The sequence below is a fragment of the Phocoena phocoena genome, chromosome 9, assembly GCF_963924675.1.
Source record: "Phocoena phocoena chromosome 9, mPhoPho1.1, whole genome shotgun sequence".
Classification (NCBI taxonomy): Eukaryota; Metazoa; Chordata; class Mammalia; order Artiodactyla; family Phocoenidae; genus Phocoena; species Phocoena phocoena.
The window spans coordinates 88,908,750-89,052,928 of NC_089227.1; the positions used below are offsets into that span (position 1 = coordinate 88,908,750).

Here is a 144,179-nt window from a genome sequence, read left to right on the forward strand (position 1 = left end):
TAGTTACTAGCCATCTGCCGACCGGGGATTATAATTGTTCTTGCTTCATAGGGTTCTTGGGAGGTTTACATACATGGCACACGGTAAACACTCAATAAAAGCTATTATTATTATTAGTCTTTTTTACTTTTTATCTAGGGTTCATGGTGCATCTTGTACAGAGGAGTCATTCCATTAAGGATCGCATCTTTAGAAACGTTTACAGCTATTCCTCAGCGCAGCAATTTATAGTCTGGCCACTGTGCCTCAGAGATTATGGCCAGAAGTACCACAATGTCAGTAGAAAAGCTTCCTGGACGTTATGCACTGAGGGCACGCAAGTCCTTTTTTGAGAGCCTACTATGTGTTGGTGCTCCATTCCTAGCCGAGACGTATTTTCTATCTTCTGGGACTTCTTTATGCCTTAATCAAGGTAGGTACTCAAAAAAGCCTTTGTAAAATGAACGACAGCAATGACAGAAGTGCTTAGAAGCCCAGAGTTGAAAGATGGAGAGTTGGGTGTGGGAGAGAGGGGGTTGGCCACCCACTTTACAGCCGATTGTCCTAAATAAACAGAATTATCTGGGCCTCCCAGACCGTCAGGTGCTAATCCCCACGATAATCAGGCTCGAAGCCCTCAGAGCCACAGAACCAACCAGCTGGGAGGGAGAGCGACCACAGGGCTGTTCACGTGGAAGCAGCGTCCCCTCTTTCTCTTTTGTGGACACAAACAGCTGACAGTCTTAAAATAAAGGTGCCTGGCCCGCCTCTGAGCTGGACACCTGGAAATAGGCCAGCGCTCAGCTCCCTTATTACGGATTCTGTGCCCCACATCAGTCTCCATGAAATTAGCTTTTAAATCTGTCTTTCGCTTTGAATCTTTCCGTTTCCTAGCTCCCTCTCTCCTCCTGTTGGGTGGAAGAACTGTGCAGTCACTCCCTTCTGCACCATCGCCCCACCCCGGCCCCCCAAGGAAACATGGGCGATGATTTAGTTCTCTATTCCCACCACTATTGCAAGGTACGGGATGTGAAGGGACATTTAGAGAAACTTTTAATTTTGAAATCGTATTAGACTTAGAGAAAAGTTGCAAAAAGAGCACAGAGCATTTCAGATATGCTTTACCCAGCTGCCCTAATGTTGACATCTTATCCAGCCATAGGACAATGATCAAAACCAAGAAATTAACATTGATAAAACACAAATAACTATAGACTTTATTCCGATTTAACCCGTTTCTCCGTTACTGTCTTTTTCCTGTTACAGGATTCAATCCCAGATCCCATGTTGCACTGAAAAGTCCTCAAATCCTTCAACCTATGACAGTTCCTCAGTCTTTCTTTGTCTTTCATGACCTTGATGTGTTTGAAGAGTACTGGTCAGTTGTTTCACAGAAGATGTGCGTTTGTCTAATGGTTTTTCATGGATAGATTGTGGTTATATATTTCTGGAAAATGCTGTGGATGGAATTGTCTCCCCTCCAAATTCATATGTTGAAGCCATACCCACTGTGACTGTGTTTGGAGATAGGGCTTTTAGGAGGTAATTAAGGTTAAATGAGGTCAGAAGGGTGGGGCCCTGATCTGATGCCAGGGTGACATGACCTCAATAAATTTTATGACTAGTGCTTTTTCCTCAATCCCTGATTTAAGGTATGTCTGAAGGGTGTTTCCACTGTAAAGTTACTGTATTTCCTTTTGTAATTAATTAATGTCTTGGGGGGATACTTTTAGACTATGCAAATATTGTTTATCTTAAGCTTTTGCCCAATAATTTTAGCATCCATTGGTGATTTTTTGCCTGCAGTAATTATTACTAATGGTGATTTTATATTTCCTTCTACGTTTATTAATTGGAATTTTTTTTGAAAGAGCTATACCTTCTTGCCAATTTACGTATTTGTTCAATTATTTTAAAATATGAGAATAGACTCATGTACATTTACTTTAGTCTATGGATTACAATTAAACATTGTTATTTATTTTATTGTTCAGTATGTACCGGCTTTGGCCATTGGGAATACTTTCATGTTGGTTTCTATGCTCTTTCATCCTTTCTGAGCACATTCTTACCTTCTGGTACCACAAGATGCTCCAGGATCATCTCACGTTTTTCTTGCCTAGACCTGGAATCAACTACTTCTTCAAGGAGCCCTGGTTCCTTTTGTTGGAGAGCCGTATTTAGAAACCAAGATCTGGGTGCTGGGTATGCTTGCTGCTACTGGGGTGCCAATGATAAACAGACATTTTTTTCTTCTAAAAATGTTTGTCTTTGTTCCCATTTGCCATAGTGCCTAGAATTCTGAGTCTTCTAGAAACCTGTGTGATTGAAAATAAGGTATCCTGCTATATTCCAGCTACCTTAGGGATGAACTGTTGAGTCTGGAAGGTTCTTCAGTCCCCAGTTAAAATGCAAACATCCCTGGATTACAGGATGGTATGATGATGTAACACTAGGTGAAAGCAGATTCCTTGTGAAGGAGGCCCAGGAGTAGCCCATGGCTGAGGGCACCTGTGACACCAGGAGCGGGAGATGGATGTTGAAGAGGAAGTGTGTGTTCACCTTGGGCCATTACAGTTTATGCACTTCCGGAAGGCCCAATCTACTCTTCATCCCAGCTTTTCACATTCCCAAAACAGAGAGTAGGTCTCCTTCACTCTTTTGGGAACGTGCAAAGTATTTTGAGTATTTGTTGGTCAGAAAGTTGCTGAGAACTAGCAAAAATATCTAGGGAACCCTTCGATAACGCTTTGAACTTATCTTTGTTCCTCTATAGGTAAGGTATTTTTTTCCTCTGGCTTCTTTCAGAATTTTTTCTTTATCTTTGATTTTCTGCAATTTGAAAATGCTATGCCTAGGTGCAGTTTTTTCTCTTTTTTTTTTTTGCATTTATCCTGCTTGGTGTGCGACCTCTGTGCTTCCTAAATTAGTGGTTTGATGTCTGATATTTGGGGAAATTCTCAGTCATTATTGTTTCAAATATGTCTTCTGTTCCTTTCTCTTTCTTCTTCTTCTGATATTCCCATTATGTGTGTATTACACCTTCTGTAGTTGTCCCCTAGTCCTTGGATATTCTGGTTTTTTTTTTTCTTTCAGTCTTTGTTTTTTTCCTTTCTGGTTTGAAGATTCTATTGATATAGGCGCTAGCGCCAAGATTATTTTCTCAGCTGTGTCCCATCTACTAATGAGCCTATCAAAGGCATTCTTCATTTCTGTTACAGTGGTTTTTTATCTCTTGCATTTCTTTTCTGGTTCTTCCTTAGGATTTCCATCTCTCTGCTTACATTGACCATCTGTTCTTGCATGCTGTCTGTTTGATCCATTAGGACGCTTAGTGTAATAATTAGAGTTGTTTTAATTGCTAATTAAAACACTGCCTGGTAATTCCAACACTCCTGCCATATCTGGTTCTGTTGCTTGCTCTGTCCCTTCAAATTGTGTTTTTTGCCTTTTGGTATGCCTTGTAATTTTTTCTTGATAGCTGGACATGATATACCAGGTAAAAGGAAGTACTGAAAATAGGCCTTCAGTAATGTGGTGGTGAGGTGTGAGGGGAGGGGAAAGCATTCTCTAGTCCTTTAAGTAGGTCTCCGTGTTTTAGGGAGCCTGTGCCTCTGAACTGCGAACTTCACAAGTGTTTCTCAGTTTTATCCTCCCTTCTTAGGTGAGACATGAAGGCTAGAGTGGGCCCGAGCTGGACATTTCTGTTCTTCCACGTGGAAGCCAGAGCCAGCTGGAGCTGGGTATTTCCCTTCCCCAGGTCAATTAGGCTCCAATAATAATAGCCCAGCGGATCAGGCTCTGGCTAACTGGCTTCACCTGCGGGCAGGCCTTGTTGAGAAGCACAGCAGCTCCGGTCAATTTAAAAATGGTTCCTTTGCCCCTCCCTCTGCGGGAAGCTCGCGGGAATTTTTCTCATATATTTGCTGCGGGAAGCTGGTTGAGCTCCTAGCGGGAAGTCTCCCTGTGTGTTGTGGGCCGACCGTGACTTGGTCACTCTGAAGTTTTTAACTGTCAGAGTTGTCTACACTGAGCCTCCGGCAGCTCGCTCATTACACGCGTCCTACCTGGGCACTAGCTCCTGCTGTTTCTTCTCCCGAGCCTCGCTCTGGTAAGTTGTGACTCCTGTATTCACCCGTCTGTCTTAAGGGCAGTGGTTTGCCCTGTGTCCCCCGCTCTCGTACCGATGCAAGAAGTATTGTTGATTTTTTTCCGTCTGTTCAGCGTTTTACTTGCTGTTAGGATTGCTGACTTAAAAAATATTCACAACCTAAATGTTGAGAGTTACGTTTTATTCAGCGGGAATTTTTCGGACATCAAGCCTGGGAGGCAGCATCTCAGTAACCCTGAGAAAACTGCTCCAGGGAGGCGAGGGGGGAGCCAGGTTATAGAGAAGTTTTGCAACAAAGGGCAGGTAGTCTGACCGTCAAAAGATGATTGTTAATGAAAGAAAACCGGATATCTCAAGTTAAGGCATTTAGCGCTTTTCTATGTATGGGAAGATGCAAGAGTCTGGGCTCACTGAAATCATACCTTTGACGTGCACCTCAGCTACCTGGGGCCAGTATCCCTGTGTTTTCACATACTGAGTTTCCTCAGGGCTCACTGGCTCACGTTGGAGGGCAGCAGTCACTGCTGATCATGACATCTTTGTTTACCGATATGGCAGGTAATGTTCCATTTCTCAGAATGGAGTGGTGACTTCTAAGCTTCTTACATATGGACCTGGAAACTGGAAGTTCCCCTCTTTCTTCTTTGGCTTCTAATTACTTTCCAAGGTTGGATTCCCCACACTGCACCTCTCCTCCCCCACTCCCCGTCCTAACCCTCTAAACATCCAGTGGATGATCAGAGGATTTGTAACCTGAGGGTACGGCCCAGGAAATAGCTATCTCGCTTGTCAGAGAGGCTAATTCACATGCTTTGGAGAATGTGGGTAGAAGAGGTGGTGGAAGAGGGGCAATGGTTGGCTGACAGAGTTGGAACAGCAGTAATGTTCCTCTGGGCGCCTTCCCTCGCTCTGTCCCTCAGAGTTACATGGTGGTCCCTGCAGGCTCTCTGGGTGTAGCATCTTGGAGGTCTGGACAACTTCCTTGCTGAGCAAAGGTCTCCCACCTGCAAAGGCTTGGGCTGTTTGAAAAGCCCACCGCACAGCTCTATCATCTGAAGATTTGTGACAGCTCGTTCGTCTGCCTGACTCTGTTGGAAGGAGTTGGCACTTTGAATTATCAAGCACCACTATGAATAGGAGAGGGCAGGAACTCCCCCACTTGGCATCTGTAGTGGCAAATCATGTCTTGGAAAACTTTCAAGATTCTCAGCACTGGCAAAATCCTGGGGAAAGGGGATCAGTCAACTATCATTTATTTATGCTTTCAAAGGGCTCTGGAAACACAGGTAAGAATGGAGTAGAAGAACAAGCCCTATCGTGTATTATTAAACACAAAGTCTTATAATAGGGAGGAAGACTCCCCTCTTGGATGGGTCATGGGGGACTTATAAGGCTCCCTGAGGCTCCAGGCTGGGGCCCTTCTAATGACTTCTTAGGCTACTGGAGAAAGAGAATGGCGTTTCCCCCTCTTCAGCCACTTTTGTCTGAAGAACTTTAAGGTATTTCATTAGTAATTTCTTTAAAAGGAGGCAGATACTGCTTTACTTAGGATGGACTCAGAACAGATATACCTGGAGGCTGGATTTTTAAAATGAATTAAGTAAAATATTTATTGAAAGTTTATGAAATGCTAGACATGGTGTGAGGCATTGGGACACAAAGGTTAACACAGTGGGCCCCGGCATGTTGCTCACAGCCTACCCAAGGGCAAAGCATGTGTAAAGGCTACTAGATCAATTAATCTATGAGTACTTTTAGAGTATCTGTATGCTCAGGGGAGGTAAAGAAAATGGCATAGCCCATTTCTCCAGGTGCTTCTGAATTGCTAGGGAAAACAATGACATCTACTTGGTAGAGTAAAAGGATACTTTAGTGGAATCACGGGCAGCAGGACTCTGAAGAAGGGAGAAGTCAGTGTAGATTGGAGTTTAGAAAAGGTGAGGAAGAAATAGTGGGAGATACATCTGTAAAGGGAAGATGATGTGGGAAAGGGCCTCAGGAGCCAGGCCAAAGAATCGCACTTTTTATAATAAAGCAATAGGAAGCCACTGAAGGTTTTAGAAGGGAAGGGGGTTGTATTAGTCTCCTAGGGCTGCTGTCACAAAGTAGAACAAACTGGTTCACTTAACACAACAGAAATTTACTGTCTCATAGTTCTGGCGGCTAGGAATCAAGGTGTCAGCAGGGCCATGCTCCCTCCGAGACTCTGGGTAGAATCATTCCTCGTCCCTTCCTAGCTTCAGGTGGCAGCCATCCACCCTGGGCTTGTGGCTACCTCACTCCAATCTCTGCCTCCATCTTCAATTGGTGTCCTCCCCTCACAGCTAAGCACCTTGTAAGGGCACCAGTCATATTGGATTAAGGGACCACCCTACTCCAGTATGACCTCATCTTAATTAATTACATCTGCAACCCTTTTGCCCAAGAAAGTCATATTCTGAGGTACTGGGGCTTAGGACTTTAGCATTTACCTTTTTGGGGAACACAATCCAACCCATAAGAGGGATGAATTGGTAGAAGTGGGATAATGATAAAGTTAGTCTAAATGTAGTGTGTTAATTGATTGGAGAGGGAGGGCCTTTCTGCCGGGGGTTGTGACAGTATCCGGACCTTCAAGGGGAGGGGGCAGGGGCACTAATGTGAATGGAGAGTTAAGCTTGGCCATGGAGGGTTTTTAGGGAAGAAATGACTACAAGAGAAGCTGAAACTAAGGGTGTGTAATCAAGCAATTTTGATGAGGTTTTGAATCTACATGATTAAAAAAATGATATTGTGATATACACTCACTTAATTGATTTTCATAAACGTATTTAGCAGGAATGAAATGTTTTCTTTTTGTGGGTGGGTGGGCAGTGAGGATCGTAGGTTTAGTTGTGGATGTCGAAAGTAGTTGGAGGTCAGGGCCCAGAGCCTGGGTGAGATTTCAAGAAAGATGCGGATTTGGGAGTCATTCTCCTGGTGAGGGCACTCCTGGAGCTCTTGAGTTATTGTCTGTACCCTTGAGCTGGCTTTGGGGTTGCTGTTTCTTGTTTTGATATTAAACATCTGTGTAAGGAACTCTTCTAGTTGTGTACAGCTTCTCTCTGCAACAGGGTGGAGAGTCCTGGCTTAACAAATGAACGCTAGGTACCTTGGGTTGATGGTGTGCTGGGCTTTTTGTGGAGATGTCTCCTTGAGAATGAGATGAGATGTTAGGAGTTATGACACAGAAGGGCCCTGTCAAGTTGGCCTGAAACTCTTATTTCCAGGGTATTTCTTGTTCATGCCTCCATGCTCCTGGAACCCTCCCTGTTGGGATTGGAAACAGGATGTTTTCATATCTCCTAAAACCTCACACAACTGCGTTCTCAGAATACATTGTCTGTCTTTAAACATCTTGAATCATTTCATAACCATCTTGTACTGCAAAACTGGCGTTCTCCCAGGTCTCTCAGTGCCACCTTCCTGCTGGATCACCCACACGTTTGACTTCATTAGTCAATCCAGTTTAAACCTGGCGGTACTGCTCATCAGCTGTTTATGTTAGTCCTTGGAGGCCTGGGGGGTCTTTTTTAAAAATTTTTTTAAAATCTATTTTATTTATTTATTTTTGGCTGTGTTGGGTCTTTGTTGCTGTGTGAGGGCTTTCTCTAGTTGTGGCGAGCAGGGGCTACACTTCGTTGCGGCACGTGGGCTTCTCATTGCGGTGGCTTCTCTTGTTGCAGGACACGGGCTCTAGCCACGTAGGCTTCAGTAGTTGTGGTTCGCGGGCTCTAGAGTGCAGGCTATCGTAGTTGTGGCACACGGGCTTAGCTGCTCTGTGGCATGTGGGATCTTCCTGGACCAGGGCTTGAACCCGTGTCCCCTGTATTGGCAGGAGGATTCTTAACCACTGCGCCACCAGGGAAGCCTCAGCCTGGGTGGTCTTAATGGATCCTTGTTAGACCCATTAAGCATCATCAAGGGAGGAAGCAGGATTGGGCAATGAGGACCTCTTAATTCAATTTTGGTTAGATGGATTTACTTATGGACACAAGGAACTTGGTTTGTCATTGGTGTGAGAACTGTGTCTGAGTTCCTGGTAATCACATTTCAGCTCAGCCGGGTGCGAGCTCCTGGACAAGTTTATCTAGGATGCAAGCAAGTCATCTGTATGTTAAGTCTCAACCTGTGCAGGAAAGGACAAAACACAGTGTGAGCAAAGGAAGTGTTTCTCCATGGGGGTCTGCTTGAGTTCATCCTCAGACAGCCCCTTATCCTATACCTGGAATCTGCTTCTCTTTGACATGTTAGCCAATAGGCTTGTGAAAGCACGTTTCTTCCTCCTTAACAAGAAGACAACATCAAAGAGAATGCCTGGGGCCAAAAGTATGGATGGGATTTTTGTCAAAAAAAGATTGTCAAGTTAATGCATGACATGGCAAAGCTCCAAACATAATTCTTTCCTAAAATGTCAGGAGGCACAAGGTAGTATAACTCAAATAACTGTGGCAGGAGAGAAATCATAATAAAGATATTTTCCCTTTGTTCAACACTCCACAGTTTAGGAGGCATGTGAAGTCGCTCTTATAATAGTGACTATCTCAGAAAAAAGGAAATTTAATCAAATGAAAATGTTCTGGGCAGCAGTTTTAGATTTTTAACAAATCCCTAATATTTAATCAGTAAGACCTTTTTATTTATATATATATATTATTGAAGTATAGTTAAATACTATAGTTAATTTTTAATGTTTTAATCTCTGCTGTATAGCAAAGTGATTCAGTTACACCTACATTCTTTTTTTATATTCTTTTCCATTATGGCTGATCGTAGGATACTGAATATAGTTCTCTGTGCTATACAGTAGGACCTTGTTGTTTATTCCGTATATAATAGCTTACAACTGCTAATGCCAACCTCCCACGCCACCCCTCCCCCAACCCCCTCCCCCTTGGCAACTACAAGTCTGTTCTCTATAAGACCTTTTAAAACACACACCTTTAATCTTAAATGAGGGGGAGTTTAAATTTTTAAAATAGAATCCACTGGGTCACACAACCAAAATATACGCAGTTGGTTTGCTTAGCCTCAGGAAGAATTCCCGTTTTTGTTCCACATCGTCAAACCTCAGCCATACCTCCTGGGTGAGTGGTTCGGTTGTCTGTGGCAACTGGGTGGCAGATGTCCAGGTTTTAACTGGGGTTTGTGTTGATTCTTATCATCATGAAAAGAATTGCTGATAATGACATGAAACAAGATTTAAGCTCACAGCTACCGAAATGAGATGAACACAGGATTTATGTAATGGTTCATTCAAAATGAAAAGGGGGTGAGAAAAAGATGACAAGCACCTCTCTAGCATTTTGTGCTTAGTGTGAGGAGTAGATATTAGAAAGCACATCCTCCTTGAGGTGACAAAGCCTGGGGACCTCGTTCCTATGTTGTAAAGCAAGCCAAGCGCTGGCCAACCTCTCCCTGGACTTGGAAGCATTAGTAGCTCCCTACAGAGAGCGCTGAGCTTCTGTCTCTCGCGTGGTCCCATTAGGGCACTCTAGTTAGAGAGCTTGGGCAGGGCCCTGCTGCTGATGCTGCTTGATCAGTGAGCACACACAGCGCAGAGAGATGGCCTTGGAGAACTGCTGCCCTGCAGGCAGGGTCATTAGTGGGGTGCCAGGCGATTCCCCCCCCCCCCCACCGGAGGGCCTGCTCAACGTCTTGTCTGGTCTCAGCGCTGCTGCCATTCGCCACCTCCCTCCCATGTCTTAGCCTGCATCAATATTACCCGACACAATAAACCAAAATGCAGAAAAAATCTAACCACGTGGAGCTTTACTTACCTGAGGCCAAAACATTTCCCTTGAAGGTACAAACACCTTGAACGTCAGAAACCAGTAAGACGTAGGCAAGCCAGGAGGTCCTCCAGCATCCTACCGTGTGTACCCTAGCCCAGCTTGTCCACTTCCTTCCAGCACATGTCAGCATCTGTACTGGTTTTATTTAGGGAGTAGCCGTTGTCTTTTCTCTCCTCCTAGGATGTAAGCCCTATCTGGGTAGGAGTCACGTCCGTAGTGTTGACTGTTATGGCTACAGTGCCCACAACGGGGCCTGACATATATAGATCCGCAATAAGTGTTTGTTGAATGAACCAATGAACTCACAATTTAGAGAACTGACTATCCTCACTACGTCCCTTTTTGCCCCTGTAACCCAAGGCATTTTTAGCTTCTGGAGCCCCTGTGGCTGGTTTGGGTCTTAGGAAGGCTGCTTTGAAACGATTCCACAGGTCTTGACTGAGAGAGAGAGTGCTGGGAAGTGATAAACAATTAAGGGTGAGGGACCTTCTGCTGCTGTTGCCATTCCGGATGCAGCTCTCATGCCCACACCCTGCTGGCCATGCTTGAGGGCCCCCTCGCCTTCATGTCTGGCAGGAAGGTCAGCACTGGCTCACCTGGTGGTTAGTGTGGGAATCACAGATGAGAGTCTCAGCCCTTGTGGCTCTTCTATATTTCATGCCGTGCTGCCCCCTTTTTCCACCCCCTCCCCATACTGTTTAAGCTGTTACTTTGCCATAAAGCCACTAGCTTGGCACGGGTGTTTGGCTCATACCAGCAAATCCCCATTAGCCTTTGACTCCTCCAAGAGGCAAAAGGAAAAACCTATCAGGATGCATGAGACACTTTCTCTGTCTGGGCAGATAGAAAGGGATAAAAAGGATTCTGTAGAAACACAAGAGTTTATTTATAGCACTTAAACTTTCCTAGACAGAAAGCCAAAGGTTTTTGCTTTTAACCTATTTTTCTCTTCTTCAAGAGTCTGAAAGAAAAGGAAATCCTGGGCCCTTCATTGTATTTGTTTGTAGCTCGCAGGTGTGTATATTTTAAAAATTCACTTTCTTTTTAATTAGACATGTCTTCTTGCCCCCAGGTACTGCTCCTGAGCCCTCATCAGTAGATTTCCTTCATCTAGGGTGTTGTATCAGGTGTCTCTTGCTGCATAAAAACACCCCAAAGCCTAGTGGCTTAAAACAACCACTGTATGTTTGTCCATGATTCTGCAGTTTGAGCCAGGTGCAGCTGGTGGTTCTTCGGATCTCACCTGGGGTCACTTGCGGCTGCAGTTATCTGGGGGCTCAACTGGTGTTGGATCGTCCAAGATGGCTTCACGCACCTGTCTGGCGGGTAGCTGGGACTGTGGACTGGGACACCTCAGTTCCTCATGTGGTCTCTCCTGAGGTATAACTCTGGACTTGTTTCCATGCTGAGACCTCAGGGGGCATGCCCCAACAAGGAAGCACCTGTTCATGCTTCTGCTGGCTTCATGTTTGCTGTCCCATTTGGCCCTGGTAGGTCACATGGCCAAGCCCAAGAGTCAGTTTGGGAAGGGGTTGCACAAGGGCCCGGATACCCAGGCATGATTCACTGGGGATCATTACTGTAACAATCTACCCTAGGTATGAAGAGAGGTGCATTATTTATAGGCTTGGCTTTTAAGTTGCTTCAATTAACAGGTTACATTCTCCCATGACTTGCTCATCACTCTCTAATTAGGTCCTGGCCAATCCTACAGAGTTTTCCTCAACCTATCCCAACTAAACATCTATATCAGGAGTTGGCAAGCTTTTTCTGTGAAGGACCAGAGAGTAAATATTTTAGGCTTTGTGAGCCATAAAGTCTCTGTTGCAACTACTCACCTCTGCTAATGAAGTAGAAGTAGCCATAGATCATATGTAAGAGAATGGGTATAAGCTGTGTTCCAATAAAACTTTATTTATAAAAAACAGGTGATAGGGCAGGTTAGAGCTGTGGGCCATAGTTTGCTGATTCTTGATCTATATCATAATTCTAGACTGCGAAAATATATTACATTCAAGTATTTCTGTTTCTCAAACTGAATAAATTTCATCTCTGCAGAATTTGATTTCATCATAAGAAGTAATTGATCAAGGCATGTTACATGTTATTTTTCATCTAATTGCTTAAAATCATAAACAAACTCATAAAATTTTTGCTAAGTATCTTTTTAAGAACTTGGAAAACACTGCATTTACTGAATAAAATGTCATAGGTTGGTTCAGTGAGAGTTGGAGAGGCAATATAATGTGCAGAGAGCACAAACTTTAGAGTCAGACTGAGTTTAAATCCAGACTACCACTAACTGGCTGTGTGACCACATGCAAGTTACCTGACTTCTCTGAGCTTTAGTTTTCTCATTTGAAAATAGATAACAATAGTCCTACCTCATAGGGTTTTTATGAAGATTAAATGAGTCAGTTCACATGAAATACTTAGCATGATGCCCAGACCACAATAGATGATCAGTTAAAATGGTGATCCAACTCCCTTAAATAGTAATTTTTGATAAGCCTGGGTATATGATAGGGTTTCCAGGTTCATAGTGTTAGTTTAATTTCAAGAACTTAATTTTAATTTGTTAGAATAGGCAATTTCAGTAAAGTCAAAGGACACGAAAATCAACCTACAAAAACTAGCTGCATTTCTATACACAAACAACTATCCAAAAAGGAAATTAAGGGGAATTCCATGGCGGTCTGGTGGTTAGGAATCTGCACTCTCACTGCTGAAGGCCCAGGTTCAATCCTGAGTCAGGGAACTAGGATCCCACAAACCACATGGGTGGCCACAAACAAACAAACTAAAAGGAAATTAAGAACATTCCATTTACAATAGTGTAAAAAAATAGAATATAATACTTAGGAATAAAATTAACCAAAATGGTGATAGACTTATACACTAAAACCTACAAAACACTGACTAAAGAAATAAAGACAGCTGGAACGATGTCCCGTGTTCATGGATAGGAAGAATTAATATTGTTAAAACGTCAGTATTTACCAAAGTGATCTATAGATTCAGTGTAATCCTTATCAAAATCCCAATGACATTTTTACAGGAATAGAAAAACAACCTTAAAAATTCATTTGGAACCATAAAAGACCCCGAATAGCCAAAGCAATTCTGAGCAACAAGAACAAAGCTGAAATGCTCCTTCATTTTAAAATGTATTACAAAGCTACTGTAATCAAAAACAGTATAGTACTAGCATCAAAACAGACAGACTATGAAAAAGAATAACAGAGACCAGAAATAAACCCTGGCATATATGTATGGTCAACTAATATTGGACAAGGGAGCCAAGAAGACTCAATGGGGAAAAGACAGTCTCTTCAATAAATGGTGTGGGGAAAACTGGATATCCACATGTAAAAGAATAAAATTGGATTATCTCACACCGTATACAAAAATCAACTCAAAATGGATCAAAGACTTAAACACAAACCCTGAAACAATAAGACTGAGAAAACGTAGGGAAAAAGCTTCTGACATTGAACTGTACAATGATTTCTTTGATATGGCATCAAAAGCACAGGCAACAAAAGCAAAACAAGACAAGTGGGACTACATAAAACTAAAAAGCTTCTGCACAGCAAAAGAAACCATCAAAATGAAAAGGCAGCCTACGCAATAGGAGAAAATATTTGCAGACCATACATCTGACAAGGAGTTAATATTCAAATATATAAGGAACACCTATAATTCAATAGCCATAAAAGTCCCCAAATAACTCGATTAAAAGATGGGCAAAGGACCTGAATAGATGTTTCTCCAAATAAGACATACAAATGGCCAACAGATGTATGAAAAGGAGCTCAATGTCACTAATCATCAGGGAAATGCAAATCAAAAGCATGAGATACCACCTCACGCCTGTTAGGATGGCTGTTATCAAAACAAAAACTCACAAAGGACAAATGTTGGCAAGGATGTGGAGAAAAGGGAACACTTGTACTTTGTGGGAATGTAAATTGGTGCAGCTACTATGGAAAACAATATGGAGGTTCCTCAAAAGATTAAAAATAGAATTACCATTTGATCCAGTGATCCCTTTTCCGGGTATATAGCCAACAGAAGTGAAATCTAGATTTCAAAGAGATAGTTGATAGTTGAACGCACTCCCACGTTCCTTGCAGCATTATTCATGATCACCAAGGCATGGAAACAAATGTCCGTTGATACACAAATGGATAAAGAAAATGTGGTATGTACATAAGGTGTAATATTATTTAGCCTTGGAAAAAGAAGGGAATTTTGCCATTTGCAACAACATAGATGGACCTTGAGGGCATTATGCTAACTGAAATAAGCCAGAAAAAGTTATGTGTGGAATCTAGAATAGTCAAACTCATAGAAGCAGAGACAGAATGGGGATTACCAAAGGCTGGGGGAGGGGAACATGGGGAGGTGTTGGTTAAAGCTTACCAAGTTTCAGTTATGCAAAATAAGTTCTGGAGATCTATTGCTAAGAGGAAAAAAAAAAAAAAAAAAAAGGCACCAGGGCTGCAGAGCTTCTCTGAGCTTTCTGCAAGGGAGTAGGTATGAGCATTGGTTTTGGATATATGGGTGAGAACAGCTTTTACTCTTCATTTAATTTGAAGGAATGTGGGCTCTAAAATCGGACAGAACTAAATTGTACCATTCATGAGCTGTTTACTGCAAGTTTTTTAACCTTAGTCTTTTTTTTTAACATATGGTTATTGTAAAAATTGAATAATGTAATGTGGTAAAAAGTTCTCAGCACAACTAGCTGTAATACAATAACTATTTAAAACATTTTAGTAGTAAAATTAATATAAATTAACTTAGATCTGAGTACTTTCAAGCCTACTGAAATTAGACTAGCAAATCACCAGCAGTGGCACATAGCTAACTTGGTAGCCTGCCACAGGGGATATGCATAAACACATGGGACATTACTAGATATCCGGAGAAGGATATACAGATACATTCTCAGATTTGTTAGTAAAACTTTAGTAAAACAGTTTCTTTAAAAAAAAAAAATTATCTAGTAATAATATCAGCATCCAGTTGCTAGGAATTGTCTATGCATTATTTTCCTTTGTGTGATAAGATGCTGTTGCCAGACATGTGACCCATCATTCTGTCCACATGGTGTGAATAAGGATACCCTTGCTGCTGCAGCTGCTGAATGCATAGAAGTTGCTGGGGTGACCAGACAGTCCTTTGTGTTGCTACTCTATTTACAGCTGTGCTTTAGTATATGCCACAAATAGCTCAGTGACCTGCATTTGACCTCATGGTCAGCGTTTCCTCAGTGAATCTTTGTGACTGTGATATTTGTCTCTACTTCACTGATTTGGGTTTGAAATTTCAGTAGTACTTTTGAGGCTGCTTGGCCAATATTTGAGTACGGTGACACTTAGGTGTAGCCCCATGGTCCCAAAAGCCAGTAATCCTTTAGCCAGGATTTACTAAAACAAAGCTTACCTCGCATTTGACTGTGTAATGGTTTGACATTAGTTCAGAACAAATACATTGAATGTCTGCCATGTATCAGGTGCCATTAAAGCTGATAAATTCTATTTTCAATCAGTAATTATATTTCAATGAAGTAAAATCCTTGAAGAAAGATATCCTATGGCTGATGTGTGATTATCCCGTTAGTGTCTGGGGAAGATGGTAAATTTAAAACAGGAAATGGTTCGCAGCCGCAAAGGTGGCTGTTTCTGAGCCAGTGCTGCACCCACTGCCGTGGAGAATCCATGTTCAAGGCACTAATGCCAGCCCAGGGAAGCAGAGTTGAAAGCAGCAACTGGTCTCCCAAAGGGCTCTCCTGCTGTAGGACTAGCTAGGCAGAAGCCGACAGGGGCACAGCTAAGTGATTAGAGCCCTGCCAGTGACCCACAATGTGCTCAGCATGAAATACGGAGGTTCATGACATTATCTTCCCAACGTCCTTGCATGCTTCCCTCACTCCACTTTGGAACTCAAAGGACTTGGGCAAGGCTCAAGCCTCAGCAATTCAGCTATGGGGACTGTAACACCATAGCTGGGGACTGTGGAAATACTGTCCATGGCAATTGATGGGACATCCTTCAGGGAAAAATCCCTAATAATGAAGGGTCATTCTTACCAGTGTTACATTTTTGGAGCCACTGTTATATCTTAACCCGACTTCTTTTGCCCAGAACATAGCTTTGAAGTTCATCTTAAGATTTTCTTGGGTGTCCAGAGTTTTGCTGTCTCATGTGTTACAGCTTCCATTTTACTCTCTAGAAAGCCACCCTTGATGACATCCTATTTAGAAGCTTTTTGACTGTTTTTTTCTCTTGTCTCGTACAAATTTGTGTGCATCAGAATCACCTGGAGGCTTTATTACAACACGGATTGCTGGGCATTTCTATCAAGTTCCCTGGTCATGGTTGCTCGTCTAGAGACCACATTTTGAGAATCACTGGTCTTAACAGGAAGAGGAAAAAAAAATCTAACAGTCTGATATACTGTGCTACGTGAAAGTTCTGCGATAGCTTAAATGAGCATATGAAAGGGTTAAAGAGGTTTACTGTGACCCTGTTTTCTTTAACACCTGTTAAGATCCTGACACTCTAGCATTTCCTAGCTACAGCTTGCTCCTAACTACTCAACATTTATTACAGGCAAACAATTTGTATCAGGCAACTGTGAGAAGAGCAAAACCACTAGATGAGAAAAGTAATATAGTTTATTTCTATTGAATCTTTCCTATGTCCTGTTTTCATTCCACTTATTTTTTTCCAGAAGTGGGATAGAGGGGAAAAATTCAGATTAATTAAAAGTTTGAGTCAAAGCACCGATACAGTTGTAGAGAAGACTTGAGGAGGAAGGCACCGATACAGTTGTAGAGAAGATTGGAGGAGGAAGGTGGTAGTAACGGAGTGAGGGAAATGCTGACACGCTGGCTGTAGCACAATTCAAGTTTATTCCATTTGTTCTTGCAACACAAAACTTCAACACAATATTATTTAGCATTCTGATGTACATGAACTAGGATAATATGAGAAACCCAATTGTGTCAAACGCATTACATTGTGGAAAAAATGAACTCAAATATATCAAAACGCACAAAGCACTAGTCTTCCTCCATTACTGCTTAGAAAGATATGATTGTTTCTCCATTTACAAAATAGAATCAGGACAATTTAAATTTTTTAAAATTTTGCATGCAAAACACTGCAGTTACTTGTGCAGGAGGGCACTCTCACCAGCTGCTTCTATACACAATCGAGTATACAGTATTGCATGGAAGAAAACAGCAGCTCAGTTGAAGATTTAGGAAAAAAAAAATCAAATAGGTACATGTAGATTTGAAATCCATTATTTGGGGGAAAGAAATCAATGAATCAAGGGCGTACTTGCTGGCAGCTTCCACTCACCGCACCCACCTACCTCGCCTTCATGCCCCACTGGGTTTAGAAGGTGAGCTGTGAACTACTGCATCGATTCTCGTGCCGTAGCTCAACTGTAAGTCTACAGATACCAGTCTGAGGCTGCAAGGGGGAATCTGTTAGCATACTAATGGAGACAGGTAAACCACCTGTTTTCACTTGATACGGTGCATACGATATGACTGACTGAATACAAAACTACAGAACATGCAAGATTTTTTCTGAGATGTTAAATATTACTTCAGTGGAGAACAAAACTTACTTAATCTTTTACTAATGCATGTAGTACCAAAAAGCAGACAAGGTTTTAGCTTCCTTTAGTCAAAATATGAACATTAAGTGTTGTGAATTTCTCTGCCAAGTGGTTCAGAAATACATTATAAATAACCTAGTTAAAAAAAAGAAACTAAACCATCTTGGTCAGTCTATTCTGTTTATCTGTTATTTTCTCAAGCAACTGCTTCATAATTATGGGGTTTACAAAATGGCTGAGAAAGAAGAGGGAAGGCAGAGTAGCCTCTACTGCATTACAAGGAACACGAGGATGAAGTGTACACAGAATCACATGGCCTCCAGACCAGGTGACTGTGGAAGCAGACCAGGTTTAGGAATGACAGGACCATGCACTCTCTGCAGCAGCCAACTACAAAAAACACTTAGAGAGTAAAGGTAAGACTGCATCGAGAGTAAAATCCAAGCCTTTTAAACAGCAGTATGCCAAGAAGTGGAAACAAAGATATCAAAACAGCTTGTCACTCCGCTGACAGTTACAGTCTGATAGAGTGCCCTCCACCTTCAGTGAGGAGAGCTCTGTGTTTCAGTTCAGTGATGTTATGAAGTACTGATTACCGACTTGTAATCCAACTCTAATAAATAGGCTGCATTAAGACAGCAGACTTAGCCAAATGTATCAAAGTATTTAAACCAGCATTTTGTGATTGTTTTCTTGGATGCAGGAAGATTACAGGGTTAGGCTAGTTTTAAGTGAAAAAGCCACAGGATAAAAAAAGGGTTCATGGGGAAAAATACACACACACAAACCCACACACCAACCAACCAATCAGCAAGTGGCCAATAAGACTTGTTGGCCAGGCTGACTGTTCTTGGTACTAGTTTAACCCTGCTGTAGAATGCTACATTGCCTTAAAAAATCATCATTAATTCTTTGTTATCCACAATCTGAATACAAGTCCCTCACCCACCCTCCCCTGTTTTAAAAATTTGAGGTACATTCAATTATTGCATGACATGGCTAAGGAAAAACCCTTATATTTTTAGTAAGCTTATATGGATGGCAAGTCAAAGGAATCTTAATATTTTATATGCAGGACAGCAAATTTAAGGGTATATGTTTTAATTAGCTGTACTGCTCATGAAATAAACATTAGAAAATGTGTCTAAATATTTTCTGCAGGTCCCAAGAACACCATTTTAGGGCACTGTATTTTAAGAACACAGAATACAATTTGAAGTTCTCACATTTTATGCAATGCATAATATAGAAAGGAAAAAATATATATTATGCAGGTGGGTTGGCATACATTCAGCAGAAGCCTATCAACACCTCAGGGAAACTTGGTAACACGCATATTTTTAAGGGATGGGGTTAAATTTGTCCAAACAGTAAATCTCACCCCAGTGATAGCTTTGGTGCAATAAGTAATCAGCATCCAGGATGGGTCTGAGAGAGGCATTCCAAAGAATGTTCCTTGATTCTCCAAACACAACTGAGGCCAATCCATTCAAATAGCAAATGAAGAAAATCCATAGGTACTAAGACAACTGTTCTCTCTTTATGATACTAACAGGCTTATGGCTATGATTCTATTTTTAAATCCCCTTTTACTACCAGCAGGAGTTTGAAAGTGTTTTCAATGTTCTATAAATGTCTGAATCTAGAGGAAAAAAAATATGCATACTGGAATGATTTCTCCTTTAGACTTCCAAAATTTTGAGATTTTATAAATAAAACTAGTCAGTTTTATCTAAAGATACATGAAATCCATGTGAAGGGGGAGAGGAAATCCAAAGTTCAGCCGCCCAGCAGTTTAGGAGTGTGCCCCTCCTCGCCTTAAATGAGCTTTCACATAAAGCTGGAAGTCACCGAGGGAAGATTTGGTCACCAACCACAGGCAGCGCTCTTAACTATGCCGGGAGATCCCCACTAGAGTGAATCTTAAGGCAGAAGGCTAGAGCTAATTGCTTATCTCAGCACCCTAAGTTACGTCACAGCAGCCACTACTGCTCGCACAGATGGGGCTACCAAATGTATAGTTGGCCTTGGTATAGTCAGACCCTCAACGCAATCTAATTAATAAATTAGCCAGGGAGCTGAAAAGGTCAAACGTTAATGGTATATTTTGTCTTTACTCTCCCATGGGTATAAGCTGTGTTTTTTTTTTACTGGAAATGGAAAAGAGGCTGACCTGATCAGGAATCCTAGTAAAAGCCTGATCTTGTTTTTCTCCTCTCCTCCCAAACGTTTTTTTCTGGTAGTCCGATTTGTTATGAATTTCTCTCTCCCCTCACCCCTCTAGAAGTATTTTAGCTGAAGAAGCTGGCAGATAGAGAGTGACAGACAGACAGGCAGCAGTGTGAGGCCACAGGAGAGTCATTCTTCCAGAGCTGTTAGCCCATCCGTCCATCACTGAAGAAGGGCTTTGATTGCCTGGTTGTCAGTGGCTTCAAAGGCAGTCAGTCCATCTGGACCTTTCACAGTCTTATCAGCACCCTGGAAAAGAGGAAAGAGCCGTTAACATTAAACGAGGCCCACAACCAGGAGAAGAGAGTGAAAGCCAGGGCGCTTGGCAGAGGCAGAACTCCTTTACTACCGGAGTCCATTCTAGTGAAGGAAAAGCCCCGAAGGTTAGAGACTAAGCTGTAAAAACACCAGATTATTTTTCAGGCACTAGAAATGTAAACTAGAAACTGCCAATAACATAGGCAATGACTGGCTTTTATTTATACTATCATATATTTACTCAATTAAGCTTTAAAAAAGAAGATCCCTATGTAGTATAAAACAGGGAGGGTTGGGAAGGAAGTCACTTTTGCTAAAGAAGAAAGTATTACTGCGACAAAATTATCTTTTTTTCTTCTTTGCAACACTTTTTGGAGACTGCATAAGTAAAACACACATTTGTAAAATCTAGAACTTACAAACCTTTTATTTTAGACAAATTCCTTAAGAACATGTACAATATTGGTCATTATACTTAATTTTAACTTAGCAGTAAATGGCTGGGATGTGGGCTAGGAAAGGAGGGTCCCTGCTATCATCTAGGGAAATTCTCTCCAGCTTGCTCTCAATGCTTCATGCAGAGGGTGCTGTCATGGAACATTTTACTTGCAACATGGCAATCTAGTTTCGAGAATGTGTACGCATACCTTTGTGTCTATTGTTTTTATCTGTCTTCCCTTATTAGAGTAAAAACTCAATGGGAGTAGAAATCTTGTTCATATTATCCACTATTGTGTCCCCAGTATCTAAAAAAGTACCTAGTGCATGGTGGGTGAATTTGCTCCCAAACCAAGTCTGAACCTCGCTAACTTCCACAGATAGCAACACTCCACCATGGAAAGGTTCTCTGCTAGCTCCAGCCCAACCTGTATGTATTCACCAAATAACCTCTTGTGTCCTGTCCTCCTCCCATTGCCAAGTCTCACTCATTCTTCTGTTCCTGAGGCCTATGGAATTGTCTAAACTTGGCATGCATGGTCCTGTAGAGACAAACTCGAGTCAAATTCACCAGTCTCTTTTCCCATTAACCTTTCAATACTCTAATCCTCTGGAATGTCACCATTCCTCAATGTACCGGGTGCCATGACTTTACACTTGTTGGAATATGGAATGCCTTACCCCCTTTCTGCTGGCAAATCCATTCACTCATTCAACAAATATTTACTGAATGTTTGATGCACAGACACAAAACAAGATAGAGCCTGCCAGTTTGGCTGGTGTGAGAGACAGACAAGTCAACCAGTATGACGCAGTGGGATGAGAACAACAGCGTTATGCAGTGATGAGTGGTCTGTGAACCATAATGGGATGTGGTTAGGAGAGTGAAAGAAAGTCCTTCTGGATGAGGTAATGCTTGAGCTGAGCCTTGAGTAAGTACAAGTTGATTAGGTAAACCAGGAAGGAGATGACAGACATTCTAGCAAGTGTTAAATTATCACAAGGTCCTCACTATAAAAGTCTGTTTTCTCTTTTCTAATTGAATTTAACTGCATTATGGAACATATGGAACTTACAGTTAAGTGAGAGAGAAATCTGTGAGTGAGAACTTCAGTGTGGTGAGTACTCCAACACAGGTTAAGTGACAATAATTGGGACCATTGTATCCAAAACAAATTTTTAAATTTATTTTTTATTGAATTACAATGTTGTGTTAATTACTGCTGTACAGCAAAAGTGACTCAGCTATATACATATACAGTATATATTCTTTTTCATATTCTTTCCCATTATGGTTTATCACAGGATATTGAATACAGTTCCCTGTGCTATACAGTAGGACCTTGTTGTTTACCCATTCTATACATAGTAGTTTACATCTGCTAATCCCACATTCCCACTCCTACCCTCTCCCACTGCCCCCCACCCCCTGCCCTGGGGCAACCAGCAGTCTATTCTCTGTGTCCCTGATTCTGTTTCATAGATAGGTTCATTTGTATCATATTTTAGATTCCACATATAAATCATATGGTATTTGTCCTTCTCTATCATACAAAGTTAAGTAAGTCAGAAAATCTCTAGGTTCATCCATGTTGCTGCAAATGGCATTATTTCGTTCTTTTTTATGGCCGAGTAGTATTCCATTGTATATAGGTACCACATCTTCTTTATCCATTCATCTGTTGATGGACATTTAGGCTGTTTCCATGCCCTGGCTATTGTGAACAGTGCTGCTATGAGCATAGGGATGCATGTATCTTTTTGAATTATAGTTTTGTCTGGATATATGCCCAGGAGTGGGACTGCTGGATCATATGGTAATTCTATTTTTAGCAAAACAAATTTTTTCTTATTCAATATTGATATCAATATTGATAACTGTTTTTATGACTAACATTGTAAACTGTAATTCTGCATTAACAAAAAGTTAAATATCATAGTGAATATCCGTTGCTTTTTAGCTGCCAGACTTCCCTTCTTTTGATAACAGCACCCTAATTTCATTCTGGGGAATCATTTGTCCCCATTGTGTGGACTCCTAGAACTGTAACTTAAGGTGCCATGTACTTTCCTTGCCAGGCATCAAAGCAGGACGCTCACTTCTGGATTTTGAATCTTGATTAGAGAGAACAAAAGAACGACAACAAGAAGTCAGAGCTCATTTATTTCTGTGTTATCACCCAGAAGAGACAGTTGAGAAGTTCCTGCTATCTAGAGTCTTACAGCTACCATAGCTCTGGCCTCTTCTGAGCCTGGTCCTCCAGCTTTCCTATTGATTCTATGACTAATCCACCATCTTCAAAAAATTCCTTTTCTACTTGTTAGAGTCAACTTCTGCTATTTGCAACCCCAAAAATCTGATAAAAGTATTAAAAATTTTATACAAATCATTTTTTCTAATTGTAATACAAACTAATCACAGAACTCAGAATACACACCAAAAAACTCCCGGTAAAAAGAATTCCATCGATAATAGCATCAAAAAGAATAAAATGTTAGGAATAAAGTTAATGAACTCAAACCAGTTCTTCTAAAAAAGATAAACCAATTTTGTAAAAGAAAATGATTTTTTGATACTTGATGCAGTTATTGGAGAACTTAAGTATATCTGGCCTCACCCCTTTCCTGAGGAAACCATTTTCAGTAGTTATTAGTTCTAGTGATTATTTCCGTGGCTGTAAGTACTATACTCATGCCACTATTTGAGTTATTAACTTCAGAGATTATCTTCTGACTCCCTGCTGCATGGATGCTGCTCTAGCAGGGAGCACATCCCTTCCCCACATCCTCCCAATGTCTTATACTTCAAATAGCAGTTTCTGTTTCTTTGTAAATAGCAGTTTCTGTTTCTTTGTAAATATTTTTGTATTTAAAACCTGTTTCTTGTTCCATCAAATTCCTCTACTTTATAAGATACTTTCTCTACCTTCCCATTACTGCCTCTACCTCTTAAAGTGCCAGCTTTTCTATTTTGTCAAGATTAACTTTTATATTCGGTTCTGTAAAAACTGTTGTTTATTGATTGATTTTTTCCTCCTATAGTCACCATACTGTATATTATATCCCCAGGACTTACTTATCTTATAAATGGAAGTTTCTACCTTTTAACCACCTTTACCCATTCCTCGCCCCCCCCCCCAATCTGTTTTCTGTTACCTGTGAATTTTGAGACTCTTCATATAAGTGAGATAATACAGTACTTGTCTTTCTCTGATTTATCTCACTTAGCATAATGCTCTCAAGGTCATCCATGTTGTTGCAAATGGCAGGATTTTCTTCTTTTTTTAATAGCTAAATAATAATCCACTGCATTATGTGTGCATATGTGTGTGTGTATAGTGTGCATATGTGTGTGTGTATATACGCACCCACACACCCACCCCATTTTATTTATCCATGCATCTGTGGATAGACACTTAGGTTATTTTCCTGTCTTGGCTACAGTAAATAATGCTGCAGTGAACACAAGGTGTAGATAACTTTTTGAGTTAGGATTTTTGTTTCCTTCAGATAAACCCCCCAGAAGTAAAATTGCTGGATCACATGGCAGTCCTATTTTTAATTTCTTAAGGAACCTCCATACTGTCTTCCAGAGACTGCAGCAATTTATATCCCCTCCAATAGTGCACAAGGGTTCCCTTTATTCCACATCCTTGCCAACACTTATTATTTCTTATATCTTTGATAGCAGCCATTCTCATAGGTAAGAGGTGACAATTCATTGTGGTTTTGATTAGTGACGTTGAGGAACCTTTTTATGTATCTGTTGGCCATCTGTATATCTTCTTTGTATAAACAAATGTCTATTCAGATCCTCTGCCCATTTTAAAATCAGATTTTTTTTCCTACTTTTTTTTTCTATTGAGTTATATGAATTCATTATATATTTTGGGTATTATCCCCTTATCAGATACATGGTTTGCAAATATTTTTCTCCCATTCTATAGGTGGCCTTTTCATTTTGTTGATGGTTTCCTTTGCCTTTAGTGTCAAATTCAAAAACTCATCACCAAGACGAATGTCAAAGAGCTTACTATCTATGTTTTTCTCTAGGAGTTCCATGGTTTCAGGTCTTATTTTAAAGTCTTTAATTCATTTTGAGTCGATTTTTGTGTATGGTGTAAGATAGTGGTCCAGTTTCATTCTTTTGCATGTGCCTGTCCACTTTTCTCAACAGTATTTCCCTATTATATATTCTTGGCTGCTTTGTGGTAAATTAATTGACTGTGTGTGTGTGTATGAGTTTATTTCTGGATTCTCTATTCTGTTCCATTGATCTATGTACCTGTTTTCACATCAATACTATACTGTTTTGATTCCTACATATTTGTAATATCATTTGGAATCAGGAAATGTGATGCTGCTAGCTTTGTTCTCTTTTCTCAGGATTCCTCTGGCTATTCAGGATCTGCTGTGGTTCCATAAAAATTTTAGCATTGTTTAATCTAGTTCTGTGAAAAATGCCATTGGAATTTTGATGGAAACTGCATTAAAGCTTGCTTTGGGCAGTATGGACATTTTAACAATATTAATGCTGCCAATCCATGAGCACAGAATCTCTTTCCATTTATTAGTGTCTTCTTTAATATATTTCATCAATGTTGTACAGTTGTCAGCGTAAGAGTCTTTTGCCTCCTTGGTTAAATTTCTTTCTAGGTATTTTATTCTTTTTGACACAATTTTACGTAGAATTAAAAAAAATCTCTTCTAATTTGTTATTAGTGTATAGAAACACAACTGATTTTTGTATATTGATTTTGTATCCTGCAAGTTTACTGAATTAGTTGAACAGTTCTAACAGTTTTTTTTTTTTTTTTTTTTTTTTTTCTGTATGCGGGCCTCTCTGTTGTGGCCTCTCCCGTTGTGGAGCACAGGCTCCGGACGCACAGGCTCAGCAGCCATGGCTCACAGGCCTAGCTGCTCTGCGGCATGTGGGATCTTCCCAGACCTGGGCACGAACCCGTGTCCCCTGCATTGGCAGGTGGACTCTCAACCACTGCGCTACCAGGGAAGCCCCTAACAGTTTTTTAGTGGAGTCTTGAGGGTTTTCTATATGGAGTATCCTGTCACCTGCAAACAGAGAACATTTTACTTCTTCCCTTCCTACTTGGATGCTTTTTATTTCTCTTCTTGCCTAACTGCTCTGGCTAGGGACTTCCAGTACTATGTTAAATAAGTGATGAGAGTGGGCGACCTCATCTTGTTCATTATGTTAGGGGAAAACCTTTCAGTTTGTCACTGTGGATTATGATGTATAGCTTGTGGCCATAATATGGCCTTCATTATGCTGAGGCATGTTCCCTCTCCAGCCACTTCGTTGAGTGTTTTTATTCTGAACGTTAAATTTTCTGCATCTACTGAGATGACCATATGGTTTTTATCCTTCGTGTTGTTACTGTGGTGTTCACGCGGATGGCTCTGCAGATGCTGAATCATCCTGTGTCCCCAGAATAAATCCCAGCTGATCATGGAGTATGATCCTTTTAATGTATTGCTGAATTTGATTTGCTAACATATTGTTGAGGACTTCTGCATCTATGTTCATCAGGGATATTGGTCTGCAATTTTCTTGTGGCATCCTTGTCTGGTTTTGGTATAGGGGTAATGCTGGCCTTGTAAAATGAGTTTGGAAGCGGTCCCATCTGTACTGATGTTTTGGGGAAGACTTTGAGAAGGACTGGTATTAATTCTTCATTAAATGTTTGGTAGAACTCACCAGTAAAGCGATCTGGTCCTGGATATTGATAGACTTTTACAGTTAAAATATATAAACAGTGCTTAAATTACTTCTGGGTAAACACTGCTCACTGTGGCACCTAGCAGACAACTATGATCAGTTTTATTTCTATTGTTCCAATATCAAAACCCTGTGCAACTCTCCCAAGTGACAGAATCGGGAGATCCACACCCAAGTTTTCCCCACTCCTGTTCATTCATTTACAAATAACAACTTTTGACCCAATTTGTTATGGTTTGGCTAAACTGCTATAACGAAGAGGCTAAAACACAATGTATTAAACTAAGTTAATTTATCGCTCTCTCACAAAACAGCCTACTGCTACGTGTGCTCACCTCCACATGTGCTTCCAGCCTGCTGGATGTGGGGGTGAAAGTCCCCAGTAAGTGGCTTCACATTTTAGGTGATGATCTAGAAGTGGCACACATCATTTGTGCACATCCCATCAGCCCAAACTTAGAAACAAAGTCATATCCACTGCAAGGCAAACTGAGATACAAGGACTAGCTAGGCTGCAATGTATGCACCCAGTTAAAACCTGGGGTTCCCCTTCTAAAAGAGTAAAAAATGGACACAGAAGGCAATTTATAGTCTAATCCATGCTGTCCTGAAAATGCTTTAGAATATTATCTCCAAGTTCTGTCTGTCTAGCCTGCCTCTCCTTCCTGCACCCACTACTTCCACTCCACCCTCCTCCCCTTTACTTTCTCTCTGCTTTGTTTAAATGCTGGATTCTCCATGGTTCCGGTCTTTGGCACTCTTCGCTTTTTGCCTGATCTCATCCATGTTACAATTTAAGTTCCAACCTTTATACTCATTTTGAACTTTTGAACATCTACCCTGATCTTTAAACCCATATATATATAAACACTTATACATGCCACTGAGACTTATCTACTTAAGTCCCAGAAATACCGCAAACTCTACGATTCCTAAAGTGAATCCATGATCTTTTCCTACAAACTTGTTTCTTTTTCTGGAGTATTCACTATCATGGTAAGAACCACCTTCCAGGAACCGTGGAGACACTATGCAGTTCTTCTTGTTTACTTCACATGTTATCAGTCACCAAATCTTTAGACCATAATGTTCCTAACATTTTCCACCTGTCGTTGCTACCACTACTTTCTTAGTTCAAGATTTTCATATGAAAATTCTAATGCAAGCTAGCCTCATCCACTGGAGGGCAGAGAGCAGAAGCAAGAAGAACTACAATTCTGCAGCCTGTAGAATGAAAACCACATTAACAGGAAGACAGACAAAATGAAAAGGCAGAGGACTATGTACCAGATGAAGGAACAAGATAAAACCCCAGAAAAGCAACTAAAAGAAGTGGAGATAGATAGGCAACCTTCCAGAAAAAGAATTCAGAATAATGGTAGTGAATATGATCCAGGACCTCAGAAAAAGAATGGAGGCAAAGACTGAGAAGATGCAAGAAATGTTTAACAAAGACCTAGAAGAATTAAAGAACAAACAAACAGAGATGAGCAATACAATAACTGAAATGAAAAATACACTAGAAGGAATCAATAGCAGAATAACTGAGGCAGAAGAACAGATAAGTGACCTGGAAGATGGAATGGTGGAATTCACTGCCATGGAACAGAATAAAGAAAAAAGAGTGAAAAGAAATGAAGACAGCCTAAGAGACCTCTGGGACAACATTAAATGCACCAACATTCACATTATAGGGGTCGCAGAAGGAGAAGAAAGAGAGAAAGGACCAGAGAAAATAGCTGAAGAGATTATAGTTGAAAACTTCCCTAACATAGGAAAGGAAATAGCCACCCAAGTCCAGAAAGCACAGAGTCCCAGTCAGGATAAACCCAAGGAGAAACACACCGAGACACAGAGTAATCAAATTGACGAAAATTAAAGACAAAGGAAAATTATTAAAAGCAACAAGGGGAAAACGACAAATAACATACAAGGGAACTCCCATAAGGTTAACAGCTGATTTCTCAGCAGAAACTCTACAAGCCAGAAGGGAGTGGCATGATACACTTAAAGTGATGAAAGGGAAGAACCTACAACCAAGATTACTCTACCCTGCCAGGATCTCATTCAGATCTGATGGAGAAATCAAAAGCTTTACAGACAAGCAAAAGCAAAGAGAATTCAGCACCACCAAATCAGCTCTACAGCAAAGGCTAAAGGAACTTCTCTAAGTGGGAAACACAAGACAAGAGAAGGACCTACAAAAACAAACCCAAAACAATTAAGAAAATGGTAATAGCAACATATATATCAATAATTATTTTAAATGTGAATGGATTAAATGCTCCAACCAAAGGCACAGGCTTGCTGAATGGATACAAAAACAAGACCCATATACATGCTGTCTACAAGAGACCCACTTCAGACCTAGGGACACATACAGACTGAAAGTGAGGGGATGGAAAAAGATATTCCATGCAAATGGAAGGTGAAAGAAAGCTGGAATAGCAATACTCATATCAGATAAAATAGACTTTAAAATAATGTTACAAGAGACAAGGAAGGATACTACATAATGATCAAGGGATCGATCCAAGAAGAAGATATAACAATTATAAATATATATGCACCCAACATAGGAGCACCTCAATACGTACGGCAAATGCTAACAGCTATATAAAGAGGAAATCGACAGTAACACAATAATAGTGGGGGACTTCAACACCTCACTTACACCAATGGACAGATCATCCAAACAGAAAGTTAATAAGGAAACACAAGATTTAAATAACACAACAGACCAGATTTAATTGATATTTATAGGACATTCCATTAGAAAACAGCAGATTACACTTTCTTCTCAAGTGCAAATGGAACATTCTCTAGGCTAGATCACATCTTGGGTCACAAATCAAGCCTCGGAAAATTTTAAAAATGGCAATCGTATCAAGCATCTTTTCTGACCACAATGCTATGAGACTGGAAAGCAATTACAGGAAAAAAAAAACTGTAAAAAACCACGAATACATGGAGGCTAAATGGTGCGCTACTAAATAACCAAGAGATCACTGAAGAAATCAAAGAAGAAATAAAAAAATACATAGAAACAAATGACAACAAAAACACAATGACCCAAACCCTCTGGGACACAGCAAAAGCAGTTCTAAGAAGGAAGTTTATAGCAATCTCACCTCAAGAAGCAAGAAAAATCTCAAACAATCTAACACGACACCTAAAGCAACTAGAGAAAGAACAACAAAGAAAACCCAGTCAGTACGAGGAAAGAAATCATAAAGATCAGAGCAGAAATAAATGAAATAGAAATGAAGAAAACAATAGCAAAAATCAATAAAACTACTAAAAGCTGTTTCTTTGAAAGCTGGTTCTTTCTTGCCTCTGCAACCTTCTCACGTTGCTGCTTCTGCTTGGCAAGGTACTCCAGTTCTCTATTAGATTCTTGGACACTAAGTTGCTAAGATTCAACTCAAGTGTCAACTGCTTTTTGAAGTTACATTTGTGGTACCTAAAGTTGTAATGACATCCTTATTTATAACACACTATGCCCTTGACTCCCAGGACCACACGTGACCTCTTCTTCCTTTAGGTCTCTGCTGTTACATAAACTCCTGTCACAGCAATCACAACACTTTGTGCGCGTGTTTTACATTTTACTAAATGTGGTGACAGCAGTAACCATGTTTATCAGTCTCTGAAACCACAAGGCCTTGCATAGTGTCAGTAACAGGCTATCAAATGATATTAGAAAAATTAAATGTTTTTTAAAATTAATTGATACAGACAGGGACTATACACATACAATAAAGGACTAGATCAGGACTAGGCTCACCTGCTTATAGTTACAGCTTGGTTCTGATTGTGATAGTTTCCTGGAGGAGGAAAAGGCTGCTACAGCCAAGTTAAGTGGCCCAAGTAGAGAGGCCATTTGTCATTCTAGGGAGTAAAAAAGCTTTAAAACCTCACCAGTAATTTCTTCATTTCAAAAGTTACCGTTTTAGACAATCAAGTATTATTTGATAGTAAGTTGTAGAATATGGGGAATGTTTAAAAAAATTCATCATACTGTCTCTGCCCTTGAATAGAATAGTTTACAATGTAGCTAGAAAGATAAGATATACTGGCATGAAACAAGAGTGCATCTTTATCTACTTCTTACTTCAGATAGCTCAATTCTGCTTTATACCACCAGGTTTTTTTGTGTGTTTTAAAAAAAATTACCACCAGTTCTTAATCTGGACAAATAGGCCAGAAAACTGGATTAGTAACATTTTAAGAATGAAACTCTTAAACTTGTACTCAGGTTATCTGACATTATCTTGACAGAAGGCTTTTGTGGCAAAGATGATGATTATAATTATACTAATCAATTGTTAGAACACTATGCAGCTTTGTTTCAATGCAAAATTTATCAAATCAATTAAAAAATTAGCATTTAGATACACACATGACATCTTGGCGGACATTTCTGTATTATGTTGCTAGATACTGTTTCACAACCTTGGAATATAACCACTATCTCAGAAATAAAAATTTAGCAACCATGGTTTGGTATATTCAACTCACTTTTGGAAAGAAAGTGGGTTAGAATCAAGTACAAAAGGAATGCCTGAATAAATATATCTGATATTAAATGTCCCAACAAGGACTCTTAAAATGTAAAGGAACAAAGCAATTCTTTGTGCTCTCCCTTTAACCACTTGATTAACTCTTATTCAGTTGTTTCCCTGAAGCCCTTCTGGAGTTTCCAGGACAGCTGGCTCCCTCTCTTCCTGTATGCCCCCTGGCACGTTGCTGATCATACTTCAAGGTGTATATTGGGTTGGTCAAAAAGTTCGTTCGGTTTTAAGTAAAAATAAAAGACACATTTTTCATTTTCACCAAGAACTTTATTGAATGGATTCATGAACCAAATGAACTTTTTGGCCAACCCAGTACTACAGCTTGGCTCATCCAAAGTCTAGCACAAACCCCTTTTTTCTGTGCTTTCCTCTCCTATAGAGGCTGAAAAGGCACTGAATCCCCAGACTCCCTTAAAGCTACAGGTGGCCATCTGGCACAAAGCTGGCATCTTGTGGATAGCTTTCCTTTTCCAATAAAGCCTCAGGGAGGAGAGTGTCCTTAACTGTTTCCCTTCTCCCTGCCCGAAACAGACACAATGCCTGGAGGTTCAGCAGTCATCTTGCAACCGTAAGGAGTGGGGAAGACAGGGAAGAAGAGAGTGTGGGGTACTGAGGACAAGTGGAGCCAGCTACTCAGCCCTGGACTGCTCACCTTCAGGCATTTCATTAAGAGCCACTTGTTTTTTTTCTAAGTTGAGATATAATTGACAGAGACCATTATATTAGTTTTAGTTGTACAACATGACGATATGATACATGTATATATTGCAAAATTTACCACAATAAGGTTAACATCCATCACTGTAGAGTTACGAATTTTTTTTCCTTCTGATGAGAGCTTTTAAGCCTTACTGTCTTTCACAGCTTTCAGGTATATAATACAGTACTAAGGATAGCTACCGTGCTGTTGTTGCATCCCCAGGACTGACTTACCTGGTAATTCTAGGCCTCTAACCTTTTGACCCCACACACCCTCCACCCAGCCGCCTGCCTCTGGCAACCATCAATCTAATCTGTTCTCTGTATCTGAGTTTGTTTCGTTTTTGTTGTAGATTCCATATATAAGTGAGATCATACAGTATTTTTCTCTGTCTGACGTATTTCATTTAGCGTAATGCCTTCAAGGTCCACCCATGTTGTCACCTAGAGATTATCATACTAAGTGAAGTCAAAGACAAATTTATGGTTTCACTTTTATGTGGAATCTAAAAAACAGTACAAATGAACTTATTTACAAAGCAGAAACAGACTCACAGATTAGAAAACAAACTTATGGTTACCAAAGGGGAAGGGTGAGGAGGGATAAATTGGGAGTACGGGATTAACAGACGCACCTACCATATATAAAATAGATAAATAATAACAAGGATGTATGTATAGAACAGGGAACTATATTCAATATCTTGTAAAGGAAAAGAATTTCTAAAAGTATATAGATATACACACACATATATTTATAACCAGATCACTTTGCTGTACACCTGAAACTAACACAATATTGTAAATCAACTATACTTCAAGTTAAAAAAACAGTGACTCAGTATATTGTACACCTGTAACTTATATAATATTGTTCATCAACTACACTTCAAAATAAGAAAAAGCAGGTGGTGTGGTTCAAGGACATACTGAACCTGGCCACCCAATTTTACCACAAATTAGCTGTGTAACTTTAGGCAAGTCCCTTAACCTTTCTGTGCTCCTTTCTGCAAATAAAATGGTAAACCTAACATGATTTCGGCAGTAACTCCTAGATCAAAAATTCTCTTAATCTCTCTTAAAAATAAGAACTAATTATACAACGGAATATTATTTGGCCACGAAAAAGAAGAGCCACTTTCTTGTTTAAATCTCTGTAGTAGGAGTTTTTGTTACAGTTGAACCCTACTTCCCTTACAGCACTTGTCATAGTCCTTTATTATCTGTTAACTGTGCTTCATTGGATATGAAACGAAGCATAGGACCAGGTGTTAAATCTTGCTTTTCTAACTTCAATGCCATGCTCCTCCTCATCTGCACCCCCTCTGCCTCTCTAAACAACATGCTAACCATGCAACAGGGAATGACATGTATTCTACATTTCTCTTCATTTTATTTCTCCTTTGGAGATAGTGACTACAGTTCATTTTCAGTTGCATATAAATGGTCTTAGATTTGTTCTTATGTTACCCTTGTGAAAATATGATTTTTAACATCTCCACTGTTTGTGAAAATATGATTTTTAACATCTCCACTGTAGTCATATCTAGCAAAAACAGAAAGATCATTTCAAGGTTTCAGAGAGAAATTCATCATGGAAATATAAGGGATGGGAGAAAGTATAAATGAGCCTTCAAATTACTTCTCTCCAAAGACATTCAGATAGTGAGCCAATATATTACCTATGATGTGGTACACTGTAAGTTTTGGATGAAAAGTTTGTTTATTTGAAACAGTCATTTTCATAAAACTTGCTTTTCAGGGAACACTCATTCTTGCAGCAAGTCTTCCCTTTTCTGAGAAATACATCAAAGTCATCTGCATCAATCCTAACTGGTCTTAGTATTTACTGAGAATTTAGGATGAGCTCAGTATTGCCGTCAATGACTTGCATACAGTGTCTCTTCTAACTACTTGGCTACACTGAGAGGCAGTGTAATGTAGTGGTTACAGACACAAGCTCTGGAGCCAAAGTGATGGGGTTTGAATCCTAACTCTCCTCCTATCGAGCTGTGTGAGCCTGGGAAAGCTTCCTAATGCCCTGGGCCTCAGTCTCCCCAATGGTAAAATGGGGGATAAAAATCGTACCTACTTCATAGGATTACTGTGATGACTAAGTGAATTAATACATGTAAAGCACTTAAATGACATTTCCTATGTATAAGTACTATTTTAACTATGAGCTATTTACCTGCTCATCAACTCTATGTGATGAGTACTGGCCCCATGTTGCAGGAGAGGATGCTTAGACTGGGATGATATGGAATTTATTCAAAGCCCCGAAGCTATTAGGAAGGAGAACTCAGAACCAAACTTGGGGGTGTGTGATGTCACAACTCACAGTTTACGTCACTAACAGAAACTATCTAAAATAATGATGCACTCCAGTCTAAAAGAGCTAAATAGGTAAAAAAACAATGAGCTTACAATGGGCATACTTGTGGATGAGATTTGTGAGATATATCAAAACAGCATTAACAACTGGTTTCTTCAGTTATTTAGGGGGGTAAGTTTTCTAGCTGTATCAATTCTGCTAGTCCTTTTCTAACACAGTTTCTTAAACTAAGGCAATTCAGAAAGGCATTGCTCAGTTCTTTGCAGGTCATCTGTCCTAAAATTTTTTTGAAACCAAACATGCCCATGTTATATGGAGAACTCTGGGGATTCCAAGTAATCATAAAATGTGTGCTTCAGAATGTGTGAAACTGTTTAGATTTTACTGGGAGTGGAACAGTGAGTAATTTTAGTAAAGAAATGTTTCTACCTACCAGCACACCTACTTATTTAGGCTGAAAGGCTTGACTTCTAAGTCCTTATATCTTACGCACTTGATTCTCAATTCAAGCAGCAAAATCTGTACCGTAGATCCTTCTTGAGGATTTGACAATGCTGGTATTTGAGAGGGGTATTCAAATTTTATTATTAACTGGCCGCTTGATTTTTTAAAACACAGCACGGAAAATACATGGGGGCAAATCATCAATGTTATCAGATAAGGTGGTTTTCTGTATTTTCTTAACAGACTCATTTTTAGTACTTTTTCTTCTCTACAGCAACTGTACGTAAGACGTTAATCATTTTGACTTTCTTTTTATAAAAGGAAGGTTGTTGAGTAAATCTTTGTTTCTCACTCATTTGTCCCACACAATGAATGTACAGAGTGGTCTGAAACAGCTGTGCGTCACTAACATGAGTTGCACAAGCATCAGTGGTTACATATTTCCGTTGTAAGGTTACAGCAGATATCCTAAGGAGGTAAATTCTTTGACACAGTATGAAGCAGAGAAATGATGGAAAACAAAAAAGCAAAGTTTCTTTTGGACTTTTCTCTCTCAGATATAGCTTCGTATTATCACTAACAACAAATCAACAAATGGGTTTATAATAACAAGTATACTGTCAGTTTGTTTCTGTAATCTAAGAATAAAACAGTAATTATAATGTTTTAAAAACTTTCATTAAATTTTCAGTTCATGAGATCTGTGATTCTCTCATGCTGGGGTAATTTTTCTATTTATTTGTTTAAAAGAATTCTTGTTTTAATAGGAGGTTGACTGGTCATTTTTAATAGCAATATATAGTATATAAGGGACAGGGTATAAACCACACTAGAGTAAATAACTGAAAGCTTACCTGTCTAAATTCTAAATGATAGCGAACTTAAAGGTTAACTTGTATCTTTTAAAGATGTTAAGTATTTCTCCTTTCCCCACAATATCCTTTAGTGGATTATTTAGAAACAGTTTTCCTTAGAAAATAAGGATACTTCTTAAAATCCTTTATTATCAAAGGGATTACATAGATTATAAAGAATTTTAATAAGTATAAATATTATAGAAATTTGGTATATATTAAATACTATATACTATACTGTTAAAGGAAATGTCTAACATGATAGTGTATTAATGCTACAGGTAAACTATTATTTCTCTTAGAGAACTGTTTCTTTACACAGAAACTAGATGATTTCAAATTATATGTAACTGTGAAAAATAAATGAATTTTGGACTTATGAACATCCATTGATTATAATATTATAGTTCAAGAGTACCACTTCAAGATTAACTCTCTTCTAAATAATGTGTTCATGCAACACTGCTATTATTCAGGTATCTGAGATTCTAATCAGGAAGATCAGCTCAGTAATATTTTATACATCTTTTAAATATCTCTTTTATTCCAAAAATTTCCTGTTAAGATTTTTTTAGGGCAAAGAAGGAGGAACCTTATTCAACTGTGAGATAATTACGATTCAAAATGACAGGTGCTTACACGGTCTGTTTTTGCTTTCATAACATCAGGCTGAAGTCTGGTTAGGCTTGGCCTTTTTAATGACTGCTGTGCAGCTGCCACTTCTTCTGTTTCATACTCTCACTTGGGCTTCTTACTCCCTGGGACCACTCAATTACCCAGGATGCTTCTCGAGCCTGCATTTTTTTTTTTTTTTATGCGTTACGCGGGCCTCTCACTGTTGTGGCCTCTCCCGTTGCGGAGGACAGGCTCCGGACGCGGAGGCTCAGCGGCCATGGCTCACGGGCCCAGCCGCCCCGCGGCACGTGGGATCTTCCCAGACCGGGGCACGAACCCGCGTCCCCTGCATCGGCAGGCGGACTCTCAACCACTGCGCCACCAGGGAAGCCCCCGAGCCTGCATTTTTTACCTGCTTCATCAGTTTCCTTTCACCAGTTTTACTAATGTTTCTCATGTACTCTGGATTTGGTGAGAATACCAGGAGTTTTGTTCATTTCCCTTGCTTCTTGTTAAATTATTATTTAACAGTTCTATAGTTTTAGCTTAATAAATTAATCTATTTATTGGATGCATTGGGTCTTCATTGCTGTGCGTGGGCTTTTCTCTAGTTGCGGCGAGCAGGTGCTACTCTTTGTTGCAGTGCAAGGGCTTCTCGTTGTGGTGGTTTCTCTTGTTGCAGAGCATGCAGAGCATGGGCTTCAGTAGTTGTGGCTCGCGGGCTCTAGAGTGCAGGCTCAGTAGTTGTGGCGCACGGACTTAGTTGCTCTGTGGCGTGTGGGATCCTCCCAGACCAGGGCTCGAACCCGTGTCCCTTGCATTGGCAGGCAGATTCTTAACTACTGCGCCACCAGGGGACCCTTGTTTTAGCTTATTTTAAATGTTCATGTTTGTTTTGTATTTCAATATTTGTTTAGATTTATTCACATACTGACTTCTTGCGTACCTCCTTCAGTCTTCACCTCTGGGTCTCATTTGTTTCTTACTGAAAGCACATCCAACTCTTCACTCATCTGTTCCTCAAGGGTACTGACCACTTCTGGGCTTCAAGCTGCCTTGGATCAACTCCTACCTTTCACAACAGTCCTCTCATGCTCGTGTTTGGGAATGTTTTCTTCTTCAACTTCATCCTACCTGCCTTCTGTCTCTCAAGGCTTCATTATAATTTCTTGTCTAATGAACCCTGCTGTCTTATGGTCTAAAACAGATGTTGATTCATTCATTTCAAAAAACATCTTTTCTGTCATCAGAGGGCAAAAAGGAGATACCCATGGCATGTGCTCAGACCTCAGGCTTCAAGTGGAAGTCCCACAAGTGTTGATCGCTACATTTTTTTCATTCATGAATGTATCAATTAAAAATCAGGCCAAATATCTTTTACCTGCGGAAATATACATAATCATTTCTCACAGCTATCCCTGACAGTAAGTCTGAAAGCCACTCTCATAGCTATCCCTGACAGTAAGTCTGAAAGCCACTCTCAAGTAGTAGAAAGAACATGGGTTTTTGAGTCATATAACTTGGAGCAAATCTTGATTTCATTATATTCTATTAGACTTCAGGTAGTTATTTAACCTCCTCAGGACAGATGGTCACCTCATCCATAAAATGGAGATGATTATACTTATGTATTTGGAGATTATATAAACAAAGGTTATATTAGATTTCCCACAGATGTTACTTTCCTCTTTTGCTATATGGACAATAAAGAATTAAATTTTTAAAATTTTTACTTGTGTCATGAACTTCATCTTCCATTGCATTAAAGTTTTTTTTAAAAAGTCCAGTAAGTAATACAGCATATAGCATAGAGTTTGATTTTATACATTCTACCATTCTTTTGTTTTCTGTAATTTTTGTTTTTCTCTATTAGTTGTGATCATACTGAGTTTTAAAATTTATTGTTTTGGCTTTTTTCCTATGCTAATGATATACCAGTGGAATAATGTAGTCGACCCTTGAACAGCGTGGTGGGGGGAGGTTAAGGGCACTGACCCTCTCTGCAGTTGAAAATCCACTTGTAACTTACAGTCGGCCTTTCATATCTGCAGTTCCTCCACATTTGTGGATTCAACCAACCATGCATCGTGCAGTATATGCAGCATTTACTACTGAATAAAATCTGTGTGTAAGTGGACTGGGTCAATACAAACCTTTGCTGTTCACGGATCAGTTGTACATTAGAGATGTCAATGAATGTGGAAAACTTCTAAACTACATACTTTTAAAATGAATTAATAGTAATTGATAAAGATTCTACTTTTGATAAAAGACAGAATAAACCAGATTTCATAATACAAACATTGACTGCACTTTAAAAAAGTGTACTGGAATAGCCTTATTTTAGCAATTAAGGATTTTTTAAAGAGCACAGTTTCCCCCCTCAAAAATTTGGTTAATAGAACTATAGGGTACACATTAAAGGAGCTTATGCAAAAATAAAATTGAAGTAATTAATTTTGAAAAAAGAACTAAATTTTATGTTGCTTTCAAAAAGGTAAAAAAAGAAAAACCCTTTCATCTAAAGTCAATAACAGCTCTACATGGTTACAAATGATGTGCCATCAATACAGCCATCTCTGAATGTCACTTGTTTAGCTACAAAAATTAAGGATCAGACACAAATGAAAGAATATTATGGGCACAAGTAAAATTTAAAAACTACTTACTTAAAAGTCAGGAAACTCAACTTATAACCAGTAATTCAGCAACACAGCACATATTTATAAAGACCCTTCTGGGATAACATGTCAGGGGCCTAATGTACATTCAAACCAAGCCAGCTCTTCATGAACTTATTTAATGTAGAAGATTCTTTCTTAACAGTGGAATCTTATAGACAAGGTCTTGGTCACCTAGAGCATCATGTTTTGGGAATAAGAAATATGGAACAATGGTTTTGGCTCTATCATAAGAATAATTACATCTTGTTCTGTTTGTCCTAGGAGGAAAGAGAAGCTTATCAGAAAGAAATACAGTTCTGATCTACAGTTTGAGATCTGGCTAGGAGGGAGGAGCCTGCTTAGGGGCATTTCATTTAGTAAATGACCAGAGCCCTAAACTAAAAAGGATCCCATGGAGTTTTTTATTTTCAGAGAAGAAAACCCTTGGCTAGATAGAAAAGGTCAGGGAAAGAGGGAGAAAGAAGGGGAAGGAAGGAACCATTCATTTCTTGTTTGTTTTAATTCTGACTTATGAATTTATTAATTTGTAATTGATATAGCTGACGTATAATACTATTAGTTTAAGGTATACAACATAATGATTTGTTTATATACTGTGAAATGATTACCGCAATAAGTTTAATTAATATCACTTCACATAGCTTAAAAATTGTTTTCCTTTGATGAGAACTTTAAAGATCTACCCTATTAGCAACTTTCAAATATATCAATAATACAGTATTAACTGTTTCTTTTGCTCTACACTTAGCAGATAGATTGAGGCCAAGGGAATTAAGTCAACACTGAGGAAGAGCTGAGAAGTATCCAAAAAAGAAGTCAGATGCTGGTCACGTGACTTATGCCCATGGACAAGCTGTGCCTCGACTGTAGACCTATGTGAGACAACACGATCTCTTTAATGCTTAAGCCTGTCTGAGCTGGGTTTAGTTACTTGCAATACAGGGTCCTAACCAACAAAATATTGAAATTATAAAAATCTTTCATGAAATGTAAATTAATATCTGTAGCCTTCGACAACCAGTTTTTAACATAATATGCAAAAGTATTCCCCCAGGGATGAAATTATCCAGTAGTTTTCAAAGGTACTTTTTAATCTTTTCATGGGTGTTGTGGAGGAATAGACAGTAAGGAGAAAGACAGTGGCTGGAAATCTTTGTGAGTACATCCTACCACAGATTCTGGATCCATTACAGTGGCAAAGAATAATAATCCCCCTTTATTTTGGCTTTTCATATCAGTACAGTGTATAATATGGAAAAACTCCTGTTGCCATATGCCAAAACCTCCCAACCCCTCCCCCGCCCCAAACTTTCAAAAACCACCACCACCACACATTTAAAGGAATCCGGTAGTTGTGTTTAACATGAAGGTATGGGTAAACCCCCTAGTTTTAGAGGACCTGAATTAACTGCTTTCAGACAGTATCTTTGAAAAGTTGTCAATGAAGTGTTGAGACAAATGTGCTACTTTCTCATTGTTCTCCAAATCTTACTGAAGTTCAATCTATGAAGCATAAAATCCTCTTTAGTCTTAGGGGTAAAAGCTACTATTTATTGAGTACTTATTATGTGTCAGATACTGTGGCAAAATGCTTCATATACATTTACTCATTTAATTTCTAATTCTTTCTTCTTTTAGCAGGGCTTATTTTTAAAATTCCAAATGAAATGTTATGAACAGCACTTTCCAGAGTATGGCCATGAAATGATAACCTTGGGATTGATACTGGTGCCTTATTTTATGAAGATTTCTTGTCTTCCAAGATTTGCAGGTCCCATCTTATACACCTAGAATGGTTGCAACTGACTGGTTAATTTCTGAGGCTGGACGTTGAACTTCATCTAAGAGCTTGTAATAGCAAAGGTAAAACACTGGAAAACTACAAATTTACCATGATCTCAATCACATCAAGAAACCAGATGACTTGGAGAGCCCTTACAGCAATCTGCCTCTAATAATCTTGCTCAGTACGTACTACAGAAAATGAAGTTCATACAAATTTGAAACCAGCGTTACTCAAAGCGTGGTATGTGAATATGGTACCAGTCTGCAAACTGTTACTAGCATGGGACAACATTTTCTATATTACTGATTATTAACTACAATGCCTAGTTTGGCTAACTTTTTTTAAATAGCAAGATATTCTTGATGAAGGAGACTGTGTTGACTTATTTTCTAGCCCAACCTCTTTACCCACCATGAACTGGTAACAAACAGCTTGTGGACCAGCTGTTTTGAGCAACATTGCTCTAGACCTCAATTTTGGATATTACCTCTAGTTTTTCTGTCCCTGATGCCACACAAAATTTAAATTAACAACCAAATACTTAGCTTAAACAGTTACATAGTAATGGAAAAAGCAATTAAAAATCAGCAATTGACCTCACCTTTGACAGAAGCAATTTCACACAGGAAACATGACCTTCATAGACGGCAGACAGAAGAGGTGTAATATGATGTTTATCTGGAGCCTATGAAATAATAAAGATATAGATCACCTCATCCATTTTTCATTTATTCCTTCCTTCTAGATCTAATTAGGGAATGCTCATAAATATTTCAAAATCAGCGTTTACCCATAAATATTTCAAAATCAGTGTTTACCCATTTTTAGCCTCTTAGGAGCTGCTAGAGGCCCAAGCCCACACGCAGTTTCTCCTTGGGAGTCAGCCTAGTGAAAGAGATGGAGCAGGGCTTTGACCCCATCTCAAATCTGGGCTCTGCCACTTACTGCATGACTAATTACTTAACCTCTCTGAGCCTCAACTCCGCATTACTGTAGATGTGCCAATGTGGTGCAGGAAGGGAATCTCGAGAGGGGTGGAACATAGCCAATGAAGAGGTAAAAGATTGCCACAATTGGGCCACGTGACATGGTATCCCCTGAGATGTGAAACGTGACATGGTATCCCCTGAGATGTGAAAAGTTCATCTCACTTGCTCTCATGGTTACTTAAACATTTTTCTAAAACTCTGAAATGCAACAGCTACAAAAGGCAAGAGTCAAGAGACGACTGCTGTCTGACTTTTGTCCAAAACTCCAGTTTAGATTTCTCATGACTGCAGTCCTATGCTCCACTGGGTGATAGCTATTTGCCACCTACAGACAGTGCTAACTCTCACGTTGCTTTAGAACTTGAAAAGGAAACATCTACCCCCCAGTTTTATCAGTTAAAAAAAAATCAATTTGTTCTGCTTATTTTAAATAAAGTCACAACTATGTATTTCTAAGTTACAGAAATTTGGTATAATTTCAGACTATATTCTTACTTCATATGAGGTTTCCACCAGTAACTATTTTATAAATCTACAGAAAACAATTACCCAAAAGCATACAAGAATTTTTTCTAGAATGACAATGTTCTTTACATACATTAATATCTGCTCCTTTCAGCAGCAGAAATTCCAGGATTTCAAGCTGCCCACAATCTGCTGCATAATGAAGAGGCTTCCTTCCACCTTCTAGTGTCCGGTTGACGTCTTCTCCCTTATAAGAGAAGCCAAATGAAAACAATATGCATAAGGATGGTAGACTGAAGAAGGGAATTGAGGCACCTGCTATTTTTACTTTCTTAAAGCTGCAAGGGTTTCATGAAAGAATTACATTTCTTGCAAAGTGAAATAAGTAACCAAGAACTTTAAATTCTGTACAAAGAGCACACAGTATGACAGCAATTCAAATCATGATTAGTCAAGCTGAAAACAATAAAAAAATGCTAAATGTAATGAAATCTATTATTGTGCTCTATTTCTATTTCTAAGGAGTTCAATCAGCATGATGTCAAGATGTGGCCACCAAAGACTGATGAGTTCAAATACTTAGATTTTACACAGATCATATGACATATATTTTAATACTTCAGAGAAAGCATCACTACTTTGATGGAGGCAGACATCATCATCACAAGGTAATGAGTATTAGCTATTAAGAATTCATTTCATTCATTCAGCATTTAAGCGCTATTGTATGGCCGGCTCTGTGCACACGGGACAATAGTGAGCAAAATCAGAAATGGCTGCTGACTGCACGCAGCTTACCATCCAGTGTGGGAGGCAGATTTTAATCAGATAATCACATGACTAAACATAATGGAGATAACAATACCTACATCTAATGGAGTTGTGGTGAGGGTTAAACTAAATGATCCATGTAGAGCACTTAAGATATTATAGCTAATATTAATAGAAATATGATTAGCTATTATTATGTTACCTATGTACATATGAGATATACTCAAATTCTGAATGAAATCCATTACTCAGTGGATTACTTTTCTTTTTAAAAAGAAAATTTCTTTTTAATGTTAAGGGTCACTATAAAGATAATGCATCAGTTTTTCAAACAATGAAGTTATTAAATTCAAACAATTTGAAATCTTTAAATATACAGAGGTATTTTTTTTTTCCGTTAAGGAAAACGTTTAACTGCTGAGCCTGCACGTCCGGAGCCTGTGCTCCGCGACAGGAGAGGCCACAACGGTGGGAGGCCCGCGTACCGCAGAAAAGATATTTTCCTGAGTCAAAATACGCAATATCTTCCTTCCTTACTTAGTACAAGCATGCAAAATGCATATGAAAAGGAACTGTTGTGAGTTTAAACCTTCTCCTTTATCCCTGCAGATGCTGCTTTACAATTCTTATTTTAGCAGACAAAAGTGACAGTACTGGAAAGGCTTTGTGTGAATGACAGGAAAGAAAGGATTTTCTTCTGCAGGCCTTTGCAAAAGCGGTACTTACTGAGAAATTTATAGTACTAAATGCCTGTATTGGAAAAGTAGAAAGGCCTCAAATTAACGATCTTTGTACTTCTACCTTAAGAAACTAGGGGGAGGGCTTCCCTGGTGGCGCAGTGGTTGAGAGTCCGCCTGCCGATGCTGGGGGCACGGGTTCGTGCCCCGATCTGGGAAGATCCCACATGCTGCGGAGCAGCTGGACCCGTGAGCCATGGCCACTGAGCCTGCGCGTCCGGAGCCTGTGCTCCGCAACGGGAGAGGCCACAATGGTGAGAGGCCCGTGTACCGCAAAAAAAAAAAAAAAAAAAAAAAAAGAAAGAAACTAGGGGGAGAAATGACATATGGAAATCTCTGTACCTTGCTCAGTTCTGCTATGAACCTAAAAAATGCTCTAAAAAATAGTCTATTAAAAAATTAAATTCAAAATAAGCAGAAATCAATGAAATGAAAACAGGAAAATAACAGAGATCAAAATCTGATTCTCTGAGATCAATACAACTGATAAATCTCTAGCCAGAATGATCAAAAAAAAAAAGACAAAGTGCTAATATTAGACTTCACAGACTATCTTCCCACAAAGAAACTCCCATGCCCCAGGTGGCTACACTGGTAAATTTTTACCAAACATTTAAGGAAAAAAGAGTAATACCAATTCTACATACTCTTCCAGAAAACAGAAAGAACCCAAACTCATTCTACGGAGTGAGCATTACTCTGATTCTAAAACGAGACAAAGACTTACAAGAAAAGAATACCACAGGCTAATGTCCCTCAAGAACACAAATTCTAAACAAAATTTAAGCAAACTGAATCCAACAATATATAGAAAGTATAATAGACCATGACCAAGTAGTGTTTACCCCAGGAATACAAGGTTGGTTGAATATTTGAAAAAGTCAACATAATTCACTATTTTAACATCTAAACAAAGAAAAATCATATAATCATCTCAAAAAGTATCTGACAAAATCCAACATCCTTTACTGATGAAAACTCAGTAAACTAGGAAAAGGAGGACACTTCCCTGGCCTAATAAGGAGCTTCTACAAAAAAAGTACAATTAACATCATACTTAATTTGTGACAGATTGAATGCTTTTCTCCTAAAATCAGGAACAAGACAAGATGTCAGTTTCTACCTTCTATTCCACACTGTGCTGGAGGTTCTAACCAGTGCAACTAGGGAACAAACAAACAAACCCCGTCTCTTTTGAAAAGGAAGCAGTATAACTGTCTTTATTTGCAGATGGTGTGATTGTCTATGCAGAAAGTCCAATGGAATCTACCAAAGAGCTACTAGAACTAATAAGTAATTTTAGCAATGCTGAAGGACAAAGATCAATATACCAAATCAACTGCATTTTTATATAGCACTAGCAATTAATAATTGCAAATCAAAACTAAAACCAATATTATTTACAATAGCATACAAATTTATGAAATACTTAGTAAGTCTACCAAAAAATGTACAATATCTATATACTGAAAACTACCAAACACTGCTGAAGAGAAATTACGAGGATCTAAAGAAATAAATGGAGAGATACACAGCATGTTCATGGATTGGGAGACTCATTACTGTAAAGATGTCAGTTTTCCACAGATTGATGTATAGAGTCAATGCAATACCAGTTAAAACTTTAGCAGGCTTTTTAAAAAGAAATTGACAGGAGTTCCTTGGTGGCGCAGTGGTTAAGAATCCACCTGCCAATACAGGGGACATGGGTTCGAGCCCTGGTCCGGGAAGATCCCACATGCCGCAGAGCAACTAAGCCCATGTGCCACAACTACTGAGCCTGCGCTCTAGAGCCCGTGAGCCACAACTACTGAGCCCGCATGCCACAACTACTGAAGCCCGCGCGCCTAGAGCCCGTGCTCCGCAACAAGAGAAGCCACGGCAGTGAGAAGCCTGCGCACCACAACAAAGAGTAGCCCCGCTCTCCGCAACTAGAGAAAGCCTGTGCACAGCAACGAAGACCCACCGTAGCCAAAAATAAATAAAAATTTTAAAAAGTGACAAACTGACCCTATAAATTTCATATGGAAATACAAACAATCTATAACAGCCAAAACAACTTTGAAAAGAAAGAACAATTTGGAGAGCTAACACTACCTGATTTCAAGAATTATTAAAAACTGCAGTAATCAAGAAAGCATGGTATTGGCATAAAATTATAAAATATGCAAACATATATACTGATAGAAAGCAGATTAGTGGTTGCTTATTTGGGGGTAACAGAAGGGAGGGACTATGAAGGGGCACTTGAGGGTAATGAAATCTAGTCATTATCTGGACTACGGTGATGGGTTCATGATTGTATACGTGTCAAAACTTATCAAATTGCACTCTTTAAATATCTGCAGTTTCTTACATTTCAATTACACCTCAGTAACATAGATTTTCCTAAATCAAGTCTCTGTGGCTCTAATTCTTGTAAAATGAGATGCTAACAAATCAATATTTGAGGCAGAATAGGTGTAGGAATGAGTAACAGAACCTTCATGGGAGACTTAAAGAGCAAAAGCTATTTGAGGTCAAGTTCCTTCATTGTTAGTGCTGAATGAAAAGCTCCTGACCTCTGTAACCAACAAACTACACAGAACAAGAAGTTTTTAAGTGGCATAAGAGTGGATCCATACGACTCCTACTAGCTGGGTGGGCTTTAGAGGTCAAAACAATTGTCTGGATTGCTGAAAAAAACCTCTTAGCACCCCCAACTTCCAGCCCCCATTATGCCTACTCCATCCTTTACTCTGCAGCTACAGGGATCTTGCTAAACACAAAATGTGGTCACATTATTCCCCTTTTAAAAGTACTCTGATGACCACCCATTGCTCCTAGAGAATAGGTCTAAACACGGTTTACAAGACTTGGAGTGATCTATATCCAGTGATTACCTTTCCAGCTTTAATTCTCACAGCACTCCTCCCCACTGTCCTTTGTTCAGTTAATTCCTATTAATTCTTTAGAATCAAGCTTTAATCAAACTTCCTCTGGAAAGTCATCTTTTAACTACTGCAACTTTGAGTCATACGACCTTCACAGGGGTGCCCAAAGCACCTTGTATTTCCCTGTCACATTCTACTAACCTGCCTGTCTGTATCCTCTGTGAACACAGGTCAGGTATCATGTCACTATTATTTACTTTTGCAGCTCCAGTGCCTAGTATACCTCTGACACATACTAAATTTTACATGATAGAAGCTTTTAGACTGAACAAATGGTGAAATTGCTGAAGCAAAAGACTTGGAAGTAAGTCATCTTCTATTTCAAGCAAATACTGATAATGCATTAGTTATCCAGTAACAGCAGCAGTTACTTGAGATCAGTGGTATGTTTACTGATGTAGGGGTTTGAATGACAATTTCACCAGCTTTCCAGCAGTCTGGATGGGTGGTAACTTCAGTAGTGGTAGTGAAATAGGGAGGGAAGATAGTGCTCTATCTAGTTCCTTTCTCCTCACCCTTGGCATTAGTGAGTTACATCAGAAGAGAGGATGTTAGACACCTATTCTATAATCTTCATTCTAACTTCATGAAACATTACCATCTACAGAGAAAAATTTAACCCTAATTTTGTCTCCCAGATTCTGGGGATAGAAGAGAGAGATGCACAATTTCAACAGGTCCCTTAGCATTACATGACAATCTTACCATGTTCCTTTTTATCTTGCTTTTCTACCTTCCACATTGGCTATTTTAAATCTCTTTAATTTTTTTATAAGCCTCCTGCTTCCTTTTTATTCTCAGCAGATAACCTCATATCCTTCTTCAAACAGAAAACTGTCTTCGGACATGAACTTCCTCCCGAGCTTCTCTCTACCACACCTTCCTGCAACTGACAAATCCTTTCCTATCTAAAGCCAATCCCTCACCTAAGTTTTGGATATCATCCTTTCTTGTTTTCTTAAACTTATTTCTTTATTTATCCCTTTTCTTGTCTGTGTTTTTCAACCTCTCCTGCTGTACTGGCTCCTTCTCATCAGAAATATGCCATTCTCAACTCTTCGGCTAAAAACGCAAACAGCAACACAAAAAACTATCCTTAGACCTGATATTCACCTTTTAGTTACTATTCTCTTTCCTCCCTTTCACGGCTGAACTTACCAAAAGCATTGTCTGTATTTGCTATCTCCAGTTTCTTACTTCTTGTTCTAATCTGGCTTCCACCCTCAATACTATGCCATAGCCATTTTTGCTGAGATCAAAGACCTCCACGTTGCAAAATGCAAAGGTTATCTCTTAGTCCTCACCTTAATTGACCTCCCAACAGTGATAAAGTTGATCACTCCTTCCTTTTTTAAACACTCTCTCTTCCCTTGATTTCAGGGACACCACATTATTGTAGTTTTCCTCCTGCTCTCTATTCCTTCGTCTCCTCTTCTGACTTGTCCACTTCTACATGTTTAAAACAAATTTTTGAAATCCCGGTTATGAATTCAGATTATCATCATATATTTATAATTCAAACAGTTGCTACAAATTGGTTAGCCTTATAGTCTTGTAATAGTATCTTTATAGGAATACCTTGATTACAGAATTTGGGGGGATTTCCTTAGTGACAAAGTTTATGTGTTTTTAAAGACACCATCATGCAGTAATATCACTGTCACAGAGTTGGGCAGCAATAAATCCTCACCATGATATGGGTGTAAATAACCAGGCAGGTGACAAGTAACTCTGCACACAGCTTCTATTTGCCATATGCAGTTCAAGTAAAGGAGGCTGACAAATCTAACTTGTCACCACATCCAGGCTTGTCTAGCTTCACCTTTCCCTTTTTAGCAAGAATAATTTAACCAGTTTCATTTTAATCTCCTTCCTGTCATTGCACTATGAAGCCTGTTGGTTGTTAAATATACAACAGATTTTTATTACATTAAAATTGTACTTTTTACCATATTTTTCTTGTACCAAGAAAGTTGTTTTGACGCTATTTTTTTCTAAATATGACATATTCCAGATGTTATATATGTATATATAATATATATGTAATATTGGATGTATGAAATAATACTGTTTCATGATGTTTTCTGGTGAGTAGTTTAAATTAATATACTCTATCCAGAACCACGAAGTGACCATGAATGAATGCTTTAGGATGTGTTGATTCCTGATGCTCCAATAATGACGTTATTGGCATTTGAGAAAGCTGGTCATGTTTTTTTTACTTCTCAAGTACCATTGCTCTAAATAACCATGAGCCTCAGCTATACTGATAAATTCTCTTATCTGACTAGAAATATATTGGTACAGTGATCTAGTTCTATCTTTAATATCAATAAATCAACTAGCATTTACTGAGAAACCATGTTCCTAGCCTTGTGCTAGGCATGCTAAGGGTATAAGAAAGTGGAATTGTGGGTCTCTGCCCACAAGAACTTTACTCTTCACTATTAACTAATTTAACAAAATATGTATGAATTTCTATCTATTATCTATCTATCTATCTATCTACCTAATACACTCACAAAAATATAAAATAACCTACCCTACTAACTCTCCACCCGGTACTTCTCAAACTTTTTCACTGAAGTACTCCAAATAGCAAAGGATAGAAAATATATGCTTCTCTGAGTCTGAAAGTAGAATCCTAAACAAATTAAAAATTCATTCAAATACACCTGCACAAATATGCATGTATCACATATACATATGTATGTTCTGTTTGTTTTAATATAAAAGCCACAGCTCAAAACCCATAGCTACTGCTATGGGTTTTGCCCAAGGATGCTTCAGGAATTTGGGCCATGTGTACTCTATGGCTTAGAGTAACTCCTTGGAAGACCATAAGCTGACTATTGAAGAGCACAGTACAATTTAATTCAGTCTCATCTATTTCTGATGCCATGAATATAGTATGCTAATTTGTGTACCTTTCCTCTTGAGATCTACAGACCACCAGGCAATCAGTGAACAGACTTTCAAAAAGCTTACTAATTCTTTGTGTGTGCATAAAATTTTCTAGGTAAAGAGTCTAAAGGGGGCCATGACCCCTGAGAGGTTAGGAACCCCTTCCTCTAACGTTCACTGCCTAGTTTTCTACTTTATGAAGAGAAGTAGTATTAAATGGTGGAAAGAACACCAAACAGAAGCCCTCGGCTCTAAGTTACCTCTGCTACTGCCCACAATGGGGAAGTAAGAAGCTTGGAAGACCTTAGTTTCCTCACTGAAAAATCTGTGGTTGGAGGAGATGACCTCTAAAGTCTTTTACAGTTAGCTCACTTTTACGGTTAAATGCATCTGGGAACAATTGTTCCCCCCGCCCCCTCTTATATTCTAGACCAAAGAAATAGGTGTTTCTGTACTTCTGGCCATGAAAACAAAGTAGTTTAAGAGACTGGATGCTGAAAATGGCTGCTACAGTAGGTATATTTAACTTTCCACAAAAGTTGGCTCAAGCAAGAAGATTTAATACAACAACATGAACAATGTAAAAAATATATACATACATTTCAAAGTTAAAAATTTTTTTCTTTCAAATCTATTATTACTTTGAGTTGTTTTACTAACAAAAGTAGGCATGGATCTAAAAATGATGAAATACAGTATTTGAAAAAGATACACTATTTACAATTAATTTAATTCAACAAATACTTAACGAGCCTACTTGCTACTGTGCTACTTGCTTGGGATAAAATAGAAAGGCCCAGCTCTGACTCAAAGAATTTGCTGCCTTCTTGGGAAGCTAGCAGGCAAATAAATGAATGCCATTTAGTTGAGTACTACAAAATACAGAAGAGCCTTAATGAACAGAATGTTCAATAACTTAGTGTGTGGGCAATTCATCTTTTACTGCCATTTAGTTTTTCATGTATTTTTATCTTGTGGTGTTAATTAGACTTTAAAGGTCCTTAGGGGTCAGAAACTACATCTTACACTTTTCATTTCTACCATAATTCCAAAGATGGTATTTTTAAACCTCAATAAAAATTTGTTTTGATTGCTGATTATAATAGCATAGTATAAAATGCTAAATTAAGAAATAACAGTATTCAACAGGGTGTCTACTGATTTGGAGAGTGTGGAGGTACGCATATGCGAGAATGGTGCCTGGAGAAATTAATTGATATATTATGGTGTATGGAATTCTCATAGGCCAACTGGAAATCCAAGAGGTGCTCATTTGGAAAGCATCTACTATATACAGTACTGTTTTGAGGCTTCAATGAAATAACATAATGTACCTGTACAGCAAGCACTCAAAAAATGTCAACCAATATTATTATTATTAGAGGCCTCAATGGTTCTCATTTGAATAGCTTTCCACTCAATTTTTCCACCTTCAACAATTCAACAAATGTAAATCAAGTAAATTAAAGTTCCTAAAGAGTAACACTGATCACACCTCTTCCTCAAGCAAAAAAATTTCAACTGCTCCCTTTTGTTGAACAGAAAATCCTCACTCACCATGGTACTCATCTTCAATTCAACACCAACTTACCACTCTGGCTTTTTTATTCTGAAACACTGCGCTCCCAACACACCAGTGCTTTCCCACATCTGGAAAACTTCATGATGTCACCTTTCTTTGGCATAGTCACCCCACTTCCACTCATGTCTTGGTGTAATGAGATTCCACTTACCCTTCAAGATCTATTTTCTCTCTAAAACTTTTACCTGATACTCCCCTGCCCACTATACTCTTGATATAAAATTCCCTCCTTTTAATCCTCATAGTTCTTATTTATATGTCTCTTACTACATTTACGTTTATTTAATTAGGTATTTCAATGATATAACTCCGTTAAAGAAAGGACAATGCTTTACTTATTTATATATATTGTCTACAATGTCTGTGGGTGACTTGTGCATAAAAGTCCAATTTAAAGAATTAGTGTAATCATTTATACCATCTTTGTCATATTATGTAACCTGTTGTTTACCAAAACATATACATATACAAAACAAATATAAAGAGGTATGTATTTAAAAAACACTGTTAAGAGTGTCTGAAAGTCACATAATCTCCTTGTTGGAAAGGATTCTGTCATCTAATTCAACCACCCATATTGCATTTGAATCCCTGCTTGTGCATGCCCAACACATAGCTGAATCTCTCTAATGAAAGGCAATTCAAGACCTTACAAATCAGTCTATTCCTTATTTAAATGCTGGAAAATTCACTTTTTACAGGTTCTGATCCTATCCTCTGGGGACACATGGAACAAGGAGTCCCTATTTGCATGTTAGATTATTAATTGTTTAGCAGTCAGATGACATAGTAACTAAAATGAAATCTTTTCTATATGACTTGCTGTTATCCTGAACTTGGATTACTGACTTTTTGAGTATACATGGAGGGCCATTACATTAACTGCTACTAAATTGCATCTTAAAATGGTCATCTTATTTTTCCAGGCTGCCAAGTTCTTTCTAGAGTCTTATTAAAAGGAATTTGTTAGTCCTCATCTGCCCCTCCCTCCAGTTGCATCTCACCTATCTTCAAGATGGTCACCTAAAGACATTAAAATTAAATAAGAAAAGACTAGGGAATGAGCCCCACCAGTGTCAGGAAGCTTCCTTCAGTTTGCTACATAAAGAGATAGGTAGTGTATTTGGGTACTACTGTTCAAACAGTCTTAAATCTAGTTCATCACACTCTCATCTAACTATCCTTTCCCATACGCCCCCAAGCATACCATTAAAACATCCAAATTTCAATGAAATGCTTGAGAGTTCCTTTATCTAACAGTCGAGGAACTGCAAAAATGGAAATTATTACGGCACAACTTAAGGTCTAAGTGATCTCTTTGTAAGTGTTACAAACAACCCTACTACTAACATACACACACACTTAAAAAGTAACATGATCAATAAATAAAATTTGAAAAATAAGAGATGTTTCTTCTAGTGAATCCTGCGATCCAAAATATGACCATTATTACTACCTTGCTGTACTTCTGTTTACTTTTTTTCTATGAAAGTAGCTGCTTGAAAAAGTTATAATCACACTATTATTTTATATATGAAATATCTTGCTATCATTCTTGAAAGCCACATAATATTTTGTCAAATAGATGTGCCGGTTTACTTAAATATTCTCCTAATTCTGGACATGTAGGTTAATACCAAATACCCTATATTAAAGTTCTTATTTTACAGAACATAACAATATCATATTTCATCAATTCCAAAGCACACATTTTCCTGTATTTTTAACATGTCTGAAATCAGGTCACAAAAGAGAAAATAAAGTCTTACCACTTTACCTTGGTGAGTGGGGAAAGGGGTTATGGGTTGATTATATGCTTTGTAAAAACACTAACAGTCATTGCCTATGCCTTGCTTTGCTACGGAAACTAATAAATGACTGGATCAAGATGCTAAAATGTGAAGTACAGAATTAAATTATGCTGAATTTGGAGAACATAAAATGGTGAAGTTCATGGAAAGTAGGACCTGTTGATATTATTCTTATGAAATTTGGGTGAGTGTGCCATCAATTAATTTTAGCTCAAAAATTAAACAGAATTTTCATGCTTTATATGTAAATAAATTAAACCCAATAGGAACACATTAAACCCTAACGCTAATACTAAATGTTTGGAAGTTCTGACATCATCTGAATTTTATGTTCACAGACTTAAAAGGAAAGCAAACTGAACTCTAGTATAAGTAATATATCCTCAAGGAAACATTCCCTGATATGCCTGTCCCAACTTCTGTGAAAACAGACAGAAAAAGACTACCCTAAAAAGCTCAGAAAACCAAGCGTATTGGCCAACTACTTGCATATTCATTCTTAGCTGCAGGGTCTGCTCCCGTCAGAGGGAAAAAAAGTGACCCACTATTTCTCCACCCACAAAGGATCATCTTAAGCAGAGACAGAGTCAGAGAGACATAGGCACATTCCTGCCTTAAGACAGAATTTTTTACATAGTGTATTAGAAGCAGGCAATAGAGAGTATAAAAGATCTCACATCAGGCCAACAAAGGCACCCCAAATTAGAATTCTTCTAGCACATACGCAGGTGATAAGTATGGTCAGAAGCAATCCTCACATCCTATCTGTTCACAACCCTGAATCTGGATAGCTTTCCCTCTTTAATAGGTGAGTAACTGGGACTTCCCTGGCAGTCCAGTGGTTAACACTCTGCACTTCCACTGCGGGGAGGAGCGGGAGGAAGAGTTCAATCCCTGGTCGAGGAACTAAGATTCCACACGCTGCATGGCGTGGCCAAAAAAAAAAAAAGGAACTACCAGAAGAAAAACAATATGGGGATGTATGAAAACTAATCATATAGCAAAAGAAAAGGAATATCATACTGAAAACTCAACAATTTTAGAAAGCACAGTTACCAAAATGGAATCCAAAAGACATGGTTTCTATGAAAAAGGTATTTTAAAAAGAAAACAGGCAAACATACAGAGTGAACAACTGAGATGCCAGCTGATAAGAAAAGGAAGCTGGCTGAGAAAGTAAAATATAGTAAGGAAACTGAAATTGCAATTGCAAAATTAAAATCTGCACCAAAGTCAGCAGAGTTGGGCAGCACTACTCAAATTAAGAAAATTTAATTAAATAAAGAATTGAGAACAAGCTTAAGAAATTTCCCATAATACGGAGCTGATAAAGAAAAAAAATAATTTGAAAAAGATGACTGGTATAATTAAAGTTGAAACCTATAAATAATACAGAACCAGAACAAAGGGAACCAAACTAGTTATAAAAGTAAATTTTTTTTGAGCTCAAGAAAGACCTGAGCCTACAGATCATAAAAGCTCATTAGATTACAGACAAAATTGAATAGATCCCCTCCATTAATATAGCTTTACAATTTCTGTTTTATAAAAATAAAATAAAAAGTAAAAAATACATTAACAGGAAAGAAAATTAAATTAGCCTGATCTCTTATTTCTGACCTCCCTACAACACTGAATTCTAAAGAAGAGGGAGAAACTATCTACAATAATGATATCTGGAGGAGGCTTGGGTATCAGGTATAATCCCCTGAGGAGAGTTACTGACACTTATACTAATGGGAAATGTGTGAGGTGTTGGATGTAGGCAGAAGGTTGAGAATTTCTGATTTGCAGTTTGGAAAGAATAAATTATGCAAATCAATATTTATGTGTAAAGGCAGTCTTGGGTATCAGCAAATCAGCAGGTATGTCACCCGTGCTCCCCTGAGAGAGGGAGGCAAACCTTAGACTTCTAGTGCAGTAATTCGCCAACATTTTAGTCTCAGGATCCCAGGGTTTTCTTTTTTTAAAAAATATGGGTTATATCTATAAGTACTGATCAAATTTGAAATTAGAAAGCCTTTTAAATGTTTATTAATTCGTTTAGAAATAACAAAAGACATTACATGTTAACAAATGAAATTTTAATAAAAAATAACTATACTTGCCCCACCCCAAAACTGAGGAGGATGGCACTGTATTATATTGGGTTGGCCAAAAAGTTCGTTTGGTTAGTGAACACGTTGTTCAATAAAGTTCTTTGAGAAAATGAAAAATATGTCTTTTATTTTTACTTAAAACTGAATGAACTTTCTGGCCGACCCATTTTTTTTTGTAAATTTTTAAAATGTTCGCTTCAATAGAAGACAACTGAATTCTCATATCTGCTTCCACATTCAATTTGTTTTGACATACTGTTTTGGCTGAAATAGATGAAGAAAATTTGGCCTCCCACAGATATGTAGTTGAACAAGTAAAAAAAATTTTAAGTCTTTTAGGTCAATTATGGATATTCTTCTTTGACACTATATTAAAAACTCAACAGTGGCAGTTTGTTAAAGGTTATTTACAATGTGGAATCTGAAATTGTATCAACAAACTTCATACTCTGTTACATTAAAATGTAACATATTCTGTATTTATTTATTTAATGTATTTATTCATACTCAAATACATTAAATGTATTTAATGTAACATACTCTGTTACATTAAAATCCATCCATCTACTTACACTTTGAATAGCTCTTTTATCCATGCAGCATGATTCTGTAATCTCATGCACTGGTAATTTAGAATATATTGGTTTACTGAGCTATGCAGATCTTCCAAATGTTGACAAATTTCTTTATACAATATCAAAACATCACATTCAATGATATCATTTCAGATCTCACTGGAAAAGTCTTTAAATACTGGGAAGCTGTCAAACTCAAAATGGCAGATATAAATGTTCCAAATTTTCATTCTCTCTTAAAGCTTGAATTTTGTCTTTGGCAATAAAAATTATCAGCTGTTTTCCTTGAACTGACAGTCTCACTAAATTCATCTTCAAGACAGTATCTGCCAAATACCCAAGTCTGAATAGCTGAATTTATAATTTGTCAGTGGATTTTTTTTTAAATCGTGTTTCATAAAAAAAGCAGCTAGTGCAAGCAAGCTGCAACCCCAACGAATGTAGAAGTACTTTATGAACACTTCCCATTTCTTCACATAGAATACTAAAGAAGTGTACTCCACAATCAAGATTTAGTAGAAGTGAATTATTATTAATCTTCTCAAGGGGATGTTTTTTAACTACACGTGTGTAGGTAAAGTTCACAATGACTAGCAGTTATACAGTTTGGTGCCACTGTCTTGATTCACACAGCAGTTTTACTTGCCTTTGCTTTTGCACCATCAGTAAAATTATGATCACAATCAAAAGAGAAAATAAAGTCTTAATAGTATTATGAAAAGAGTTTTGACCTCATGGATCTCTTGAAAAGGTCTCTGGGGCCCCTGGAGATCTACAATACTTTGAGAACTGCTGCTCCAGTGAAACAAAAGAGAGGAATTCAAAATTAGAACACAAGAATGGGGAATTCTGGCATAAAAGAATTAATAATGAAAAGTAAAATTAAATGAGCCTTAAGCATATATGATTAAAAAATAAGTCTTGAGAGAGCAGATATACAATTTAACAAGTATAAACAATCACACATTTATATAAAGTAGAAAGTAGGTGAGGAAATAAAAAGCCTACTAGATTCTCAGACACAAGGTCTTATTAAGTGACACACTGACAACTAAATGCTGTACATGGGAAGCTTTTAAATAAATGATGGCATAACCTCCATGAAATACTATGCGGAATTGTTCAAAATGAAAATGAAGAGTGGCTTATACTCCTTGAATGCTTACCATGTGCCAGGCACTGTTACAAGTACTTTTCAGGTATTAATTCACTTAATTATCACAAAAGCCTTAGGAAGCTAGTACTACTGTTCTTGTACAAGGAAACTAAGGCACAGAGAAGGTAACTCATACAAGTTCTGTACTGTTGAAATGCAAGATTACCATGCTATTGAGTCAGTAAAGCAGGTACGATCCTGTTTACTTCAAAACTTAGAAAAATATGCTTATACATAATCATAAAATTTCAGAGAATACACACAACAAATTTATTAGTAGTTACCTTTAGAGAAGAGGATTATGAGGATATTCATACTTTCTTATTTTAGTAGTATTACATTTTTAAAAAATGAGCATGCATTACTTTTATAATAGATTAAAGCAAGATAGATATTATTGTTTTGAAAAACTAAAATCAAAGGCTACTGCTTAGCAAAATCTAGACCTAAACATTTTTTTTCCGATAAATTTAAGTTCTAGTAACTTTTTGGAAGACAAAGAATAAAATAAATTCTGACAGCTAAAAAAGGCAAAATGAAAGCAAGTTTAAAAGTGAATTCAAAGTCTAAAAAGCAGAAAGTTTAAATTGATCAGTTATATCAATAAATGTGAATAGGTTTACCTATCAAAGATAAAGAATGAACCTTGAATTTTGTTAAATGACAACAAAAAGAAAAGCAAACAAAAAAATCCAACTAGAAGCTGTTACTGAGCAACACACCTAAGAAACAAAGTAATATGAGAAAATTATAAAAGAATGGGCAAAAATACAACAGGCACATATATCTAAAAAACTAAGAAGAGGGGCTTCCCTGGTGGCGCAGTGGTTGAGAGTCCGCCTGCCGATGCAGAGGACACGGGTTCGTGCTCCGGTCTGGGAAGATCCCACATGCCGCAGAGCGGCTAGGCCCGTGAGCCATGGCTGCTGAGCCTGTGAGTCCGGAGCCTGTGCTCCGCAATGGGAGAGGCCACAACAGTGAGAGGCCCACGTACCGCAAAAAAAAAAAAACCAAAAAAGAACAAAAAAAAAAAACTAATAAGAGTAATATTAATATATGACAAAGTAGAATTGAAGGCAAAGAAAAGTAAATGGGAAAAAGACATTCATTTTACATTTTTAAAAATGTAGACGTTAGTCATGAATTTTTATCTGAAGAATATCAAGAAAACGACTGACAGAAAGTGTTGTACACAACTCAACATTAAAAAAAAAACAAAACAAAGAAAAACCCCGACCCAATTAAAAAAGGGGCAGAAGAACCGAACAGACATTTTTCCGAAGAGAAAATGCAGATGGCCAACAGGCACTTGAAAAGATGCTAAACACCACTAATCATCAGGGAAATGCAAATCAAAATCACTACGAGATAGCACCTCACACCTGTCAGAATGGCTATCATCAAAAAGAATGTAAATAACAAATGTTGGTGAGGATGTGGAAAAAAAGGGAACCCTCGTACATTGTTGGTGGGAATATAAATTGGTATAGCCACCATGGAAAACAGTATGGAGGTTTCTCAATAAAAACAGAACTACCATATGACCCAGCAATTCCACTCCTGGGTATATATCCAAAAAAACCCAAGTACACTAATTTGAAAAGACACATGTACCCCAATGTTCATAGTAGCACTATTTACAATAGCCAAGACATGTAAACAACCTAAATGTCCATTGACAGATGAATGGATAAAGAAGATGTGGTGTGTATGTATGTGTATACACACACACACACACATACAATACTACACAGCCATAAAAAAGACTGAAATTTTGCCATCTGCAGCAACATGGATAGACTTGGAGGCATTACACTAAGTAAAATAAGTCAGACAGAAAAAGACAAATACTCTGTATCACTTATATGTGGAATCTAAAAAATACAACAAACTAGTGAATATAACAAAAGAGAAGCACACTTACAGACATAGAGAACAAACTAATGGTTACCAGTGGGAAGGGGGAAGGGGGAGGGGCAATACAGGGGTAGGGAATTAAGAGATACAAACTATTATGTATAAAATAAGCTACAAAAAAAATAAGCTACAAGGATAACTGTACAACATGGGGAGTATAGCCAATATATATATTTAAAATTAATTTATTTATTTTTCTGTATGTGGGCCTCTCACTGTTGTGGCCTCTCCCATTTCAGAGCACAGGCTCCGGACGCGCAGGCTCCACAGCATGTGGGATCTTCCCGGATCGGGGCACGAACCCGCGTCCCCTGCATCGGCAGGCAGACTCTCAACCACTGCGCCACCAGGGAAGCCCTAGCCAATATTTTATAATAACTATAGGGTATAACCTTAAAAATTGTGACTCACTATATTGTACATCTGTAACTTATATAACATTTACAGCAACTATACTTCAAAAAAAAAGGTCTATCAATCTCCTATAACCATTGCTGAGGAAAGAAGAAGAAAGAATCCGCAAAATGAAGTATACATTAAAAAAACAGCATTGGAGTGAGGGACTATCATAATAATCTCAGTCTTTGGCAGGTAAGAATATAGCCAGGCTTGATTAATAATTAATGAGATTGAATTAATATATATCAAACTCTTGACTCTATGAAAACTACAATTCTATTTCCACTGACTATTAACAAAACTCATTTATAATAGACCGAAGAAAACCTCAATACATTCCCAAGTTTAGGAGCTTACAGAACCCATTCTCTAATCCCAATGCAGTAAAACTAAAAATTAGTACCAAAGGCTTTAGCACAAACACAAAACAGAACAAAAAAACCAAGGAGACAACAAAAATAACACACAAAACAACACACAAACACACACACACAACCAAACCAACACTTAATGTCCTAAATTACTGATGGAGTAAAGAGGAACGCAATACTAGAATTAAGACTATTTTGAAAATAAGGTAAAAGTGTTAATTATATTAAAGAATATTACTTATAGACAGAACCAAAACTGTGAAAAACCAAGTGAGCTTTTGTGAGATGGTTAAATTAAAAGTATGGATTTTTAAAGTCTGCCACAATTCTTTTACTTCACATTAGATTTTGAAAACATTTATAATTCTGCTTAAGTCTTGAAATAACAACAAAATTTTAAGTACACTAATTGTGATAACTTTTCATATAAGCTGAAAGGTAATGACAATCTTTACAAATTTAGAAGTCCATAAAAAAGTCTGTATAGAAACACCATTCAATCCATCTTGCTTCCTAAGAAAATTAACCTCAGAACATCTGACTTGAAAGATCTATCCTTCTAGTTTTGTAAAAATCAGTGTTAATAAGAGTTCATTAGAGTTCCTAATGCTTGAGAAACCCCCCAATATTTATATATATTTATAAATATATATATATGCGTACATATATAAAATATATCAATATTTCCTTTAGAATAATTGTTCCCAAACCTGACACTGTTCAAATTATATATATCCTTATAAAAAATGAACATTCAGAACAGAAGAAAAGAATTAAGAACAATATACAGCAATTACAGCACTAACTGCAGAAAATCTCCAAGCTAATTAAAAAAAAAAAAGTCTTAATATTTTGAATCAAAGTCTAGGAGCCAAAGTACTTGCTCAATTCACTTTTCATTTTAAACAAAACTGGCAAACTAATACCTGGCTTTGGTGATCTTGTGTAGCAATTTGACTGTTTCCTCTTGAATAACAAATTAGGGGAAAACAATGAGCAACATTCTGTGCCAAAGGTAAAGAAGTCTTACAAGGACTTAAATTATTATTTAATTATGAAGCTTGAAATGCTGAACCACTTTTTTACATGATTAAGTCAAAGCGGCCTGGCATCTTTTTTATTTGATCTCCTCGTCCTTTGTCTTACTTACACCTTAGAAGTAGTTAAAAGTATCAAAGAACACAGAACCCCCCTAATGCACTGGGTGGCAAGAGTTAAATCCTATAAGGATGTTACTCCCCCCACCCCTCCCCATTCAGACACCCTATCTGCCAGTTTGCTATCGTCAAGAAGGAGGTGAATTGGTTCACTTGGACTCTGCTAATGCCCTCTTTCCTATTCAGACTTTGGATGCTCTTCTTTTCCTGTCATTTAGACTCTAAATTTTACCAATGACTTTCACCTTGACCTGATATTCCTTAATCTGATCTTGATTTTGCCTTCTGGATAGAGAATAGCTACAAGCTCTTTCTACATAAACTCCTCTTACCCTGGTATACACAGCTGTAGATCTTTCATAAGACCTTGAAGCTTTAAAGAGTTTTTCATTCACTAGTCATTTATTTAGTCATTCCTTCATTCATTCAACAAATATTTATGAGCTCCCACTATGAGCTATACATTATTCTAAGTGGTAGAAATACAGAAGTGAACAAAACAGGCAAAGTTCATCAGGTCAAGTAATGGCCTGTAACCTGCTCAGCAAGAGCTGGACTATGGTCACTGTGGTTCTAAAAGTTTCTCTTTAGACAACAGTTTGTGCTAAGTCAAACAAAACTTCAAACTCCATTCTTCCTCTCCCTCCTTAATTAAAAAAAATAATAATACTCATGTTCCTGTAATGGAACAAGAGTGCTCTCTGGAATCTAATAGATCCAGAAATAAATTCTGGCTCTGCCATTTACTAGCTTGGTTACCCTGGGCAAGTTACTTGAATTTCTTCAAGTCTCATTTACCTCATCTGCAAAAAGTCTTTTATGGTCTTTTTTAAAACAAAATTTTCTGACAATTAAACAAAAAAATATAGACCAAGCACTCAGTAAACAAGCACTCAGTAAAGAACCTCACATTAAACAGTGGCCACTGGGATATTGTGATTATTATTTCATAGCACAGTGCAAAAATTAGGACTCTAGTCATAGAAAACAACTTATGGTTACCAAAGGGGAAGGGGGGTTAGGGATAAATTAGGAGTATGGGATTAACATAGTCACACTACCATATATAAAATAAACAACAAGGATTTACTGTATAGCACAAGGAACTATATTCAATATCTTATAATAACCTATAATGGAAAAGAATTGAAAAAAATTTATATATATATATATAAAAACCGAATCACTTTGCTGTACACCTGAAACTAAAACAACATTGTAAATCAACTATACTTCAATAGAAAAGAAAAAAAAATTAGGTCTCTGGTTTGCTTTATCCGTGTTCTATGGATATTACTAGTCTAATCACTTATATGGTCCAGAGAGCAAATTTTCTTCTGGTAGGCTGCTGTTACTACTTCATTGCAAGTGCAGCTACTAGAAGTTTAAGGCAAACAAAGGGTAATAGGTTAGGTACACCAGTAAAGAAATTTCAAGGGGCTTTATGATAGGAAGTGTTCTATCTCTAACACCCACAATCCAAATAGAGAGTAAATCAGCAACAGTCTAGTTTACTTAGTATTTCTATATTTTTAGATGTCTAACTCTTCATTTCACTAGATTTCCCCTAGTTTTTCTCAACCTTTGCCTTCCCCACTCTCCTACATGGCTTTAATATGGAATAAAAACATATTTTTAATAGTTTCAGATTTCCTATCCTTAATAGCAACATTTTTAAAATGCATCTCAAAAGTATAGTTTGGTGGAGATAGTTACTATAGATCCAGTACTTCTTATAGGCCTCTACTACACAGGATGAGGTTCATTTGAATAATAAACATTCGGATGGGATAGTGTTCTTTAAAATATTTCTAAATGAAATCTGGCTCCTGCAGAGAACTACTATTTTAGGCTTTTCCTACTTTTTTAGGCTTTTCTTCAGGTGAAAAGAAACGACTAATTCTCTTCCTTTGATCTTTAAGATATGTACACGTTGCTGCAACTGAGCTCTAAGGCATAAGTACATACTCTACTGTCACAAGAAACCAGTGTCCTCAAAAGCTACTTAGCAAAGAGTAGATTAAATTAGCATACGTGTGACCATTTTGTAGTGCAGCACGTAAATTAATACTGGACACCTGATTGTAGAATGTAGCAAAACTATTAAATTTAACAAATTCTATACAGTTGAGTCAATGTCCCTAGTAATTCAGTTATAGCTAAGTATTACCTGTCCCCACTTAGAATTCAAAGACTGTAAGACTCGGGTGTTTAGTTTTTTTTTGTTTTGTTTTTCTTTTTTAGTATTTTTATGATGACAGATCCTTTGGGAACTGGATGAATGCTATGGACCTTCCTTTCCTATGACCCTCCCTCTGTCCTCCTCCCTCCCCTGCCACTCAAGGTTAAAAGTCCTTACCTTAGGATATTACTTTGCCAAGAAAAATCATATATTACTGCATTGGTGACATTAGTGGGTAAAACCAGTACCAGAGTTATAAATACCAGTACCAGAGTTGCAGATAATATTATATGAAACTTTACGATACAGAATATAGGTAGATGGCACAACAGAAAGGTAGAAAGTCTGAGAAGAGTATAAAATAAAATCAACTTGCTCTTAGTCTACATAGTTTCTACAAAGTTAACAGTAAAGTTCTGTCACACCAAATGCATCGAACTCTCAATGTTATAAATATGAACTCATTTCAAAGTAATGAACAATGATACCCATAACAAATAATCATTTAATGAGCATCTCTTTAATAAATGTAATATATGAAGATACAGCTTCATAAAGCACTTTAAACGTTTTAAACAATAGTTTCTTATTACTAGTTAAAAATCCATACTAGGCTGATCCTGACCAAAGTGATCAACTTCTAATATCCAACAGATGAGTCACCTCAGATATGTTCCCAATTGAGGGTTATTTTCACTGACAAAATTACTATGAGTGGTAGTAATTTTGACACACTTCAATGGTTGTGATGGCTGACAATCTGGCCAAAAAGAAAAAAGCTGTTTGCAGTAAAAAACAAACAAAACACATATAACTTGTTTAAGGATGAGAACTACAAAATAAAACGAAGTCCTGTGTTAACACCATTTTACAAATAATTATGTATCTCTGTCTCTGGGACTCTTAACCTAGGACTATTCAAGGTTCTGAAAGTATGTATTCAAATTATAGGTTCATTTTCATTAATTTACTTATTAGCAGCATCACACAGAAGGCAAAGAAATAAAATGTGCACCAGAAAACATGTTAAGTGCAAATGTATAAGTCTTTATAAGTATTTTTAATCCATAAAAGTGTTAAGCATCTTTCTTTCTTACTAACAAAAAAACGTTTTAAAATGGAAGCCTGCAATAATTAAGGTCCCAAATCTTATGGTATGTTACCATATATACCATCTATACATCTATCTGGAACTTTCAAGTTTTTTTTTTCTTTCAAAATGACTACTTCAGGCATTTAAGTTAGTTTTATATAGTTGATTTACTTATTAAAAGCACACTTTTCTTCTTTGAAAGGTTTAAAAGCAATTAGACATTTTCTAATTGAAAATAGTGAAGTATTAAAATTTTTACTGGTGGTATAAAATTACAATTTTAATTTAACAAAATATATATTTCTATATGAAGACAGACTACCAAAATTAAGAAAATCCATCCAAAACATTATAGCAGTATCTCAATGTGGAAAAAGATTAATATGATCAAAAAGTAGCTTCATTTTCAAGAAACTAATTCATGGCTCCATAATTGGAATAAATTCCTAAAAATATTATGTAGCCTGGGAAATCCCTTGTACTCTGTTCCAATGGTTTATATTCTTAAAGGCTGTATCTGTAAATAATCCCATGATAAGCAGAGAGAGGGAGAAAGGGAGGAAAGGACAGGGCAAGAGAGAAGAAAGGGAAGAGAAAGAAAAATTCAGTCCCTAAAATTTCAGGCATGATCTCTGTAGAAATCTGCTGAGTGGGAAGGGGGTTATATATTTTCTTAAGATTGTTTTTTGTCACCATCATACATGAATGACAACTTAAATATATTTCTTCATCTTTTATTCCTGACAGAACTGCTTATTTCACTGTTTTCCAGTACCATCATAGAAAATAATCTAAAGGTAAGATGATTTTTTTTTAACCCCTTGGAAATTAATGTTATTATTTTGCGCAGAAGCTTACAGACTAAAAAGAAAAAAATTTCATAATCATTTTAGCCAGCATGTATCTTGCTCTTCATTTGGGTTTATTAATTTTGAATAGAAGTATAGGGACTGTCTATTTCCAATCTGGGGTCTTTTTTCTGAAAACTTGTATTTCTATTTATCAGTTCAAACTTGTATGTTCTTCCCTATCTTCTGCTGGTTTGATCTCAATGTTTTACCTACTGTAATACTTAATCTTGATTTTTTTTCCATCTAGTATTTCACATGTAGTTCTGAAACATTTCATTACAAATGATGTGGAAAGAATACTCTTCTAGAACGAATCAGATCAAATCCAATCCTTCCACTCATTAGTTGTAGGATTGCAGGCAAGTTACTTAATTTCCATTTCGCTAACTATAAAATGGAGATAAGGCCTACCTGGGTAGATGTGAGGATTAAATTTCATACATATCTGTATGTATATTTATTACGTGGGACCATACCTCGCATAGAGTGAGTACTCAAAGGGAAGGCATTCTGTTCTCGTTATCTTCCATTTTGAATGTGATGTTCTATAGCATTCATTCTCCTCTATATTGCAACCAAATATGATTTCCTGGCTCTTACAGCAATCTATTCTTTTTATATAGTTGTATGTTTTCTTAACATGTTTGTATAGTTGCTTTCTAAGTTCTTTTCATATGTCACGTATTAAATAGGGAAATAATTTATTGAGAACCCATACAACTATCTATCTTATTTGTTGTTTGTCCTGTACACCCTTTTATCTGAACCTACCAAAGAAAACTCATCCTCAGAAGAGTTATTGAATACACTGGCCAGCACTGTAGGTCTCAAATGATATTTGATGAATGAACTGTGAATGAACCAGTGAGAACTGTGCTAACTAACCTTCTCTTTCACTCCTAGAGTTGGAAATCAAGCCAGGTCACGCGACTGGCACTAGGGCCGGAAAGAGAAGAATTCTGGCACGTTTTTGGTGATGGATGACCTTTGATAGCTGAGAAGATTTTGTAAAATTCCCTTTCACAATTTAAAGATCTAGTTTCTCTTTGCATGTTTATAAGTAATGATTCCTAATTTTCAGAATAATTTTAGGCCTCTTGCCTAAAGGTTCAAATTTACTGTAGAAACACTACACTTTTTCTTTTAAAGAATTTCATTCAGCCTCTCTTCTCTCTTCCCCCTATCTGTACATGGCTCCCCATGCCTTGCTTTTCCTTACAGTTCAATACCTTTAAACCATAAAGATCATATTTTTGGAAAGGCTGATCCCGAAAATAAGTTTTATATTTGATCATATATTTTAATTATTTTAGATTTCAAAAACTCAAGGGGAAAGAAATGAAATTTAGTTTATCGGACAACCTGGTTTTTGTAACTTCAATGTTATGCAGGAGTGAGTAAACTATGACCAGTGGGACCAAACCTCGTCTGCTGCCTATTTTTGTAAATAAAGTTTTATTGGAACACAGACATGCTCATTTGTTTACATAACATCTATGGCTGCTTTTTAACAACAGCAGAGATGAACAGTTGTGATAGAGACTGTATGGCTTACAAAGTCCAGGCTGTAAGAGAGCCTTGATGTCTCTAAGCCTCCCCTTAGGAAAGGGTCTAAATAAAAACAACACGAATAGCAAATATTTACTACACAGTTACAATATCTTAGGCACTGCTTTGTTAAATTTTACATTAATTATCTCTTTTAAAAATTGGGTAAAATTTTTGCATAAAATTTATGGCTAAAACATGTGAATTGGGTACTTATTGTAATCCCTATTTTCAGATGAGAAAGCTGAGGGTTTTTTTTTTTTAATTTATTTATTTTTGGCTGCATTGGGTCTTCATTGCTGTGCGTGGGCTTTCTCTAGTTGCGGCGAGCGGGGGCTCCTCTTCGTTGCAGGGCATGGGCTTCTCATTGTGGTGGCTTCTCCTGTTGTGGAGCACGGGCTCTAGGCATGCGGGCTTCAGTAGTTGTGGCACACAGGCTCAGTAACTGTGGCTTGCAGGCTCTAGAGCGCAGGCTCAGTAGTTGTGGCACACAGGCTTAGTTGCTCTGTGGCATGTGGGATCTTCCTGGACCAGGGATCAAACCCATGTCCCCTGTGTTGGCAGGTGGATTCTTAACTACTGCACCACCAGGGAAATCCTCTTTTTTTTTTTTTTAACAATTTAAGTTATATTGGGATTAAATGACAATTTAAGGCAATTATTAATATATATAGTAAATAAAATGGAAACATTTACATTTAAGACATTTATAGATTTTAGTATTTTCCTCAGTGAGTAACAGTATTTTCACATGTCTTTATTCAAAGCACTTTTCATATATGTAATCTTATTTTTTTTTAATTGAAGTATAAACGACCTACAACACTATGTTAGTTCCAGGTGCACATCATAGTGATTTGATATTTCTATACATTTCAAAATGATCATAATAGTCACCATCTGTCACCATACAAAGTTATTACAATATTATTAACTATATTCCCCACACTGTACATTTCATTCCTGTGACTCATTTATTTTGTAACTGGAAGTTTATAACTCTTAATGTCCTATTTCACTCACCCCTCCCATTCTCCTCCCCTCTGGCAACCACCTGTTCATTCTCTGTATCTATGCATCCATTTGTTTTGTTATGTTTGTTCACTTATTTTGGTTTTTAGATTCCACATATACATGAAAATCATACAGTATTTGTCTTTCTCTGACTTATTTCATTTATCATAATACCCTTGATGCCCATCCATGTAGCAAATGACAAGATTTCATTCTTTTTTATGGCTGAGTAATATTCCACTGTATATACATACACCACATCTTTATCCATTCATCTACTGATGGACATTTAGGTTGCTTCCATATCTTGGCTACTGTAAATACTGCTGCAATGAAATTAAGAATTTAAAAATTCTTAACTGAAATTCTAAAATGATGGCCATGAGAGGTTACAAGTGGAAGTTTGTATTATATTTATACAACTGCTATCACTATTACTGTATTTCACAACTATTACAGTAGTGAGGAAAAAGTGAACAAAGTTTGAAAACTGAGCTATTTTTAAGTGAGGAAATGCAGGAATATCATTTACACTAAGAACATCTGTTTTAAAGAGGCATGTGGTAAAACAACTTTGAAAACAACAAAGCAAGGAAGGGTTAATTCCTAGAGATATGGCTTCAACTCAAATTTAACTAAACTATATAGGTGGATAAAAGACAATGTGATAAAGATTGGGAGTACAAAGATACCTTCTAAAAAATTCATAGTTCAACAGGGGACAGGCAGGCAAAAATTAATATGGGGTTCTTAACTGCAAGCAACAGAAACCAATTCATACTGATCAACAGAAATGTAATGCATTAAACAGGTATTAAAAGTAGTTCTCAGAATTGCTGGGAAGTTTGAAGAACCGCACTCAGTAAACAGGCAGGAACTGAGCGAGAAGGCTTAAAGGCAAGAAATAAAAATCAAAATCTGTGACATGAACCACCTGAGTACAGAAGAGATGTCACTACTTCTCCTTTTGGAAACTGGATGCTTTATTGCTGCCACTACATCTTTTACTGTGCCCACACAGGCTCCAGATAAAAGCATCCAATTAGTCATGTTTGGGCTATGAGCCAATTTCCTAAAGTTTGGGCACGAGAAAGCAATTTATTTGTCCTTTTTTGCTTTTGTGTAGTGGGAGCCAGGGCTTGCACTTCACCAAGATTCATACTATATAGCAGGGAACTCCTTAAATACAGGAAGGGGCTTCAAAGGCTGGGAAGCCCCACCCCCAAGAAAACAAGCCCCCCTCTACAAACACTGTATCTTAAATCAAGATTTGCAGAAATATTTTGAGGGGGAGTCTCTGTGTGCTCAAATACCTATTCAAATACTTAAATAATACAAGTGATATACTCCTATACATTCACCTTTGTTTTTTTAACCAGTCATTAAGACAAAACTCTTTTTCAACATTCAAAACTTAAAGACATATTTCACAGAGCAAGATTTGAGTTTCTTAAGCTGCTCAGTTTTTCAAACTCAAGTCCAGGGACTTGTCAGTCAAGTCAGGAGCCCATAGCTCTCAAGTTTAAGAAACTACACTAAAACATAATGTAATAAGAAAGCTCTATATTAGATACCATGTTGGCATAAACGAGGGATTAACTACAGTCAGGGAATGCTATGCAGAACAAAAACTTTAAAATAACCAGAAATTTACCAAGCAAATGGGGTGGGGCAAAAAAAGAATATTCCAACAGAGGTAACAGCTAGTATAAAGCACTTCATTAGAAAACACTGTAGTGTGGTGAAAAAGGCACCTGTTCAGGTCAGGAAAAGTGAATTAAACTCCTAATGCTAATTAGCAGTATAATCTGGGTCAAGTCCTTTAACATGTGATTTTTCCTCATCTACAAAATAAGGGAGACGGACTAGATGATCTTTAAGTAGTTTTGCTACTAAACAAATTCTGGTTATTATTATTAATCACAATGGTTATCATTTATTGGCACTCACCATATGGCAGGGAAAATAGTATACAGTTTACATATATTAGGTAGGTATCATTATCCCCATTTTCCCCAATTGAGGAAACTCAAGTTCTGAGCAGTTAGCTAACTCATTCAAAGTGATCCAGTTAGTAAGAGAGCCACAGCTGGAGGATTTGATTGCAAAGCCAATACATTCAATCATAGTTAAACCAATCACAAAATTCCAAATTCCCTAAGGACAGGGAATTTGCTACTATGGTTTTTATTATGCTATGGGTAATATGTTTATTATCTACCTTTTTCTGATATCTAAATTTTTCAGAGGGCCAAGAATTTAGACCCAAGTATCAAAATATTCATTACTTTATATGGTCAAATAGAAATCTTTCCAAAATATATCATACACATCTCTGTTTAGATAAAAGTAGATCAAATTTTAACTTTTCTTGAAGCTCAAGGTTACATTTATACATATTAATTATTGTATGGTTCTGTGGAACTTTAAGATAATGTGACTCTTTTCTCTTCATTTTCTTGGGTCAGCTTAAGTTTTTGTTTCTTCTCTCACTGCTTTCATTAACCATAGGTCCTCTACACCCTTATAATGGTTTCTGGACTAAAAAAATAAATCAAGTTGCAAAAAAATTACTTTCAGCCATATTTCTCATTACAAGGTGGCTTTTGATGTAGTACCATAAAGTAATTCTTAATTATCAATTCAGCTGTGATTTGAAGACCTAAGCACAACTTTATTGTTTCAAATACTTTGACACAGAATATTGCTGTACTGTACCATATCCTCTTAAGATACTTCATAAAGAATTAAAATCTAAAGCATCATGTCTTCACATGCTGCCAGCGAGCCAGAAAAAAAAAAAAAGTTTAATGTTTATGAAGTCATATGGGTTAAATGTGAGGTAGGTTCCAAAAATGCTCCTTGTTTCCCTGAAATGATAGAAAAAAGGAAAAATCCTTATAGGAACCCTCCTGCAAAAATTCTAAAGAGAATATAAGAGAGAAAGTGGCTCTATCCCATACTAAAACATATTATGAAACTACCATTAAAACAGTTTAGTATGGATAGAAAAAGAGCAAGAAATCCAAACACATATTGGAATTTTCTTTATGATAAATAGTTCAGATTAGCAGGTAAAGAGGAATTACAATAAATGTAGAAACTGTTAAAAAAATACACAAACTATATTCCTATTTCATGCCTTACTTCAAAATAAGTAACAGAAGGATCAAATGCCTAAAATGCAAAAAAATGAAAAACAGAAGTTCTGGAAGAAAGACCAAATTTATTCATAATCTGATAGATGAGAATAAACAGGTCTCTTTAAATAGGACACAAAATCCAAGTCACAAAAGGGGGAAAAAGGGATATACTTAACCACATAAAAAGTAAAGACTGTTGTAAAACAACAACCAAAAAAATGAAGCCAAGAGACAAACTGGAAAAAATATTTGCAAAACATATGATAAAAAAACTAACTTCCTGGACTTCCCCAGTGGTGCAGTGGTTAAGAATCTGCCTGCCAATGCAGTGGACAGAGATTTGAGCTCTGGTCAGGGAAGATACCACATGCTGCGGAGCAACTAAGCCTGTGTGCCACAACTACTGAGTCTACATGCCGCAACTACTGAAGCCCGCGCGCCTAGAGCCCGTGCTCCGCAACAAGAGAACCCACCGCAATGAGAAGCACGCACACCTCAATGAAGAGTAGCCCCCACTTCCCGCAACTAGAGAAAGCCCACACGCAGCAAGGAAGACCCAACACAGCCATAAATAAATAAACAAACAAACCCCAAAAACTAACTTCCTTAATTCATAAAGGGCTCATACAAATCAATAAAAAACAGACTAATTACCTACTAGAAAAATGAACAAAAGATATAAACAAGAAATCTGAGGAAATGAATACAAATGCTAATAAAGTTCTGATGTTTGATTTCCTCATTAAAGAAATGCAAATCACCTATTCAAATGGCAAAAACGCAATGTCTTAGGGAATGATCAGTCTCAAGTGCTACTGATGTGTGTCTAAGTTGATAAAATTCATCGGGAGGGTCATCCAGATATAGCCTGAGAAGCTGTCAAGCATATGTACAAAGGTAATCATCATAACATACGCTGGAAAAAGATGTTTATCATGGAGCATTAGTTAAATAAATTATGGTATATCCATAAAATGGAGGTATGCACCATTTAAAAAGGCAGGGGGATGAATAAATTTCAATGTAGAATCTAAAATAAACTATTAAGGAATTAAAATAAGCAAAGTGCAGAAGTGTGTATAGAATTATTTTTAAGTGGGGAAGTGGATGAGTAAGCTGGTTTTCCAATGTTTCTCTGGAATTAATTATGTGAACCTGTTAAGTGTGGTTAACTTTGTTCACAGGGACTGGGGCAGAGAGCCACAGGTCTTGCATTTTCTAATCTGTTCCCGAGTTAATGTCACTTTTTAAAGTTAATAGGAATTAATCTACAGAGTAGAATTGTGGGCCAATTTTTGCCTTTTTAAATACTTTTCTGTCTTAAAAATACCTAATAAAATCTATATTTTAAATTAAAAAAACCACCTGGGTAGGGATAATGGGCAGTGGGACCCTTTGTTGCACTTTATTCTATCAATACAGCTTTATCTCTTAAATAATAAGCATATATCATTTTAAAATTTAAATCAGCTTTAACATATTACACTTTAAATTGTTTGCCCTAGTTTGATAACGTTTAAAATCTCAAAGCAAAACACTACATATGGACATCTGAGTGAAAACCTGTCTTCCAATGTTAAAAAGATCTTGCATTATTTTAAATTCAAAGTAAAAGACTAATAGAAAAGTATCTATACTAAACTTTCTGTATCTACCGAGGGCACCTTATACAAGCTGACCTACTGGCTTTCTGACTGGGTCACAAGCCCTGCTGCAGAAAGGGCATAACACAGAGACAAATTTTTATAAGAAAGAAACTGATAATTTAAAAAAGAAGCAAACAAAACAAAAAGAAACAACAAAAAAGGAAACTGCATAAAACTGATACATGCAAGATAGTGTGAATCAGGACCTCTTTTCAATTGCCTATTTTATTAGGAAAGTGAAAAGTGATCCCAATAAGTCATGCAATTTCTAAAGATTAGAGTTGATACTTTTCTCTCAGGTTCAAGAGATCATTTTCTCTCACAAGGTGAACTATTGTTGCTTTTCAAACATACCAGAGTGTCAAAGGCAGGTGTAATTAGATTGGGGGCTGGAGAGGGAAAGGAAACCACAGAGAAAGGGAAGTTAGAGGCCTGATGTATAGTATTTCACAGTAAGTGAAACAGAAGCACATGTAAACAAGAGAGTATATATATCAGACCTACTGTAGATTCTAAGGTACTACTTATCAATATAACTCACATGCATTCACCTCTAAGAGAGTTGGATCCTCAAAACTAATCACAAAGCTCACCTCTAAGTAGTCTCAATGGATAATTACCATCCTGCTGTGATTATTTTTAATACTTACTCAATAATACAGTACTCCCTGAGTTACCTAGCATTATTGAGAAATGAAAGTCAATGGTATGCTGACATAAATAGCAAGGAGCTTTGAAGTCAGAGCTCTAGACTAAGTTCAAATCTCAGCTTCATTACTCAAGAGCTTTATGACCTTGGGCAAGTTATTTAATCTTTGCCTCTATTTCTTCATCTCTAAAATCTCTAAAATTGGGTTAACAATATTAACTATGTTCATGGGTTGATGTGATAAATAAATGAAATTATACCTGTACATGGCATCACAGTACTCAAATATATAAAGTTTTAAGAACATATCTTTTGAAAAAAGTGCCATTTGTTTAATTTAAACCATTCTGAATAGAAGTCTCAATACTTCAGTTAACTTTTGTTTCTTCTTAAGGCAAACAGACACAATTTAACTTTTCCTGTACTGTACAGGATCATAATTATTAATACAAATTATAAGGTTATGCATGACGACACATACAAAAAAGTTTCCACAAGCTTTCAATCAATCAATCAATCAGTTTCTTTACAGACACTTTGAGAAAGACGGCACCTGACAAGGCTTAAAGTTTATAGCAATGTCTCCATGCTAATTATTTCCAAATGTAACAATTTTACAATTAAACAGTTGAAAATTTAAAAAACTGTACCCCTTTAACTATTCCTTATTCACAGAGATAACTTGTGCTTGCCTCTTGCAAGCCCCTTTCTCATTTTCTTAATGTGCTCATGCTAAGCAACTGTGAGCTAAGAAGCCAGATAACCATTTCAAGGCAGACTGATCTGGTGAAAAATAAATGGGCTGTAGATTCAGACAGCTCTGGGTTTAAATCCCAGTTGTGCTACTTATTTTGTGACCTTGTTAAATTACTTAACTTCTCTAAGCTTCAATTTCCTCATCTTCAAAATGGGAATACTATTGCCTATATTGAAAGGCTGTGGTAAAGGGCAAATGAAAATTTACGTAAAAATCTTACAGAATGCTTTCTAGTACCTGGCAATATAAGTCATCCTGTCAATGGTAATTATTATTATATAACTAATGCAAGATGTTGAAACTATAGTGAAGTTAAGAATAAAAAGAATTTCTTACTTGGAACATATGCTTTTAATGTGTGAAATTCCTTGGCACTATACTGGAGACACAAAGATGAAAAAGGATATAGTATCTATCCTCCAGAGGCTCACAGCCTTTAATTAAAGACAGACATATAAACAAAATCACAGCAATTTGATAAGTGAAACTGTAAAAGAAGCAGCACTCCATCTGAAGTCAAAATGCTTCTCTGGAAGAGATGATATTTAAGCTAAGAGGAAAAATAGCTCACCAGGTTGGGAGTTAGGGACTGAGGTGAGCTGACTTGGTCAAAGAGGATGAAAGAGCACATGTGAAGATACACAAGTAAGAAACAGCCTAGCAGGGTCTGGAACAGAGAGCGTGTAGAGAGTTTAAAAAGGCAAGCATAGGCCAGATTTTCACGATCTAGTACGCCAAACCAAGGAGGAGTTGGCCCTTTTTTAAAATAAATAATGGGGAATCACAAAAGTATAAGGGCAGTGAAGAAGGTTGGCTGAAAAAGATAAGATGCTCAGATTCGTATTAGAGAGAGATCCCTCCAGCTGAGATGTTCAAGTTGATCAGGAAAGAGGGGGAAACTACAGTCAAGGAAAATACAGTCCAGATGGTTAAGCAGCAGCAACTAATCTAAAGTAGTGATGATAAGAGTGTAGAATAAGGAATGGATGAGAGAGACCAAGAAAGGGAGTCCTGATAACACTCAGAAATTTGGGAAAATTCCCCAATTTCTAGTTTGGGCAAATGATTGGGTCATGATGTCATTAGTCAAAACGGGGACAAGAGAAATAGAAACAATTTTTGAGAAGAAAATGTGAGCTCAATTTGGAATTTATCTGAATGGCGCTATCCATTAGGCAGTCCGGAGCTCAAGTGAGGGCCGAATTAACTCCAATGGGAGAAATTAACATAAAGGCAGAAATGGAAGGCAAAAATAAGGCACCAAGAGGAATCATACAGATTGAAGATGGGTGAATATCTACTATTACTGCTCATGAATATCTTACTTTGCGTCTTTCTCTTGTTTTCCAATTGGACAAACTGCTTACAAAAGTGAGATGTTATTTTACTTTGCATGCTACTTTAAAGCCATGAACGCTTTTCCACATAGGTCTGCTTAATATAAACATATGAGTTTTCTGAGCATTGCGTCCAAATTCTTCACTATTATGCCAGGCTTAGCAAAGTGCTGGGGGCCTGAAAGGTGCCCAAGAAAAATGGATGAATTAAGTAAATATGGTCTTTTGGCCAGTCAAGAAACCAATTTGTTTCAGATATTGTTTTAATGACACAGATGAATATTTAATATGGAGTAATCTAAGTTTTTCTTTATATGCTGCTTTTTCCATTTAGGAACATAACAATTTTCAGTGGTTTTGGAACTCTGAACTTATTTTTCAGAATTCAAGAAGTTACCCCAAACCAACAATTTATGCCTATCCATACTCCAGATTTCTGTATAGAAGTCAGAAGCAGATAGAAAAATACAATTATTGTTTTTTAAAGTATTAATTTTAAAAAAGGGAAATATTAAAATGCTTCACCCACAGGTCCATTCTTAAATGTTAGCAATGTGAGAGATATTCACAGGAGTACTCAGAAGAGTATTTTTAAAGATTCTCACCCCTTAGAAGAAAACTACACAAGTCCAAATGTTTCTTTATGTACTTTCTTTGTACACACTCAGATAAATGCACATTACATAAACTTAGAGAATAATAATGTGTGCATAAATTGGTGGATGAAAAAGGTAAATCAGTGAATAAACAGGGAAGATAGAGGCTGAGCAGAAGAAACCATGTTATGAGGACCTGAAATGTGAAAAGGCACAATAAGGGAGCTCAGTCAGAAAAAAATGGAGTGCTAGTTTTTGGTTGTTTTGTTTTTTATTATTTTTCATTAACAAAGCAAAAGATATTTGAAGAGACTCAGGTTACCCAATAAAAACTAAGAAAGGAAAAAGCTCAATGGTCTGTTCATAGAATTACTTTAGAGTCAAACCTTTTTGGATAAACCAGTTCGTAATACTTTCTTTTACTTTGCTTTGACTGTCTATCCTGCCCTCTCATGCACATCTTTTTTGTTAATGAGAGTAAGCAGTATGGTAGTAATAGGGAAAAAAATCAAAATCAAACTGAATAGAATGACCTAATTTAAAAACTAACTGAAAATAAATTAATCCATTGGTATTCGCACATATTTTTACAAAAATGTTTTTGTGTGATTGAAAACTATGCATAATCTGCCTGGATGTGGACCTTGGGAATGTCCTGCTAGAAATCTTGATATCATAAATTTTCAGTTTATATTGTGAGAGACTGCATGGAGAAGTTAAGGAGTCTAAGTTTGGGAGTCAGCAGTTTAGTTCTGCCTTCGTTTGTTCTCTCTATAACTTTGGATTTTTTTTTTTTCTCTTAAGTACCCTGCATCTCAGTGATCTTATCTGTAAAATGGGACTAATAAAAGGACTTACTTTACAAGACTCACAAGGATGATACTAAATAATATAACAGGAAGACACTATATAAACTTATTTTTATAGCTGCAAGCTCAGTACTTAAGAACTTTTCATATCTCAAGAATATCAAATAACCTAGGTTCCACCATTAACAGAAAAACAAAAGCCCACTCACTTCCAGAGTACTTCAGTGTCCCACCACTGGAACCATACCATGGACTGAAGTGTTCCAAGTAATTTCCTTCCTTTAATCTTAAGGGAAACATCCAAAAAGTCCGATTTCAGACTATGCGAAAAGTCTAAATTGTAATGGTACTAAACAGAGTAAAAACTATCAGTAGCTTGCCTTGCACAGTCCTGTAAGTTTTAAGAAACTCTGCTTCTGGTTACTTGTTTCTAACAGAACTCTGAAGCAAAAACATAGCGACACACCAGTGGTCATATCCTTTGAAGAACTAAAATCTGGATTGGCTTCTTACACTTTTAGAAGGTGAGCAAGATGCCCTCCCTGATCATGTCATAAAGCTGTACTTTTTAGAAGCAAGATGTGCTCCATGCTTAGGTAATAAAGTCATACTTTTGTTTTGAAAGATTTCTTTTTAGATCACCATATTAAAATCACATGTAAGTTCTCTCCTAATTACACAATGCACAATTTCAGGGTCCAAAGGCAGGCCAGCTTGGAATTTTAAGTTTACCACTTGATCACAATGTGGATTCACATCTGGGTTTAGGTTTGAGATTAGCTTTCTTCATCATGATTCTACCCCCAAGAGTACTGTGACTAAACTGCCTTACTATTTATTACACATATAAGCATTTCTGATGGAATCAAGGAGAAAGACAGAGTAACCAAAGTTCACACACTTGTTTGAAAACTGCTCAGATAACTTAAAGACGCCCAGATGCTAAATGACAACCTTACCACTGGAAGCAAAGAAGTTATTTGTTTTAGCGGGGGAGAGGGAAAAGGCCACACCCAAAGTTAAACGACTTCACAGTGAAGTGATACCAAGTTTCAGAATTTTAACTACTGCTATTTTCGGTACTCTTTTTCACGGTCAATGAATACTTTAAATTCATAACAGGCCCAAAGTTAAAGAAAACGTTCCTCTGATCCCAATCACTTGTTACTTCATTCAGTAGTGGGCAGGTCCAAGATGGAGAATTACCTCGTCCAGAAAAAGATTTAAGTGTAACTCTGGAGTAGAAAAGGGCCGAACTCAAGTCATCAGGGCTCGTAAGTGGCTCTAAAAGAGCGGCTCACCACTCTCCCCTCCCCCAAGAGGTCGGGAAGGCAAGAAGAGCCTGCCTGTGTCACCACGGCAGTTACCTGACACAGAACGCGACCGCGTTGTGTGGACCCATCTTTCAGTTTGGACGCTCCCTGCCTCCCGGCTCTCTCGGTGCCGCCTCCACCCGGGAGGTCTCCCCCACCCCCGCCCCCGCCAGCCCAGCTCCCAGCAGCTTCCTCAGCCTCCCCTCCATCCCACCTCCGTGCTCTCGCGACTCCACTCATCCCCACGTACCTTGGCCACATAGTCTTTCACCTCATCCAGGTCTCCGTTTTTCAGGGCCCACATGAACTCCTTGTCGCACATTACTGCAGCGGGGCGGGCCGGCTAGCCAGGCAGAAAACGAGGAGGCGGTGGCAGCAGCAAGCGGATACCGCCGGGCGAGCTGGAGACAGGGCCGCGCGGAGCCGGAGCAAAGAGAAGGCGGGGTAGGCTGGCAGGCGAGCGAGGCAGTTGGCCGCGGCGACCGTTAGGGCGGGAGAAAGAAAGTTTTTTGCGGCCACCGGGCCCAGCTGAGAAGGTTCCGCCTGGCCGAAGAGAAGCTGGAGCGCTTGCACTTCCGGTTCACTCCCCGCTAGGGCCCTCCCCCAACTTCCTCTTCCTCTTCCCGTCGGCGGAACGCCCCGCTCGGGACCCCGCCCCGACGGCCCGCGGCCGAGCGCCCCGCGTGCGCAGGCGCAGTGGCTGGGACAGCTGGCGGAGATTGCTGGGGGAGGAGTGGGCGGGTCTGGGAGGCCAAACAAGGGGGTGGGAGGTCAGGAAGGGCAGAAAGTGTGTGGCGGGAGATTTAGGGTATTCCAGAGGGGATCAGGACGTTTCTGTGCCCCATAAGCGGGAAAAACTTAAGAGAAACCCACAGCCTTGGAGGGCATGTTGCTCACCTTCCTAGTGTGCAGTAGGAATGTTTGATTTGAATTCCTTGCCTTCTCTTTTCTTTCCCTCCTCCCCTCCTTTTCTTTCTCCTTCCCTCGCTTCCTTGCTCCTTGCCTTCCTTCCTCTACTGTCAAGCATCCTTTAGGCTCCTACTGCATGTCAGACTCTGCTAGGCACAGAGGCTGTAGTAAGAAAGATGGCATAAACCAATTCTTGCCCTCAAGGAACGCTTCCATACTTATGACAACAATGTGAAGTCAGTGTGCCAATACTACGTGTAATGTTCTGTGGAGGGAAAAACTCTACTCATCTCCCCGACCAGCAAATGATATCCAGAGACTAGGAATTCAGTTTGATGCCATAGGGCAGAGCAAACTTAACTGACCGGTACAATTTGTGTTTTTAAAATTTTTTTGTTCGTTTGTTTTTAATGCTTTGAAGCTTCAGGACCGTTCTAGTGAAACCGGTTCTACTCTTCCTAGAGTTTGGCTGTAATACCCTGGGGCACAGCCACCAAATGAATTGTGCCTCAACCCTAATGACCCAGGCGTGCACACATGAACATAAAGAAAGCCAATAAAAATGCTTATTGGAACTATTATATATATATGTATAGTCCATTATTTATGACCCACTAAACGGATAAATGGTAAACTACTTTACTAGGCTTGCCATATAGAATAGGGGTTCAGAACACAGACTGGAAACAGAATGCTTAGTTTTGAATACAGGACCCAACCTTTGTTAATTTTGTGTCACCTCAAGCAAGTTATTTAACCCTGCCCTGTTCAGTTTTCCATATTTGTTAAAGGGATATGACAGTAGTGTTCAATAAGCGCATATATATATATATATATATATATATATGCCTGTGATTTAGAACTAGCAAATAGAGATAGGATTCAAATCAAAAGAAAAATCTCCAAATATTTAATAGCTACCTTGATTGTTATTCTGTTAATTTTACTTTCTGACAGAAATGCAACTTCATATACCTAATGATGATACATTTCTGGGAACAAATCTCAAGGATGAATTTGCTAGGTAAATCCTGGAGTTCCTATCTCTTTTCTAATTCCCACCTGTGTGATCTTTGAGTTACATCCTGCTGACAGCTCTTGGTTTATGTCTCTAGCCCAGACTTCTCTTACGTGATCCATTCTGATATTCAACTTCTCACCCATTTGAATGTCTCAAACTTAACATGTCCAAAATAGGATTTGGTCTCTTCTGGATTCTAAACCTAGTTGTCCCCTGGACCACGCCTTCTCTGTGAATGACACCACCAACCACCTTGTCACTAAAACCAAACTCTATCCAGGCCTCTGTGAGCCCTCTTGACTAGGCCTCAACCTTCGTCTATAAAGACTTGAATAAAGATGAACACAGGCCCTATCAGCTCAAGGCCACATCCTAAAATAATGCCAGTCCCCCTTAAAGTGGCTGCATGAGAAAATTCAAGGCTGCCAAGGCCCCTGTTTGTTCCAGTCAACACCTGAGGATGGGACCTCTCTCCCCCAGTCTGTGTAGGAGGGTAGAACCCTAACTTCAATGATTGCCGCTAGCAGACACAGCTGGCCTAATCGCATTTACACTGACTAATCTTTTGTAATTTTTTACTTCCCTGACTCTACAGAGCCCCCACTCCACCACCCCTCCCTCATTCTCCCTTCAAAACACCTATTCATCTCTATACAAATGGAAGTTTTGTTCAGTTCACGTTGGACTCTTTTTCCCTATAGCAATATTTCTTACTGATAAAAATCTGTCCTTACCACTTTAACTAGTGCCCTGCTTTGTTCATCCTTGACAATGGGAGTCATATATAACCCCTGCTGCTCCCAACCTTTCTCTTATTCCATCCATCAGTAAGTCCTTCAAAATATATCTTAAATTGTTCACTTCTCACCATCTTCCCAGCTTGCTGGCCCCCCAAGACCCTTCCCAGCCCTGTCATCTCTGCACTGATACAGTCGTCTCCAGCTGGTCTCCCCATTTTCACTCTCACCCTTTTCCAATTAATTCACCACATAGCCAGTTACTTTTTTTTTTTTTTTTTTGCGGTATGCGGGCCTCTCACTCTCGAGGCCTGTCCCGTTGCGGAGCACAGGCTCCGGACGCGCAGGCTCAGCGGCCATGGCTCACGGGCCTAGCCGCTCCGCGGCATTTGGGATCTTCCCGAACCGGGGCATGAACTCGTGTCCCCTCCATCGGCAGGCGGACTCTCAACCACTGCGCCACCAGGGAAGCCCCAAACATGCATTTCTTATCTTTAGACCTTTCAATGGCTTCCTACTGCATTTTAGGATAAAATTCTAAATTATTTGCTATGGCCTTCAGGGCCCTCTGTGATCTGACCCCGATGGTCTCTCCCATTTCATGACACTCCCCTCCCACCCCATTGCTTCTTTGTTTCCCATAGATCTCATCTTCTGTCAGTTTCAGAAAAAAACAAGCTTATTCCACCCTAGGGCTGTTATGCTTGTTTCTTCTTGTCTGGAATGTTCTTTTAATTCTTGCTCACTCCTGAGGTCTCAGTGCAAATGTTACCTCTTCAGAAAGGCCTCTCAGACCATCTACTTTAAACAGGTCCCTCAATCATGTCTACCATATAGTCCACTTTTTTTGTTTTTAACCTCTTTAAGTTCACTTATAAATATTTTCACTATTGTTTCTTCTTGTTGTTACCTATTTTGGCAGGTATCCAACAGATATTTCCCTTTGTTTGCCATCCTAGGCATAAGAGAGAATTGCTCTTGCTGGCTTCCTTGTGGTTGGATAATGTCATGTAACTAATTCTGGCCTATTAGTTATGAGCAGAAGTAACATGAGTCACTTCCAGGCTTGCCAATGCAAGACGCTTCAGAGTGCTTTATTCCCTCTCCCACAGCAGCCAGCAATATTCAAAACAGTGGCTGCAGTCAGCCTGGGTTCCTGAGCAACTTACAATGAACAGAACTCCTCTTCCATCCCATAGTGGATATCCAGTAAAATAATAATTAAACTTTTGTTGTTTCAAGCCACTGAGATTGTGGTGTTTATTACTGCAGCAACACTGAGTCAGTCTTGACTGACACAGAAATTATTGTCAGAAGTGAGCTGTTACTCGAACAAAAACCTTAAATACATGGCATTGATTTAGGGCCTAGGTAGTACGCAACAAAGGAAGTGATATTGGAAGCCATATAGATAGTGAGTCATTTTCACAGGAGTGAAACATTTGGCAAAACAATCTCCTGTGATAGCGTGGTGATGCATGGAAGACAGATAACGTACCCTGTATACTTGTAGCTCTAGTGGAAGAGGCTGGGAAATGGAAAGCTGGTGGCATGTGTTGGGAGCTATTTTTGTGTGTTGCCTGGGGTGGAGGGGAAGGGGAGGGGGAGGGCGGGCATGTTTTTATTTACTTTCTTTCCAGTTTTACTGTGATATAATTGATATATAACATTGTATAAGTGTAAGATATACCACATGGTGATTTGATATGTGTATGTATTGCAAAAGTATTACCTCAACAAGGATAGTTATCACATCCATCACCTCATAGTAACTTTTTTTTTCCTTTGGTGAGAACTTTTAAGATTTACTTTTAGCATCTTTCAAGTATACAAGGCAGTATTGTTAAGTATAGTTACCATGCTGTACATTAGATTCCCCAGAACTTATTCATCTTGTAAATGGAATTTTGTACCCTTTGACCACTTTCACCCATTTCCCCCACCTTGCAGCCCCTAGTAACCACCAATCTACTCTGTTTCTGTGAGTTTGGGTTTTTTTAGATTCCACATGTAAATGAGATCATACAGTGTTTGTCTTTGTCTGACTTATTTCACTTAGCATAATGCCCTCAAGGTTCATCCATGTTATCACAAATGACAGGATTTCCTTCTTTTTTTCATGGCCCACTGTATAGTATATCACATTTTCTTAATCCATTCATCTGTCAGAGGACACTTAGGTTGATTCTATTTCTTGGCTATTGTAAATAATGCTGCAATGAACATGGGAATGCAAACATCTCTGATACCCTGTTTGAATTTTATCATGAAAGAATGTTAAATTTTTTCAAATGCTTCATCTGTGTCTATTGAGATGATCATATGATTTTTATCTTTCATTTTATTAATGTGATTTTTCACATTTATTGATTTGTGTATGTTGAACCATCCTTGCATCCCAGGGATAAATACCACTTGACCATAGTGTATGATCCTTTTAATGTGTTGTTGAATCAGTTTGCTAATATTTTGTTGAGAATTTTTGCATCTATATTCATCAGGGATATTGGCCTGTAGTTTTCTTTTCTTGTAGTTCCCTTATCTGGCTTTGGTATCTGGGTAATGCTGGCCTTGTAAAATGAGTTTGGGAGTGTTCCCTCTTCTTTTTTTTGGGGGGTGTGTGGGTGTATGTGATGGCGCATTTGTGGGGTCTGTGATGGGAGGTCTCTAGAGTCAGTGATGGGGGAATCCGTAGGGTGAATGATGGGGAAATTTGGAGTGATGGGAGGGTGTGTAGGGTGTGTGATGGGGGGAGGGTCTCTGGAGTCAGTATTGGGTGAGAGTGAGTGTCGGGAGGTTTATGAGATCTGTGACAGGGTGGTGCTGTTGAATGATGGGGATCTGTGGGAAAAACAAATGTTCTTTCCCATTTTTCTTGGCTACAGCATGGCTATTTTACCAGCTGGCATTTATGCATTTCTAGTCTGATGATTTGGTGAACTTTCTTTTTTTTTGAATTTTATTTTATTTTTTTATACAGCAGGCTCTTATTAGTTATCCATTTTATACATATTAGTGTATATATGTCAATCCCAATCTCCCCAATTCATCACACCCCCCCCCACCACTTTCCCCCATTGTGTTCCCTCTTTTTCAATTTTTGGTAAGAGTTTGAAAGGATTGGTGTTAATTCTTCTTTAAGTGTTTGGTGGAATTTGCCATGGAAACCATCTGGTCCTAGACTTTTCTTTGTTGGGAGATTTTTGATTACTGATTCAATCTCCTTACTTCCTTACTTGTTATTGGTCTGCTTAGGTTTTTTATTTTTTCATGATTTGGTCTTGGTAGGTTATATGTTTCTAGGAACATATCTATTTCTTTTAGATTGTCTAGAACAACCTAGGCATATAATTGCTCATAGCAGTCTCTTATGATCCTTTATATTTCCATGGCATCTACTGTAATGTCTCCTCATTCATTTCTATTTTATTTGAGTCCTCTCTCTTTTTTTTCTTGTTGAGTCTAGCTAAGGTTTGTCAATATTGTTTATCTTTTCAAATATCCAACTCTTATTTTGTTCATCTTTTCTATTGTTTTCCTATTCTCTAAGTTTATTTCTGCTCTGATCTTTATTATTTCTTTCCTTCTGCTAACTTCGGGCTTATTTTGTTCTTTTCTAGTTCCTTGAGGTATAATGCTAGTTTGTTTGAGATCTTCCTTTTTCCTGATGTATGATTTATATCTGTAAACATTCCCACTATAACTGCTTTTGATATATCCCATAAGTTGTGGTATGTAGTGTTCCACTTTCATTTGTCTCAAGATATTTTTAAATTTCCCTTTTGATTTCTTCTTTGACCCACTGGTTGTTCAGAAATGTTTTGTTTAATTTCCACATATTTGTGAATTTTCCAGCTTTCCTCCTGTTACTAGTTTCATGCCACTGTGGTTGGAAAAGATACTTGATATAATTTATATCTTCATGAATTTGTTGAGGCTTGTTTTATTGCCTAACATATGATCTATCCTAAAAAATGTTCCATGCATACTTGAGAAGAATGCATATTCTGCTGCTGTTGAATGGAAAGTTCTGTATATGTTTGTTAGGTACATTTGGATGTTGGTAATTATTGATTACATAAGCTATTATAGGAAAAGATGAATCAGAAAATAGTTGTTGAGCTTGCAACTAGAAATGGAGGAGATTACAGAGAGTCCAGAGATTTGGAGACTTGCACTGTTGAAAGATACAAATGATTCTCATCTTTAACTGAGATGAGCAACAAAGGCTGATTAGAACCCATCCGTGTGTCAAGGATCATATCAAGGATATGACTGTCATACTCATGACTAAAACCTCTGAGTGGATTAAAGTGGTTCCCAGTAAGTTGGGTTTTTTAAATTTTTTCATTTTATTTTATTTATCTTTTTAAACAGCAGGTTCTTAATAGTCATCAATTTTATACACATCCGTGTATAGATGTCAATTCCAATCGCCCAATTCAACACACCACCACGCCTAAACCCCCGTGGCTTTCCCCGCTTGGTGTCCATACGTTTGTTCTCTACATCTGTGTCTCAATTTCTGCCCTGCAAACCGGTTTGTCTGTACCATTTTTCTAGGTTCCACATATATGCATTGATATACAATATTTGTTTTTCTCTTTCTGACTTACTTCACCCTGTATGACAGTCTCTAGATCCATCCACATCTCAACAAATGACCCAATTTCATTCCTTTTTATGGCTGAGTAACATTCCATTGTATATATGTACCACATCTTCTTTGCCATTTGTCTGTTGATGGGCATTTAGGTTGCTTCCATGACCTGGCTATTGTAAATAGTGCTGCAGTGAACACTGCGGTGAATGTGTCTTTTTGAATTATGGTTTTCTCAGGGTATATGCCCAGTAGTGGGACTGCTGGATCACATGGTAGTTCTATTTTTAGTTTTTTAAGGAACTTCCATACTGTTCTCCATAGTGGCTGTATCAATTTACATTCCCACCAACAGTGCGAAACGGTTCCCTTTTCTCCACACCCTCTCCAGCATTTGTTGTTTATAGATTTTCTGATGATGCCCATTCTAACTGGTGTAAGGTGATACCTCATTGTAGTTTTGATTTGCATTTCTCTAATAATTAGTGATGTTGAGCAGCTTTTAATGTGTTTCTTGGCCATCTATCTCTCTTCTTTGGAGAAATGTCTATTTAGGTCTTCTGAGCATTTTTGGTTTGGGTTGTTTGTTTTTTTAATATTGACCTGCATGAGCTGTTTATATATTTTGGAGATTAATCCTTTGTCCGTAGATTCGTTTGCAAATATTTTCTCCCATTCTGAGGGTTATCTTTTTGTCTTGTTTATGGTTTCCTTTGTTGTGCAAAAGCTTTGAAGTTTCATTAGGTCCAATTTGTTTATTTTTGTTTTTATTTCCATTACTCTAGGAGGTGGATCAAAAAAGATCTTGCTGTGATTTATGTCAGAGAGTGTTATTCCTATGTTTTCCTCTAAGAGTTTTACAGTGTCTGGTCTTCCATTTAGATCTCTAATACATTTTGAGTTTATTTTTGCAAATGGTGTTAGGGAGTGTTCTAACTTCATTCTTTTACATGTAGCTGTCCAGTTTTCCCAGCATCACTTATTGAAGAGACTGTCTTTTCTCCATTGTATATCCTTGCCTCCTTTGTCATAGATTAGTTGACCATAGGTGCGTGGGTTTATCTCTGGGCTTTCTGTCTTGTTCCATTGATCTATGTTTCCGATTTTGTGCCAGTACCATATTGTCTTGATTACTGTAGCTTTGTAATATAGTCTGAAGTCAGGGAGTCTGATTCCTCCAGCTCCATTTTTTTCCCTCGAGACTGCTTTGGCTTTTTAGGGTCTTTTGGGTCTCCATACAAATTGTAAGATTTTTTGTTCTAGTTGCATAAAAAATACCATTGGTAATTTGATAGAGATTGCATTGAATCTGTAGATTGCTTTGGGTAGTAGAGTCATTTTCACAATATTGATTCTTCCAATCCAAGAACATGGTATATCTCTCCATCTGTTGGTAACATCTTTAATTTCTTTCATCAGTGTCTTATAGTTTTCTGCATACAGGTCTTTCGTCTCCCTAGGTAGCTTTATTCCTAGGTATTTTATTCTTTTTGTTGCAATGGTAAATGGGAGTGTTTCCTTAATTTCTCTTTCATATTTTTCAGCATTAGTGTATAGGAATGCAAGAGATTTCTGTGCCTTAATTTTGTATACTGCAACTTTACCAAATTCATTGATTAGCTCTAGTAGTTTTCTGTTGGCATCTTTAGGATTCTCTATGTATAGTGTCATGTCATCTGCAAACAGTGACAGTTTTACTTCTTCTTTTCCAATTTGGATTCCTTTTATTTCTTTTTCTTCTCTGATTGATGTGGCTAGGACTTCCAAAATTGTGTTGAATAATAGTGGTGACAGTGGACATCCTTGTCTTTTTCCTGATGTTAGAGGAAATGGTTTCAGTTTTTCACCATTGAGAATGATGTTTGCTGTGGGTTTGTCATATATGGCCTTTATTATGTTGAGATAGTTTCCCTCTATGCCCACGTTCTGGAGAGTTTTTATCATAAATGGGTGTTGAATTTTGTCAAAAGCTTTTTCTGCATCTATTGAGATGATCATATGGTTTTTCTTCTTCAGTTTGTTAACATGGTGTATCACATTGATTGATTTGCGAAAATTGAAGAATCCTTGCATTCCTGGAATAAACCCCACTTGATCATGATGTATGATCCTTTTAATGTGTTGTTGGATTCTGTTTCCTAGTATTTTGTTGAGGATTTTTGCATCTATATTCATCAGTGATATTGGTCTGTAATTTTCTTTTTTTGTAGTATCTTTGTCTTGTTCTGGTATCAGGGTGATGGTGGCCTCATAGAATGAGTTTGGGAGTGTTCCTTCCTCTGCAATTTTTTGGAAGAGTTTGAGAAGGATGGTTATTAGCTCTTCTCTAAATGTTTGATAGAATTCACCTGTGAAGCTATCTGGTCCTGGACTTTTGTTTGTTGGAAGATTTTTAATCAAAGTTTCAATTTCATTACTTATGATTTGTCTGTTCATATTTTCTGTTTCTTCCTGGTTCAGTCTTGGAATGTTATACCTTTCTTATAATTTGTCCATTTCTTCCAGGTTGTCCATTTTATTGGCATAGAGTTGCTTGTAGCAGTCTCTTAGGATGCTTTGTATCTCTGTGTTGTCTGTTGTAACTTCTCCTTTTTCATTTCTAATTTTATTGATTTGAGTCCTCTTCCTCTTTTTCTTGATGAGTCTGGCTAATGGTTTATCAATTTTGTTTATCTTCTCAAAGAACCAGCTTTTAGTTTTATTGATATTTGCTATTGTTTTCTTTGTTTGTATGTCATTTATTTCTGCTCTGATCTTTATGATTTCTTTCCTTCTGCTAACTTTGGGTTTTGTTTGTTCTTCTTTCTCTAGTTCCTTTTGGTGTAAGGTTAGATTGTTTATTTGAGATTTTTCTTGTTTCTTGAGGTAGGCTTGTATAGCTATAAACTTCCCTCTGCTTTTGCTGCCTTCCATAGGTTTTGGATTGTCGTGTTTTCATTGTCATTTGTCTCTAGGTATTTTTTGATTTCCTCTATGATTTCTTCAGTGATCTCTTGGTTATTTAGTAGCATATTGTTTAGCCTCCATGTGCTTGTGTTTTTTACGGTTTTTTCCCTGTAATTCATTTCTAATCTCATAGCATTGTGGTCAGAAAAAATGCTTGATATGATTTCAATTTTCTTAAATTTACTGAGGCTTGATTTTTGACCCAAGATGGATCTATCCTGGAGAATGTTCTGTGCGCACTTCAGAAGAAAGTGTAATCTGCTGTTTTCGGATGGAATGTGCTATAAATATCAATTAAATCTATCTGGTCTATTGTGTCATTTAAAGCTTCTGTTTCCTTATTTATTTTCATTTTGGATGATCTGTCCGTTGGTGTAAGTGAGGTGTTAAAGTCCCCCACTATTATTGTGTTACTGTCGATTTCCTCTTTTATAGCTGTTAGCATTTGCCGTATGTATTGAGGTGCTCCTATGTTGGGTGCATATATTTTTTAAATTGTTATAGCTTCTTCTTGGATTGATCCCTTGATCATTATGTAGTGTCCTTCCTTGTCTGTTGTAACATTCTTTATTTTAAAGTCTATTTTATGTGATATGAGTATTGCTACTCCAGCTTTCCTCTGATTTCCATTTGCATGGAGTATCTTTTCCATCCCCTCACTTTCAGTCTGTATGTGTCCCTAGGTCTGAAGTGGGTCTCTTGTAGACAGCATGTATATGGATCTTGTTTTTGTATCCATTCAGCAAGCCTGTGCCTTTTGGTTGGAGCATTTAATCCATTCATGTTTAAGGTAATTATCAATATGTATGTTCCTATGACCATTTTCTTAATTGTTTTGGGTTTGTTTTTGTAGGTCCTTCTCTTCTCTTGTGTTTCCCACTCAGAGAAGTTCCTTTAGCCTTTTTTGTAGAGCTGGTTTGGTGGTGCTGAACTCTCTTAGCTTTTGCTCGTCTGTAAAGCTTTTGATTTCTCCATCGGATCCGAATGAGATCCTTGCCGGGTAGAGTAATCTTGGTTATAGGTTCTTCCCTTTCATCACTTTAAGTATATCATGCTACTCCCTTCTGGCTTGTAAAGTTTCTGCTGAGAAATCAGCTGTTAACCTTATGGGAGTTCCCTTGTATGTTATTTGTCTTTTTTCCCTTGCGCTTTCAATAATTTTTCTTTGTCTTTAATTCTTGCTAATTTGATTTCTATGTGTCTTGGTGTGTTTCTACTTGGGTTTATCCTGTATGGGACTCACTGCGCTTCCTGGACTTGGGTGGCTATTTCCTTTCCCATGTTAGGAAAGTTTTCAACTATAATTTCTTCAAATATTTTCTCGGGTCCTTTCTCTGTGTCTTCTCCTTCTGGGACCCCTATAATGCGAATGTTGTTGTGTTTAATGTTGTCCCAGAGGTCTCTTAGGCTGTCTTCATTTCTTTTCATTCTTTTTTCTTTATTCTGTTCCACAGCAGTGAATTCCACCATTCTGTCTTCCAGGTCACTTGTCCGTTCTTCTGCCTCAGTTACTCTGCTATTGATTCCTTCTAGTGAAGTTTTCATTTCAATTATTGTATTGTTCATCTCTGTTTGTTTGTTCTTTAATTCTTCTAGGTCTTTGTTAAACATTTCTTGCATCTTCTCGATCTTTGCCTCCATTCTTTTTCCAAGGTCCTGGATCATCTTCACTGTCATTATTCTGCATTCTTTTTCTGGAATGTGGACTATCTCCACTTCATTTAGTTGTTTTTCGGGGTTTTTATCTTGTTCCTTCATCTGGTACATAGCCTTCTGCCTTTTCATCTTGTCTATCTTTCTGTGAATGTGGTTTTTGTTCCACAGGCTGCAGGATTGTCGTTCATTTTTCTGCTGTCTGCCCTCTGGTGGATGAGGCTATCTAAGAGGTTTGTACAAGTTTCCTGATGGGAGGGACTGGTGGTGGGTAGAGCTGACTGTTGCTCTAGTGGGCAGAGCTCAGTAAAACTTTAATCCTCTTGACTGCTGATGTGTGGGGCTGGGTTCCCTCCCTGTTGGCCTGAGGAAACCCAACACTGGAGCCTACCTGGGCTCTTTGGTGGGGCTAATGACAGACTCTGGGAGGGCTCACATGAAGGAGTACTTCCCAGAACTTCTGCTGCCAGTGTCCTTGTCCCCACGGTGAGCCGCAGCCACCCCCTGCCTTTGCAGGAGACCCTCCAACACTAGCAGTTGGTCTGGTTCAGTCTCCCCTGGGGTCACTGCTCCTTCCCCTGGGTCCTGATGCGCACACTACTTTGTGTGTGCCTTCCAAGAGTGGAGTCTCTATTTCCCCCAGTCCTGTTGAAGTGCTGCAATCAAATCCCACTAGGCTTCAAAATCTGATTCTCTAGGAATTCCTCCTCCCTTTGCCAGACACCCAGGTTGGGAAGCCTGACATGGGGCTCAGAACCTTCACTCCAGTGGGTGGACTTCTGTGGTATAAGTGTTCTCCACTCTGTGAGTCACCCACCTAGCAGTTATGGGATTTTATTTTACTGTGATTGCACCCCTCCTACCGTCTCATTGTGGCTTCTGCTTTGTCTTTGGATGTGGGGTATCTTTTTTGGTGGGTTCCAGTGTCTTCTTGTCGATGATTGTCCAGCAGCTAGTTGTGATTCTGGTGTTCTCACAAGAGGGAGTGAGAGCACATCCTTCTTCTCTGCCATCTTGGTTCAGGGCCGGTTCCCAGTAAGTTGGATAAAATGGTCCAGGTCTTCCCATTAACAAAACCTGATGGGCTCGAGTTACCCACAGAGAGAAATAAAAGAAAAAATTTGTATCTCAGAAAATATAGTGGCTGTGACTATGGCACATGGGACTGACTTGAATCAAATATAGAAGATGATTAAATTTTTTGGGTAGTGCCAAAATATCTACCAGTAAGTGCTACAGGCAACTGTGAATGAGACTTAAAATGACCCTTGGGCCTCAGCTTTCTGTGGTCAGGAAGTAGTCTGAGAATGCTGCTCAAAATCTAAGGAGGACTTATTCTTTCTGCTCACTTAATATAAGAACATGGGGGGATGATTAAAAAGAACTTCCCTAAAAGGTGGAAGGTCAGCCTAAGGATCACAGAGAAACAATGCAATGTGCGAGGGGAGCCTACCGTGGATCAGGACTGGGGCCTAATCAAGAAACATTCCCCACACTAGTGGAGAGGATCCTTGCAACTTCTGCCTGGTAGGATTCCACAATTGCCATAGACTAGTGATTGCTATCTCTATCCCATTCTTCACCATTTCAAATGGGAGCATTTATGTCAGTTATCCTCTTCCTACTCTGCCATTATCTATTAGGTACGGGGTGTGGCACAGATTTTTTTTTTACCTCATATGTCTCCAGATCAAGAGACGGTACAACTAGACCTGACTACTGTGAGATCCTGGACTTTGAGCTTGATACTGTGATAGGATAAAACTTTTTGTGTTATTGCTCTAGAAGAGAGCACGCATATATTTTGCATGTGGGAAGAAAAGTAACCCTGATATCTGATGATCAGGGCGGACTGTGGTGGTCACTAGTCTTGCCTGCTCATGCTGCCTCTTTTGGAGCACTTTCTGGCCCCCTAGTGATTGGGTAGGGCTATGTGACTAGTTCTGGTAAATGAGTCATGAACGTAAGTGATATATCACTTCTGGGCCAGAACATGTTTTTTTTGTTTTTCTTTTTCCACCGTGCAGTGCAGTGTGGCTTGTGGGATCTTAGTTCCCTGACCAAGGACTGAACCCAGGCAACAGCAGGGAAAGTGTGCTGAGTCCTAACCACTGGACAGTCAGGGAATTCCCAAGAACATTCAAACATTTAATTGGCATTGTGAGTTCCTCCAATATACTTTTTCAATAGGGTGGCAACCCTCAGCCTGAGTTCCTGAGTAACTATGAGAAGCAGATTTCCCTGCCAACATGTGATAGATATGTAGTATCAATGAGAAATAAGTCTTTTGTTTTAAGTCACTACAATTTTGGTGGTTGTATATTACTGCAGAATAATCTAGCCTACCCGGATTAATACCTATTTATTGTCTGCCATTTGCATTATAAAGTAGGCCTAATGAGAACAAGAATCTTGTCTATCTTGCTGTAAGTTTTATACCAGATATTTATCACTACACTGGCTCATAGTAGGTGTTCAATAAATATTTCTTGAATTAATATATGGGTGAATTCTCTTAGCATAATTAGGGACCTTAATTTTAATTAACCAAGATTCGTGCCTGAAGAGTCACCTCACTTTTGCATGATGATGAACCAAGATAATGCCAGCAAACAGGGCCTAAAGAGTTTTCAAAACGAATTTTGAGGTTGCTTCAAAATACACACAGTAAGAATAATCTTAAGTAGGGCCATGACAATTTTACCTAAGGCCATGTTCTTTAATTTCCATTTAAAAAGTACCACATGATCGCATGTTTACTTTTTAAATTTTAAGAAAACATCACTGTACATAGAGTAAAAAAGTGAAAATACCCTTTCTTGCAGTCTCTGATCTCCCTCTTACATCATTCCACTTACTTTCCCATAGGTAAGCACTGACAGAGTTCAGCAGAACTGGTGAACTATGGTATGCACTTTAAATTTGAGATAGTAAAGCATATAAAAATGAACTTATAAGATTATTGTGATACTGTGATTTATAATTAGAAATATAGGGGCTTCCCTGGTGGCACAGTGGTTGAGAGTCCGCCTGCCGATGCGGGGGACATGGGTTCGTGCCCCAGTCCGGGAAGATCCCACATGCCGCGGAGCGGCTGGGCCGCTGAGCCTGCATGTCCGGAGCCTGTGCTCCGCAACGGGAGACGCCACAACAGTGAGAGGCCCGCGTACTGCAAAAAAAAAAAAAAAAAAAAAAAATATATATATATATATATATATATATATATATTTGGTCTTTGTCACTGACACAGAGCTCCTGAAACCTTTGGAATTTCCTGAACAGTGAGAGCTATAAAGGTGAATTATATTATGTTAATGAGATGACTTTGGGACCCCACCTAAGGATGGGGGCTGGTTGCCAGGAGAACCAACCATGTGATTAGAGGGTTGGAACTTTCATCCCCACTCCCTGACCTCAGAGGAGGAAAGTGGGAGCTGGGGGTTGAATCAATTGCCAATGGCCAATGATTTAATCAATCATGACTCTATAATGAAGCCTCCATAAGAACCAAAAGGATTAGGTTCAGAGAGCTTCTGGGCTGGTAAATGTGTGGAGGTACTGGGAGAGTAACCTACCTGGAGTGGGCTTGGAAGCTCCATGCCCTTTCCCTATACCTTGCCATATGCATATCTTCCATCTGGCTGTTCCTGAGTTATATCTTTTTATAATAACCTGGTAATCAGGTAAGTAAAATGTTTCTCTGAGCTCTGTGAGCTGCTCTAGCAAAGTAACCAAACCTAAGGAGATGGTCAAGGCACCCCTGATTTATAGCCAGTCAGTCAGAAGCATAGATAACTACCTAGGCTTTCGACTGACTTCTGAAACTGAGGGGGTCGGGGCAGTCTTGTAGGACTGAACCCTTAACCTCTGGAATCTGATGCTATCTCCTGGTAGATAGTGTCATAATTAGGTTGAACTGTAGGACACCCAGCTGGTATCTGAACATTTCTTGTTGGTGTGGAGAACCCCTCTCTCATCCTCCCCCTACCTCCTCCCCATATACAATGGAATTGGATACAGAACCTTTAATTGTGTGTGTGTTAATTATGCCATTCTCTGAGTTATGGGAGTTTGGTTGATTTCTTTCTTCCCTATACTTTCCTGTATTTTCTAAGTTTTCTATCAGCAAATATGAATTTAAGAATCAGAAAAATAAAATTACTTTTATTAAGTCATATATCTAGGTAGAGCAGAACTTATGTCCAATTCAGTTAAATGAGTTGCAGTCATTGTGATAAAACAAAAGTGTATAAAGTGAGGTGACAAGAAAGAGTAATGAGGTGGACATAGCTTTATCAGATATTCAAACATAATATGAATTTACAACAAATAATTAATTCAATAAATATGCCTGACACTGTTTGGAGAATTGAGAAGAAAGTAGTTACTAAAACAGATAAGATACCTCTTCTCAGGGAGATAAGTAGTCAAGTGGAGGATAATAAACAAGTAAATTAGTAAGATAATTTAGGTAGCATTTAGTGCTATGAAGAAAGTAGAGAAAGGTGTTATAATAGTGAATGCTGTTGGAGGGGGGTGATGTTAGCTAGATAAGGTGGTGAAAGGTAGTTTCTTTGAGAGCAGAATATTTGAGCTGAGACTTGGATGAGAACGAGTGAACCACTCAAGCTTCTGCAGGGAGAGCACTCTAGGCAGAAGGACCAGCAATTGCAAAGGCCAAGACAGGTATAGGCTTGGCAGAATCAGGGATTGGGTGTGCTCAGAGAGTAGGTATGTGTAAGTGAATAGTCAGGGCAAGTCCTAACAGTAATGTGGACTTACTGAATGTGTTGCAGGGATTTTCTTGGAGGAGAAGAAAGTCTGACCTGCAGAATATATTACTGACAAACTTTTCCACTGTGGTAAGGACAGTGCAGTGCTAAAATGCCACTAACATCACCTAGAAAGTCTAATGAGTATAAAATTCAGTTTCCTCTTTCTCTGGCTTCCCTCGAGTTCTTATTTAGGTTATATGCCTCAGGTAGATTCCACGTCATGAAGAGTTAAGATCCTTATAGTTAAACAGTTTCAAGGAGCCCCGTTCCTCACCATGCCCTGATTATGTGCTCTAAGACTAACACATGGTATCAGCACTGAGTTCCAGGCAGCAGGTGCTGAAGATTGATAGTCCAAGACCAAAGTTGGGCTGGGGGGCAGCATACCGACCATGCTGTGTGTGCTTATGTGTGGGCGAACGGGGATGGCCATGAATCTGGGAGGTCATAACATTTGGGCTGGGCACACAACTCGAGTTATCAGTATGGTGCTAGAGCCGTCTAGGTGCCTCCACTTCAAAGGATCTAGATTCATGTTTAGAATGGCAGTCATCTGAACTTGAACAGCCTCAACCATTTTAGGAAGATGATGAGTTAACTTGACCAGAGATGTTTAGTTTAGAGACAAGGGAAGATCCTGACTTACTGCAGATGTCTATTTGTGAGAATTTACTGAGATATTTAAAATTTTTCTTTGTTCTGAATTATGTTTCACTTTATATTTAATTATTAAAGGATAATTTATTGTTACTGCCTTGGTTTATAGAAGCAAATATATTGTTATAAACAAAATACAATCAGTTGGAAAGGATGCTGTTTTTCCTTTTATCAGTCCATACCTATGTGGATCCTAGCGCCAGGCACTACTACTCGCCTTCGGCAGTACTTGAATTTTCAGGCACATCCCTGGGTTGAGATGAATCGTCTCTGAGGTGTTAATTTTGCAATCCTGAACCTAAGATAGAAAAGGCAAATGTCATGCTGCCGCAAGTGACAGCAATTGCTGAAATGGACCCTTAGGGAACTAGATGACACAGGATGGATTAAGAAACACAGATTTAGCTTGCAAAGTCTGCCACATTGAGTTGAGTTCATGACACAACTAATGACCTCTTAAAGGAAGAGCTGAAATCTCACTGGACTATTAAACAACAATGTGCCCTCAAGAGCGGCATCAGTAGATGGCCAGTGCTGACTGTGGTAACAAGATGGAGACACAGCATAAAGTCTGATCATATGCATCAAGAATAATTTCCAGAAAAAGGCTTGTAGCTGCAGGGAAGTGAATTTTCCATTCAAGACACACACATCAAAATATCTGCATTTATAGCATTCCTGACTGAATAATGCTGAAATGTCTTCTTCGTATATACTTACTAAAGAATACATAATGGGGAGAAGGAATCAAATTTTATAAAATTGAAAGTTGGTTTACTAGGAGATAGAGACAAATAAATACTAATGTGTGTAACTGGATGGTTGACCCCCAGGATTCACTTTGTTGTGAACAGACTCACTCATCGTGCAGTCTCTGGAGTAGTGTTTCATGCTGCTGTCTCTGGGCAGTAACTCGGGGAGCAACATGATGAGGGGAGAGGATGGGTCTCCATGACCTGCTGCTCAAAAGGCTCTGTCATCAACAGTCGACTCATTAATACCCTCCAATGTTTACAGCCAAAGGACTGGGATTGTCCTTTATGCCACACATTTCTTTATAGCTTTCCTTATGTGGCTGGTTTTCCCATCCAATAGTGGAGGACAGAGGCAATGGGGAACTCAGGTTCTTTGGGAGAGCTTCAAATGCTTAGATACTGAGTGACTCAAGGCCCTCCAAGGTAAATGGATGATTTCTGCTAAGTTTAGAGAAACTTACTAAGGGAAAAGGAAGACAGTAATTCAAACTTTCATGAGCTGTGTTTTCAAAACATAAACTATCCAAGTCATCAATAAAAAAGTTTTATAAACGTTAAGACTAACACAAATATTATGCACCAATCTGAATGACACATTTATGTTTATTTTCTATTGGTTGGAGTAAATTTCTGTTTCAAAGGTTATAGAATTTTGTTTATCGTTTGTTCTTTCTTAGATTTATTTGATGCCATTTTCCCCCCACCAAACCACAAATCATGATTGTTCCTAAGAGAAAATATAGTATTTTGTGGTGATTCATTTTATTTTCTATCCCCAGGTATCTTATAGTAAAAATACTGAACCATCTATAATTTTTTTTCCTACTAGGTTTGGGGAGGGTCCAGTTGCAGTGTCATCCACTCTCTGCTCTTCAAAACATAACTACGTAGATTCACTGCCGATATAGGTAGGAACAAGGGTAACAAAAAAGCATGTTACAGATATGCTGATTTTGTCGCTAAAAGCAAATGTTTAACTGGCATGCTGTGTGACATCCTTATCAAGGAGGCCTACACAGATTAACCACAGGGGAGTAAGGTATGGAAAAGAGTTGGTGAGGAAAAGAATAATAATGGCAAAAACATTCTACTGTTTCATAGATTATTAAGTGCTTTTACTTTATTTTATCTGAGCATCAAACTACCCTGTGAAGTTACTTTTATTATATTACCTTGCAGGTGTGGAAATGAAGTAGGGAGAGCTTGTATGACTTTCCAAGGCCACATGAGTTTTAGGTGGAGAAGCAGGAAGCCCAAAGAGGACTATACTGTTCAGAGAAACAGGCGGGTAGATGTGCACCTTTGGTGAGAACAGGAGTTAAGTGTATTAAATCTCAGGTTCAAATACACATAATTGAGTGTTTCAGAAAAGGCTCAAACCCAAGGAGTATTTACTGAGGTAAATTTGTTCAAAGAATTTTCAGAATGGAAGAGCAGGCGGTAGCATCATTTACTACAGTTCAAGCATGAGGATGAGCTCTGGGGCGACCACTCAGAAAGAATCTCGCTTCTTCAAAGATCTGAGAGCCAGAAGAGATCTCTAGCCAGGAAGAGAAAGGACTAGGGAGTGGAGAAGGAAAACTGGAGATGCCTCTGAAAGTCACTGTGTTCACAGTAGGATTTCTCAACCTGGGTGTTATTGACATCTTGGGTGGAAGGATTTTTTTGTCTGTCGCAGGGAGCTGTCTTGTTCATTGCAGGGTGTTAAGCAACATCCCTGGTCCCTACCCACTAGATGTCAGTAGCATTGCCCCTCCCTGTCCCCAGCTGTGACAAACAGAATATCTCCAGACATTACCAAATGCCCCCCAAGGGGCAAAGTCGCCCTGGTTGAACCATTATTTAAGATGAGTCAAGCTGGGACTTCCCTGGTGGCGCAGTGGTTAAGAATCCGCCTGTCAATGCAGGGGACACGGGTTCGAGCCGTGGTCTGGGAGGATCCCACATGCTGCGGAGCAACTAAGCCCGTGCATCACAACTACTGAGCCTGCGCTCTACAGCCTGTGAGCCACAGCTACTGAGTCCGCGTGCTACAACTACTCAAGCCTGTGCGCCTAGAGCCCATGCTCCACAACAAGAGAAGCCACCGCAATGAGAAGCCCACGCACCGCAACAGAGTAGCCCCCGCTCACCGCGACTAGAGAAAGCCCGCGAGCAGCAACGAAGACCCAACACAGCCAAAAATAAATAAATAACTAGATTTATTTTTTTAAAAAAGATGAAACAAGCTGAATTACATAATGAAGATTTAAACTTCAATTTTACAACCTGCACGTGAATCGTATCTCAGCATTTTTCCATACTATTGTAAAGTTCCAGATGCTGCATACAGCCAACTGCCCTGAGGAACTTGGTCTTCCTTCGGCTGTCACCACCACAGAATTCAAGTCTCATAGCCCCCACGTGGCTGGCTTGGGTTCTCAGCTGGCACCATCTGACTGATGGAGGCTAGGTCTCAGAGAGATGCCAGAATAGCAAGGATGTAGCATCTTCTTCTTCTATGGTTGTGGCTAAGCCTGCCTCCTCCCAAGATTCATTAGAAGGGGAATTTCTAAAACATAAGATGAACATTCCAATGCTGGACTGCCAAAATAATTTTTAAAGGAGAATGTCCATTAAAGTGGTGGCCTTTCACCGTTGTGGCCTCTCCTGCTGCAGAGCACAGGCTCCGGACACGCAGGCCCAGGGGCCATGGCTCACGTGCCCAGCCACTCGGCGGCACGTGGGATCCTCCCAGACCAGGGCACGAACCCGCGTCGCCTGCATCGGCAGGCGGACTCCCAACCACTGCGTCACCAGGGAAGCCCAATAATAACTTCTTGAGTGCTTATTCTCTGCCAGGTACTGTTCAAAATTCACCACATCTATTATCTCATTGAATCCTGACAACCATCCTATGATCAAACTGAGTCACAGACAACTTATGGACACAACTGGGAAAATGCAGAGTTGGGCTTTGAACCTGAGCAATTTGATGTGAGGGCCCATGCTCTTAACAGTTATCAAGTAGAGACTGGCCTAATTTGGTAAGAAGTTTCCTTTTCCATTGCTCTTTTAATTTTTCGTATTTCCTCAGGGAAGGATCCCCTTATCTTTTCTTTGATCACTTCAAGAGACTTTACCCTGCACGGTGAGAAATAAAAGTGCTACACCTGGCAAAACCACTCACCAGAATAGAGTCTTCATTCATTCACTCATTCATCCAGAGAACATTTAATAACCACCTGTGGCAGGCAGACCCCCTCAAGTGGCCCCTAATGATCTCTGCCTCTTGGTATTCATGTACTTGAGTAATCTTCTCTTGCTGCTTGTAGGCTGGCCTAGTAACTTGCTTCTACCCAACAGAATGCAGCAAACGTCATGAGATGTCACTTCCATGATCAATTTATGTAAGATTGCAACTTCTCTCTTGCTAGCACAATCTCTTCATTTCCTTCTTGGCTTGAATGTTTGATAAATTGAGCTGAGATGGAATAAGCTGCCATGTTGGGGAGGCCTACAAAGCCAGGGACTGAAGGCAGCTTCCAGGCAACAGCCAGCTAGGAGAAGACTCTCCTTCTAACAGCCCTTAAAGAACTGAACTCTGCCAACAATGATATGAGCTTGGAAGCAGATCCTTCCCCAGTCAAGTTTTCAGGTGAGACCCCAGCCCTGGTCAACACCTTGACTGCAGACCTGTGAGAGACACTGGAGCAGAGCATCCTGGTTAAGCCATGCCCAGGGTCCCTGACTCACAGAAGCTGTGATATAAATGAGTCTTGTTTTAAGCTGCTGAGATTGTGATAATTTGTTATGCAGAAATAGATAACCGATACCGTACCATTTTTGGGTCCAGAACTTTTTCTAGGTAGACCGGATCCCTGCCCTCATGGGACTTATGAAAGAAATGAACATAACTTCAGGTAGTTACTAGTGCACTGAGAAAAAGAAAATATGGTGATGTTATAGAGCTGTACATGGGACTGTTCATATTAACATAAATTAAAATTAAATAAAATGAAAAATTCAGTTCCTTAGCTCAATAGCCACATGTGGCTTGGGTCTTGGCTACCATATTGATCAGCACTGGTTTTAGGACATTTCCAACATTTCCATCCCAGGAAGTCCTGTTAGGCAGTGCTATTGTAGAAAATGACTGGGAGAATGAGGGACTTCTTTAAAATGAGAAGCTAGAGAAGGCTTCTCTGAGAGAGAAATATTTAGGCATGACCTGAGGATGTATAGAGAGCAAAAGAACAGCCATCTTGAGTGGCCTGACCATACAGGTGTGTTTGAAGACAGTGTGGTGGGAGCTTAGCAATACAGGAGGAGAGGAGTAGTAGGAGTCATAGGTAAGGCAGGAGAGGGAAGCTAAGGGGCCAGTAAGGTCTCATGTCCAGAGTCAGGAGATTGGATTGTATTCTAAGTGCAGTGGGAAGCACCGGAAGTCTTAAGTAGGGGAGTAATATGGTGTGATTCGTGTTCATGCTCTCAGTAGATCACTTTGGCTGGTGCGCGGAGAACTGATTGTCAGGGATAACAATCAACAAACGATTAATGGGGGAAATAGGTAGGTCATTTAGGAGACTATTACAGTAGCCCAGGTAGTCCAAGTGATTACAGACTGACCAGGGGAGAGGGATGGCTGTTGAGATTGAGAAATAGATAAGGGATCTACTTTAGAAGTACTGTTATTTTCTTAAAAAGTAAATTTATTTATTTTTTGGCTGCGTTGGGTCTTTGTTGCTGTGCGCGGGCGTTCTCTAGTTGCGGTGAGTGGGGGCTACTCTTCGTTGTGGCGCACAGGCTTCTCATTGTGGTGGCTTCTCTTGTTGCAGAGCACGGGCTCTAGGTGCGTGGGCTTCAGTAGTTGTGGCGCGCGGGCTTCAGTAGTTGTGGTGCGCAGGCTCAGTAGTTGTGGCTCATCGTCTCTGGAGTGCAAGCTCAGTAGTTGTGGCGCACGGGCTTAGCTGCTCCGTGGCTTGTGGGATCTTCCAGGACCAGATGTTGAACCCGGGTCCCCTGCATTGGCAGGCAGATTCCCAACTACTGTGTCACCAGGGCAGTCCCTAGATGTACTGTTTATAGGACTTGATGGATTAGATGGGGGAGGGCATGAGGAAGGGTCAAGGACTTTATCTGCAATTTTGATTTGAATAAAAGTTTGGATGGTGGTAAAGATAGGGAAGATGGGGCAGAACAGGTTTGGAGGGCAAAGATGAATGTCTCTCTTCTGGTCACATTAAATTTGAGTTGCCTGTTGAACACCCAAGTAGTGAGGTAGAGCGGACCCTTTGTTAGATAAGCATCTGGAGCTCTGGGAGGTCAGAGCTGGCTATATAAACTGGAGTCACTGCCATATCAATGCTACAGAAAACCATGGAATTGAAGGAGTTTACGAGGGAAAGCATGGATGTAGGACTGAACCCTTAGGGCAAACCATTTGAAGAGAAGGAAGAAAACAGAAGAACATTATGTATATCACACTGTCCAGCTCTCCTTTTCCCTTCTTTATTCCATAAGGAACTGGATTAGTAGTAACAAAATTAATTCCTAAAATGGAGATCGACTAGACTTTTGTGTAACAATACCTATCTGTTATTTAGAGAACAAAACTGGGGCCTAGAAGTGGTAGTAGGAGGGAAAGAAATTAACTTACAAGAAAGAGCCAAACCATTTCTCTTTTTCTTTTTTTTTTTTTTTGTGGCACGGGCGCCTCTCATTGCCGCGGCCTCTCCCGTTGCAGAGCACAGGCTCCGGACGCGCAGGCCCAGCGGCCATGGCTCACGGGCCCAGCCGCTCCGCGGCACGTGGGATCCTCCCGGACCGGGGCACGAACCCGCGTCCGCTGCCATCGGCAGGCCGACTCCCAACCACTGCGCCACCAGGGAAGCCCCAAACCATTTCTCATGTAGGTCTAGAAGGTCTACTCTCCAATCTCATTTTGTGCCACACCACCCGTGGCTCACCAATCTCTGGCTGCTGTGGTCTTTCAGACCCTCAAACTTGCTAATCTTTCCCACCTCTGGGATATTTGCTCCTTCCTCCTTCCTCTGGCCACCTCTGGTTTCTTGACCACTCTACCTATAGTAAGGTCCCTATGTTTTTCTATCTCACCAATAGTACTTATTACAGTTGACATTATTTTACTTTTTAATTGCCTCTCCTGATAGAATATAATCTTCACAAACGAAGAGACCAATTGATGTCTTTTTTTTTTACCTTTGTACCCTCAGTGCTTGGGGATAAGTACTGGTTGGATAAATATCCTCAGTGCCTGGGGATAAATACTTGTATGAACGAATTTAGTTATTGAGTGTTAGACCTAAAAGTTGTTTAAGAGGTAAAGCTGCTCAGGCCTACAGAGTAGATATTTTTATTCTTGTCTTACAGATGAGACTACAAAAGCTGAGAAAAGCTGAGTAACCTGGAAAACTCACACAGTAACAAACGGTAGAGGCAGCGTTTGAAGCCAGATCCAGGTATCCTAAAACGTGTGCCGTAGAAGGTTGCAGGAAGATGGGCAACGTGGAGCAGTACGCAAACAGTGAGGCTGCACTGCCCTCTGAGTGGCAGAACCCAGGAGGGCTGCTGGTTTAAACAGAGTCAGGGCCTGGGCTGAGTTTCAAAGGGGCAGCTCTGAGACGGACGAAGCATGAGATATGGGTTCTACTGCTGAATAGGGCTGTTCCAAAACAAGATGGGGAGGAGTGGGAACCAGGCCTTTTCTTGGAAATAAGGCACAAAGGAATCAGATAAGCAAGTCATTACTAGTTCACTAGTCAGTAACCAAGCAGACTCCTTCCTGTCACCTGGAAAAATTAGAGGCACTGCAGGTGTTAAGAACTGTGGTAGATAGACTCATGATTTTTAGGGGGGCAGTCATCCCTCATGCATGTATATCATGTTTATTATTATATATATTCGTGAGATTATTTGATTTGTGTTTGTCTCTCTGTAGGTTCCATGAGGGCCGTTTCTTGTTTGCTTTGCTCAGGGTGGTATTATAATGCCTAGAGTAACAGCACTAGCAGAGACCAGTAGATATTTAATGAGTGAATAAAAACAAAAAATGATAGTAATACTAATAGGAACACACTGGGCATATGCTATGCGCCAGGCACTCTTCAAGTATTTCACGCATATTAACTCAATTACATCTTGCAACAACTCTATGAGATAGGTACAATTATTTCCCACATTTTATAGGTGAGGAAACTGAGGTACAGAGAGGTTAAGTCACCCAAGGTCACAGCTAATAAGTGGCAGAGTTGGGAATGGAAGTTGTTCTAGAGATGGTGCTTTTGCCACTTGGTTACATCATCGCTAAAGGAATGAACTTATGCACAAATGACTGTTCTAAGGCCCATCCGGCATCCCTACTTTTGGGCAGGGAGCATGCTAAGGCTATTTTTGAAGTCGGATTTTTCTTTTGAGGATGAAGATATCCTGTCTACCTGGTCTTTCATTAGTTCCATGAAGGGAGCAGTTTGGCCTGCAGATAACTAGGTGCACAAAGCAAACAGCTGGATGCAGCTAGAATAGGATAGGGCCTGGCAGGAGGGACATGCTGCAAATAACAGCAGACGTTGAGTAAGGAAATTCTGAGAATTTAGTTCAGGAATAGTGTAAAGTCAGAGGAAATGGGGGCGGGTCACCCAAACATGTGGGTCAGAAGGACCCTACGGGTATACATTGAACAGCATTTCCTAAATATGATTTTTTTTTAAAAAAGCATGAAGATAAGATACTGGATGAAAGAAATTATAAGTTAGCATCAAGATGAACACATATACATTTATTTCTTGGTTATAAAAAAGAAAACCTTGGATTAAAATCTACACTTAAAAATGTTATAATAGGGCTTCCCTGGTGGCGCAGTGTTTGAGAGTCCGCCTGCCGATGCAGGGGATGCGGGTTCGTGCCCCGGTCCGGGAAGATCCCACATGCTGCGGAGCGGCTGGGCCCGTAAGCCATGGCCGCTGAGCCTGCGCGTCCGGAGCCTGTGCTCCGCATAGGGAGAGGCCACAACAGTGAGAGGCCCGCGTACCGCAAAAAAAAAAAAAAAGTTATAATAACAGGGCACAACTAACTGTAGGTAGGAATATTATATAATCACTGTGTGGTCTTCTTGTGGTTTATGGAATAATGGTAGAGCTTAAGGTCCAATGCTTTTAAAGTTTATTTTTCTTTTTTCTATGACTATGCTTCTATTTCCTAATCTATTACTGATCCTGAAAGTTTTACCTGACAAACAACCATTTAAAATAATATAATTTAGTCTTCCATATTACTCTGAAACCAAATAAAATGAAAACAATTATTTCTTAAAAAGCAATTGCATATTTCTGTGCTTATTACTTGCTCCACATATATTATAAAAGTTGAGTGCTTTATGTTAGAGAAGTTAATCTGAAATCATTCTTAGCTAAATCCATTCTCTATACTTGTTAGAACATGTAAAATAAAATAGTAGGAACATTAAAGTTAGAGCATTCTTTTTGTATGCTTGGAAAACTATGAAAATTAACATTTGAAAATTACTTCACTATGTTGACATTTTGTTATTGTTTAGCCATAATAAAGGTGGAAATATGAAAATATTCCAGATGGTTATAGCTTATGAATAAAGGAGAAAATCATATAAACACAAAGCATAATAATTATAATGTTCATGTAGGATTTTGAGAAATATTTTTTTTACATATATTATTCTTATTGAATACTTATAACAACTCTAGAAACTTGATAACATTATTATTTTCATTTTAGGTTTGAGGGAATAGATTCCAAGGAATAACTTACCCACAGTAGTAGATGGGGAAGGTGGAATTAGAATGCAGTTTTCTGACTTCCAATTCTGTAGAATTTTCATTCCACAAAGCTGCCTCTGTGTGGAAGAGCAAACAGATTTGGATCTCAACAATGAGTTTAAGGTGATTTTAGGATTTTCAAAAATAAGTGTTTTGTAAGCGGATATAGATATTTGGTTTGCTGTCTAGGGAAACTGTCAAAAGTGGAAGTGAGTCCTTCCCAGCCCAGGTACTTTTTACTCTTTCCAAGCAGAAGACACAGAGCCACAGCCAGATGCTCTCTTCCTTAATGAGAAGCATACTTTGTGAAGTGTGGTACTTTGCATAAACTCTAGAGGCAGACCTGGGATCCAATTCTCAGTTCTGTCGCCTCCTAGCTAGGTGACCTTGGACAAGTGAATTCACTCTTCTAAAACTCAGTTTTCTCATCTGCAGAATGTGGATGAATAAAGTACCTATATGAAAATATGTTTTATGAAGGAAAAATGAAACAGTTTAAGTAAGGGACCCAACAAATCCCATTAGGTATATTATTAGCTACTATCTTAATGTCCCACGTTTGGGGGTTAAAATGCTCCCAAAGAAAGTAAATTGAGTGCATGCAATATTTTGATAGTTTACCCATTAAGACATGATCTCAGCAAATTGAACAAGTCCAAGTCCAAATGTGGATGAGCATTAGTCATGTGACTTCCAAATTTTCTGAGGACACTAATTCAAATATTTTGTCCCATTGTTCCCATAAGTCAACTTTTTTTTGACTCAGTGGATATGGTCACTATAAGTCTCTGAAAGGAAAGTCTCCCCTGACACACAGACAAGAAGGTGAACACGTGGCTGGCTTCTGGCTGAAAAGGTGCAGAGGACAAAACATGTAAGTAGTTGGGGGCTAGTGTGAAATTTGAGCAACTTCCAATATTGACTTTCTGGCCTTAAGCTGGGACTATTTTGAGTAACTGCTGATTCGCTCCAAGTATCATAAGGAGTTTCAGCAAGATTGAGGACAATGGATTTGTTTTTACTATGGTTAATTAGGTAAAACAAGTTTTAGGAACTGCATATTATTTGGAAAATGTTGCAATGGGTATTTTTTACTCATTGATTTGCATATACGTATCAATATATTATTTATTAATAGAAGCAGTTTGCACTGTTGACTCCTTGGTGGTTTTGTTTTTAGTATGCTTATTATTTGAATCAAAAGACACCTTATAGTTATATCCCTAGATACTGGAGAATATGTGCTTCAGGACAATGAAATGTCCCCAGGAGAGCACTGAATCTCTAGGCACTCATTGATCCATTTGGACACAGTTAACCCTGAACTCAGGCCCTGGGATTTTGGGGTGGAGATAGCGGCGTTTGGAATTTCTGGGTTGATTTGTACTGCTATCATATTGATGAAATGTCTTGATTTTTCTTTTCCAAATAAACTCATTCTTTAGATTGGAGAACTGGCTAGACTGAAAAAGCCTTCCATAGATTGAAATGGCGTGAAAGGCAGTTTTTCTTTTCGTTGTTCAGAGTGATTACTCTTTATTCGCTCATCTATAGATAAAATGTTTTCTGGGAAATGGACATATTTTGTATCTGCATACATCCCACTCACTGCTTTGTACTCACTGCTTGTCAGATTCATCTGAAATAACTTCACATTACATACCACATTTTAGGATCTGGGTGGGATTTGAGGAGAAACTATGACATGGAAAATGGCTGAAAAATTGAGGGTGTTTAACTTGGAAAAGAGAACTGAAGTTATGATCATTGTTCTTAAATAATGGCAGTGCAACCCTTTATACAGAAGCAGAAAACAAAACTAGAAACAATGAGAAGTTGTCTTTGGGCCCATTGTGTGATTTTATACGATGGGAATTCTCAGGATGGAGTGGGTCCCTTTGAGGGGTGGAATCTGGACAGTTAGTATTCTGTCCCTGCTTAAATGATGTCTTTTCAGAGGGGCTCCTGAACTGGCTTTCGCTTTGGGCAGGATGGATTGGTTTTAAGACATGTTTTAACTCATAGAATCTCTGATTTCACAATCTTTAAGAACTAATCCTGAAAAAAGATGCCCTGAGAACTCACTGCATGACGTGGACAAGTCCTGACTCCTCGCTGGCCTCTAGATCCCTAATCTGCAAAATGAGATGTTTGGACACAGGATCAAGGTACGTTCCGTGGCCCTGAAGCTGTGCCCAGCCTGAAATGTTAAGTAGAAAGATTAGAAGCTGCCACCATGTTTTACCCTTCACATATGTTCTCATGTTAATGTTTTACTGGTTCATAAAACAGTACCAATCTTCTCATTCACATGTAAAAAATTTATTAAAGTGGATAATCCGAGTTGTAGGAATGGTTTCCTCCCATAAGAAGCAATGATGTCATTATCATTTGGAAGGAAGACAAAAATGTAATCTCAAAAATCTTGAGATTGATTTGGTCCTTGTATAAAACCATTTGACGACCGTTGTACTAGATGATGTCTATGATCTCTGCATCTTGAATATTGTTTCTAATTCCCTTACTGCTCTTAGAATAATAGATTCTAAGACTAGAAATTTGAAATTGTTGGCACAAGAAGCTTCTACCTCTAGATCAGTCATTTCCTCTCAGAATCCAGCATTGGCTGGATCTCAGGAGAGGCTATCGAAGGAACAGAGGCAATTTCTCTTCTAATTGCAGGAGGGAATACATCTCTCAGAGTACAGAGGAGAACGAAATAAAATTGAATGTGTACTCCAAGTCTTTTCAAAGTACTTACTTTCTCAGCAACCAGAATCATCCCCTCCCCAAATGAATGTCCTAGTAATAAAAGCTTTTACATAGGAAACTGATTATTTCCAGTAGAGGTAGCTAAAAATTAAAAATCAGATTCTAAGTTCCCTGAGAACAAAGGTCTCCCTACTCTATTCCTGGAAAGTAACATAATTTGGCAGTTAGTAGGAACTCAATGATATTTTGGCGAATGAGCAAATGAATGAATGAACAACGGAGTGAATAATTTTAAATAACTTTTCCCATCTATACTTCTAATGATGAGAGAGCCCCCTGCTGGAAGAATGGATATTCTATACACTATCTATAGCTATGTGCAGGGTACTGAAAATATTTCAGTTAATCAGTCCTGTTTCTAGACCAGGTCACAGAGAAAGGGTGGCACCTTATCAGACAGAATATTGTAAAAAGCTCTGTGAAGAATCACTGGATAGAATAGGACTCAGTTTGTACTAACTGGATATGTTGTAGGTCAAACAACAGATTTCAAAACTGAACCTCATATACCAAAATTTTGATATGTTACAAACCTGTAACCTGTAATATGCATAATACAAGGAGCTGTAAGCATCACTGTCAAATGAAATTTATAATCTGATATATACACACATATATTTATGCAGCACAAAATTATATATAATATATATAAATATTCATGTTGCATAATGATTATGCAAATAATAAACAATTCATGAAAGCACTTGGTATTACTTTTTATGGAATCAAGACGAGATGTTACAGTTTTTCTTCCCATTGGTTATTCAAAATGAAAACCACTAGCACTTTTTACACGTGTAGTTTAAAACACACACGCGCGCACACACACTCCATCTGGAGCTAACCTCTCGATTCTTTGGGCGCTTAGGCAGCTGTCTTCTTCCTGTGTTTCACTCCACATCCTCACTTCCACCCTCTGAGTATTTCTTGTGCCGCTCTGCTCTGGGTGTCTTGGATGTCGGAAGCCTGAAACAGAGACTGGGCCGAGGAAGTGGGAATGACCTTTCCAGAAAGCAAAGCACTGTCACCACACTTTGGGAGGGGGCTAGGACGGGGTAGAAGAGATTTAGGCAGCAGCTTCTATCATGAAGCAGGGGGAGAGCTCAGTGAGATGGTGGACTGGATCCTGGTAGCTTGGAGGCTCGGATCCAAAGGAGGACACAGAAGCCCTTGGAGACAGTGACTAGGACAGGGTGCCGTTCACCCGAGAATGGAGGAAACAGTCAGGGTTGAAAAGTATCTGGAAGTAGGTGGCAGCCAACTGGGAGAGCTGCAGATCCCTTAACCTATTAGGAACACGTATTTAATCAAAAACCCACAGGAAGAGGCCTTCACTAATCACCAAGTACCTACACCACGGGTTTTCCAACTCGGCTGCATACTGGAGTCACCTGAGGAACATTAAAGACTCCTGATGTGTCCCATGTTCAGAGATTCTGATTTAATTGGCATAGGGTGTGAACTGGTTATTGGGAGGTTTTAAAACTTCTTAGGTGATTGTAATGTGTAGCTAAGTCTGAGAATCACTGATTTGTCCTCTGGTGAAACAAGGATTCTCTAACCTCAGATGCAGGGAGTTAAGAGACACATTGTTATCTCTATTGTTAATTTATCTTTCTCTCACTCTATTTCATTCTTTCCTCCTTCACCACTATGGTAGGCAATCTAATCGCACCTTCCCCCTCAAAGATATCCATGCCCTAATCCTTGGAACCAGAGAATATGTTACCTTATATGGCAAAAGGGATTTTGCAGATGTGATTAAAGGTTTTGAGATGAAGAGGTTATCCTGGATTATCCAGGTAGCCCCAAGTGTAATCTCGAGGGTCCTTATAAATGAAAGGAGGAGGGAGGAGAGTCAGAATCAGAGAAGGGGATGTGACAACAGAAGCAGAGGTCAGGGGTAATGAAAGTGCTGGCTTTGGAGATGGAAGGTGAACATGAGCCAGGGAATGCTGACGGATTCTAGAAGCAGGAAAAGACAATGAACGATTTCTCCCTAGAACCTCCAGAAAGAACACAGCCTGGCCAACACCTGGATTTCAGCCAAGTGAGACCCATTTTGGCCTTCTGATCTCCAGAACTAGAAGAAAATAAACTTGTGCTGTTTCAAGCTACTAAATTTTTGGTAATTTGTTGCAGCAGCAATAGGAAACGAATACAATCCCATTTCTCTGTACTTACTTCTTCCACCATCTTAAGCAATCCCTGTAAGGAATTTACGATATATGCTTGGATACGCATGTGTCCTTAAAGAACATATACATTTTACCTAAAGGGAACGACCTAGTGTGACTATGGAGGGTTTCCCTAAGCTTCCCAAAGCCCTTAATAGGAAACCTCCACAATGGGAGGGGCCACAACAGTGAGAGGCCCGAGTACCGCAAAAAAAAAAAAAAAAAAATCATAAATATAATACTAGCTATAAATCAATAAGTGACAACAGATTGGGTAAAATAGAGGACTCCTTTACAATGTCATTTCTTTACATTGAAAATATTGTATATATAAACACCAGAATCAAAAGAAAATTACTGATTTAGAAATTAAAAGTTAGGGACTTCTCTGGTGGCGCAGTAGTTAAGAATCCGCCTGCCAAGGCAGGGGACACAGGTTCAAGCCCTGGTCCGGGAAGATCCCACATGCAGCAAAGCAACTAAGCCCGTGCGCCACAACTACTGAACTTGCACCCTAGAGTCTGTGAGCCACAACTACTGAGACTACACACCACAACTACTGAAGCCCATGTGCCTAGAGCCCATGCTCCGCAACAAGAGAAACCACCGCAATGAGAAGCCCACGTACTGCAACAAAGAGTAGCCCCCGCTCACCACAACTAGAGCAAGCGCGCACACAGCAACGAAGACCCAATGCAGCCAAAACTAAAATAAATAAATAAAATTTAAAAAAATGAAATTAAAAGTTAATCAGATCCCTGTCCCTCTCTGCTCTTTCTTTCTTTTAATAAATGTAAATACAATGGCCGTCTGAAAAAGTTTTGCTGTAAAAAGTTATATACTCTTGGAACCCTCTCTCTCTCATTGAAATTTTTATCGACATTACCATAGATTCACAGGCAGTTGTAATAAATAATATAGACATTCCTTGCTCACTTCACCCACTTCCCCTCAATGGTAACATTTTGAAAGCCTACAGTATGACACTACAACCAGGATATTGATACTCATACAATCCATCAATCTTAGTCAGATTTCCGCAGTTTTGCTTACATTTCTGTGTGCGTGTGTGTGTGTGTGTGTGTGTGTGTGCTTATTTTTAAATGACTAGTCAACTGACTCAACACCCTGGTTCTTCTTTTACTGAGGGATTTGCAATGCCTTTTCATCAGAAAATAAATTCCGTTGTATATTTTGAACTCTGTTTTCCCTCCACTGACCTGTTTTTTGCAATATTTTGTGATACATTTTAATAGCTGGTATATTAGAACTCTGCTCATTACATTCTTCCTTAAGAAATTTACTGACTGTTTATTCTTCCGGATTAGCTTTAAAATAATTTTGTCAAGTTCCATTTTGAATGAGATTACTTAGAACTTAGAGGAAAAATTGGGAAGAATTTATATTTCTCAGTGTTGTCTTCCTACCAAATACCTAAGTATGTCTCTTTATTTATTTAATGTTATGTTTCTACAGATGTTGTTTTTATATGTTACTACTTAGAATCAATTTTTAAAATATAGATTCTTATGTTTATTTTCCATATTTATTTTGTAATTTTACTAAACCCTCATTTTAAAAAATAGACTTTACTTTTTAGAGCAGTTTTAGGTTCACAGCAAAATTGAGTGGAAGGTACAGATTTTCTATATACTTCCCTGCTCCCATCATAGTCTCCCCCATTATCAACATCCCCACCAGAATGGTACATTTGTTACAACAGATGAACCTACATTGACACATCACTGTCAGCCAAAGTTCATACTTTACATTAGGATTCACTCTTGGTGTTGTACATTCTATGAGTTTTGAAAAATGTAAATAGTTTTACTGCCCTAAAATTCCCCAATGCTCTATTCATTATTCCCTCTCCCCTAACTCCGAGAAACCATGGAATTTTTATTCTCTCCATAGTTTCATCATTCTTTTCTGGAATGTCATATAGTTGGGATCTTATAGTATGTAGCCTGTTCAAATTGGCTTTTCCCAGTTAGTAATATGCATTTAGGTTTCTTCCTTGTTGTTTCATGGCTTAATCATCTCTTTTTAGCAGTGAATAATATTTCATTGTCTGGACGTGCTATAATTTATTTATCCATTCACCTACTGAAGGACATCTTGATTGCTTCCAAGGTTTGGCAATTATGAATAAAGCTGCTATAAACATCTATGTGCAGAGTTTTGCATGGACATAAATTTTCAACTCATTTGGATAAATACCAAGGAGTGCAATGGCTGGATTGTAAGGTAAGAGTATGTTTAGTTTTGTAAGGAAATGCCAAACTGTCTTCCAAAGTGGCTGCAGCATTTTCCATTCCCACCAGCAGTGAATGAGAGTTCCTGTTGCTCCACATCCTCGCCAGCATTTCGTGTTGGCCGTGTTCTGAATTTTGGCTGTTCTAATAGGTGTGTAGTGGTATCTCATTGTTGTTTCAATTTGCATTTCCCTAATGACCTGTGACGTAGAGCATCTTTTCATATGCTTATTTGTCATCAGTATATCTTCTTTAGTGAGCTGTCTGTTCTGTTCTCTGGCCCATTTTTAAATGGGGTTGTTCATTTTCTTATTGGTGAGTTTTGAGCTCTCTGTATATTTTGGATAACAGTCCTTTATCAGATGTGTCTTTTGCATATATTGTCTCCCAGTCTGTGGCTTGTCTTCTCATTCTCTTGACAGTGTCTTTTGCTGAGCAGAAGTTTTAAATTTTAATGAAGTCTAGCTTATCAATTATTTCTTTCATACATCATGCCTTTGGAGTCATCACTAAACCCAATGTCATCTAAATTTCCTCCTATATTATTTTCTAGGAGTTTAACAGTTTTGTATTTTGCATTATGGTCTACAATCCATTTTGAGTTAATTTTTGTGAAGGGTGTAAGGTCTGTATTTAAATTCTTTTTTTCCTCACATATGGATGTCCAGTTATTACAGTACCATTTGTTGAGAAAACTGTCTTTTCTCCATTGTATTGCCCTGGCTCCTTTGTCAAAGATCAATTGACTATTTTGTATTGGTCTATTTCCGGGCTCTTTATTCTGTTCCAATGATCTATTTACCTAATCGTTCACTCTTACCACATTGTCATGTTTACTGTATCTTTATAGTAAGTCTTGAAGCTGGGTTTAGTGTCAGTCCTCCAACTAAATTCCCATTTTTTATCTCATTTTTGGGGGCTCTGTAAGTATACAATCATATCATTTGCAAATATTTGTCCCTTACTTTTCTAAGTTTATAGCTCTTATTTAATGTTTTTAGTTATTATAGTTCTGTAATATGTTTTAACATCTAATAAAGCTATTTTATTTCAGTTACACTAGTTTCAAAATTATCTTAGCTGTTCTAACTCATTACCACCCTTTCACACCCCCCATTCCTTTGGGATTTCTACAGAAACTAGAGGTGAGTTATTATTATTATTTTCAGTATTCTACAGCAAGATAAATGTCTTGTATTTTTAAAAAATTTTACTGCATGAAAATATTTTTAAAGACCTTTTTATATATTAAGGTAATGAGACTTCTGTGTGTTCCAAACGGTGTTTTCAGTTTCTTTTGACTTATAAAAATTTTTAGATTTTATATTGGACCATAGTTGATTTATAATGTTGTATAAGTTTCAGATGTACAGCAAAGTGATTTAGTTATACATATACATATATCTATTCTTTTTCAGATTCCTTTCCCATATAGGTTGTTACAGAGTACTGAGTAGAGTTCCCTGTGCTATACAGTAGGACCTTGTTGATTTTATAGCAGTTTTTTCATGTAAATGGGGACGGAAAGGGGCAGGGAGGATATCCTAGTCCAAGGGAGCAACAAAGGCAAAGGCTTCAGGGCCAGAGGACTGGAAACCTGTGATGGAAAGAACAGTCTGGTGTGAATTGAGGTTTGATGAGTGAGTGGGGGTCCTACCAGGGAGGGATTTGTTGGCTGTGGTGAAGAGAAGGGCTTAGACTTTATGCTACTTTCAAAGGGAAGCCATTGGAGGACTTTAAGTAGAGGAGTGACAAGACGTGGTTAACGCTTAAAATAATCATTCTGGCCGTTGAGTGGAGAAAGGGCTTTGGGGTGGGGGATACAAGTAGAGTGAAAGCAGAGAGGCCTGCCAGGAGACAGCTACAATGGTCCAGGTTAGAAACGATGGTGGCTTGCACTAAGACGGTGGAAGTAGAGATAGGAAGGAATAAATTTCAAAGGTATTTTGGGGGTACAATCAAAAGGACTAGATGAGAGGAAGGGAAGAATCAAGAATAATTCAGCTTTTGACTTAAGCAACTGAGTGGGTTGTTGGTGGCATTTACTGAGACAAAGAGTGTGAGGTGAGTAACAGGTTTGGGGGCAGAGAGAATAAAGAGCTCTATTTTGGACATGGTAGTTTTGAGATGCCTATTTGACAAGCAAGTGGAGATGTCATTAGGGTAGTTGAATATGAGGAAGGAGTTTGGGAAGGAGGCCCAGTTTGGCTCTTTTAATTTAGGATTTTATAGATGGACCAGATGAGATTACATGAACAAGTGTTTAGATAAAGAGAAACTCTGAGGCATCTCCAATTTGTAGATGTCAGATTAAAGAGGTATAGACAGCAAAGGACTATAGTGAAGGAGAGGCAGGAGTGTATGGTAGTATTAGAAGACACAGGAAAAAAGTGGAAAGAGAGATAAGCTGTGTTGACTGCATTTAATAAGTTCAGTAAAATGAGAATATAGAAGTGTTAAGTTTATTTCACGTAACTAAAAAATGACAGTTTGTGTGTGTTGTATCAACCAATGCTGGCCTAACTCCTAATAATGAAAAGTATTTCAAGTAAAAATAAAAAAGGAGACAATGATGAAACCTCACCATTATTATTTAATTTTTTTCTGAAAGAACTGGCCGATAAAATTATACAAATGGAAAAAAATTGCAATTACACAAGGTTAAAAGCCTTTCCAGTATTTTTACTTGGATCTTACTAAATTTATAGACTAATGTAAATGGAATTGAAATCTTTACAAGTTTAAGCTTTTTATCCCGAGAACAAGGTATGTGATTTATTTAAATCTTCTTTTATGGATCTCAGTAGAGATATAACATTTTCTTCAGGAAGGTTCTGCTCATTTCTAGTTAAATTTATTCTTAAAATTTATTTTTAATATTTTGTATTGGAGTAGAGTTGTGTTAGTTTCAGGTGTACAGAAAAGTGATTCAGTTATACATATGCATGTATCTGTTCTCTTTCAAATTCTTTTCCCATTTAGGTTAGTACAGAGTATTGAGCAGAGTTCCTGTGCTATACAGTAGGTCCTTGTTTGTTATCTATTTTAAATACAGCAGTGTGTACATGTCAATCCCAAAGTATTTAAAAAAAACTTTCTGTTGCTACTGTTAACATATTTGTATCTATATATTTATCGATACCTATATTGATATCGATATACAGATGATCTTTAAAATATATAATATATATTTAAAAGATTATGTACAAAAAGGCTAAACTAGAAATGAGCAGAATCTTCCTGAAGAAAGCACAAGCTCTCTCTCTCCACATGTATATATAAGGTATAATTATCCATATACATGTATATAGATATATGGATTATGGTATATATATGCATATACATACTATATATGTGTACATATATATCTACACACACACACACACACACACACACACACACAGCCTCTCTGGGAAATATTTAAACCTATCTCTGGGTGAGTTTTTTTTCTCTGCCTGGTACTAGAATCTTTGTCTTTTTCCCTTTCCTAACTGTAACATGTTATATCTTAATTTCTTGAGATGCCCACACTCTTAAAGAAGGGGTGAAGACAGTCTTCTCTCGTAGTCTCTCCAAATGAAAGGCCTGAGCAGGAGGGAAGCTTGCGATGGGTCGCCGAGGGGAGAAGACCGTGGTCATCAGAATACTCCTATCATATTTTCAGTCATGACTAAAACTTGAGCTGAAGTCTTAAGAATCCTATGAACTGAGACGTTAAATTACATTTTAATTTTAACTCAAAGTTCCTTTGAAATTTCATTTCTCCAGTAACATCGTTTTCTCCTCTCTTTTTAATAAGACCTCATTTCCAGAACAACTAAACTGCTATAGCCCTTCAAATGATTCCCTTCAAAAGCCTTGTGGGGAATGTTTTTAATAAATACTAAAAAGTATTTTTCTGTTTTTAAGCTTTTACCTCAGGTGTCTGAACAGTTCCTATGAGCTTTCTAATGTTCTGTTTAGTCTAATTCAATACAAAACAGGAAATCAATTATATAAACCCTTTCCTAAAAAAGTATAAAACAGATGCTTGATTTAAAGTACAGGTAAACATTAACATATTTGATAATATTTGGATAATGTATTAAACAATAGTCAACATATTAAAATAGCATTTGACATATACATTTTGATAGTGTTATATATTAATATAGCTGGCTGCTTCTTTTCTGTACAAAACCAATTACTGCATGTGTTTTGAGTTACAAACAGTGGTGGGATAAAATATTGCCCTCTTCTGGAAATTTGACTTAATAAGTTAATTCTCTGAAAGAATAAACACGTAGATAGGAGGCAGGGTGAACACAGTATACCAAAACAGGATGAATAGTGAGATTTGATGTCTTCAGAATATTGCCATAAGCCAGTTCGTTAAACTACAGGATTAAAATTATATTGAGAAACTCAATAGCAAATAAATTTATGAAGTATGCTTGTTGGAAGACTTAAAAGTTCAAATGATTTATGGAATAAAAATGAGAGAAGAACCCAACTTAACTTGACTAGAGATGCAGTCATTAGGGCTTAATTTCCAAGTGATCACATGCTTGTCTGGAGTTCCCTAAAGGAAGAGGGAGAAGTAGAAATGGGACTAGGTGCTGTAGATTTGATAAACTTCAATGAGGGAAAGCAAAATGCTCTCTTGGTTTGGTTCTTGTGTCTGATATAATTCTTATTAAGTTTCTTAGGCAAATTCAATGTTGGTGTCATAAAGGGGGACTGGGACTGCGTGATTCCATAAGAAAACCCAAGGGAATATTTTCAGTCCTCCAGTAAGGATGGAGTATTTTAGAATATTCCCTTCCTATATTCCAGGTGAATCTTAAATTTTGATAAGGTCAGATTTTGCACAAGTAGTTTAAGGCTAAGAAAAATTCTATACCAAGCGATTCTCCCATCAACCTCTAGGAGAACCAAGTGAGAAACTGTGACTCAGTACAACTCATGACTGCAGAGGGAAAGTCAGCCCAAAGTACATTTTCTGATATTGAGGAGTGAGTAATGTCCTCCTCATTCAGGCTTCCTCATACCCAAATGTTCGGGCTGCTACTTAGGTAATAGTCACTGTAGTAGTACTACAGAAACTTAGTTTTACCGGGATGCACCCTCTTAGGTAATTCTTTCCATGGGAAAACAAAAATGTGCTAGTCACAGCTCACACAACTCAATAACAACAAAAAAACAACCCAATCAAAAAATGGGCAGAAGACCTAGATACGCATTTCTACAAAGAAGACATACAGATGGCCAACAGGCACGTGAAAAGCTGCTCAGCATCGCTAATTATTAGAGAAATGCAAATCAAAACTACAATGAGGTACCACCTCACTCAGGTCAGAACGCTCATCATTAAAAGTCTACAAATAACAAACACTGGAGAGGATAAGGAGAAAAGGGAACCCTCCTACACTGTTGGTGGGAATGTAGATTGGTACAGCCACTATGGAGAACAGTATGCAGGTTCCTCAAAAAACTTAACACAGTGTTGCCATATGATCCAGCAATCCCACTCCTGGGCATATATTCAGACAAAACTACAATTCAAAAAGATACATGCACCCCTATGTCCATAGCAGCACTATTCACAGTAGCCAAGACATGGAAGCAGCCTAAATGTCCATTGACAGATGAATGGATAAAGAAGATGTGGTATATGTATATATATGTATATACACATATACATACAATGCAATACTACTCAGCCGTAAAAAGGAATGAAATAATGCCATTTGTAGCAACATGGATGGGCCTAGAGGTTATCATACTAAGTGAAGTAAGTCAGAGAAAGACAAATACCATATGATATCAGTTATATGTGGAATCTAAACTATGACACAAGTGAACTTATGAAACAGAAAGAGACACACAGACTTAAAGAACAGACTTGTGGTTGCCAAGGGGGAGGGGGTGTGGGGAGGGGTGTGTTGGGAAAGTGGGATTAGCAGATGCAAACTGGTATATATAGAATGGATAAACAATGAGGTTGTTTGTATATATAGAATGGATATATACAGAATGGATAAACAACAAGGTCCTACTGTATAGCACAGGGAACTATATTCAATAACCTGTGATAAACCATAATGGAAAAGAATATGAAAAATAATATATATATGTATAACTGAATCACTTTGCTATACACCAGAAACTAACACAACATTGTAAATCAACTATACTTCAATAAAAAATACATTTAAAAAAATGTGCTTGTCAAAGTCTTGGAGTTATTGACCTAAGCCTGAGCAGAGCCCAGAACTCACAAACATAACAATGTCTTCCAACCTCAAGTGTGATTTAAATTATTTTGTTAAAATATTGATTAAATACAGGCATACCTCAGAAATATTTCAGGTTTGGTTCCAGACTACTGCAATAAAGCGAATATCACAATAAAGAGAGTCACATGAATTTGGGGGTTTCCCAGTGCATATAAAGGTTATGTTTACACTATACTGTAAAACACTTTATTCCTATGTCATCATCTGAGACTTCAGTGAGTGTAACCTTTTTGCTGGTGTAACCTTTTTGCCTCCATGTTGACGGCTACTGACTGGTGAGGGCGGTGGTCGCTGAAGGTTGGGGTTAGCTGCAGCAATTTCTTAAAATAAGACATGTGTAACTTTGAAATTGACACCTCACCATCAAGATGGGAAAACTTTAGCAAATTTGGCCAAGAAAATTCCTCTAATTTTATCAGTCGAGTTTCTTGGGCCAACCTGCCTACTTATATGGGCACAATTTGCAATGACCCCAATCAATTACAATAGTAACATCAAAGATCACTGATCACAGATCACTGTAAGAAATACAATTATAATGAAAATGTTGGAATTTTGAAAATTCCAAAATGTGACACAGAGACATGAAGTGAGCAAATGCTGTTGGAAAAATGGTGCTGATAGACTCTGTCGACACAGGGTTGGCACAAACCTTTAATTTGTAAACAAAACAAAACAAAACAATGCAGTATCTGCAAAGCGCAATGAAATGAGGTATGCCCATATGAATAAATCTAGAACCAGACAGCAACACTTTATGCTTATAGCTCTTATATAACTATAATAAAAATCAAATTTACAAACTAGTTATATACAACCTATAAGACCAATAGAACCCAAATCTACAACACTGATTTAATGATAGTTTGTTAAATACTAAATTACCTTTCATTATGTGAATGGGTACTTTGTAGCTCTCACCTTTTATTGAAGATAGGTCCTTTCATGATCACTATCTGTCTTGTGGTAGGGCTCAAAAATAATCTCACAATGCCAGCCAGAATGAAAAGGGAATAGGTCTTATTAGGGGTAACTTCCAAGGCAAGAGTGTGAGAAGAAAGACATATGGTTGTCCATGGAGGAAAAGGTGTCAGAGTTAGCAAGCCTTTCTGGACGCGCTGTGGATGTATGTTTGAGTGAAGGTTCTTTGCCCCCTACTGCTTTACCTTTTTATAGATACAACAAAGTAGCTATGTTAGAAGTGAGACAAATAGACTACTCAACCCCTTGGGGTATCTGAATTTTGGATTCCAGTGTTAAAAAAGTTGTCTGGGAAAACCAGCTACTTGACGGCATTAGGGTTCCATGTGGAGTTGGGTTTGGGTACAGACTTTCCTGCTGGGGGAAGGTAGCCACCTGTCTTGTAATCCAGGTGACCCAGAGTGAGTTCTTAGGACCATTTTCAGACAATTCTGCTCATTGTGTCTTAGTGCTAGATGCTATGATACAGGCTCATTTGAATTCGGTATATTTAAATCATCATAGTCAAGTGATGATTCAATTCTCCCACCATTTTTTCCATTTGAACTATTGTAAAATTTTATTTCCTATGTTGTGTCATGACATCACTTAATATTCACATGGAAAAAAGCCTCCTTTGTGTATTTGCTTAGATGGTATTAACTTCATGGCAAATCCGAAAGTAGGCCCTAAAATTTTGGAGCAGTATTCATTTATAAAGTGATAAGATGACATGCTATATCATTCTGAACATGGTTTCTTTTAGATTATCAGAAAAACAGAACGACAGAACTAAAAAAACAAACTACTGTACAGAGGATTCCAACCCCCGTGAATTTGGGAAACACTGGAAAGGTCACGGATGTTGGGGCTTGGCAACATTGGACTTGAGTCTTAGCTCTGGCACTTTAGCATGTGGCCTTGGGGAAGTCATCAGACCTCTCTGGACCTCAAGTTCTGTATTTGCAAAGTGGATGACCTTCACTCATTCAACATAGAGTAACTAAGCTGGCACTGTCCTAAGTGCTAAGGAAGTAGCTGTGAGCAAACTAAGTACCTGCCTTTATAGAGCTCACAGCGCAGTCAGGGTGGAAAGTGGACGGAGAAAAAAATACACATAAAGTAATTTCACGTACTGATAAGTGGTATGAAGAATACAGGGCAATGGGATAGAAAGGGACTGTGGGTGAAAGGCAGAGCTGGTATTTTGGCCAGGGAAAACTCTCAGATGATATGTGGCATTTGAGTAGACACCCAAATGATGAGGAGAAATTAGGTGTGTGATGAGCCAGGAGATGTGGGAGTGAGCTCATTGTATCTGAAGGACTCAGAAAACTGGTGTGATTGGAGCACAGAGAGGAAGGAAATGATGGAGTCTACTCTGCAGGTTATTTAAGGATTACATGAGCTAAAGACATAAAGTGCCCAGCACAGAGTATCAAACCAACAAATGGCAAGTATTATTTGTACTATAGATTATAAATTCATACTTTACAATGTGAAGAGTTAATCTCTTCTAAATGGAAAAGTTTTGTTGATCTCGCTTAAGTTCATTTTCTTTAGAAATAAAGAGAGAAGCTAGCAGGAAGGCTATTTTAGTAAGCTGCTTTGTTTACATGCATTCATTGCAAAGTTCTTCTCAGTCTACAGTATATTCTCAACAATCTCAGGATATACATTATTCATACAGTCATAGAATCTTTACTTATTTATTAAAGCTGGTGATACTTAAGAGATCATCCTGCTTCACTCATTTTTCTGGTAAGCAAGGTACAGCCCAAGGAAATGATGCAATTTAAGTAAACAGAATTAGTGGCAGAGCTTATACAAGATCCAGGTCCCTGGACTCTTCATTGTCTCTTCTTTTTATTACCCTAACTTATTCCGTTCTTCTACTCTCCCTCCCTAGTCTTTCCCTTCTTCTACTCTCCCTCCCTTGGCTTTTTGTTGCTATTATGATTAGCAAAATGATACTTTAGGGATGGTTGGTGTTGAACACAAGCCAGCGATATGACTAGCAATTTAAAGCCTTTTAGACAGATCAGATCACAGATGATTAGGGCATTTTTGTGGACTGAATGCTTATGTCCTCTGAAAATTCCTATGTTAAAGCCCTAACCCCCCATGTGATGGTATCTGGAGGTAGGGACTTTGGGAAGTGATTAGGTTTAGATGATGTCATGAGGGTAGATCCTTCATGATGGAATTAATGCCCTATGAGAAGAGACCAAAGAGCTTGCATGCTCTCTCTCTGCCATGTGAGGACACGGCAAGAAGGTAGCCATCTGTAAGCCAAGAAGAGAGCTCTCACCAGAACCTGACCATGCCAGCACCTGACCTTGGACTTCCCAATGTCTGTTGTTTCAGCTACCCAGTCTATAGTATTTTGTTACAGCAGCCCGAGCAGACTAAGGCACGCCTTTATATTGTAACATTTACGATATGCTATATTGTTGGACATTTACTAGGGTGGGTGAGAATAAAGCAGTAGGCTGGTTGCCCCAGGAAACTTGACTGGTAAAATCAGAGGAATTTTCTTGGCCAAATTTGCTGAAGTTTTCCCACCTTGATGGTGAAGTGTCAGAGTTACACATGCCTTGAAAAATCTGCTTTAAAACTGGTCACTGTTGATTTTATGATGTGAAGGCAAAAGCTGAAGATCTAAAAGAAAAATACAACCTAATGATATCATATTAGGGGAACTTGCAAGGTCTTCTAATGACTTGTCCCGTACTGATGAAATACAGCAATGTCAGAGAACAGTTGTTGAACTAGATGGGCTTGATATATGCTAAAACGTAGGACTCTTTTGTGCTTGTAATTGAGAATTGGATCTTTGCTAGTAATTTTGTTAGTGATGTATGAGCCAGAGGAGAACACAACTCTCTTCTAAAGCTATATTAAAGATATAGTGCTCACACCAGGAAAAAAGGCTTTGTCAGTAAATAAATACAATACAGACACAAATAATGGATGTGTATGGTAATAATTGTACTCTATTACTTTCATAAAGTCCTCTGGCCTACAGATGCTTAAGAAAATGTACTACTGAATAGCCCCTTAAAAGGGATGAATTAGTTGAGATATTGCTTCTCAAAATTTAGACTCAGGTGCTGTCTTCAGAATAGAAGATGCCTGAGTGCTTAGGACCAAATATCTAACAAATGAAAGAATAAAGGCAATTTCCGTGTATGCGTCCGTTGGCCATTGCATGTATTGTTTTTGTATCCTATTATTCTTGTGAATTTGTTTGCAGAATACTTGTAGTAATTCTTCAATATTGGGGTAATGGGAAGAGCATATGGAGTTGAAGACTCCTACATGCTACTCTAAGAGTTGATTTTTTAAATCTTCAGAAGAGGAGGAGTAATAACACCTACATCTCAGGGTTGTCCTAAGAGTAAAATGAGATAATGTATGTGAAATATGGCCTAAAAAAACCACTGAACAAGCATTATATATGCATAAAATTATTTCACTTCCAAAACAGAAAACTCAAGCACAGAGGAAATAAAAAATGTCCTTTAAATTTTATTTTTAATAAAAAATGAAAAAGGTTTTATCACCAATAATAAATGAAGAATGGGTGGCTTATAAATGATGGGCTTGTGAGTAGAAGAAAAAGAATCCAGTGACTAAGTGCATTGAAGGAAACTGGCTTAAGAGGTCTCATCATCCAGAGCCAGGACAGAATAGCTTAACCAGCAGAGAAGTCAGTTACCTTCCTGGAAGCCAGTTTGGAAGGAGAGCTGGAGACTCTGGACAAGGATGTGGGAAGCAGTGGAATCTTCTTTTCACCTGATTTGTAAGTGAGGGCAGCCTGAAACACCGGCGTGCACGGATCAGGCCTGCAGTAGCTGAGACCATTCAGGTCTAAGCAGAAGGAGATATTCCCTGTGGGGAGGTTGGCTGGTGCAGTGAGGGTGGGAATCAGCATTCCCAGTCCTGGCCCCATGTGCAGAGATCTTAGGAAGAAGCTAGCTTGCTCTGCACAAAAAGCATTAAGGCAAGTCTCTGTTCCATCCAGAGCACCTGTAAGCCCTTCCTATTTAGAACTTCTGGAGCTGTCATTCTTTTCTGCCCTGTTTTAGAAGACAAATGTCTAACTCTCTCTATATTTATTTAGAGTTTATCTTTTTCACCAGACAGTAAGTTCCATGGGATGTGCTTCCTGTCAGTTTTGTTTCCCACTGAGTCCTCAAAGCCCGGCCAAGTGCCTGGCACATAACAGGTACTCATTAAATAGATAAAGAATGAACACTTAACACAATGTAAATAGGGGGAATAAGTAAATAAGAAAGGGAGAGGGGCTTGGAGAAGTAACATTTACTCTCTCGTCTGCATTACTTTACTTACAGAAACATGTTTGATTCTTTGAACTACCCTGTAGATGGATGTGAATGATGTTTAGTAAATGAGGAAATGGAGACTTGGAGAATTTAGAAAACTTATTTCTGGTTTCACACCTGGTAAGCGATATAGAATTTGGATGAGATTTGACCAATGCCCAAATCCACAATCCTCCAACTGCCAAGGTTCCCCTAGCACAGCAGGGATGATGCCATAAGGACGGGCAGATCTAGGTTCTATTCTAAAGGTGCCCCAAGGCAACTCAGAAGCTAGTTGCAGTTCTAGGGAAGAGTAGAACTGAATTTTCTGTTTGTTATTAAACTGTTTGTTTGAACTGATTGCAATGTTCCCAGTGAATTAGTACCATAGATAAACATACTTAGCAGGACGAGAGATGTGGTAGGGACATGATAAATGTTTGTAGCACAAATAAATGAAAATATAAATGAAAGAAAGAAAAGGATAAATCAACCAGAAGGTGGCCGGTTTTAACCTAGAAGCCACACAGATGAGTATGATTAGCAGCAGGGAAATGGAAATGTCAGAGGGGAAGAAACCAGAAAGATGGGGATAGAGCAAGCCCTGAGCCTGAAAGTAATAGAAGGAAATGAAAAACAAGGCAAACACATTTAAAGTCCTCACATAAAGGTTTCTGTGTCTTCTATTTAGTTCTCTAAACAATAATAATGCATTTCTTCAGTTCATTAGATAATCTATTAAAAAAAGAAAAATCACAGCCTTTGCACAATCTTTGGAGAGTCATTGAGGCTTTCCAGGGTGGCGAAGGAAATCTTATGAACCCTCTGGTGCCCTGAATGAGTTACCATTCTTGGACTGGAAATGTTCCTTGTGCTGTAATTATAACATTAATTGTAAACTTTATTGACTCACTTTTACTCACTAGGCAAGACGTTTGCTATTGGCTGTGGCTAGAATAAGGCCCTCCTCACCCAACCCTGGCAGGTCAGGATGAGGAAGCATCACAGTTTCCTGATAAAGGATATAGGCCCCTAGATGATATTAATGTTCCTAAAAAAGGCTGTTGTGCTTGAGTTGTCCTCTGACACTTTGAGGTGAATGACCTCTTGCTGTCCCACACTCCACCCCTTGGTACCATTTCCAGAGGCAGAATCCTTACGTGAAAGGGGAAGGAGCCTTTTCATACTCATCTGCTCTGTCTCCCTTCCTGTGAAAGTGATGGTGAGGATGGTGCTGTCCTGCTTTGGCCACCTGGACCAGAGGAGGTGAGGAAAGAGCTGAGCGCTTCACAAAACCTTAACTGCGAGTTATTTTCCACTTATTATTATTGTCATTTGAAATGGTTATACGAATATTAGATGAGAGAACTAAGTACATGTGACTTGTGATTTATCCAACTTGGTACCAGAACTGATATTTACATATACCATAGCTGCTTAGGAGCTCTGTCCACATTTCTCAGAAAAACAGCAATAGCTCAGTTAATTGAATAATATCAAGATAGATTGATTCTTATTAACTAATCTTATCTTAATGACTTTTGCTGGCTACTATGCAATTAATTAGGAAGCTTTTTTTTTTTTTTTTGCGGTACGCGGGCCTCTCACTGTTGTGGCCTCTCCCGTCGCGGAGCACAGGCTCCCGACGCGCAGGCTCAGCGGCCATGGCTCACGGGCGCAGCCGCTCGGCGGCATGTGGGATCTTCCCGGACCGGGGCGCGAACCCGTGTCCCCTGCATCGGCAGGCGGACTGTCAACCACTGCGCCACCAGGGAAGCCCCACAAAAATATTTTTAAACAAGCTTGTACCATACTGCAGCATAGAAACAAAAAGTTACTGTTTCAATAGAAGACCGCCTTTTACATGTCAGGCAATGCAATTAAAGGCATCAGAGAAGGCCAAGTTTTTCAGAATACATCACGGAATTTTCAAAGCTAGGAAAAAGGTGTGTATAACCAATTTTGTGAAGGTCTATCACTCAAGCTCAGAACATCAGATAAAAGCTTTTAGCTGACTTTCAAGGAAAGCAGTTTAAATTCCAGTGACATGTAAGTCCATTAAAAAATCCTATAAGGGGACTTCCCTGGCGGTCCAGGGGTTAAGACTCTGTGCTTCCCATACAGGGGGCCCAGGTTCGATCCCTCTTGGGGAGCTAAGATCCCACATGCCGTGTGGCCAAAAAAAAAAAAAAAATCCTATAAGTATAATCAAAGCAGAAATGTTGACAAAATTCCAGATTCTTCGGTATGCTTTTAAATTATATTACCAATCCAAAAACTGTTACAGCTGTCAAGACAATGGACTTGGGTAATGAAAATTAGAATATCTTTATGACCCCAACGTGACTCAGAATTATTTTTATATTTTGTAAGTGAAGCTTAGAGTCAAATCAGTATGATGGTCATACTGATTCTGGAGAAGAAAGTGGAATGTGATGATATGAACAAATACAAACTTTTATAGACTCTTAAGATATATATATGTGTATATATATTTAATATGGTGTTTGATTTTTCTGGAAAAGTTGTCAGTAATTGATGCTTTTTACAATGGCTGATGTCTTAGAATCAGGGGACAATAATATAATCAAGGTGACTAAAAGCTTCATGTTGGATATGGCAATATCTTTTTAGAGTGTGCGCCCAGCTCAGAGCACTTTCCTGGCAGCTGCTTTACACAAGGGAACATCATTCCTCTGGCCTCAGTTGATCAGATGACACATGAACCCCTGGTTCAAGTTGAGCCAGCATCCCTTCCCCAGGAATCTGGAATTGGGACATAGAACAGGTGTCTCTGAACTTGGGAGGGATGACAGCATACCCTACCCTGTTGGTGGGAATGTAAATTGGTGCAGCCACTATGGAAAACAGTATGAAGTTTCCTTAAAAAACTAAAAATAGAGTTACCATGTGATCCAGCAATCCCACTCCTGGGCATATACATGGAGAAAACTCTAATTCAAAGAGATACATGCACCCCAACGTTCACAGCAGCACTATTTACAATAGCCAAGACATGGAAGCAACCTAAATGGCCATTGATAGATAAATGTGTAAAGAAGATGTGGTAAATATATACAATGGAATACTACTCAGCCATAAAAAAGAATGAAATAATGGTATTTGTGGCAACATGGATGGACCTAGAGATTATCATACTAAATGAAGTAAGCCAGACAAAGACAAATATCATATGATATCACTTATATGTGGAATCTAAAAAAGTGATACAAATGAACTAATTTACAAAACAGAAATAGACCCACAGACATAGAGAAAAAAAACAACTTATGGTTACCAAAGGGGAAAGTGGGGGAAGGAGGGATAAATTAGGAGTTTGGGATTAACATATACACACTACTATATATAAAGTAGATAAACAACAAGGACCTACTGTATAGCACAGGGAACAATATTCAATATCTTGTAATAACCTATAACCCATAATGGCAAAGAATCTAAAAAAGAATATATATATATACATGTATATATACACGAATCATTTGCTGTATACCTGAAACATTGTAAATCAACTATGTTTTAATAAATATGAACAATTCAACAGATGCAGAAAAAAAGCATTCAATAAAATCAGCACTCATTAATGATAACAAACAGCAAGCTAGGGAAAAAAAGCAATTTAAAAAAAAGCAGTGGTAAAATTTTAGTTAAGGAAATAATTGGATAATTTTAAGTAGTAAAGCTAACAGAAGAATATCTGTAAATGTGGTGTTTTAGGGACCTTTCAAGTCTGAGATGGTTAAAATCAAACTTACGGAGCTGGCCCCATGAAACAATATTTTTTTTTTTTTTTTTTTTTTTTTTCCCTTTTTTCCTTTGCGTTACGCGGGCCTCTCAATGCTGTGGCCTCTCCCGCCGCGGAGCACAGGCTCCGGACGCGCAGGCCCAGCGGCCATGGCTCACGGGCCCAGCCGCTCCGCGGCATGTGGGATCCTCCCGGACCGGGGCACGAACCCGCGTCCCCTGCATCGGCAGGCGGACTCTCAACCACTGCGCCACCAGGGAAGCCCCGAAACAATATTTTTATACTGCCACACAATTTCCCTTATATTATCTTTCGGCTGCTGGTGGCTTATTTCATTAAAAAAAAAATACGTTTTCCTTCCTTGGAATTTCTTGTGGAACTAACAAAAAACTCCACTCTTTGATTTTTGCAACTGCTCAACTTCTTTTTTCCCAGTGAATATGGAGAGGAAGTAGAAGCTTATTAATTGCTATGATATTTCTTTCTAACGTATTTCAAGCCCAGGTTTTGAAGTGAGCATGTGTCAGGTTTTAATCATTGGTACTTGTCTCTTCATAGGGCATATTTCTATTTTGTTCCTCTGGGTATCAGATCTTCCTCTTCTTTCTCAGTTCTCTGTTTTGTAAAATTATTCATTCTTTGACTTTATGAAGTATGATATTCACCCTAGGTGCAAGGATCTTCCTGGATACTTCAATTCCTGAAGAAAATTCTCTTCAATGATTTTTAGGGAAAAGCAGAACTTACCCTAAGTTTATTCAATAACAGGAGTTCTTAATTCTGTTATGAGCCCCTGATTCTTTTGAGCATCTAATCAAAGTTGTGCAATCATTGCATAGAGAAATGCATCTACATGCCCACACGTATGTTTTGGATGCATTTATGAATTAATGAACTGGCTGAAGCCCATTCATGACCCCTAAGCTAAAAACCACTGTTTGCCATACTCTTATACAGACCCTGGGAAATTCCTTTAGTTTCCATCTATAAATCTGACAAATCAAGCATTTTTGAGGGCGAAGACACATTTAAGGCCAGAGCATGGGGAGTTCAATTTCTCTCACCCCTCAAAGTAAGAGTTAGGGGTCTTCCTTCATCCTGAGATTAATCCTCTAGTCTTGAGAGTTACATCATACAACATCTACCATTACTGGGGCACTCTCTGAGTGCCAAGAACTGATAGAGCATTTCAAAGTATTTCATTTTTATAATACACTTTGAGATACATAAAACCATTCTTAGAGGAATAAACAAAATAGCAGAACAAAATTCCAGAACCAGAAGAGAATGGGATCAGGCTAGCAGACAGAAGTGCTTCTGCTCTGGGTAGTTCGCTTTCCTATTAGTTCATCCAACAAATATTTCCTAAGAGTGTTCAATGGAATTTGTGCTATGCTGGAGTATTTGGCTATCATCAAAAAAATCAGACATAATTCAGCCTTCAAAGAACTCATGGTGCCATTAGGAAGATAAGTCAAAACAGTTTATTAGTCTAGGCACTGGGATCCTCACTCTGGATCATACCAAAACAAGTAAGACCTATTTTTGTGCTCAAAACACCTATGATCTTCTTAGAGGATATTGCAAGTAGACACATGGCATTGACACAGAGGCAAATAACGTAGGTGTTGGAAGAGTAGAATAAACCCAACAAGACACGCTTGATGGGAAAGTGAGAGACGGAGGGTGGCAGACTGGACCTCTAAGCTCACGCTCTGTTAAGGTCCCTGGGGAAACTCTGGGGACCATGCTGGTAGAAGACATAATGTCTGTAACAATCCACTGTCCCTGAGATCCTTGAATATAGGGCCTGAGCCTTATGTGTTTTTAAAAACATTTTTTCAGGTCTTAGCACAGTATTTGCCAAAGAGAATGTGCTCAGTAAAATGTTGGTTGCATGGAGTTGGAAATAAAACATAAAAAAACAGCACCCCTAAGACAAAACCACTGCTACCACCAAGATAAAAATATAAAAGCCTATTTACATGCTTTTGTCCTAAATGCTAACCAAGGAATTACTTTGGTCCTTGACCACTAGGACTTGCCAGCCTAGTATAGACACACTAAGGTAGACATTGGAAATGCTTTGTATATATCATGGGCCTCCTTACTCTCTGAAGGAATAATCCAACTCATTGGAGGAAACAGTGTAAAAATGAGGACCTCTAATTAATTATTTCTATTTACGTGGCTATGTTTTGTTCTGTGTTTTTCTTCTTTGGTACATGATGATTTGGCTGATCGTCATCTAAAAAATGTTGATTGGCTTGCTAGCTGTTATAAACTACTTCATACCCAGATCATCTTTTATTACAATAGGGAGATGCAACACTTCGTTAGGTATGGCTGCTTTTATTTGTCCTTTGTCATAATTTCTAGTGATTTTTTTAATTATTGGGAATGCTTACATAATCACAGACTAACACCTACAGGAGTGAATCACAGTTCATCTTGCAGGTTTATTGCATGCCTACAGGTTGCAAACATTAAAGTTTAAGTTATCTCCTGAAAGTCCCATAGGCAGGCCATGTGGCTTAGAGGTCAAAATTAAACACAAATCCATTTAAACTATTTTTCTTCTTCATTTAAATAATGAGACAAGTTCAAGAAGGATTGGGAAATGCTCTTAGCAAGAGATAAGTCATTTATTCACAGCACAGTTGAAATGGAAAGCTTCCATGCGTGGGAGGGTTCATGAATACTTGCAGCAAGCCGACTCTCTCTTCCCTCTAAACTTTGACTGGCAGAAGAACAAAGTCTGCAGGTCTGCCTAGATTCCAGATAGTTTTTCAAAGTAGCCACTTTGCTTCTTAGCCGTTTCCACGTCCCCTTGTACCTGGTTGTGCTGTCTAGTTTTCTTCCATTGATAGCTATCTTCAGCATTCAGCAAGAACTTGGCAAATATCTTTGTAGGAGTGGGGGGGGGGGGCTATGCAGTTATGTTTGTGACTTAATTTTTCTTTTCTTCCTTTTTTCCTCTTCATGGCTTCTCCTCCCTTTTCTGGTTTCTCTTTCTGTGTCTTTATTCCTATTTCTCTCCTTCTCTCTCCTGACTCTGTATGTGTGTGTCTCTCTGTCTCCTGTCTCTCTTCTTTCTTCCATCTGCCTCTCTTCACATATTTATTAAATGTTACCACATGCCAGGCACTGGTTTAGGGGTGGGAGATTATAAAGATTATATAGAAGGCAGTTTATGCTTTCCAGAATTCTAACAGGGTAGGGGTTGAGAGGAGGGGAATGGCATGGACAGAGTAATGATAGCAATTTATAGAGATAGAAATGAGATGTTTTAGTAGCACAAAGAAGTGTTTAACTCTGTCTGAAAAGGTCAGGATGAAGTGAAATTTGAATTAAGTCTTGAAGCAGAGGCAGGAGTTTTTAAAGGGGAGGGTGGGTAGGAGAGAGGCCATTCCAGATGGGATAGCATGTGCAAAGGTGTGCAGGTGAGAAAATATCAAACATCGTGGAAATGGCAAACGGGGCATACACTTAGTCCACTCAACCGGAAACTGAGGGCAGATCACAGAGCAATGACACCTACAGTCCAATAGTAATCCTGACCTGCATACCTACGTAAGTCCTGTGCAACCAGTGCTTTCGGTTTGTTTTTGGTTTTCTCCCAACCGTCACTCTGAGACATAAGTAATGAGCCATAGTGGGGAGCTGTTCTGCCCCACAGCCTGAATCAGTGGTGTCGGGCTGAGGGAAGCTCTCTATGGCTCTGACCAGAGGGGTTTATGCTCTTTCCTAAACTGAAAGTAGAAGCCAAGTGTTGGAGATTTGAAGGCAGTCAAGACACTATTCCACTTTCCTTTCTATGGAATTTTGAGCCGACTGAGAGCTAGAGAAAAAATATGCCAGATGGAACGCCAAGTATCCCCTTTGTTAGTAATAATGGCTAGTTTGGAGAATGTGGCTTAAACCTCTGGCAATACTGAGCTTCTTGGCTTCTTACCCCAGAATTAGGGAGGCTCACCTACTCAGTTGTAAACCACGGGCTTCCTTGCAACCCTGAGGAGATGGACGATCAGACTGGAATTCTTTGCAGGCAGAGGAATGGGAAACTGAGGCTGAAGACCTCAACAGGCCCGGAAATCATTCCACCCACCACGGCATAAAATGAGTGAGTGTATGGAGAGAGGTCACGAGCTCCATTGATGTTCTACGGAAACCTGAAGCCAGGTAATAGAAGATGGTCCCTACCAAGTCCAAGTCTAATATTTGTCATCCCACTTCCTCATCATAAGAAGTTGACACGGGTGAGAAGTGTATGTGAAAGGTGGCCCTGTGACTATTTTTATTTGAATCCTTATCATGAACTGGTGTGGCAAGCAGAGATATCTTTTGTAAACAATGTTTGTAGCTGCCTTCTTCTTTAGAGTAGAGAGGTAACATGTTGACCTCCCAGGAATCTCCTAGATCAGGGACTCTAGGCTTTTGTGTTCTATTAAAATCAGTGGATTTGAAAAACACTAACATTCAGGTTCAAAAAGTGTGAGAGATCCAGGCGTTTAGAAGAAATCTAGAATTGAGCGCAAGATTGAGGGTGTGTGGCAGTGCGACCTTTTGAGGAGGCTATAAATATGGAAAGAAGGTTCTCAGGTTGTTGCTGAGACTTCAAGGTCCTGTGCAGGACATTTTGTCCTGGTGACATTTAACTACACCCTATCAAGCTAACAGCTCCTCTCTCCAGCTCTCAAGGACTCATTGCTTTCCCTCTGATGTAGATTTTGTTGGGGTGCTGTGTTCTTTCAAGACTAAGACAGTGACTCTACGCTAGCTTCAAGATGCTTGCGTGTTAGTGTCCTTCATTTTCTTTAGACAGTTGAAACAAGATTTACAATTTAATTAGTAAGGAGCTGTAATCTGTTAGTGCACCATGCCTTTAATAGCTGCAGAGGCATGCCTGGAGGGGAAGGCAGACTGTGGTTTTCCAAAGACATGCTGCTGGGATCCAGAAAATGTATTGAGACCCTAACATTACCTTTCTGGATCTGTGACCTTGATTCCTGTGACCCTGCTTTTGCTGCTGGATTTGCCCACAGCCTCTGCTTTGCATCCTTGCTCCTACCCAGAGTAGGCATTTTTGGCTTATTGACTCCAATGTTCCCTGATCCCACCTTCCCTTGAAGTCGGTAAATCTCTAGTGTTAGTGAACATACCAGTCACTTGGTACTTGTTCAGAGTGCAGAACTCCTGGGCTGTACCTTAGAGATTCTGATGTGTTAGGTCTGTGATGTGCCCCAGGAATCTCACCTTGAACTAGCATCCCCAGACACTCCGAGAAAGGGGGTCCACAGGCCTTACCTTGGAATAACACCTGACAGGTATGACGCTCTGTGCCCTGCTATGCTTATTCCAGTATGTGGCCTCAGTCCACCTCCAATTTCTGTCCTCACAGCTCTCATTCAGGTGCTGAAATCCTGAAGGGACTGGGCTTCTCTAGCTTGAGATGAGGTGCATTCCGTGATGTACCTTGAGGAAAAGAATGAAGTTGGTGAAGTGTTTTGAGATTAAAGGAGTAGACTAAGTATGTCATTGGCACGCACTTTCCCTAAGGTTAGTAGTTTACGGAATGGGTCGGCTCTGTCCAGGTCAGCTGAGAGCTCCTCTCAGACTCTGTGCTCCATGATGGGGTCCCCCCTCTGAGAACTTAGAATTTTAGAGGGGACTCTGGGAGAGCCTTGTTATTCCTCTCTAGGCAGTCTGCCAAGAAGTTGGTTGGCTTCTGTGGTTGTGTTGTTCATGATGTGATTTTTTGGGGGGTGATTAGTAGTTGGAAATGTGATCTACAGACTTTACTGTGAGACACTCTCTGGACCACCTGCATCTATTTAGGGACATTTTCCCAGAGGTATCAAGCCTCATGAAACTGCAGCAGTGACTTGCAGTTCAGGGAAAACTACCATTAGTCATCTAATGGTAGTCAAGGGACCCTATTCACTTCTCAATAGGGTATTAATCACAGGACTTCTGAATTTCTAGAAATGTTTGTAATTTTATTTTCTTGTTTTCTGATATTCTTTTAATTGATATTTATTTTTTAACTATTCTTATGCCACTTACATCTTCTAGAATACTTTTACCTAACATTGTTGTTGTTTTTAAAACAATTTACCATTTTACCTTTTTAATACATCTATTTAATCATGCCTCATTTATACCATTCTTTCTTATTCACTTTTTAAGTTTTAATTTTATCTATTCAATTTGATCATTTCATAGCTATGACTTTTTTTTTTGCTATGACTTTTTGTAAACAGTGAAATTGCATTTGGGGTGAATTCTTTGCATTTTTGTTTAGTATACGAAATTAATTTCAAGTTAGACAGATTTGTACCAGTTTTTATGACTTGCTTTGTCATCATCTCAGTTCCCTATTTATACTTTCTTTATAAGAAGCATGTTTCACTCAAGAGTTGTTTGAAATTCAAACTGTTCAACGTGTGCTGCCCTCAGGGAAATTTTATGAGAAGCTACTCCTTTTAGCATAGCGTAGGGTGTTGGCATGGTGTCAGCATGCCAGCTCTTTTCAGTATAGACTGGACTGCAAGGTGGTGTGACCAGAGGCCAGTAACTTAAAATTCCTGAAATTGTCATTTTTATTTAAAAAACTTGTGCACCTCAGTAAAAGGCATGCTGTATGTAGCATTAAAAATCATTATTGTTATTGTTTATGGTGGGTGAGGAATGTTTATTAACTTCCTCACTATCTTTTGGAGGAAGCTGTATAGCAAGCTTCATTGTGCAACCCTTGTGTCACAGACTGAAATGGCCTGGATTAATTTTTAAGGTTGTTTTCCTTAGAACAATTTGGGGCCGTGTCCAAAGACTTAGAAAAAAATCTGTTTCCACGATCCCTAAAATATTGACACCAATTCTCTCACTTGCAAGGATGCTGGCCATGGTGTAGTAAAAGGATCCTGTTTTCAAGCAAAAGAAACCCAAACAATAATTAGACTTTAGGTAGTAGGGAGACCAGAACAGTTGAAAGTTCCATGAAGTCTCTGTACAGTCATCCCTGGAAGTCCAGGGTACTCAGGTGTTCCCGAAAAGTCCTCGGCCTGGTTGGAATCTCTCAGCTACACTGGCTTCTGTAGTGCCAGCTCCTGCTCTTTGCTGTTTACAGGTCTCTGGTCATCCACAGAGCACTTTTTGGACCCACTTCTGTTCATTTCCTCATCTGGCAAAGTCTTTAAACTGACTTTACCTTCCATATTTGCAAAAAATTGGAAGCTGGATTTTAAAGACAAATACTTATTCACTTTGCATAAATCATGTCTTTAGCTTTGCAAGGGCATTTGTTACTGAGGATTTATGGACACTCATGTGTTTTGTCCTCCCACTTAAGGTAGAAATGATTGCCTTACTTAAAAAATCTGCCAATCTGCCTTCTGTAACAATCATTAACCTATCAACGAGTAGGTATGTTTTTTTGTTTGTTTTTTTGTCTACGCAGCATCTTTATTTCCTTCTTTAGGTAAAAGTTTCTATGTTAGGTTCTCCAGAGAAACAGAACCAATAGGATATGTCTGTCTCTATCATCTCTATCTTTACCTCGAGAGAGATTTTAAGGAACTGTAATAGTTGTAAGCTCTTGTAATAGTTGGAGGCTGGCAAGTCCAAAAACTGTAAGGTAGGCAGACCCTGGGAAAAACTGAGGTTTCAGCTCGAGTCTGAATAGGGTCTGCAGGCAGAACTCCCTCTTTCTCAGGAGTGGGGAAAGGAGTGGGTAGAGACAATGTCAGGGTTTTTTTCCTCTTAAGGCCTTCAACTGATTGGATGAGGCTCACCCATATTATGGAGGATAATTTGCTTTACTCAAAATATACTGATTAAAATGTTAATCTTATCTAAAAAATATCTTAATAGCAACATCTAGACTAGTGTTTGACCAAATATCTGGGTACCATAGCCTAGCGAAGTTGACACATAAAATTAACCATCACGGGACTTCCCTGGTGGTCCAGTGGTTAAGAATCCACCTTCCAATGCTGGTTAAGAATCCACCTTCCAATGCAGGGGATGAGGGTTCGATCCCCAGTCCAGGAACTAAGATCCCACATGCCGTGGGGCAACTAAGCCCAAGTGCCACAACTACTGAGCACATGAGCCACAAGTACTGAGCACATGAGCCACAGTTACAGAGCCCACACGCTCTGGAGCTTGCACACCATAACTACAGAGCCCATGCGCTCTGGAGCCCACGCGCCACAACTAGAGAGCAGCCTGTGTGCCTCAAAGAAGAGCCCTGCATGCTTCAACTAAGACCCGCCACAGCCAAAAATAAAATAAATAAATATATATTTTTAAAAAGGTAAGTTGGGTCATCCTCTTTAAAAAAAAAATTAACTGTCACATATCCCACCTTACTTTCGGAGAACTGCTCTCCTGACCCTTAGTCCATGGGCCTCAGATGGCGTTGCCTTCATTTTTGGTTCCAAGGGTGAGCATGCAACACAGGCTCATACAATCATAGCATAAAATTACCCTGGCCAAAGGGACTGCTTCAAGGATGGACAAAACCACACCCAGGTCAATGAGAGCCCTTCCTGGGATTTCTGCTGGAACCACCAGGAACGAGTCATTGTCTCGTTTTCAGAGTCTGGGTGTTAAGTCCTAGTAAGCTTAGAGCTGCAGGGGCCATCTTTGCTCCCACATGGGGAAAAGTTGCTTGAAACTTAAGCCAACCTAGGGGAAAGAAGACACGGCTGAGAGATGGAGAACAGAGACTATTCCTTGTAGACATTAGATAGACATTACTTGAAAATCTGACTTCAGCTACCTTGAGCCATGGATTTATTATTTTTAAGTTATATAAGTTAACACATCCCTCTTCTTGCTAAAGCTAGTTTAATCTGAGTTTCTGTCACTTGCAACTGCAATAGTTCTGATTAATACACGGTCTGCTGGGCAATGTTCTAGGTGCTTCCCAGAGACAGCCACTTGCAACAAACTTAGCTGTTTCTTTTCATGTTTATCTCTACATAGCTAAACAGTATGCCTTTACTGCTACTTCTTGATTGGTTGATTTTAGTCAGTAGTGATTGATTTCCTGTTACAGTGATGAATTCCCGCCCCCCTCTCCATTTCTCCCTCCCTACTCCCAATCCCTCTACAGTTACAACGTTTAGTTAAGTCACTAGTTAGGAGTTACATTATTCTGACTTTGGCCAAAATCAATTTACTCTGTATAATATAAAGAATCAAAATTTTCTAACAAGGCAAAGGATTAAAAAATAATTTATGAAGAATTTTGCATAGATTCTTTACAAACATGTCAGGTAAACTTGAAGAGAACAGAGAATGTCTGTAAAATTCTAATCGTTAAATTTTCTGTAGGCCAGGAAGTAAGGAAACATTTACTGGTGCCTGCTCTGTGCCAAACTCCATGTTGGCAATTTTATTGGTTATCTTTTTGATGCTTACAATAACCTATGAATTTGTGTTACTTTCTCCTTTTCATAGATGAGAAAACTGAGGGTCAGAGAAGATGATTATCCATGTGAAGAAGAAAAAAGGTGTCGTCATCCTTTTGAATAATATGGAAGTAATGCATGTACTCATAGAAGAAAGGCAAATCCTTTTCGGGAAAATTTATTTACTTATGGAATAAAGGCAAAGGGACTCAGTTTAACAGGGGCTCAACTTGCTCAGCTCTGTGCCTTTATTCTGAATAAGCATAGCTGATGACCCTGGTGGATATTATGGGATTTGGGCTGGTAGATCCCATTTTAGAAGCTGTAAGAATTCAGCCTTGGAGCATCAGTGACTGTTATAACGGGCAGAACTGGGGGCTTGCCAATTGGTTCAGTTAAAACCAAAGGGAAAACTAAAACTTTCATTTAGAAATCATTAGAACTTCAAGAGATTCAAGATGTTTCAAGTGTGGGGAAGAGTTGGGGAAGCAGCTAGATTCAGAGATGGTAGAGGGACCTTGATACATTAGAAAGAGCTCTAGAGCTGTTGTCTAGAGGCCTGAATTGAAACCCAGCTCCAGCAGTAACTTGACTGTGTGATCTCAGGCAATTCATTTGATCATTTTTCTATCTCCTTATATACAGAATAGTTGTAGAAATTGCGATCTTGCTTCCACTTCACTATTGCTATGAGAAGCAAATGAAATATACGGAGTCATTTGCAAGCTGCCAGGTCAACATAAGCATAAGCTGTGTTCCTCTCAGAGTAACCAAGGACGAGTAGGGCATATCTATCAATGATTTATTTGTACGCTTGGTCACCCAGCACCCTGAAAAATGGCTTATTTAAAAAAAGAGAAAGCTAAAATACATAGGTTTGGTTCAAGAGTCATGGCCACAGGGAGGGCAACCTGATTCAGAGCAAAATATAACTTGTCTATTCTGGGGAGGGATGGGTTGAGGGTAGTTTCCAATAAATAAGCAAGCCAATGCTAACAACCATAGCTTCTCTCCAACGTCTGGCAAGTGCTGAGACCACAAAGAAGTTCTCAGCAGGTGGGTGGCAGAGGTTTCAGCAGTGATGGGAAATGACCTTCGGTGTCATTCACAGAGCACTTTAATGCCCCCTTCAGCATGTGAGATCTGGCAGCAGCATCCCAGAGAAGATGAGAGCTGCTGAGAAGGGGCCACCCCACGGGGCCTCACCAGCGGTGGCTTTGGTGGGCTCTTGTCAGCGGCAGCAACTGGAGCTTTTACCAGAGCGAATAAAAGTGGGAAAGGAGGGAAATGTTTCCATGTGACTGAAAAGGAGGTTCATGTAGCACGTGGAGGACAGCCCCAGGGAAAATCTTCTGTGACAGATTTGAATGTGGGTGGGAAGTTTGGTCAGACAGTCTTCTCAGAGAAACTGGGAGCAGAGCCCTCCAAATGTTTAGCATGTCATGGCTTTTACTGTGAATCCTAATTTCACCCCAGCAGGAATGACCAGTAACAAGAGTGTTCTTTGTTAGGTAGCTATGCAAATGTAAGGGATCATTTTGAAGGCATTTTACAAGTTTCTTTGTGCTTCTATCTGCTAGGTAGACCTCAGAATGTGTAGAAAGTAGGGACCCAGAGCCAGCAAGCTTTTCTTTTATTGCTCAGAGTGAAGCTGCATTAGCATACTCTCGGATCTCAGATTTGTATCTTAAAGTTTTGCTAGGTTTTCATTTATGTATGTCAAATGAATGCTTTGAAATCAGAATGTTCAAATACTGAAGATAACTGTGTCATCAAACTGAATAGAAAATGCAGAAAGTTGTAATTTAAAAACAAATTACTGTGCATTCATTCAACAAATATTTGCTGAAAGCACACCAGGCAAAGCGCCAGGAAGTCAGTCATTCATATGTTTATTTAACGAACATTTAGTGAGCACCTCGTTCTTGCCATTGGGAGACAGTGGAGACAAGAAAAACAATGTCACTGCTCTCATGAAGCTTAATTTAAACGAAAAAAAGTAGTCAATCAACAAAGAAGCAAATAAATATCATATAGCAGGCATAATTAGGTGGTTGCTGTAGACTGGAACATCAGAGGAGGTGACTTTGCTGATACTTGAATGCTGAGAAGGAATCAGCCGTGTGAAGGAAGATGGGGGCAGTGCTCTTGAGGCAGAGAACATGAGGGCAAAGGCCCTACGGCTGGGACGAACTTGACCTATTGATTGAGCAGAAAGGCCTTAAAACGAGGTTGGCACAGCATGAGTTAGGAAAAGAAGGCTTGGGTCAGGTTTTGCAGCACTTTGGAAATAGGTTAAAGGGTCTGGGTTTTATTGTAATTGCAATCAGTTGCTGTTGGGCAGAGAGGCACTTTGCCTTGCAGAAGTAGCAGCAGGGTGCTGTGGCAATAACCCAGATGAGAGGTGATGAAGGGTTGGCCACTGATGATAGCAGTAAGATGGTGTAGCAGAGGGATTCAGGATATAAATTAGTAGGTAGAGTTGATTGGATTTGCTGATTAAGGTCCTCGGTGGGGGGTTTAGGAGAGACAGAACTCAAGGATGACTCCTTGAGGATAGAATGTGAACCAAGATAGACATGACCCCTAACTACATGGAGGCTGGGGAGACATTTAATTAAATAACCCCCCAAATACAATGAAAAGTGTAACAGTGACAATGGTTCAAAGGAAGGACTTTCAGTGCTGTGAGATGGTTGAAAGACAAGTGTGATTGGGGGAGGGAGACCTGGGAAAGCCTGTTTGGACTAAAAATCTAAATGTGAAGTGATACTCAGAGGGAACATCCCATTTCCTCCAGCCCGGGATCCTCTCCTTTATCTGGGGGAGGCTGTTTAGCAAAGGAAAGAGTCAGACTTGTACCCAGAGCAGCCTCACTCCCATACTCCCCTCCCCTTATTCCCACAGCCTACAAAAAGATTTTGTTTTGTTTTTAAGAAGATGCAAGAAGAAAAGAGAAAAACTGTGTGTGAGAGAGTTCCCAGAAGTTGCCTGCTTACCAGGCTCTGGCAAAGAGGCTGTTCTTTTTACTGGTTAGGAGGTCCACTAAGAAGAGCAACAGTCTTTCTCTCCCAGGCGTCTGCCAGGCCGGGGGTGGCAATGCCATTTCTTTTCCTCTTCCTATCATTATTACCTTGTGAGCCCGCCTTCACCCACAGCTGAGAAAGGTTTGAGGTGATTATTGCGTGGGATTGGGCGTGAGGATCCTGAGTTTGATACCTGGCTCCACCACTTAGCAGCTGTGTGTGCGTGACCTTAGGTAACTTTCCTAGGGCTCAGTTTTTTTACCTATAAAATGGGGTTAATACCAGCTGGTGTTCCCCCGCCCCTAGTCCCCTGGAGTGATCAACATCCTGACTTCTAACACCATTGTCTAGTGCTGCCTGTTCTAGAACCTCATAAAAATGGACTCTGTGTCCGGCTTCTTTCATTCAACTTCATGGTGCATGGAGCTGTGGTTTATTCATTCCTTTGTATGAATTCATCACAATTTCTTTATTTTGTCAGTGGGCGTTTGGCTTGGTTCCAGTTACAAATAATGCTTCCAACACACAGCTTTTGGCTTTTGGTGACCACTTTTGTGTCTTTCTGTGGAGTATGTATCCAGGAGTACTGGATCATAGGACCTACATAGGTTCCGTTTTACTAGATTCTTTGAATTGGTTTTCCAAAGCCGTTTTACCAATTTATGCTCCCATCAGCAAAGTCTGAGCACTCCAACTGCACCACATACTGACTTCATACTGTCAGTACCTTTTATGTTAGCCATTCTAATGATGTTTATTGTGGTATTTATTGCAGTTTTAATTGCATTTCTATGATGACTGATGATGTTGAATATCTTTTCATGGGCTTATTAATCGTTTATCTACCTTTTGTAGTTTAAATATCTTGCCTCATAAATTAAAAAATGGGGTAATAGTAGTAACTGCCCCATAGAGCTGTGGGGTGACAGAGTGAAGTAATGAGAGTTCGGCTTTTAGCGTGGCGTCTGCCTCATTGTAAGTGATTAGGATGTGCTACTATAACAAATTACCACAAACTGGGGGATTAAAACACTACATTATTATCCATGTTCTGGAGGCCAGAGTCTGAAATGGGTCAAGGTGTCAGCAGAGCTTCCTTCCGGAGGCTCTAGGGGAGGTTCCATCTCCTTGCCTTTCCAGCTCCTAGAGGCTGCCTGGATTCCCTGGCTCGTGGGCCCCTTTCATCTTCAAAACCAGCAACTGCACCACTTTGACCTCTAACCTGGACAATGGGAGAAGCATTGGGAAAGTTGGGGAGCACTCCTGGAGGGAAGCAGTCCTGACCTACCGTGGGAATGTAGGGGTCTCTGGTCCGTTTGGGGAGTGAATAGTAAGGGATACAATGGTGATTGGATTGACGTTAGATTTTGGCAGATCTGAAGCATTTGGACATTCTCTCCAAGGTAATAAAGAACTAATACAGACTTGAAACGGATTGATGGCATGTTTCAAGAGATAGTGTTTTGAGAAGGTTAATTTGACTAAAGGGCAGGACTGATAACAAAGGTGGATGAGACTGAGAACTGGGAGTTCAGTCGGAAGGCTGCTGCTCTGGTGCTGGCGTGAGGTCAACAGATCAGTAGCTGGGGTGAGGGAAGTGGGCGTAACAGGAAGGGGCTGATCCTTAAGAAATGACAGTGACTGTATGTGGGTGGTGGAGAGAGAGAGGAAGGATTAAGGCAGGCATTGTTTCAGATGGCAGGTGTTAATATGAGGGGCAGGATCCAACACTTGGTGCCTGGCAGTGATGGAGTGAGTGTTAGCTGTAAAGATTTCATGGCAATTTGCATTATGTCAGCAAACCTGTTTTTATACAGTAATGTTTGGTAACTTTGCAATAGAAAAGAAACTTGGCATGTAGACGGCATGAGTCGGTTCTTTCAAATGAGATAAAACTCTAATACTTGTTGAGCCCCTATAAGATCTTCCCACTGTCCTCTGTGGTGTAAGCATTCACTTAGGGCAGGAGAGGGCATTTTCTCCTCCCATGAAGTGCCTAGAAGAAGTTCTATAATAATCAAAAGGGGGCTTCCCTGGTGGCACAGTGGTTAAGAATACACCTGCCAGTGCAGGGGACACGGGTTCGAGCCCTGGTCTGGGAAGATCCCACATGCCGCGGAGCAACCAAGCCCGTGCGCCACAACTACTGAAGCCCGCGCGCCTAGAGCCCGAGCTCCTCAATAAGAGAAGCCACGCAATGAGAAGCCTGCGCACTGCAACGAAAGATTAGCCCTTGCACGCCGCAACTAGAGAAAGCCCTCGCACAGCAATTAAGATCCAACGCAGCCATAAATAAATTTATTTAAAAAATAGAAATAAAAACAATCAAAAGGAAGACTAAAATTTGAATCCCTCTCTTGTCTTGAAAGGGAGAGAGGTGTAAAACCACAGTGCAGCCTTCTCTGTTGTCTGAACCCCTGAGGCCAACACACAAGGGTTGAGGGTAGGCTATGGGGATAATTAACAGAGCTACTTCTGGGCCTGTGACATCAAGAGCTGACCCCAGGAAGACACAGATGAATGTGGCCAGATCATTCCAAAGGTGCATGGAAGGAATCCCTGGTATGAACAGGGAGATAAAATACTGGAAAGACCCCCAGGTCTGACATGGGGAGGGTGGTCAGGATTCTTGAGAATTCCCAGAGGACATTTTAGCGTTGAGCACTTTTGCCAAACCACCAGTTCGGCCCCACTGAGCATTTGTGTTAGACGTGAGTACGGATCCTTCTTTCTCCCTTAGTGGCTGACGTTGTGAGTAGAGTAGAAGGACCACGGCTAGAAGAACCTCCCATATGTTTTCCTGACTCTCCCCAAAGTCACAGGGATGGGCCCCGGGTGGCCCCGGGGGCTGCGGTCACCTACTTGAAGCCGAGTCTATGTTTTGTGTGTCTTGTGACAGTCCTGCTGGGATGCTGGGTGCTGAAAGAGGCCCTGTGACAGAGCTGCCTCCTGCTCTGTAATTGCTTGGTCTGATCAGCATGTCTCACAAGGGCAGAAAAAAAATTCCCCCTAAGTCATCAGATAAATTATTAGCTCTCTCATATAGACATTGCTCAAACTGGGGGCAGCTCTGGTTTATGCCTGTTTCCTGACACAATTAAACATATCCTGGTTTGGGTGATAAATGATACAGTCACCCTCCAGTGCGTGCCGTCCTATCTCACTGTGCAGTTCCTGTGTTTAGCTGAGCCCAGAGTTCCCTTATGCCTGGAACTTCCCTTTTGCTCTGCCTGCAGAAGAGTCATCCTCATGGATTCCATATTTAGAGAGGATGACTCAAACCTCAGTCCTGCCTTGGAGAGGTGTTCCTCCAGAGGGGCCCAGAGAGAGCTGCACCGTGACTGGCAAGAAACTGACTTGTTCTTCTGTTTATACACACAGGAGAGGGAGGCTTATTCATTTGTCTCAGCTGCTGCCCTGAGTCCTGAGGGCCTGGTCACATTACTTAGAGGAAGTGCGTGAGTCTGGCTCAAGCTGATTGCGGTTACTCTTACGTGCGCTGGGGAGAGGACTGTCCCCACCATCCCAGTCCTCTCAGGAGCCTCCTAGAGAGGCTCAAGCCGTGATTCTTTCATCCTAATTACACACAGAGTCTAACAAGGTATCAGAAGTACGTAGCAGATGAATAAGAAATAAATGCAATTACAAGAGCCTAAGAATTATTTCAATCTCGCAGCTTTGCCCCGAGCCTTTCTGGATTTTACTGAGCAGACCAATTTTTGTTCAGTGGCCAAAAATGCTGCTTGCAATTTATCAAATCCAAGGCACTGTTTTCCTCTCTGAGGTTATTTATAATTTTTTTCTTCCTTTATTAGGAAAGTTTTTTTTTTTTTGTAAAGCAGAGTCTTATAAAGACATGTTTATAAGGAACTTTATAAAGGTAATGATTACCGAAATTAAGATGAGTAATTACGACCTATAATCAACTTAGAAAAATGGTTTGCTTTCATGAGGCAGCAGCAGTTACTGCTATCTTCCTTCTCTAGTCTTCAGGCTTGCGATTAATTGGTCTTTGGTGGAAGGAAGCGGCACCCTAGCTTAAAACAGTTCCCTGGATTGAACATACTTACATTTCTAGACAGAATCTTGAAGAACGTGTCTGTGTGAATATCTGTATTTAGGAGTATAGGCATCCATTTCAGGGATCAGTATGACCACAACAACAATGGTGAAAAATGGTGTTAACACACCTAAACAAGTTAGAATAACAAATCTATTTTTGGATTTTTAAAAACCTCTTCTTTATCTTCTTCCAACAAAACTTTCTAGCTTTGATCAAAGATAAAAGCTATACTTTTTGCCTCCTCAGCTTACTTAGTAAGTGAAACTTAGGGATTACCTTGTGTCCTGTGAGAGTCAGCCTGTCTTTCAATTATCTAGCAAGCTACCCAGCCCAGGCAAATCCCGCCACTCACTTTGATGGTCTGAAGACAACTTTTTTTTTTAACATCTTTACTGGCGTTTAATTGCTTTACAATGGTGTGTTAATTTCTGCTGTGTCACAAAGTGAATCAGCTATATGTATACACATATCCCCATATCCCATCCCTCTTGCTTCTCCCTCCCACCCTCCCTATCCCACCCCTCTAGGTGGTCAAAAACACCAAGCCGATCTCCCTGTGCTATGCGGCTGCTTCCCACTAGCTATTTTACATTTGGTAGTGTATATATGTCAGTGTTACTCTCTCACTTTGTCCCAGCTTACCCTTCCCATTTCCCATGTCCTGAAGTCCATTCTCTACGTCTGAGTCTTTATTCCTGTCCTGCCCCTAGGTTCTTCAGAACCTTTTTTTTTTTTAAGATTCCATATATATGTGTTAGCATACAGTATTTGTTCTTTCTCTTTCTGACTGACTTCACTCTGTATGACAGACTCTAGGTCCATCCACCTCACTACAAATAACTCAATTTCATCTCTCTTTATGGCCGAGTAATATTCCATTGTATATATGTACTACATCTTCTTTACCCATTCATCTGTCGATGGACACTTAGGTGGCTTCCCCATCCTGGCTATTGTACATAGAGCTGCAATGAACACTGTGGTACATGACTCTCTTCGAATTATGGTTTTCTCAGGGTATATGCCCAGTAGTGGGATTGCTGGGTCATATGGTAGTTCTAATTTTAGTTTTTTAAGGAACCTCCATAATGTTCCCCATAGTGGTTGTATCCATTTACATTCCCACCAACAGTGAAAGAGGGTTCCCTTTTCTCCACACCCTCTCCAGCATTTATTGTTTGTAGACTTTTTGATGATGGCCATTCTGACCAGTGTAAGATGATACCTCATTGTAGTTTTGATTTGCATTTCTCTAATGATTAGTGATGTTGAGCATCCTTTCATGT

The 144,179-nt window shown here is 39.0% G+C and overlaps 1 protein-coding gene across 1 annotated transcript; it reads right to left on the reverse strand.

Annotated features, from left to right (window-relative positions):
- Window positions 1–16,808: 16,808 nt before the first annotated feature.
- On the reverse strand, window positions 16,809–77,581 carry MTPN (myotrophin). The gene is made up of 4 exons (XM_065883950.1): window positions 77,255–77,581; window positions 41,788–41,901; window positions 40,802–40,885; window positions 16,809–20,022 (listed from the first exon to the last, which is right to left on the reverse strand). The coding sequence occupies exons 1-4, from the start codon at window positions 77,324–77,326 to the stop codon at window positions 19,936–19,938; spliced, it is 357 nt and encodes a 118-aa protein (XP_065740022.1). The 5' UTR covers window positions 77,327–77,581; the 3' UTR covers window positions 16,809–19,935.
- Window positions 77,582–144,179: the final 66,598 nt, after the last annotated feature.

Excerpts from the sequence above, each read along its gene's own strand:
- MTPN (XM_065883950.1), bottom strand. The coding sequence starts at position 77,326 with ATGTGCGACAAGGAGTTCATGTGGGCCCTGAAAAACGGAGACCTGGAT. Across the intron at positions 41,902-77,254 it reads TGAAAGACTATGTGGCCAAG|GGAGAAGACGTCAACCGGAC; the intron begins GTACGTGGGGAT and ends TTCTCTTATAAG. Across the intron at positions 20,023-40,801 it reads TGAAATTGCTTCTGTCAAAG|GGTGCTGATAAGACTGTGAA; the intron begins GTGAGGTCAATT and ends CCTCTTTTCCAG.